The sequence below is a fragment of the Carassius gibelio genome, chromosome A25 (assembly GCF_023724105.1).
Source record: "Carassius gibelio isolate Cgi1373 ecotype wild population from Czech Republic chromosome A25, carGib1.2-hapl.c, whole genome shotgun sequence".
Taxonomy (NCBI): Eukaryota; Metazoa; Chordata; class Actinopteri; order Cypriniformes; family Cyprinidae; genus Carassius; species Carassius gibelio.
In genome coordinates this window covers 2,465,496-2,576,132 of record NC_068395.1, presented here as the reverse complement: position 1 = coordinate 2,576,132, position 110,637 = coordinate 2,465,496, and the positions used below count along the sequence as shown (strand labels likewise).

General features: G+C 37.5%; 4 protein-coding genes and 1 pseudogene across 4 annotated transcripts; 1 reads left to right on the top strand and 4 right to left on the bottom strand.

Annotated features, from left to right (window-relative positions):
* Positions 1–19,858: 19,858 nt before the first annotated feature.
* LOC127946857 (sialic acid synthase-like) lies at positions 19,859–23,282 on the bottom strand. The gene is made up of 7 exons (XM_052543681.1): positions 23,071–23,282; positions 21,978–22,193; positions 21,752–21,851; positions 21,213–21,367; positions 20,530–20,796; positions 20,187–20,435; positions 19,859–20,130 (listed from the first exon to the last, which is right to left on the bottom strand). Exons 1-6 carry the CDS (start codon positions 23,200–23,202, stop codon positions 20,247–20,249), a joined length of 1,059 nt encoding a protein of 352 aa, XP_052399641.1. The 5' UTR covers positions 23,203–23,282; the 3' UTR covers positions 19,859–20,130; positions 20,187–20,246.
* An 8,507-nt stretch (positions 23,283–31,789) lies between these two features.
* LOC127946851 (N-acylneuraminate cytidylyltransferase B-like) lies at positions 31,790–39,719 on the bottom strand. Its single transcript, XM_052543674.1, has 8 exons — positions 39,243–39,719; positions 38,850–38,992; positions 35,256–35,411; positions 34,860–34,993; positions 34,326–34,420; positions 34,080–34,251; positions 33,337–33,502; positions 31,790–32,893 (listed from the first exon to the last, which is right to left on the bottom strand). The coding sequence occupies exons 1-8, from the start codon at positions 39,434–39,436 to the stop codon at positions 32,679–32,681; spliced, it is 1,275 nt and encodes a 424-aa protein (XP_052399634.1). The 5' UTR covers positions 39,437–39,719; the 3' UTR covers positions 31,790–32,678.
* Positions 39,720–44,951: 5,232 nt separating this feature from the next.
* Positions 44,952–47,714, bottom strand: LOC127946856 (sialic acid synthase-like). Its single transcript, XM_052543680.1, has 6 exons — positions 47,504–47,714; positions 47,037–47,252; positions 46,811–46,910; positions 46,273–46,427; positions 45,321–45,587; positions 44,952–45,226 (listed from the first exon to the last, which is right to left on the bottom strand). Exons 1-6 carry the CDS (start codon positions 47,633–47,635, stop codon positions 45,038–45,040), a joined length of 1,059 nt encoding a protein of 352 aa, XP_052399640.1. The 5' UTR covers positions 47,636–47,714; the 3' UTR covers positions 44,952–45,037.
* Positions 47,715–76,737: 29,023 nt separating this feature from the next.
* On the bottom strand, positions 76,738–91,343 carry LOC127946852 (N-acylneuraminate cytidylyltransferase B-like). The gene is made up of 8 exons (XM_052543675.1): positions 90,884–91,343; positions 88,766–88,908; positions 87,951–88,106; positions 87,688–87,821; positions 80,948–81,042; positions 80,702–80,873; positions 79,961–80,126; positions 76,738–77,446 (listed from the first exon to the last, which is right to left on the bottom strand). Exons 1-8 carry the CDS (start codon positions 91,075–91,077, stop codon positions 77,232–77,234), a joined length of 1,275 nt encoding a protein of 424 aa, XP_052399635.1. The 5' UTR covers positions 91,078–91,343; the 3' UTR covers positions 76,738–77,231.
* Positions 91,344–97,236: 5,893 nt separating this feature from the next.
* Positions 97,237–98,229, top strand: LOC127946858 (fish-egg lectin-like; annotated as a pseudogene).
* The last annotated feature ends 12,408 nt before the right edge of the window (positions 98,230–110,637 follow it).

Sequence of the window (110,637 nt, the reverse complement as noted above, 5' to 3'; positions counted from 1 at the left end):
CTCCAGACCTTAATCCAATTGAGAACTTGTGGGGTGATATCAAAAATGCTGTTTCTGAAGCAAAACCAAGAAATGTGAATGAATTGTGGAATGTTGTTAAAGAATCATGGAGTGGAATAACAGCTGAGAGGTGCCACAAGTTGGTTGACTCCATGCCACACAGATGTCAAGCAGTTTTAAAAAACTGTGGTCATACAACTAAATATTAGTTTAGTGATTCACAGGATTGCTAAATCCCAGAAAAAAAAAATGTTTGTACAAAATAGTTTTGAGTTTGTACAGTCCAAAGGTAGACACTGCTATTTTTTTGAACACACCCCTTTCAACTAATTGCCCAATTGCACAGCCTTAAGAGCGTGCATATCATGAATGCTGGGTCTTGTTTGTTTTCTGACAATCTACTGAACCTACTGGTAACTTGTTTGCCACGTAGCAATAAAAAATATACTAAAAACCTTGATTATTCTGGTTAGTCACATTGTACTGCTATTATTTTGAACAATACTGTACATGCATAATTTTTCCTATTTGACCATTCTCTCTCTCTCTCTCTCTCTCTCTCTCTCTCTCTCTCTCACACACACACACACACACACAAACACACATTATATGTGTGTATCTAAATCCTTTTTTTTATTTACCATGCTTTTAATTTCCTATAAGGTATTTGATTGGCTTAGAATGATAAAAATTGTTCCACTCTTTCCAATTACAGTGATTGCTGTCCTATTTAAGTGGTGGTTTGAATGTTGGTTTTAATGTATCAAACATGGAATAAAAACCAAGAAGGGCGAGAAAGCCAAACTGGACAGAGGAACAGTGTTTACTGTTAGCCCAGTTAGTGGATGAACACAAGGCCATTCTTAAAGGAAAATTCGGGTCGGGTGTCACAGCAAGGCACAAGAAGCAGACATCGGAGCGTATAGCACAAACTATTAACGGTTCATTCCCCCTGCTTGTGTGCACCTATAAGCCTGCTATATTCATGATAGCAGTTTTTTGAGCCTGCAAGGTGGGAATGTCCAGTGGAAACGAAATGAACAGTAACACAATAAGATGTCCTGAAAGTGCTGTAATTGTTTGTGTGATCACTCTGCTTACAGAAGGTTGTGACAGACCCAAATCATCACTATTGCATTGTTGCATTTTCCCTGTTGCCAAATATCGTAATGTAGTGACTACTTTAATTTATATATTAAATTATAAATTACTATATAATCTATAACTTCTTATTAACTCATCCATTGTCTGCAACACATTTATTCTGCCTCTTCATCTTTCTGCCATTTTCTCCTCTGCTAAAGAAACTCTTAAGCCTCTTAAAAGTCCTCGTCTGTGCTCCTAACAAATTTGACCTTAAGACCTCTTTTAAGGGTTAAGATGCTTTCTGAATTACTTTTTTTCTTTACTAGGATTTTTTTCTTTAATTTTAAGAGAAAAAGCCCACATTTCTAAGAATTTTCTTAGAATTGTGTCACTAGGAGCTACTTTTTGCATTAAGATTCTTTATGAATACGGGCCCAGGTATATACAGTATTATTTTCAACCAACTTTTTTGACGGCTGCAGAAGCATCTGCCACTGCGCAAACTGATCGCAGTCTCACTCTTCCCATCCTGTAATGAAACGTTTGTCATACACTTGTGGTCTTTATCCTCACTTGAACACTTGGACTAAATATAGGACATGCGTCATACTACAAGTGGTCAAGAGCAAAGAAGCAAGTGTGGGTATTTTTCAAACCTTGTGACACCACGTGACTGAATTAAATTGGAAATCATAACTGTAAGTGACGAATTGGACTGGTTGTTAATTAATTAGCCTTGCTGGACTTTGCAGACCCCATTGGATGTTTAATTTATGTATGTACTTTATTTATGTATAATTTATGTGTATATTTGTATGTGTTGTCTGTAACTGCAAATGTTGTCAACAATAATAATAATAATAAAAAAAAAAAAAAAACAAGTGTTGGTATATTTGAGCAATGCAAATGAATCAATTGCCGAATGTATCACTCCTTTTGATTGGATCGATTTGTCTCAATGACTCGCTCATCAACAGTGACTTGCTGCCATCTACTGGCGGCTTTAATTTCACTTTTCAGGTAATTTCATTTCAAATATGAATATTCAACGTTTTATATAACCGTATTTAAGCTATGCATTTGTTTTTGCAGGTTAAAAAGATACCTCTGAGCTGCATTAGACAGTCTGAATGAATCTAAATTCCATTCCAGATGCAGAATTGCGAGAAATTATTTATTATTTTGTAATAAAAGAGACTAAGTAGCAGATTATGTGGCACTTATGGTGAACCAAATATACAAAATGTAAGAAAGCGTTAAACACACAATACTGGTGCTTAGTCTGTGTGTAGAACAATTTTTTATATTTTATATTTTGAATTCACTTGTACTTTTACTTTCAATACTTAAGAACTCCAGCAAGAAATGCGACAGGAGACAGATGGTTGTTCAATGGTTTATATCTTCAAGATGTCTCTTTATATCATCAAGCATTAGTTCTTAAATTAACAGAGGTGGCAAATTTGGTTTGAGTCTGAAATAAACAAATGAGATATCAGAATCCGCCTGTAAACAATAAACAAACATTTACTAGGCTACAGTATAAATCTTCTGTATACATTGAAATTAAATACTACAGGATAAATGGCGCTAAATATATGCATTTAAATAATGCGCGCATCACTTCTCCACATTCTATATAAACTGAACTACAATATGCACTGATGATAATAATCAAACACGCTGTGGCAACATTATTGCCATATGATAAATAGCGAAAGATAAATTAAGTTAGGTTCATACACGCATTTTATGTCAACCACTCACTGAAAATAGCGTAAGAGAAAATGAAACCGAAAGTAAACTGGAACCGCTCTGACGGACTGACGTCAGTGCGCTGTACACACACAACCACGTCACACGCACGTTGACGAGACTACTCTTACAAACGAATAAGGAATTTAGTACACAAATAAAATTCTAAACGCTTACTTTTACTGCTACCAAAGTCATTTTCTGGTCAGATTTAAAAACAAGTTTTATTATACTTGGTCTGTGTTCAAATTGCATTTACGAAGTTTTGACCAGCAGGGGTAACCACCGTGTAGTGTTTTTGCACGGGGGTTACGGGGTCATGACCCCCTCAAAAATCATATCCAGCTAATATACCCCCACCCCCAATATCATTACATCATTCATATTAAAATAAATATGTAATATTCCGAATGAATACTTTTGTTCGTTTTCTTTACACATTTAATTTGCCTGCAATAAAGATAGTATCATATTTTAAATAATCTACTTGGTATTACCAAACCCATAGACATATAAATACCTAGACGGCTCATTGGCCGCTTTGAGCCGTTGCCGCGATATGTCAACGCGTCCGCCATGTTAGTGAGGGCAAGACTGCCTTAAAACAAATTAAAGTAAACGGGGGAGCTGCGGTTTTTACTGAATAAAAACACAATAACATTCACATTTATCAACTAATTTCAGAGGTTTGTGATCTACGTGCAGTTAAAAAAACTTTGTCTCCAGTTATTTAGTTAGGTTTGGAAATGTATTAATTGAAAGCTCACATTTGTTTCACTTAGGGATGCACGATAATATCTGCACAATATCGAATATTGAATATTTATATGAATATTTCTGCCGATGAGCCAAACCGATATTCTCCAAGTGAAATAATTGACCTGTTTTTCAGATGTGAATGTCTGTCTACATTTGTAAAATAATAAATTTATGGTAGAATCAGTACAGAAGAGATACATGGATTTCTCTTCAGTAAAATTAAAGTTTAAATATATCAGTATATATTTGTATATATATCGATATCGGTATCGGCATCGGCCAAAATTATTTTGAAAATATCGGCATATCGAATATCGGCCAAAATCCAATATCGTGCATCCCTAGTTTCACTTGTTGATTTCGTAGATTTTTTTTCGGTTTACAAATCTGTTAATTTAGTATAACTGTAACATATTCATGTAATGTAATTTGATTGTACATTACATAATATGTAGTTGTTTTATTGCTTTCTCTTTGTTCAATCCCAACATTTTTTTTTCTCTTTCTTGTCTCTCAGGTCAGAACACAGCTCATTCCCTTTGAAATACTGGGATAAAATCTAAATAATACATCTTTAAACACTAATAATTTACTATCGTTAAGAAAATTTAATAAAAAAAAGTAAATACAAATCAAAAAGTCACACACTTGTAGTCTGCTTTTCATTTTGATTGCACTATAACCTACAGACGAACTCCACAACAAATAATAACACATGTAACGGATGAGGATCCAGTGAAAATGAAAATATGCACTGATACATTGCACAGTAGAAATATAGTAAGTGATATGTTATATTAAAAAGTATATGTAGTACAACTTAAAGTAAAGTGAATAATATGAAAAGCGAGTACAACGGTACAATAACATACCGGTATGTGATATAATAGATTTATAATAGCATAAAATTATATGTCTAATAAGAATAATACCATAATAAATAACTGAACAACAATAGGTTAATAGGTCTTCATAGCAAGAAGAATATGTAATATCAATGGTGGAATAATACAGAATAGACAAAAATGAAGAATAAATTAATAGTAAATTAAAGAGTAAAATAAAAAAAACAATATAAAAATATAAAAACAATAAAAAAACAAACACACACACACACACACACACACACATATATATATATATATATATATAATACAAAATCCTCTGAATCAATCTCAGCTCAAGAAACACATTTTATTTAAGTTGTCATTTCTATCTTTCTCTGGGAATAGAGTGGTTTAGTTGTGAAGACAAAACCTGACTAATAAAGATTAATTCCTCACCGCTTCCCTCAAGATTTTCTATTTTATTAAATTAATGAGTCAAATAATGTAAAAAACTTGACGATGCTTGACATTTTGTTCTATAATGCACATTACACACACTCAAAACACACACATTTTGAAACAGTGGTTTATTTTTCCATGCATGTTAACCAGTGTTGGGCATTATTAGTAACACGTTACTGTAATGCAGGTCCATTTGACAGTAACTAATACTGTAACGCATTACTTTTTAAATAAATTAACTCCGTTACCGTTACCATATGGTGCATTGTCCATTACTTTTTTTAATCAATTAATTTTGACTGAAGTGCAGCCTAACCTGTTTGCAACAGCGACGCATTGTAGGATTCATAATCTGCGCGCACATTTTCGCAATCTGTTCCCATGGATTTGTAAACTGTGACCTACTGACGGATTCATGCAGCAAGCTCCTACATGTTAACATACAGTTTTAATGAATATTATTATGTGGAATGGGTCTACAGCAAAGTGTCTTGAGTGATTCTCTCCGATTCTCTCTCTCTCTCTCCCGCGCGCGCTCTCTTTCGCTCTCTCTCTCGAGCGCGCACTCTCCGCGAATCACATTCGTCAAGCGCCGGGGAGCAGCTGGCCCGTACAGTTAATGAATAACGGAGTAACTACGACAGCCTTCATTGCAGATCATGCGATGTGACTATCGTGGATCCGTACATCGGGATATGATGCTTAAACGACACATCGTGCAGCCCTACTTTCATTTATTTATTTCAAAATGTTTTGTGTTATGTTGTCCATTGTTGATAGTTTTAATGCTTAAAGCTGCGGTAGGGAACTTTTGACGCTCTAGCGGTTAATAAACAGAACTGCTTGCGTCTTGCGGAAGAACATTGTAGCTGGAACTTCTTCTCTCTGTTTATGTCTATGAAGAATCACAAAGGTACTGGGTTACTCCGCCGCGGTACCCCCGAAGCAATCTGAAATAGTCCGAATATAAACACTTATTATAGGTGCACCCTAGTGATTCAGGCAAGCTTAAAACACGGTTTGGAAAATGGATTCATGGGGCACTCGCTTATTATATACATTTTTCTACATTTTGAACACAAACAAAGTTACGGACTGCAGCTCTGATTGGTTATTTTTTACCGGGAGCGATGGACAGTGGTGTCAAAAGTATTCACTGTAAACGATTTCTGTTGTTTTCACAGTATTATTACTGTATTATCAGAGAAAGCTTACTGTAGAAACAGTTTACAGTAAGTTGCTGTCAATTTTATAACTTTTGCAGTATTATTGCTGTATTTCCAGCTTTGTCTTACTGTAGAAACTATTTACAGGACAGTTGCTGTCAATTTATGCTATTCTTTGAAAAAAAAAACAATAGAGTGGGAAAATAATTACAGTAATCCTCATATTACTGTTAAATTGATGACAGTAATAATCCAACTGACAAGGAATTTTATTTATTAATTATATATTTATTTATAAGGAATTTTATAATACATCGTTTCATAAGGTAACCCATATATTAAGGCATTTGGCATAAAGTTAAAAAAAGTTTAATGATTTATGTGGGTGTTTTTTAATTGCGTATCTTTATGGTTGCCAGATTTTGACACAAAACCCACCTAATCTCATAGGTTATAGCCAACAATTTTGTGGGTGGGAGGTAGTTGTAGAGATGTAGATGTCAAAAATATAGGCTAGGTAAATAGATAAAATCAATTCCCATTATATATTTTTAATATTATTATTTTGCTATTTTCTATTAAACACACTAATTACAAAAAGAGCGGAATCGTACGCGATATACCTGGCAACCAATCATCTAAACCGTCAGCCTGCACTCATTTTCCGATTCATTTTCTGAGCCTTTGAGGATGAACAAGGCCAACGAGAACCAGTCAGGTGAGATATACAATTTTATTCAATATCTTAAAGATGTGTATTTCAAAAAATTTCACCCCAAGGGGAAGATATTCGTTTTAACGTTACCACTAAATAATCGGTGGTGAGTTTGATAGTAGTCTGTAACACAAACATTCTAACGTTAACCAAATATTAATTATCACAAGGTTTGCTGTTAATGTTAGTTAATAATTTCAAGTTTAGAACAAAGTAATCGAAATGTTCTTGTTTCTGAACAACATATGTATACATTTAAAGTGAATACACAGGCAGTGAAAGTCGGGCCGGATTAATTCCCTCGTCTCGTTATAGTCCTTCTTCAGACCATGACCATGATTTTGCTCACTTGTTTTCATTAACTTCTTCAAGTGCATTAATATCTGAATACAGCCACTGCCAACGCACTGCGGATAATTTATAATAATATATACAAATAATATTTGATATTGTGTGATATTCACGATAATGGCTATTATAATCCCCGTATTCTTGTCACTTTGGGTGCTTCTCATTTCTTATTTGTGACAAATCAGGTTCTCCCTCGAAATCGGGTCTCTGTTAGGACACCAAGAGATCTCAAATTAATTGTAATAGGTACATAAATAAATAATAATAATTTAATAGATTAGCCATTTTTTACAAGTAATAAATGAAATGCACAGGTTGAATAATTAATACTAGCATTCAATTATTTGATTTACTTAAATTATATGTTAAGTTTTTTTGTGCTATTTTTAAGTTGCATTTAAATTGATAGCTTGTCATTTCTGGTCTTTGAAATTTGTTTTCTTTTCAAATTATTTAATTTGATTCTATATATTGGAATTGTTTTGTAACCTTTTTATGTTTTAACTGATCCATGTTTCTCTTTGTCTTACAGGTAAAAATCATTGGTGAAGTCACCAGATGTGGATGGGTAAGTACTGCATAAAGTTAAAATTGTTTGGAAATAAGATTAGAAATGCCTTTATCTTGCTGTCACACCTGGACTCATTTAGTGTGTTTTTGCCCGTGACCCAGTTTGTGTCTTCGGTGTTGAGTTTGATTAGTTCCCAGGTGTGTCTATTATCTTCCTCATGTGTTCCATGTCCCTGTTAATTTAGTTATTCCATCCACCTGTGTTTCCCCATTATCCTCTGTACATAAGCCTTTACCTTTCAGTTCTGTTTTGTCGGGTCTCCTCACTTGTGACTAACTCACTCACTTACGTGTGTCTATCGCTGTGCTCCATGAGTTGTATATATTAAAAGCCTTATTTCGTTTATCCTGGGCTCCGTATTCCTTCAGGCAGCGTAAATCCGTGACAGAAGACCCGACCTAAAAAATGAAAGTATAAAACTGCGTGTTTTTCCCTCCGTTTGCTTTCGTTTTTTCACAGTCTTTTCTTTTTTTAGTTTCTATGGATCCCCTCTATCGTCCCGAATTCCTCATCCTCCTGCTGAAGCAGGAAGGACGTTCTCTCGAGGACCATACCAGACAGTTTCTTCTATTAGCTAATGCCACCAGCTACCCGGACGACGCGCTCTGCACCTTCTACAACACCAGCCTGAACTCCAAATGCAGAGCGTTGTCGTCCGAAGATGGTCCTCGGGAGGATTTCGCCGCATTCGTGGAGTGGACTCTGGCGAGAAATGGCTCTCCTTTCACCGTCTGCCCGATAGAGGATCTCGCCAGTCCCACTCCCGACCCAGAGACCAGCCAGCCACCATCCCGCCACACGGAGCCAGAGCCCACCGCAGCCACAGAGCCCGAGCCATTCACCGACAGGGAGCCGGAACTCGAGAGCGCGACTGACCAGGTGTGTGAGCCGGCAACACCGTGCATCGTGGGAGTCCTCGTGGAGATCGAGGGCGTGGAGGAAAGCCCTGCCCACACTCCTGCGACTGAGGGTGAGCTGTATGCAGTCTCTGAAGGTCATATGGAGCAAGTTCTGGATCTGATGGACTGGTCTATGGAGGTAATCCCTAATTTTCCTGTTTCCCCGCTGGTTCCGTCCAGCCCTGATTCCCCTGTATACCCTCTCAGTCTCCCACTCCTACCTCCTCCAGTCATTTCCTCTGCTCCATTTCCGCTGGTTCCATCCAGCCCTGAGTTTCCTGTTTCTCCGCTGGTTCCGCCCAGCCCTGAGTTTCCTGTTTCTCCGCTGGTTCCGCCCAGCCCTGAATTTTCTGTTTCTCCGCTGGTTCCGCCCAGCCCTGAGTTTCCTGTGTCTCCGCTGGTTCCGCCCAGCCCTGAGTTTCCTGTTTCTCTGCTGGTTCCGCCCAGCCCTGAGTTTCCTGTGTCTCCGCTGGTTCCGCCCAGCCCTGAGTTTCCTGTTTCTCCGCTGGTTCCGCCCAGCCCTGAGTTTTCTGTGTCTCCGCTGGTTCCGCCCAGCACTGAGTTTCCTGTTTCTCCGCTGGTTCTGCCCAGCCCTCAATCTTCTGTGTCTCCGCTGGTTCCGCCCAGCCCTGAATCTTTTGTGTGTCCGCTGGTTCCGCCCAGCTCTGAATCTTCTGTATCTCTTGTGTTCCCTCCCGGCCTCCCTCTCCCACCTCCTCCAGGACCTGCTGGTCCCTCTGCTCCACTTTCGCTGGTTCCGTCCAGTCCTGATCCTCCTGTCCTTCCTCCCATCCTTCTCCTCTCTCCTCCTCCTAGACCAGCCAGTTCCTCGTCATCCCTGCTGGTGCCAGTCAGTCCCGCAGCTCACCCTCAGTCCGCGCCATCGGGGCGCGGTGGTTCGCCGCTGGACTGCCAGTCTCCAGCTCCGCCTTGGCGTGTTAAGGCCCTGTCTCCGCCTCCCAGCCTCCGAGCCCTGGACTCCTCCTCGGTCCTTCGACCCAGCGGTTCCGCCTTGGCTCTTAGCTCCCTCGTCTCCACCGTGGCCTGTCATCCCACCTGCTCCACCGGGCTCCCTCGTCCCTCCGGCTCCACCTTGGTCAGTCGTCGACCATCCGCCGCCTCGGGACTCCACTCCTCCGGTTCCACCTCATCTTTCCATCCCTCCGGCTCTGTCAGGCTCCTCCTTCCCTCCGGTTCCACCTCCATCCTCGGTCGCTCCGGCTCCACAGCGGTCTGCCAGGACCCCGCCTCCGCCTTGGTCGCCTGAGCCTTCTGCTCCACCTAGGCCCTCCGGAACCTCGACGTCCCCCTGGCTCTGCGGCTGTGCTGCTCCATCTTGGGCTCCTCACCCACCGGTGCAGTCTCCGCCTGTCGGCCCCCTGGTGTCGTCGACCCCTCCTTCACCATGGCTCCTCCCGACGTCGACTCCACCTTGGATCTCCGTCCTGGCTGGTCTCTGGTGGACCATCTGGCTCCTCCTGCTCCTGTCTCCTCCCTGGCTCCTTCCTCCGTGGTCCCTGTCTGCTGGCCCCCTCCTGGGAGTCCGTCCTCCACCGGAACCTCCTCCCAAGTTCCCACCCACGCCTCCCTCGGTTGTTTCTATGGTGCAAGGACGCACCTGCCGGGAGGGGGGAGTACTGTCACACCTGGACTCATTTAGTGTGTTTTTGCCCGTGACCCAGTTTGTGTCTTCGGTGTTGAGTTTGATTAGTTCCCAGGTGTGTCTATTATCTTCCTCATGTGTTCCATGTCCCTGTTAATTTAGTTATTCCATCCACCTGTGTTTCCCCATTATCCTCTGTACATAAGCCTTTACCTTTCAGTTCTGTTTTGTCGGGTCTCCTCACTTGTGACTAACTCACTCACTTACGTGTGTCTATCGCTGTGCTCCATGAGTTGTATATATTAAAAGCCTTATTTCGTTTATCCTGGGCTCCGTATTCCTTCAGGCAGCGTAAAACTGTGACACTTGCAAAGTGTGTCAGTACTCTGTAAAGTCTATTCCAGAATTTGTCAGACTTGCTAAGGAACACAGCAATCTTGCAAACTACAGATTATCTTGTGGATTTTTCCAGTGTCCATGTAACTTCAAAACTGCCGTTGGCCTTCGTACACATATGTATCATAACCATGCAGTGATTACACCAAGTGCTGACAAATCACACAGTGGTGTTAATATGACATGCCAGGTTATGGGATGTTCTTTCACTTCCACATCTGGGGATGCTTGGTGAAACGAATATCTCTGTGTAGGTCTATGCAGTGTTGAATATGTTTTTCATTTCTTTCAGCGTGTATGTTGTTCGACATTGCAGTGTGCTGATGAGTTAATAAAGAGGTAAGTCATTTTCAAGTCTGTTTATCACATTGATGTCGGTCAAGCTGTAGTGCAACTGAATTTTTGTGTTTTGTTCTGTATAGGCAGCAAAAACCTGGGATCTGCATTGGCCCTGTCAAGTCTGGAGAGTGTTTTTACCATTTAATGAATTAAATTGTAATAAAAGTTTTTAAATGGACTTCTGAGTGTTGTCATAATTTACGTGACATCTAATAATCAGTAATATAACTGTGTGAAATATTTTTTGCATACAAGCCTCTATATTTCATTATTTTTTAAGCATGTAACAGGTTGTAGTTAGTTATATGTTGTGTATATATGCGTATATGTGAATATAAAAACTATCGTAATCAATTATACTGCATAGTAACTTTACAGTATTTTAAAATACAGTGCAAAAACATGAACTGTAATTAATTTTACAGTATAAATATACTGTAAGTTATTATACAGTATGTTGTGAACTACTGTAGTCAGGTTTACAGTAATATTACCATGGAATAAAATACTGAAGCTTGCTGGCTATTTGTTGCCAGTAAGTTACTGTTGATTTTACGTGAAATTTTTTACAGTGTTGGCATTCATTACTCAAGTAGAAGTATAGATACTAGGGTTTAAAAAGACTTTTGTAGAAGTTGAAGTATCAACTCAAGCTTTTTACTCAAGTAAAAGTGTAAAAGTACTGGTTTAAAAAACTACTTAAAGTATAAAAGTAATGTAAGGAAAAAAAAATGCCATTAAGAACAAAAGCTTGGGCCGTGCCACAAGGGCCTATTGTGCACTACCCCACCTCCTCAAAAAAAAAATTTTCTAAAGGCAATAATGACTATAATGTTATATTAAAATGTTCATGTTGAAAAATTTGGGAGGCACTAGGCTACCTGTTTCAGCCACATATATGCCCATTGAAAATGAACTCATTTTAGTACAATGCAAATACATTAAAGAGCTAGAGATATGATGACTAGTTGCCAATAAGTATTGTTATGGTGCAAAAAGTCAAACTTCAGAGGCATGTCATCAATAACCTTGAATGGAATGTAAATGTACATCCAAGCTTAGCTGCAGGACTCTGTGAGGGCAATGGACAAGAACATTGGTGCAGGCTAAAAACAATTACTCTTGTGTGGTTGACTATTTACAATAAACATTATAGTGCTGTCAAAATGAATGATTAATCTAAGTGATTATTCAAAAACTAAAAATGAAAAATAACTCATAATCCTGATACCTTCTTGATTGATAGCTTCTTGTATTCGGTACATACGTCTGCTATGTCCAGTGTTCGGAGGGTAACGAGTTACAAAGTTGATATAGAGCTTCACAGTCCCACCCACAGCCCGAGAGAGCTCTGGAGCCGGAAGTAAATTTCCCATTTATTTCTCCCATTCACTTTCGGAAAAATCCGTATCTAAAGAGTTTTAGAGCATGTGTGAGGATAACCAGCTACGGCTGAACTCATAAGCATATAACATATCATTTCAAGTGAAAAAATTAAGACAAAATCCAAAAAAAGTCAAAGGTACAAGACTGTGTACATATTTTCATTTTAAGCGCAGGAACTACTCATCCCATAAACCACCGCGCCCCATTGAATTCGACTGAAGCCACAACTGCGAACGAGGCAACGAGCCTTTTGATCGACATCCAAATCTGATGACGGCCGCTCGCGCGAACTTTTTCCTCCAGTGAATTTTATTTTATATAGTGAATGTGCAGTAATAGCAGTTCTTTCAGTATTAATCGTGTAAATAAATAGTGTTTTATATATGTATTGTGTATTGATTTTTATTTTATCATCCTGTATTTTATATTGTGTGCGTGTGTGAAAGTGGTTAACGATAACGTCAGCAATGGTGCAGTGCTTTGTATCTGACTGCAATCACTGCTCAGTTGTCAACACATGTCGTTGCCATTACACAAATGTTCAGTAAATGCACAAAAAGGTATGTCTAGGCTAAATATTGTTTTGACAGTGGCATTATAAAATGCTTGATATGACTCATTTCATATGGAGGCTCCAGTAGCCTAGCTAAAGTGGACGATAATGCTAACTAAAGTTACCAACCTCCCTGCAAAACTCTCAATGGCAGCCAAGGAGATCATGATTGCACTGATAAGTCTACCGTGCAAAAACGCAATACAGGTTTTTATTTGATTTGATTTTTTTATTAATGATCTTCAGTCTTCACGGACCTTCGAGGGGTTTAACCAGACGGTTATACGAGCTCCACCAATCAGATGCATCACTGTGGGATTGTGGGATTGTTCAGGATTGTGGGTAATGAAGTACTTAGCCAAGACATAGCGAATAAAAGGCATTTAGATCAAAACAAGGTTAGTGCCCCCATGATCTTTTTACGTTTATATGAGCATATACTGTTGCTTAGTACAGCCGTAGCTGGTTTTAAGTCTACCATGTATGGTTACGTTTTAATGGCTTATACCCCAAATGTCAATGCAGAAATTGCATTGAATTTTTAGTTCCGGCACCAGCTGTTGGTGGGACTGTGATGCTCTATAGCCTAGATATCACAACATTGTCATTTGCGTCATTAATCGCAAACGATAATTTATTAAAACGTCTCACTACCCAACTACCTACAGTAGCTTAATTTGTGGAGGACGAAGAGAAAGCACCCATTTGGCAAATGAGCCAGTAGTGAGAAATAAATAATAACTTTTAAGTAGGGTCCAGTGCCTTTTCGATACTTTTAAAATGGTACTGGCGCCTCAACGTGCCTGAACCGATACTTAAAAAAAAAAAAAAAGAACTACAAAAAAAACTATGGATAACATTAAAGAACATTACAAATATTTAAAATAAATCCATAGCTTTCACCTTGGATGCTCTCATTTCCCAAGTTGTGCTTCCCTTAATCTAAGGCTAATAAATGTATTTCACAATCTGGGTCATTATTTAATACAAAAGTACACATAATGTTTCTACTGTATCTCTGTCACTCACTCTGATATTTAGTTAAGATGAGTGCTGTCTGTCACTGTCTTAAATCAGTTCTGTGAATGACTGTATGCTCATTCTTTATAAAGTAGCAACAATCTCGTTTTTAAAATACAGTACTGTGCAAAAGTCTTATGGAAAAGAAAGAATAGTGTTTTCACCATAAAAAAAGTGTTTTAAGCCAGTTATTTATATCTTTTGCTGCAATGTGTCAGTAGGACAGTAGTTTGCCATTAATTTTAATAATAATCTAGTGCGATTTTGAATGCACAAGCAGTTTGACGATGGCAAAATGAATGTTTGGAATTGTAAACTGATATTTTATACTGACAGTGACACTCTACAGAAAAATATATAAATAACTGTCCGAACACCATTCTTTTAAGTGAAAATACTAACGTGTCTAAGACTTTTGCACAGTAGTGTATGTACGTATGATTAAATGAAGTATATTTAAATAAGTGTAAGGAAACAGCTGTTTCGTGATTAGCGGTGACAAGCGAAAACTTTACACTAGATGAGAAACCGACTGATCGTGACCTTTTGTAAACTGTATTTATGACAAAGAACTTCACAGATACAGATATTCTAACAATCTATCGGTAAACACACACCTTGTGTCCTCTGTCTCTGTCTGAGCTCGCGCTGCTCCACCGCGGTCCGCGGATTGAAGAGCGCGCTGAAAGACGGGAGGAGACCGGACTGACGCCGGTTTCATTTGAAATTTAAGCGGACGGACTCTGAGGCGATCGGATACTACTGGTTCCAACCTACTTTTAAGAAATATATTTTTTGATAAACGAACCCAAAACTGTCTATGCAGTGTGATGTGACTTGTGTCATGTGCAGGTGTGATGGATCGCGTATGAACCAATAGGGTGTCGGAATGGTATATGTGTATACTTCTCATCCAACCACAATCAAATTCACTCCATCCTGATGGCGCGATTTATCTGGATAGGGTTTTTTTCTTTCTCTCTCTCTGAACGATAACAATCCGGAATGAAATAGCAGTAACGAAGCTATTTTTTTAAATGTAAGGAGTAGAAAGTACAGATTGCGTGAAAATGTAAGGAGTAGAAGTAAAAAGTCGGCTGAAAAATAATTACTCAAGTAAAGTATACCCCAAATTTCTACTTAAGTACAGTAACGAAGTATTTGTACTTCCTTACTTGACACCTCTGGCGATGGATTTCTGCAAATGGCAATAGGAGCACTGCGAGGAGCCAGAGGAGCTTGATTTTTTCACAGATTATCTGTCTCATATTCTACTGTCAGGACATAATGACAGGTTTAACAAATATGTAAAAAATATATTTTTACAAAAGTTACCTACTGCAGCTTTAAGCTGTGAAAGGAAAATTTTTAAGGGCTCAACACAACAGCTTTTATGATGCAGAAGCCACTTTAGTTTTTGATTCTGAATATATTATTCAAGTGTTTTGTTATTTATTTCAGAAATCCTTGTAATATACCATATTCAGTTTGTGCTGGTCTGACATAATCAAAATAGTGTTTAAAAATTGCTTTCTGTTTTACTTTGTGTTTGTATAGACCATAACGCATAAAAGCGCATTAATGGGAACATTAAAGGTCCCCTTCTTCGTGATCCCATGTTTTAAACTTTAGTTAGTGTGTAATGTCATTGTTAGAGTATAAATAATATCTGTAAAATCTAAAGCTCAAAGTTCAATGCAAAGCGAGATATTTTATTTAACAGAATTCGCCTACAAAAAACGACCCGTTTGGACTATATCCCTCTAGTTCATGCAGTAATGACGTCACTAAAAACAGTTTTTTGACTAACTTCCGTCCACATGAATTCACAAAAAGGGGGTCGTGGTCTTGTTGTGCTCTGACGGAGAAGAAGGAAAAGCTGGTTTGTGTTTACCATGTCGTTGAAACGCTGTTATTTTCATCTTGGAGTCCAATCATCTTTGTTTTGGCTTCCCAGGGACGCTGTACTTGGAGATTAATGGTTACAATTTATGTTTAACTCGGTTCCCAAAAATTATAATCCACATGTAAAACTATGTGCAGCACATTTTGCTGAGGACAGCTTCCTCAATCTCTATCAGTTTAATGCCGGATTCGCACAAAGATTATTCTTGAAAGATGAAGCAGTTCCCTCTTTGTCTGGAGAAGGCGTTGTTTATGGACCACAACCGGTAAGTGTATTTTATTATTTAAGTTGGTGCATTTAACAGTTTCTGTAATTTATTACACAAAGGGCAACACTGTTTAGCTTTGTGAACTAGATGGTAGGGCTGTGCAAAAAAAAATGAATGCGATTTTCATGCCCATCTCAACGCTCCTGTGATTAGAAGTACATCTCCAGCACATGCTCCTGCCCACTTGCTTCTCAAAACTACTCCAAAACATAGCCCAATCATGTTTCCAGGAGGGCAGACTGCTCTCAGCTGCTGTCGAATCACAACACAGGAACCGCGGGCCCAATCAGAACTCGTTACGTATTTCTTAAGGAGGGACTTTATAGAACATGGAAGTCATCAGCCCGTTTTTGTGACAGTGAAAACAGCGGTATACAGATAGGTGAATTGTGTGAAAAATACTGTTTTTTTTACACTCGAAACATGAACACATGTTATATGGCACACTGTAAACAATCAAAGCTTCAAAAAAGCGCGAAAAATGGGACCTTTAAAGAAAGTTCTTTAAAAAAGTAACTAAAAAGTTACTTTTAACAGAAATGCATATTTCTTAGTAACTAGAACAACACTGGTATTGTCATAACGTTCACCTTGGTGATTGAAAATGTTTCTTTTTTGAGACCCCAGGAGCCCAAATTCAGACCAAGAACAATAAAACCCACAGAAGAGGAGGGAGTTCAAAGGAGGAATCTTTATATTACCAAACTGCAGGGAGAGGAAGAGTAGATATAAGTCATGATCTGCAAGATTAACCACAATCTGATGTGATCCAACCACCTCAGAGAAAACCAGTGTTGAGCTGCTGCAAGAGCTTTTGAAGCACAGCAGCTGTGGTCAAAGAGTTCTCGTGTATTCGGAGTGGGATCGCGAATCATTTTAGTCAGAGTTCAGAGCAGGATCGCGAATCATTTTAGTCAGAGTTCAGAGCAGGATCGCGAATCATTTTAGTCAGAGTTCAGAGCAGGAGCGCGAATCATTTGAGTCCGTTCGGGAGTTCGAAGTGGGTTCGCGAATCATTTGAGTCAGTTTGGGGATCGCGAATTATTTGTTCGGGAGTTCGGAGCGTGAATCATTTGAGTCAGTTTGGGAGTTTGGAGAGGGATCACGAATCATTTGTATTAGTTCGGGATTTCGGAGCGGGTTCGCCAATCATTTCAGTCAGTTTGGGGATCGCGAATCATTTGAATCAATTCGGGAGTTCGGAGCAGGTTCGTGAATCATTTGAATAAGTTTGGGAGTTAAAAGCGGGTTCGCGAATCATCTATTACAGTTTCTTTCAATTGCTAAACGACAGTGGGCACAACTGAAGTCACATGTGCAAAACTCTAACTACAGTCTGCACAGCTGCAGTTCATATGGACCAAACTCTAGTTCGTTTTACATTGCTTGAACACAGTTTTCAAAACTCTACACACTTATCCCATGACTTTAACCACAACACTGTGGATTTACAGCACTTTGTTCAAATGCTAACACACTGCTGTCAAAACTGTGAACCACACATTCAAAACAGAATAGATTTCGAACGCTGCTGATAGCAATTTCAGGATTAGCCCCTCAATTATTTGTTCGAATTACAGTATGTACTTTTAGTTTCTACCTTTTTTTTTCTCATCACTGTAATTCTGTAAATTACAGACTATTGAAGCAAAGTGCTAATTTTTATTTACCTTAAAGAAATGTTATGTTCTAAAAAAATAAATAAATAATGTGAAAGAATGTCCCTCTTTCGAAGAAAATATTACTTAGTATGAAGTCACTGAAATTGTTCAAACTGTAAAGATGAAAAGCTTGTATTTTCTGTACTGGTGTTTGATGCTAGTGTTTTTTCCTCTCAGTGTGTTCTGAGTGACAGTGTGTGTTATCTCAGTGAGGGTTGTGTGTAGTGTTTGGCTGCACTGAGCCTGTTTTGAGCCATGTGTTACGAGTTGTGTTGCTTGGAATGAGTTTTGCAGATGATGTGAACTGTTTAGCTCAGGTGACTGTTGCTAGTGCAGACTGTAGCTAGTGCAGACTGTAGTTAGAGTTTTGCACATGTAGCTCCAGTTGTGCTCACTGTCGTTTAGCAATCGAAAAAACTGTAATAGTCTGACACTGGTGGTTAATTAAGCTGTCAACATAATGTTAAAAATGACCAAAAAACATCGAGAAAGAACAGCTGAGTCTTACCTGTGAAAGATAACACCCCGAGATCTGTTTTTATTATCGTGTGACGGTTTGTAGGTGTCCAATCTGTCGATGAGTCTGGTACGTTTTCTTCTGTCCTGATGTGAGAGTTATGAGAGTTGCCCGCTCCAATATGGCGGCGACGTTGACGTGCTGTCGAGCGGCCAATGAGGCGTCTAGGTATTTATATGTCTATGACCCAACCCGCTTTCTCTACCAAGTTAGTTCACTATTTCGCGCAGTTGCTGGGATGAATGGTTGGAGAAAGCTGACGAAAAGATGAAAAGGATTCTGAAAGGCAGCCAGACTACGATTTGTCATTGTTGGTGGACACCAGCCAAAAAAGAAAAAGAAAAATCATGACCAAACGGACGAACCTCTATTGCTAAGTTAACTGTTAAATTAGCTCAGCGTTTCTCAAACTGGTGGGGAATAAAGATATGATAAGTGGGGCTGACAAACAGGTTTTGTGCCCATCATTTTAATTCCTTTATTTATTGACCATACACTCAAAACAAAACAAATACAGATTTAAATGTAAGTCTTTTTTAACCTTTGCACAAAGGTTTAAAGGTTTTTCAAGGCGACCATTATTGATCATATCGTTTTATGGTTCCCATGGAGAGGGGTCATTCATTGCTTGTCACACCGCAGCAACAATATAGCTCTGAATGACTGATGATCTGCTTTTATTTCATTTTTTATTTAAAATTTCAGAAATTTGTTAGCTATAGCAGGATATATCTGTTCCGATTGTCAAATATGCGCAAGTGGATGTTTTGTTTGTTCAAACACCTTTATAACGATCGCACTAGTTGAGCTATAGCGCAACGTATTTTAGGTATCTATCGTAAAATACCTAAAAAAAAAATAAAAAATACGTACATTATTAGGAATTACCACCTCCGGCTCAATTTGAGATTGTTATTATTTTTTATACAGTGTTGTGTAATGTATTGAGAGTTGAATTGTGCATAATTTGTTGCATGAAGGTGCAGTGATGCAATTGATTAATCTTTAAGTTCTTTTTTGTTCTCCATAAGATATTGAACACGCACAAAAAATAAATGAAGTGGAAGCTGCCACTTCTGGCTAGTGCTTAAAAATTTAATTTAACTACTGGGTCAGTATGGCATAAATAGTCAAGTGAACAGCTGCATTTACGTTAAGTAGCCTAAATCAGTAAAAGTATCACAATGTGTTTCTAATACAGGAATGCAAAATTAGAATGTTACCTTTTACACAAGAAAATTATTAACTAAATAAATAAATTAATAAATATGCCGCAAGTTTACCCCCCATGGTAGACCCAAAGTTACGCCCTTGAGTGTTTCAAGTGCAAAGTGAATTATTGTACACTGCAGTCGATCAAGTTTCTCCAGTGTCCAAAATACACTTAATGACGCCTATTTCTGTATAATAGGGATATAGTCTGCAGTAGATCTCTCAATTAGAGTATTCATTATGATGTCACACATACAATTATTGTGCGTAAAACAAAAACACAGTAATATATTAGTGGCTTGAATACGTTTTCCATTGCACCTATACCATTAACCCACGTTTACATACACATTAGATAATAATACCATGTTTCATGAATGAGTTCTCTGCATTCACAGAGTCAAAGTTAAGTTGAAATCAACTGAGAGAGATTTTATTTTATAAAGTCTTCATTCTTACTTCACAATTACAATGACCATAAATTCGGAAAGTGAAAGAAAAAAAAAAGAAAAGTGAGAGTGAAGTTTCAAGAAGTAGCAAACACATAACAGACAGTCTATGTAAAATCAATACAAGACAACATCTTTACATATTTCTGATGTCAAATAATAAGAATATAATAAAAATCAGTCCCTGGCTAAAATATTGAATAGTGATTTAAAATCTGCCATATATATATATATATATATATATATATATATATATATATATATATATATATATATATATATATACTGTTATTAATATTTAATATTTTAAGACCCCTTGGGAGAGTACAATGGAGTGTACAATCATCAGCCATCTATCATGGCATCAGTGATGGTGGCATCTTTTTCCAGGTTCACTGTGATTTTCTTGGCGACCAGTTTGAAGATGTTCTCTGGTCTCACACCCTGCGGTTCGGCCACTTTTACTGTCAGCATGTCGAGAGTTAATATCTCGCCCTTCTGCAAGGGTTTCCGGGCCACTACCGACTTACCCAACTGCAAGAAAGGACACACACTGTTATTTAAACACATCTGATCATTTCAAAAGCCTCCTGCTGCTAAATCTGTCACAATGAGGGTTGTGTCTGACCTTGCTGTGACAGGAAGCCTCACAGGGCAGCATCTGTTTGATTGGCGAGCCCATTGCCATCTCAACCGTCCTGATGGCTCTCACCAGCTCCGCCAGCTCAGCCGGCTCCAGTGATGCTGCGTGGTCACTGCCTTTCCAGGTCTTATCCAGGGTCACATGACGCTCCAGGACCTTCGCCCCGAGTGCCACAGCAGCCACAGACACATGGATGCCCGTCTCATGTCCAGAGTATCCAATGGGAATGTCCGGAAACACCTTCTGGAACTCCTGCAATAGGAAATGTGAAATAGAAAGATTCCAAACTACTCATTAATTAGATAGAATTCTTGCTATATAAGGATTCAAGATCAGTGGGTCAGTACTCAAGATCAAGACAAATATTGCTAAATAAATGGCAAAATAAATAAACTATGAACAGTTGTGCTATAGATGTTAGAGAGTGAAATGCAGGGAATGTACTAGTATAGAGGTGGTAACATATAAATATAAGGATATAAGTGGGGAACATTTAACTGTTAATGAGGTAGGTTGCCTGGGGGAAGAAACTGATCTTGTGCCTGGTTCTCCTGGTTATTGATAAAAAATATCCTTTAAATTTAGTCAGTATCTGGTTTTACTAAATTAAACCAAATATTTAAACATTTAAAAAATTCAATTTGCATATAATTTTTTTTCTGTCTTACAGGGATCAGACTGAGGTTGACGTGCTCTATCGGCAGTGGATAAGCGCTGGTGCACTGCAAGAAAGTGAAATTGGGATTGTGCTTCTTAACGGTTTGGTAAACACAGTGCATGGTCTCCATCGACTGCATTCCACTAGATATCACCATGGGACGACCTACAAAAAAACAAGCCAAAAATATTAGTTTGGTTAACATTAAAAAGAAATTCTCTGCAGACTTTATATATGCAGGCATCTGCAGAAACTAACTGCAAGAATGAAAATCCAGAAAGTCCACGTCAGGATTTGTAGGTTTCATTCTCTCAGCTCTCTGGCCAATCAGAACCAAGAGATTTTGCTGGTAGCCTTCTCCAGAATAACTGACTTCAAATGCACATGGGAAGCTACTGTTATTCAGTTCTCTTTACTGCTTGAACTTTTCTTATATTCGCACAGTTTGGATAGCTTCTTGTGACATTTAATTCATCTGAGGAACATCAGCTTCTGAAAATCTCTACTGATTTTTCATTTCAAAAGGCTGTCAGCTTCAGTGAGTTTTACCTTTTTTGGCTGTTTTCTCCAGGTAAGGGATGTTGTTGGTGTCTGCTGAGGCAACTTTGAAAAATGGCACATTGATTTCATGAAGAAATTCAATTGCCATCTGACAGAGATAGGGAGAGGAAAAGTTAAGAGATGCATTTGAGTCTACTTGGTTTTGGAGGGACATTAAATAACCACATGCATATATTCTCTGGCTTTAAATTTGAAATGTTCTGCATTTGTTCACCTCATCCATCCCTGATGCTGTAAAGAAGATGCCGATGTCATTGGCGTACTGCTGCAGTTCTCTGTACTGCTGGTGACTGAACTCCAGATGATGCTTGTGAGCCCCGTATGTCGGCCCCCAGGCGTGAGGGGACGTGTAGGGACGCTCCAGAGCGTGTTTGGTGAATCTGTGTTCGATCTCACTCTTTTGAAACTTGGCACAATCAGCCCCACAGTCCTGCGTGGAGACAAAATGAGAAGTAGAGGTGGATTTGGTGATTATGGTGATCAGACATCCTCATTTTTTCCCAGATGTGTCCTGAACGGGATTTCTAGAATGCCTTGAATGTTCAAATTTTGGCTTTGTTTCCTATCGACATGCTCTGTATAGTTAGGGTCTGTATAGCTTACATGTTTTTACTCTTACTTTGCATTGCTTTGACAGTTCTCTGTAAATCTGTAAATGATATACAATGCCTACACGCTATTGGTCAAAACTACTTTTCAGTCATTGGGAATATAGGGAAGCAAGTCGAAACCGAAGCCTATTATACAGTTTAAAAATCCTGGCACTGAAAAAGAGAACGCACATTCACCTAATTGACTGTAACCTTAAAAATAAAGGTTCTTCACTGGCATTGAGGGTTACACAAAGAACCTTTAACATACGTGGAACCTTTCAATCCAACAAAAAGTACTTTAAAGTGAAACAAGAGGTTCTTTAGATTTTTTTATTAAAACCGTTTTAATAAAATGGTTCTTTTAAGAACTGTTCAATGAACGGTTCTTTGGGGAAGCAAAAATGGCTCTTTTATGGCATCACTGCAAAATCCCACTTTTGGTATCTTTCTCTTTTAGTGTATAAGAAGTGGAGTCTCCCATCTAAAATTGAAAAGTTTTAAATTTGATGTGTGACTTGTGTGACTTTTACAGCTCAAGTCATTGATCTGTTTAGGGAATATAAATATTTAGATAACAGAGCATAAACAAAAAATTAAGAAAAAAAAAATCCTTACTATTTCCTAACTTTAGTTTCCCTTTTTACCCTTCCCTTTATTTTGAAACTTGCGAAGAACTCGCTATCAGACTGCACATCTGATAAAGCATTACTTTACCTTTGCCATTCTGATCATTTTTTTGGCGATTTCTATGTCCCCTTGATGGTTCTGTCCAATCTCAGCGATGATAAAACAAGGGTTGGAGCCTCCAATTTTTCTTCCAGGACAAAGTTCAAACTCAGCAGCCATTTTATACTTAACTGATTTATGATTGAGAGCCTGGAGATGTGATCACTAGTGCGCTGGCATCAAGCAAAAGGGGCCAGAAAGGAGGGCACGCTATAATTTAAAGAGATACAAGTGCTCCTCCCTAACCAACACCAACCCCTGTCCACACATAGAATCACACATGATCACGCTGTTGTTGAACTTTGAGCACACAAGGCTGTAAAATATAAAGTAGCGAATTAGTATGTATCAGTTCCACACCTGCCAATTTATATAGCATTGTACCCACAGATGACTTTAAATGAAATTTAATTTAAAATTTTAAATGTTCACTTTATGAAATAAACATACAGTTTTATTGATATGGTTCTAAATGATTTGTAACTGCACATTATATGGTTGGATTGGAAATTTTGGACATTAAATCAAAATTTACCAGAAGGTATTTATGGAAGCCTTTATTAAAAATATAAAAAAATAATATGAAAATTATTTTTCTAAGTTCTAAATAAGACAATGATTACTGAAGTGATTTTTACTTTTTTTTTTTTTTAAATGTAGGTTTAATTTAATGTTACTTGTCTTTTTTTTTTTTGGAATTTAACCTTTTGAAAAATTGATTCTACACCAGTTGTTTCAGTGTAGGTTTCTCTCTCCTCTCCGCTTCTATTCGTAATCTTTTATTTTCATACAGATAAGCAAAGTGGTATCGACACACTGCCATTTCTGCTTGCGTGACATGAAATCCATGCTCCCTTTTACTTTATTTTTGAGTAAATCCTATGACGGTTGAGAGAGCTCAAAGCGCTGCATGCAAAATAGAAAAAGCAAATAGAAAAAGCACCAGCAAATCCAGAAAACATCTTCATCAGTTGTACAGCAGGCGCTGCAAATGCTTACTACGCAAACAAATAAAGAATATTATTTGCATCACATTTCTTTCTTTGGTTGTGTTGTTAGTATTTGCAGTGTGTTTGTTGTCAAATTGATGAAGTAGTTTTCTTAATGTTGAGCTCTCTCGGACACGATATACCTCATTCAAGCAGTGACCAGTGACAGAAGGTGTGACCAAACCAAATTAGCTAGTTACAAAAATTTGTATTGTAAATATGGGAGTGAGTTGAGCCCATAAATTTAGATGAAGCCACCTGTCGACTTGTAATGTTGACTTTGAAAGACTGATCCACAGTAAAAGGCAAATTGCTTTAACTCTCCTGTTGTGTTGAAATCCAGGTACAAGCCATTCGTTTTCATGTAATTTAATTTGCAAAAAAAAAAAAAAAAAATGCAGAAAACCTTTGTTGTAGCTTTTCAGAGAGTAAAGGAACTCCTATTGTGTAAAAAAAGGGACAGTTTAACTGAGAAACAATTAGATGAAGGAACAGCAGAAGACAAGTCTTTTTTTTCAAGTAAAGTTTGAGTCTCAAACTTCATAAGTGTTGAGTTTTTGCAAATTGCATGAAACCAGTGAAGGATGAAAACCAATGCATGCATGCATTTCACAAAAGTTGTAACCATTTTTGTACAGGCTTTTCTAAAATGCATCCATGTGTCAAAACTTTGCATAGACAGTCATGACCCTAAATGAGAAACAGTCACACAATTTCAAGAAGAAATAATTTAACCATTTTTAAAAAATATTTCTCAAATCTGCACATGCATCAATTTTCTCCCATCAATATTTTCACAACATATTTTCATATTTTATATGCACACAGTTACCTTTACATCAAACATATTTTAATAGAAAACACAGGCTACAAAAAGATGATCCTAAATAGCTAATGTAAAAATAATGACTGGCCTCCCTATACTGGATGATCTGGACCGTAGGGATTATCATAACGCAATGTCATATCTGTGGTAGTCAACATCCAACTTGAAGGACATGTTCTAAATGACAAGATGCATGCTAGTTTGATGTGAGCTAACCACTGCACTGTTCCTATTAGAGAACCTGGAGTCATATATATATATATATATATATAGATTATATATATATATATATATAGATTATATGTAGCTTTAAGGTAGGGTAGCTGATTTCAGAGATGCTAGCAATAGCAAGCTAGCTGTACTTTATCAGTGTCTTAATAGCCACTTAAAGCAAAAGCATTCACACTCTCAAAATGGACCTGGTGTCACTGCTGGTAACACGGTATATTGTAAAAATTATTTTTCAAATCCTTATTGGAGTATGTTTCACAAGAAAATACTATTTCTGTCTTTCTACTTAAAATCCATGTTTATTCAATGTCCTACTTGCTGTTTCTTTGTAACTATTTATTCAATTTACTAGAAATTTTGGAGTGAATTTTTTTTTTATGTATTAAATGTATTGCTAGATTTTGCACTTGCAACCCCAATTAGGCATTTGACCACTGCAGCTGATATTATTATTGATTCTGTGCTATAAGTGTCTGGCCAGCAGAGCTGGGAATAGCACATTAGTGTAATATACATAGATATCTTTTTTTTTTTTACTCAACTTTATTTCTAGAGCACTTTCAAAAACCACAATGGGCACCAAAGTGCTGTACATGGAAGAGAAAAATAAATACAATACTTATACATACAAATTACAACACATTATTAAAAGCCAAAGAAAATAAATGTTTTTAACATCCTCTGAAAAGACCCTTGAGTAGGAGTTGTTTTTAAGGGGTAGCCATGGAAAAAGCTCTATCTCCTTTACATTTCAAATGTGATCGAGGAATCATCAGGGACAGTTAATCCTTAGAGCGAAGAGATCTCAAAGGTTGATGTAGACAAATTAAACCGGAAACATACTCTGGTGCCAAGCCATGGAGAGATTTGAAAACATATAACAACACTTTATATTGAATTCTTTATTGAATCATAACCAATACGTTTTTTTCTTTCTTTTAGGTTTGATGGATTTTCAAAGTAACTTGAAAGTAAACTAATTAGTAATCTGATTACATTTTATATGCAGTAATCAGTTATGTAATCAAATTACAATTTTCAAGTATTAATCAGTAATTTTTAATCTATTACTTTTCACTTAACCAACACTGCTGGCCAGCATCATGAGTTCAGCTTTACATATACAGTAAAGGAAAGTCAAGTCAGTTCACCTTTATTTATACAGTGCTTCATACAAAACCAGCATGGCATGGTTTTATTTCAGACTGCAACACAGATGCAGACGACTTGTCTGTTTCCAGTGGTCTTGTTCTGATGGCTGTCTGGTTGATGAGATCTTCGCAGGGGAACTGTTTCTGGGGCTCATCTAGTTGATGTGGTTTCTGGATGAGGTGAACTAAAGCGTGCAGGGCAACCACCCAATAAAGCATTACAATAATCCAACTTTGAGATCATGAACGCATGAATAAACATCGTAATTAAGATAAGTCTTTGAGATAGGACAATGTAAACTATACATAAAAAGTGTGTGCCAGTTCCAAAATGTATATCTAAATGAGTACTGTAACAACATAAAAGCTCTCTTTTTTATTTTCCAAGCCATAAAATGGATCACAAGGTTGACAGAAATATGCTCTTTGTTTGCCAACCGTGTTCTTGGTTGCACATCAACAGTACGCATGAAAGATGTCTCTCCTGAAGAGATAAAACAGGTGTGTTTGATAAGGAACAATTATATAACTCACTGTGACGGTTATTCGATCAAGTGCTATAGGATTTGTTCTCAATAGTCCACATGTCTAAGATAGGAATAGAAAGTTGAAGGAAGTTGATAAACAACATTTCCATTGAGACCTGTTCTCACACCATAACAATAAGTGTGAAGTTTTAAAACATTTTATCCTTCCTTAACCCTCCAACTGTAAATTCAAATTTGAAAGCTATTTATTTCTTCCTGAAATTGTGTGGCTGTTTCTCATAGGCTTATGAATGTGCATTCAAAGTTCTGACACATGTACACATGTATTTTGGATAGGCTGCACAAAAACTGCATAATAACTAATTTATTCTCTTAAAATAAACATAATATTATCATTATATTTTTCAAATTAATTAACATTTAAAAAAAAAATCAAATTCACCGTTCTCGTACCAACAAATACATACACAATTATGTTGAAATACCTGTCTTGTAAAGTATCCTTGAAAAATTTAAGTTTATGTCTCAAGTGAAAGTAAACAGTGGAGAAAAAAATCAGATGAGTATAATTATAATGGATGCATTGTCTCTTAAAGTGACTGCGCCTAATTTACCATCTGAAGTAATGTTAATCCAAGAAAATGAAAGAAAGAAAATCACTCACTGCTCTTGACTGAATTACTTTGAGGTTTTAACAAGAATGAATCCACAGTCAAACCCACAAATTATTCACACTCTTGACATCATTTTTGATATTATTATTTATTTTTTATTAGTGGGTGCAGGACACTATAGTTCATTTATGTATGTGATTATAGCAAAATAAACTGTGACATATTATACCCCAAAAGAAGACTACCAGTAAACCAAGCTTGGTAATTGGTCAAGAAAGTATAGATAGTTGTGTAAATATTTTTACACTAGCAGTTGTCTGAATTTTAGGTTCCATAGCCTTCCTTTCTTTGAAAGTTATCTGACATTATCAAGATGAATTCTGACACAGTTTAACTCGGAGTTCTTGTAATATTTTATTACCATTTTCTAATCTATAGCAAAGCAAATAAACTGATAATGATAATTATTTTTTACTTTAATTTTTACAGTGCAAACGCAGTGCTATTTTACATTTGATTAATTCAATTCAATTCAATTCAATTCAAGTTTATTTGTATAGCGCTTTTTACAAAACAAATCGTTACAAAGCAACTTTACAGAAAATTATGTTTCTACAATATTTAGTAGTAGCTAGTAGTAGCAAATTGTGCACATTTGACAGGATTTTAGAAAAAATAAAAATAATAATAATAATAGTACAAGACGTAGTCAGCTAGACGATGAACTATCAATATTATTAATTAAGTTATTATATGATTCAGTCACACATTTAGCAATATTTGTTAGTTCTGTTTGTTGATTCAGGGTTAGCATCATCTGAGGTCCTCTGAGGGTCAGCATCATCTCTTCTCAGGTGTTCTGGATCCAGACTGGAGCTTGTGTAAATCCTAGTTACCACGGGATGTAAATCCCGTGGCGAAACATAGAAACAAAATACAGACATCATTAGCATAGCTGCTGATCCAACAAAGTAAAATTAGTTTAACCCAAGCTAATGAATAAAAAAGCACCTTTGATCAGATGCAACTACACTCACAATTTAAAAGATACATTATTTGAATGTTTGGCGAAAGAGATGTGTTTTTAATCTAGATTTAAACAGAGAGAGTGTGTCTGAACCCCGAACATTATCAGGAAGGCTATTCCAGAGTTTGGGAGCCAAATGTGAGAAAGCTCTACCTCCTTTAGAGGACTTCGCTATCCTAGGAACTACCAAAAGTCCAGCGTTTTGTGACCTTAGGGTGAGTGATGGGTTGTAACGTGGTAGAAGGCTAGTTAGGTACGCTGGAGCTAAACCATTTAGGGCCTTATAGGTAAGTAATGATAATTTGTAACTGATACAGAACTTAATAGGTAGCCAGTGCAGAGACTGTAAAATTGGGGTAATATGATCATATTTTCTTGACCTCGTAAGGACTCTAGCTGCTGCATTTTGGACTACCTGTAGCTTGTTTATTGACGAAGCAGGACAACCACCTAGAAGTGCATTACAATAGTCCAGTCTAGAGGTCATGAATGCATGAACTAGCTTTTCTGCATCAGAAACAGATAACATGTTTCGTAGCTTGGCAATGTTTCTAAGATGGAAGAATGCAGTTTTTGTAACATTGGAAATATGATTTTCAAAAGACAAATTGCTGTCTAATATAACACCCAGATTTCTGACTGTAGAGGAAGTAACAGTACATCCGTCTAGTTGCAGATTGTAATCTACAAGATTCTGTGTAGTGTTTTTTGGTCCAATAATTAGTATCTCTGTCTTATCTGAATTTAATTGGAGAAAATTATTTGTCATCCAGTCTTTTACATTTTTAACACACTCTGTTAGCTTAGATAATTGGGAAGTTTAATCTGGTCTCGTTGAGATATATAGCTGAGTATCATCAGCATAACAGTGGAAGCTAATTCCATATTTTCTAATAATATTACCAAGGGTCAACATGTATATTGAAAATAGAAGGGGACCTAGGACGGATCCTTGTGGCACTCCATATTTTACTGATGATAAATGAGATGACTCCCCATTTAAGTAAACAAAATGGTAGCGACCGGACAGGTAGGATCTAAACCATCTTAGAGCCTGCCCTTGAATACCTGTATAGTTTTGTAATCGATCTATGAGTATGTCATGATCTATGGTGTCGAACGCAGCACTAAGATCAAGTAAGACTAGAAATGAGATGCAGCCTTGGTCTGACGCAAGGAGCAGGTCATTTGTAATTTTAACAAGTGCAGTTTCTGTGCTATGGTGGGGCCTAAAACCTGACTGAAATTCTTCATACAGATCATTTTTGTGCAGGAAGGTGCTCAATTGAGCAGACACAACTTTTTCTAAAATTTTAGACATAAATGGAAGATTTGAAATAGGCCTATAATTTGCCAGTACACTAGGATCTAGTTTTGGTTTCTTAATAAGTGGCTTGATAACCGCCAGCTTGAATGGTTTTGGGACGTGTCCTAAAGATAACGACGAGTTTATGATATTGAGAAGCGGTTCTTCGGCTACAGGTAACAGCTCTTTCAGTAATTTAGTGGGTACAGGATCTAATAAACATGTTGTTGGTTTAGATACAGTGATACGTTTATTTAGCTCTTCCTGTCCTATGGTTGTGAAGCACTGCAGTTTATCTTTGGGTGCGATGGATGGAACTGAAGTGTTAGATGCTGTAGAATCTACATTCGCTATTGTATTTCTAATGTTATCTATTTTATCAGTGAAGAAATTCATAAAGTCAATACTATTTAACGTTGGTGGAATATTTGAATCAGGTGGCGTCTGGTAATTTGTTAACTTAAATAAAAACTTTGGATTGTTTTGGTTATTTTCAATGAGTTTGTGTATATGCTCTGCCCTAGCAGTTTTTAGAGCCTGTCTATAGCTGGACATACTGTATTTCCATGCAATCCTAAAAACTTCTAAGTTAGTTTTTCTCCATTTGCATTCAAGACTACGAGTTACTTTCTTGAGAGAGTGAGTATTACTGTTATACCATGGTACAGTACGTTTTTCTCTAACTTTTTTCAATTTAATTGGGGCAACAGCTTCTAATGTATTAGAGAAAATAGTGCCCATGTTGTCAGTAATTTCGTCTAATTCATGTGTATTTTTGGGTACAAATAGCAGTTGAGATAGATCAGGCAGGTTATTTGCGAATTTTTCTTTGGTGAAAAATCCAAAACTAGTGATAGCGAGGCGCTCTGATTGTTTTTGTTGTAGAATACAATAGAGGATATATTCACGCGTTATATAGACGCAAACGATGATGTATAAAATTGATTTTTAAGTTAAAAATAGTCAATGAAAAGAAGATAGTGACGGAGCTCAAACGCATTCAGTTTCTGTACCTGGACCTACAAACTTGAAAAAAACTTAAACACTGTATAAATAGAACAAAAAATCAATTGAATGAACATACAAGTTAAACAATTTCAAATAAGGCCCACTGGTACGACCTGCACTGGGGCCCCGCTGGCCCCAGCAACGGCCCTGAGTAAAAGACATGGAGAACTACTGCTGCACAATGCTGTCCTTATTAATAAGAAATAAGGATGTTCCCTTATCACTCAGTGACTTGTGAGGACAAAGTATAAGATTAAACATTAATACATAATCATCAGTTAGGATAAGGAGTAATGACTACTGAATTTGTGCTAAAATAGAATAGAAAGAATAGAAAGAGCCGTTTTCGTAGAGTTCTCCAGGCCAATCTTGTCGTCGAGGCCTACGTGCCACGTTAAGGTTTTGAGACGTCAGATTCTTATCATCTAATTAAAATGAAGAGATTTTAAAGAATAAAAGTTATTCGAATTTTATCATGATTCATCAATGTTCCATTCTCAGAATCACTCAAAAGTGTATTAACAAACTTTACTGATGCCTTTGTTAAATTGATTTCATAAAATGTCTTGCAAGTCAAAGGGGTTGAATATTTTTGATTAAATTAAATTTATGCATTTAGCAGACGCTTTTATCCAAAGCGACTTACAGTGCATTCAGGCTGTCAATTTTTACCTATCATGTGTTCCCGGGAAAATCGAAACCCCAACCTTGCGCTTGCTTGCTTGCTAACGCAAGGTTCTACCAGTTGAGCTACAGGAGCACTATACATATTGATTGCAACTGTACATACAAAATTATGTTGAAATACCTGTCTTGTAAAGTATCCTTAAATTTTTTTTTGTTTATGTCTCAAGTGAAAGTAAACAGTGGAGAAAAAAATCAGATGAGTATAATTATAATGGATGCATTGTCTCTTAAAGTGACTGCGCCTAATTTACCATCTGAAGTAATGTTAATCCAAGAAAATGAAAGAAAGAAAATCACTCACTGCTCTTGACTGAATTACTTTGAGGTTTTAACAAGAATTAATCCACAGTCAAACCCACAAATTATTCACACTCTTGACATCATTTTTGATATTATTATTTATTTTTTAGTGGGTGCAGGACACTATAGTTCATTTATGTATGTGATTATAGCAAAATAAACTGTGACATATTATACCCCAAAAGAAGACTACCAGTAAACCAAGCTTGGTAATTGGTCAAGAAAGTATAGATAGTTGTGTAAATATTTTTACACTAGCAGTTGTCTGAATTTTAGGTTCCATAGCCTTCCTTTCTTTGAAAGTTATCTGACATTATCAAGATGAATTCTGACACAGTTTAACTCGGAGTTCTTGTAATATTTTATTACCATTTTCTAATCAATAGCAAAGCAAATAAACTGATAATGATAATTATTTTTTACTTTAATTTTTACAGTGCAAACGCAGTGCTATTTTACATTTGATTATTCCGTTTCTGTACCTGGACCTACAAACTTGAAAAGAACTTAAACACTGTATAAATAGAACAAAAAATCAATTGAATGAACATACAAATTAAACAATTTCAAATAAGGCCCACTGGTACGACCTGCACTGGGGCCCCGCTGGCCCCAGCAACGGCCCTGAGTAAAAGACTTGGAGAACTACTGCTGCACAATGCTGACCATGATAAGAAATAAGGATGTTCCCTTATCACTCAGTGACTTGTGAGGACAAAGTATAAGATTAAACATTAATACATAATCATCAGTTAGGATAAGGAGTAATGACTACTGAATTTGAAAGAACATGTAAATATATAAAGATCAAATGAAGAGATAAAGCGACAACAGTAAGTATTTGCTCATAGACACACACACACACAGGTGTTTTATTAACTTAAGATAGATTCACTGTCATGTGATCACAGCGACCCAAACTGACTGTTAGGGTTATTTTGTAAAGAAATAGGAAATAGGAACTGGAATCTAGAAATTGGCCCTGTCAATGTTCTCCTGGTGCACCGGCATCAAGCTCTTTTTCTTCAGCATCAGTATGTACTCGGCAAATTCACGAACTGCTCCGTTTCCGGCGGGTCTCTGACACATATATTTGGCTGCGATGAGATCCGCCACGGGTGCATCAGACGGGACGCCGTTCAGTCCCACCTGAGACAGGATCTCTCTGTCTTCAGACTCTGAACCTGTGAGGGACAATAACACACGCTGCTCACCACAAATTCTGATCATAAAAAACTATTATAGAAAATCTTTCTACTTCACAATTTTATGTTTATTTCAATACTTGTTGTTTCGTTGTAATTAACTATGAACTTTACTAGCAAATTCCCACCATCCTGGTATTTTCAATGCTTCTGAAAAAAAGGACCAACCATTATTTTTCAAGTTGTATTTTTATTATTCATTTTTTTATGTTATTATAATTTTATTTTATTCATTTATTTGGCATTTGAATCAATCCTTAATCCTGGGTGGGGGGGGGGGGGGGTAACTGCTAATGTCATAAGTGGTATTCCAGATGAAAGGTACAAGATGTTTTGGAGTACATGAAAATCTGAAACCTGAAACACAGTAGACAGATCAAGCTTAGACCAGCTTTAGCTGGATTTTTTCATAACATTCTCACCCATGAAGGCCACTTCATCCCACCGCAGCTTCTTCTCTTTCATTAGCCACTGCACCTCAAGCCCATCCAGCTGCTCTCCAAACCTAAGGCCACAGCCGGCGAGCTGGGCGACCTTCTCCAGCAGAGCCCTGGACAGCAGCTCATTCACGCTGGTCATGAGAATCACCTAAACACACACAAGAAAAACAAACATCAGATCAAAACTTTAATATTGCATGCCATTTAAACAGACAATACATTACTCCAGTCAAATTACAAAAATGTAATCCCAGCACTCCGGATGTATGTAAAAAATGTCAAGAAGAGAAGGAAACTTTTGTACATTCCCACATGTGGAACGGAGTCGATTGTTTTATGAACAATAATAAAGGAGATAATAAGTCATATTATTATAAAAGAGACACCTCTTGACCCTGTGTATTTTGCATGTGTCCTCTGAATGCTCTTTTCACAAAATATAAGGTAGTGAATTGAAAATAACTACAGCATTACAAATTTTGTGTGTCTTTGCATCATATATTTGTATTTATTATGTAATGGTAAAATCCTGATTACTGTTCATACTTTGTTTTCAAAATAAAAAATGTGGCATGTTACAGAAAATAAAGGATTTATGAATAAATATAATTGATTGTAAATGGTAACAGGTGTTGCTACTTAATAATAATGAAAAGAAGGAGTTTGACTCATCACAAAAGATAGCAACTATATTATATTAACTGTAGCAGCCCACACAACTGTACCTCTATATTGTCTCTCTGCAGCATCTGTATGCCTGCCACGTCTCGAGCATTGATGGCCACATGGTCCTCGCCTGAAACCGATGTGAATATTTGTCCGTTCGTCAAACAGCCAGACACTTTACACAGAAACAGCCTGACCACCGCTTTCTCCTCTCGGCCAAAGTAGCCAAACCTGCAGGAAAGGGCAGCATTTCTATCTTCATTGATGCTTTCTGTCTGGCCACAGAGTTTGTCTTAACAGCTCACCTCAGAACTCTCTGCTCAGCGACAGGCCAGTCGATGTCCACATCGATATCAACGCTGTACTCAGGCAGCATTTCATAGTAGGCCATCTTCTCCAACTAACACACAGAGAACAGATCAAAATATCTGACGAGGTTTCACACACAAGTCAGTCTTTAAATTGTAGTTCAGGTAATTCCTCCATTGATGGTTCCTTTAACATCAATGTAATCTTTCCATTCCGTAAATGGTAGTGGAAATTATTTTCAAGAGTGTGTTTATGCATATCTTGACATATGATTTTTGTACTTTATTTCACAAAAAATTAAAATCCTCAAGGGCACCTCAGTCGTAGTATTGCCGGCTCAAGACTTGAACCTACAACCTTAGGGTTAGGATATGCTTATATTTACTTTAAATGTGTTAAATATACTTATTATATAGTAATATATATTATATATAATATAAATATACTAAATATTTAAATATACTTTAAATATGTTTCAGAACTCAAAAATCTAGGTACAGGTTTGTCAGCATATTTTCACAATGCCCCACCTGTTTAAGCCCGTTTTCCCAAGCCTTTCTTGTGCTAAAATAGAAAGAGCCGTTTTCATAGAGTTCTCCACGCCAATCTTGTCGTCGAGGCCTGCGTGCCACGTCAAGGTTCGGAGATTTCGGATTCTTATCATCTAATTAAAATGAAGAGACATCAGTGAAAGACATGTGAACCTTCAAACGTAGTTCCTGTTAATGTAATGGCTGTTCCTAAACATTACACAGCAACAGGGTTGAGAGCCATAAAGATTCAAGATATGATATATAAAAGTGACCTACTTTTGATTTTATGATATGCTTTTAAGTTAAAGATTGTGTGTCATAAACATCAAGCGAAATTAACCATCAAGTAACCAAGTTACAAAATAAACACATTTTGAGATGTTTTCGTGGTACCTTTCTTATCCACCTCTTCCCAGCGAAACTGGTGTCTGCGAACCACTGAAAACACATAGTCACAGCCCTGTTCAGTGATCATCTGCAGGGCTTCTCTGATGTGATGAGGATGAAGACATGGAGACGTGGCCTGAATATGACAGATGATGTCCACCTCTAAAACACCACCAGAACATAAAGAGCCAAGACATTAAAATTTAGACCTTTACTTTTATTGTCTCACATGTTACTATTTTAAAATGATGAAGAGAATAAAAAAAAATATTTATTTGTAATTGCTTTATATTCTTGTTATCCCTCTTTAAGTTACACATATTTATACTATTTACTTACAAAAACATCTCAACATACGCTGTAAAAACGTTGTGTCTTGTGTCTTTTGTGAATATATATACTAGTGCTGGGCAACGATTACATTTTTGTAATCGTGGTTATCACATTATTGTCTGTGATTAATCGCTTTGTTATGCACAAAACTAATAATGCATTTAGAAGAAGTGTATTGTGCACTTTTTCCATTTAAAAGTAGGCCTACTGCTATATAAACAAAAGTGCAATAACATTTGGATTGCAAACACTTACAGCAGTGTTCTTTTTACATAGCAGCAGTTGTATCTCATAACCTTAATGTAATGAAAAAAAAAAAATATATATATATATATATAATATATAAATATATATATATATATATATATATATATATATATATATATATATATATATATATATATATATATATATATATATATAGCTATTTGTCACTACCAGGAGATTAACGTTTTTATAAAAAATACATTTTATATTTCGTTATAGAAAAACAAGTTACGCTCAGAGTCCAGAGCCCCAATCATAACATTGTAACAGACACCTTCCTATCAGAGACCTGCACGATGGCGGGACATAAAGCAGCAGAGTGCGGCGCAGGACAACACTTGACGGGGTAGAGACTCGAGTGTGTGCGGGATGCGGGAGAATAATTAGGGTGTCCTCACACTAGGCAATTTTAACCGTGCCGGAGCGCGTTTGATGCCCAAAGCCTGGTTTGTTTGACTAGTGTGAGACTAGTGTTTAGCAGTGCCTGCATGGCTTGGTTGGAAGAGATATACATCAGTGAGTGTGAACGCTTACCGCGCCGGAGCGCAGATCTTCTGATACGTGCTGCATGATTGTGTGAATATTTCTGAGTGGAATAAGCAATAGATCTTTAAAGCAAATATATAAAGCATATATTGTGAGCATGGGCGTAGGTTTGGTCTCAGCTTTGGTGGGGACACCCCCATACCCCCCAGAATATCACAATACAGAAGTGAATACTTAATTTTATTATATTGTATCCTGATCCCGATTTACCATCCTGTATACTGTCCCTAAAGAGCTAGTATAACTGTATAATCACAAAAATGCACTCTCAAAAAATAGAAATAAAAACCTGAGACTGTGTAATGCTGGACAGCCAAAGGTTTTATTAACATAAATTATTAGGTACATTAGTATTTACACTAACAAAAAATACTCTGTCACAAGGAAAAAAATCTAAATAAATAAAAATAATAACCTTTTTCTATTATAAACACTATTTACCCTCCAGTACACTCACTACTAGCATGCATTCAATACATCATGTTTATATTTAAGAGCAATTTAAATATGAAGGGGACATGGTTTTTTAAACTTTTAACATGCGTGATTTCCTTTAATCACGCTTTAATAATTAATAGTTCATGAAGACCTCACCTGAAGCCCTGAAGGTCCAGCTACTTCTTCCTCAACATGCTCTATGACATCTTCACAAGATGTCTGAGTTTCCTATATGAACTAATGAATAAAATACACATGTATAGTATGCATTAAACACATCATGTTTATATTTCAGAGCCATTTTTAAATATGAAGGGGACATGGTTTTGTGTATTAATGTGTTGAAATTTATGTTAATCTATGTGTTAGTTTGTCTGTATGAGACTAGCAGTAAGCTAGGTCAACATGAGAATAAAATACAGATCATATTCTAACATTTTATCATTGTTGAACTATATAACATTGTTTATTATATCAAAAATAAAAAATAGTGCATTAGATTAAACTGGTAAAGGTCATAACACTTGCATATTGTTGTCCTAGATTTACTGCTTCTATTTTTCTCAATTGTAAGTCGCTTTGAATAAAAGTGTCTGCTAAATGAATAAATGTAATTGTAAATCTGTTGTGGTTTGATGCTGTCTTTCCTGTATACAAAATGGGTAATTAATTTCGTAGGCTATCCTATGGCTAGCAAGTTTAACCCTCCTAGTCCTACCAGATAGTGTTATTGGATATTATCAATTAAATAATGATTAATTATATTTTAATAACCATCAGTGTTAACTTTTGCATTTTTAACATTGCCAACACGTTTTTCCAGCACATGTGTCAAGCAATGTCAGTTCTTCATTAAACTGTGGGTGGTTTCCCTTTTATTTCTCTGCATGTAGGGTAGGCTACACTCACAAATACATTTCATAAACAGAATGTAGAAAACGCAAAATGTCTTAAATCCACCGTTTATGTTGACTGCAAGATTCTAAGTTAAGGCTAATTGACATTCAGTTGCTTGCTAATGTAGCATTCTATCATCCTGGGTAGCACATACTATCACCAGTTAATACTATTTTCCTCAGTAGAATCTGCATTTGAAAGCCTGGTCAGTCACTACTGCTAGTTTAATTTTGTGGCTAGCTAGTTATTTTGCCTACTTACACTCTGACTCTGCTTTATGAAAAAGCTTCTTATGTCCCCTTTCTTCTTCTTGGGTGGCATCTACAAAGTACAAAAAGGGGCAGAAAATATTAAAATGTTTTTACTCTGGCCTTTGTATGTGGCAGAGAGACAGCCCTGGTAACGTACCGTCGGCGTCGTCAACATACACACACACACACACACACACACACACACACACACACACAAACACACACCACCCGGCCCGCACGTGTAGCCTTTCAGATACCCCGGCCCGCCAATCAAATTACGGCGTTTCTTGTACTGTCGTCGTCCTGGCGGTTAGAATTGATCCAAATAGCAGTGCAAAGATCCATATAGCTGTTCAAAGGAAAAACTCTTGCTATATATTGGTGGGGACAAATTTGTCATTTTAAAATATTGATAGGGACTACCTAGCGTGACATGTGTTACCGGGTGTAACGACTGTGCTGACCTAGAGAGCTTCTATATCTTCATGTAATATCGGAAACCATCTATTTCCAACTTATAAAGTCATGCATATGAGCTCGCTGCATTCTTTTCTGTTAAAAATAACAGCGGACAGCGGTTTGTGAATGTTGATGCTTAGCTTAAATAATTATACATACATACATATATATATATATATATATATATATATATATATATATATATATATATATATATATATATATATATATATATATATATATATTATTTTGTTTGTTTTAGTAAAACTCCATAAATTCATACACACTTCCGCTGGAAAATTATAGCAGGACAAAAAAACAAAAACAAAAAAAACATCACTTCATGGTTTGTAATGTGAATCTAATTTTAGGTTTGTGAGGTATAAAAACGACTCGAGGTGTGTCTCACCGGGTCTCACTCGGATGAACTCCTGGATGGTCTCCAGTGAGCTGGACGAATCTTTGGACACTTCAGGACTGCGCCGATGAACTTTTGCGCCCCAGACTCTTGCGACGCGCTCGATCTCATCATGATCCGTGGAAACCCACACACTGCCAGACATAACATCACTGATTTGACTTTCTTTCTTTCTTCTTCTTAACCACCTTTTGTTCTATGTATTTTACGTACACAACGACAAAAGAGTAGAAGTCTTTTACAATCTTATTTTAAAATCCTACATCAGATTTTATTTAGAATAAGTAAGTTCTTGTCCTTTCATTAACATTCCACTTAATTTTTCTCATACACAAAAGTCAAACAAGCCTATATTATAGCCATTATATTAAAACAAAAAGTTACCTCTCAAAGACTTCTGAATCCAAGGCAGCTCTCAGAACCCAGGCGATGAGAGGAACACCGGCCAGATTCTTGATGTTCTTCAGAGGGATTCCTTTACTGCCACCGCGAGCCAGAATCAGAGCCGCCCGGTGAGGCTTTCGGGCGGACGGGTCACAGACACCTGAGATCACCTCGTCGATCATGTTACTCTCCATCGCCGCGGAAATAACACAAACACTGCTCTTTATACGGACTGGACACTTCTATATGAGAATAAATTCCTTAATTGATTAGATTAATAATTTTTAGAGATGAAATGCTGAAGTTTAATCAAACAAAGGCTTTATACGGGTCTCTCTGAATCGTAAATAAACGTCACGAGCAAACGCTGCGCTACTTCATGTGTCTCGTATCACTCTGCGATCTCTGAGACATTCATCTAAACTCGAGAAACGCAATGACAACGTGTGCTGAATTACAACAGTCACTGAGAGTGAGCAAACAGCTCTTGATAGATGTCCAAAAGCTACTATCCAGATAACGCGAGAGAAAAAAACTCTCAATAGGAAGAGGAAGAGCACCTGTGTTTTCTGTTTTCTTAGCGAAAACATTACGATAATTAAACAATTCTGGCGTATAGTAGAAATGAAAATTCTTGAACTCTGATACGAAATGTAAAAATCTTTTAAAAAGCTTGAATATGTGTTTTATGTTTTGTATCGAATTTGACGCGTTAGGCTTTTATGGCTCTGTTACTTCTCCCTAATCGCGTGGCGTCTAGGGGTTGTGTAACATATGAAACATTTAATAAATAAAGTATAATTTAAGATGCTTTACTCTGTTAAGGATATGTGATGCGTGAGATTAAGAAGCAAGCAGAAGCAAAAACTGAATTTGAACTTGCTTTTAGGAGGGAAAAAAAAATTTAAATATAACAAAACACCCAATAATGCAATAACAGTGAATCAAATACAGTAATATAAAAATACTATTGTAAACGAAGTTGCTTCAGTCCAGTAAGTGTTCACCTTGAAATATTACTGATGTTATCCTTACAAGAATACTTCTGGAATTACAATAATTTGTATAAGCTCGTAGGCCTATAAAAGAAGTATAAACTATCAATCAGATGAAATAATATTGACAATTTTGATAATTTAGAGGGCTTAAAAATTAATTGTATTTTATTTTATTAATTGTATTGTATTATATATATATTCATACCTATATATATATATATATATATATATATATATATATATATATATATATATATATATATATATAAAAATATATATATATATATATATATATATATATATATATATATATATATATATATATATATATATATATATATATATAGGTATGAATATCAACACCTTCAGTACAAATAACACTAAAAACGCTACTAAAATGCATCCTTTAGGGGCAAATACGGTAAAAATGTATACCTATTGAAAGGACATTGTCCCAGTGACTTTATTAAACAAAAGAAGGAAAGAGTGTTTGATATTAGATATTATAATTTACAGTATATTACACTCACCCACCACAAGAGAGCAGCAGTGTAACATGATTATCTAATTTTACATTAAATAGAATTTTTGGCTGGCATGTTCAAAACATCTACAAATTCCCCTAAAAGATGCATGCACAGATAATAATAGAAATGTTTAATGATGAATCTCATCATAGATTTTTGCTCATTTTTTGTCCATTGTATAAATCTAACAGGTTTTAGGAAAATATTATTTTCCCCTTCAAATTTTAATCTCAAAACCCAGAGAGTTTTAATTCTACAAGTTTAGGGTTTTCATGAAATAAAGGAGGCGGTTCAAAGACAGACCAGAGCTGATGTGTTTGATCTGTTCAATTAAAGGAAGGGTTTGAGATCTGTGCTGTAGCAGACGGAAAAGACAATCTTTTGGGTCAGAGGCCATCTTCAGCGAACATCAGGAATTATCAGTTTTTTTGTTATCCTTCGGACTCTATTAAAACAAGTGTTTGCTGTCCATTCCCTCTCCCTCTCCCTCTCCAAAACCTTCTGTTGAAAAAACCAATCAGCTCTTTATAGCAGCGAGCAATTTATTTAGAGAAAACTTATTTAGATCCATCTGTCCACAGAACATTTGATTTCTGTGCCCCAGACCTATGAAAAGCAATGTATTAGCTAACAAGACAAGAGAATCAGTGGCTTTTAAGAAGTAAGTGAATCTCCTTAGGGCTACAGATTTAGGCCCAATCCCAATTCCACCCCTAGCCCTTCCCCTTCACAGGAAGTATAGGGGTGTCTCGGTTCTCTTTTGGTTGGAGGGGTTGGGGTAGGGGAAGTGCCAGACAGTCCTTTAAATGAAGATCCCAAAACATATTTCCATGTCTGATCAGGGCGATAACCACCATGGACACTGATGGGGGCTAGTCCACCCAAAAATTTGAAATCACTAAACCCTTTTCTCAAATACTGCCAATTTGAAAAAGAGAGAGAAAGAGAGAGAGAGAGAGAGAGAGGTGGAAGTTGTGTGTATGTTCGTTTCTCTTTTTTAGAGTGAGTTTACTGAAAAAACCCAATTTTATCCTCTCGTTGCTGGAAAATATAATGTAGTGATTCGGTATTTAAACTGTATTAAATAAAAGTCGTGGGGCAGCGATGACTTTATTTTCTCCTGGTTGTATCAGCTGCTAGATTTCCGATATGTGGGTGTGTGAGCTTGTTTATGTGGTTAATGAGGACACAAATTTGTATAATGACATTGTTATGACACAGGTATTACAATGAGGAGGTGATTTATGAGGACATTTTCAGTGTCCCCGTAATTCAAAAGGCTTATAAATCATTCAGAATGAGTGTTTTTAGAAAATCCAAAAATGCATACATTTTCCTGTGAGGGTTATGTGTAGGTGTAGGGTTGGGGTAGGGCAATAGAAAATACAGTTTGTACAGAATAAAAACCATTATGCCTATGGAGAGTCCCCATAAACTACTTTTTAATCAGTGTTGGGCAGTAACGTGTTATTAGTAATGCGTTACTGTAACGCAGTTCCTTTTGACAGTAACTAATACTGTAATGCATTACTTTTTAAATAAATTATTACCGTTACCATATGGTGCATTGTCTGTCACTTTTTAAAAAATTAATTAATTTTGACTGAAGTGCAGTCTAACCTGTTTGCAGCAGCGACGCATTGTAGGATTGGTGGATGCTAACCACTGTAAACACGAAGACGCACTGTGGTCGCGTTTCAAGGCAAGAGCAACAGGAGTTTCTCAAAGTGGAAATATGCTCATTATTTCACTGTAGTTGAGCATAAAGACAAAAACCTTTTATGTTTAATTTAATGTAAGCTGTGTCTTTCTGGTTTGAATTTCCAATCCGTGCGCTCGCGAATTCATAATCTGCGCGCACACTTTCGCAATCCGTTCCCATGGATTTGTAAACTGTAGCCTACTCACGGATTCATGCAGCAAGATACGTGTCAACATACAGTTTTAATGAATATTATTATGTGGAATATATGTATATGTATATGTATGTATGTATGTTTCTCGAAATTGATCCTGAATAATTCAGATTGCTTTCATTTATTTATTTCAAAATTTTTTGTGTTATGTTGTCCATTGTTGATAGTTTTCATACTTAAACTGTGAAAGGAAAATGTTTAAGGGCTCAACACAACAGCTTTTATGATGCAGAAGCCACTTTAGTTTTTGATTCTGAATATATTATTCAGGTGTTTTGTTATTTATTTCAGAAATCCTTTTGATATACAATATTCAGTTTGTGCTGGTCTGACTTAATCAAAATAGTGTTTAAAAATTACTTTCTGTTTTACTGTGTTTGTATAGACCATAACGCATAAAAGCGCATTAATGGGAACATTAAAGAAAGTTATTTAAAAAAGTAACTAAAAGTAACTTTTAACAGTAATGCATTACTTTTTGGTGTAAGTAATCAACAAAGTAGTTGAGTTAATTTGTGAATTAAGTAACTAATAACTGTAACTACTTACTATTTCTTAGTAACTAGCACAACACTGGTTTTAATACAGAATTATTAAAGGCTCTAATGCACACTGTATGTGTGCATTGTAGGAGGGTTAGCGTGACTTCACTTAGTACAACATGTTCCTGGATCAACATCCTTATTGATCCTGGAACAACATTCCAATCAACCAATCAGAATTGAGGGATACCTTTTCAGGAAATATCTGTTTTAGACTTATAATCAGGGCTAGGAGCTTCTACACCCTTGTTAATCATTTCACACTGATTTTAAGAATAAATTATGGGTAAGGTTAGGGGACCAAATGATCAGTGAGAGCAGAACGAATGTGTCATGTTACATCAAGAGCATGCTCACAGATGAAGACAGAGAACAAAACAGCGTTGGATGAAATATACCCCCCCCCCAAAAAGTGCAACCCCCCCCCCCCCCACTAACTGTGGGTTTGATTATTGAATACAAGTTATGTTAATGTGGTAGTACATTTTATTTTAATCTATTATAAAACTGTTATTTTTCTAATATTGCTAAATAATGTCTCTTTTTTTTTTAAAAAGTGCATTTATTTTATATATCATGGGTGACGAACGTCAGTCCTGGAGACTTGCATCCCTGCAGAGTTTTGCTTCTGCCCTAATCAAGCACACCTGAACGAGCTAATCAAGGTCTGAAGGGTTATTAAAAAGCTACAGGCAGGTGAGTTTTAATTAGGATTGGAGCTGAACTCTGCAGGGCTGTGGCTCATCTGATCGGAGTTTGGTGCTTACGTGTACATTCTGAATATCTTATCCTGTTTCTAAAGAAATATGTGCTTTGAGTGTAAATATGTCAGTTGTAAATGATGCATGTCTATTTTGAGATTAAAGCATGTGAACGGTGTAGAGATAGTTTGTTAAATAACCTGTTGATCGTATCTTCTTATTTCTTCTTTTGTAATGGAAAGTGTTTGAAGTCACTCAAGTTTACATTCAGTCATTACTGTGAAAGAGCGATAAACGTGTTGATAATGTAATGTGCTGTAACCTATAGCTCAATGGAAACAACTAACAAAGGACTCACACGAAACTAAGTGCAAAGTGAATTCATTTTATTAACCAGTTGGTTCAGTTGACTCGAAAGATTTAAAAATGTCAGTTTCTCCCACATTTCTTTTCTCTGCAGGTGAAAACTGAGACACAGTATGTACTATACTATTTCTATATATGAGTGCACAAGTCTGCAGCGTGATACGAAAATATAGCAAACTGTATTTCTTTGTTAATTTCTTGTTAATTAGAAAATCTCTAAGTGTATGCAGGCACACACATTTATTTTGTGTAAAACAAATTAAGATGTTTTCCATTGCAGCAATACACAATAAACCCACCTTACTTTAAATAATAATATCAAGTTTCATGAAGGAGTTCTCCACATTGACAAAGACAAAGAGTCAAAGTTGAGTTCAAATCAGCTGAGAACCAGATTTTATTTGGCAAAGAGTTTATTCTCCACAATTACAATAATAGTTGACCAGACAGGTTAAAAGAAGCAAACTTAACATGACATTAGTGATGACCCCTGATAGCACACATACAACACAAGATGTTTATCTGACTTATCTGACTATGCAAACTCAAGACAAGACGTCTTCTTTGCAAATTTTATATGTCAAACAATAAGAATAAAATAAGAGAACTCCCTCATTGGAATATTGATTTAGTGTGATTTATTGGAGAGTTTTTATATATATATATATATATTTTATTATATACTGTAACTGATCATTAATAACAGACCCCTTAATTGCCCCTTTAGTTATGGAGTGTACAATCATCAGCCATCTATCATGGCATCAGTGATGGTGGCATCTTTTTCCAGGTTCTCTGTGATTTTCTTGCCAACCAGTTTGAAGATGTTCTCTGGTCTCACACCCTGCGGTTCGGCCACTTTTACTGTCAGCATGTCGAGAGTTAATATCTCGCCCTTCTGCAAGGGTTTCCGGGCCACTACCGACTTACCCAACTGCAAGAAAGGACACAAACTGTTATTTAAACACATCTGATCACTTCAAAAGCCTCCTGCTGCTAAATCTGTCACAATGAGGGTTGTGTCTGACCTTGCTGTGACAGGAAGCCTCACAGGGCAGCATCTGTTTGATTGGCGAGCCCATTGCCATCTCAACCGTCCTGATGGCTCTCACCAGCTCCGCCAGCTCAGCCGGCTCCAGTGATGCTGCGTGGTCACTGCCTTTCCAGGTCTTATCCAGGGTCACATGACGCTCCAGGACCTTCGCCCCGAGTGCCACAGCAGCCACAGACACATGGATGCCCGTCTCATGTCCAGAGTATCCAATGGGAATGTCCGGAAACACCTTCTGGAACTCCTGCAATAGGAAATGTGAAATAGAAAGATTCCAAACTACTCATTCATTTTGTATAATACAGTGGGCCTTTTAGTGATAGTTTTTGATGAAAAATATCCTTTAATCCATTAACTCAATATCATGTTAGTTAATACCACTGACTAAAATTACATCTAACTTTAGTATATAAAAATCAACTAAATATTTTATTATGTTTAGCAAAAAAAATTAAAAAAAAATATTTAAATTATTTACATTTTGTTGTAATTTTTAGTTTGAGTTAAAGTTTTAGTAATTTTGTGCTTTTTAAAATTGTAATCTGTATTAGTTTTATTAAACATCTATATAGTTTTTATTAAATATTAATATTTGTTATTAATTTTTTTACTACTTGAAAAAACTAATCTTTGTTCTTCAAGTTTTCACATTTTAATTTTATTTCAGTTTATTTTATTTATGTTTTTTGTTTTAGTATTTGTTTTAGTTAATGATAATAACCCTGAAGTGAAAACCTTTTGGTAAAAAACCAGATGTCATTAACCAGTGACTAATTTTTTCAAAAGAAATATTCAAGCATTTTATATATTAAATTAGCATTTTAAAATTTAGCTAAAATTAAAAATGCAAGAAAAATGCAAATTTTTCTTGTCATAACATTAGAATATTTTCATCAGTAATTTAAGTAGTTGACATTGGCTTGTCTTACAGGGATCAGACTGAGGTTGACGTGCTCTATCGGCAGTGGATAAGCGCTGGTGCACTGCAAGAAAGTGAAATTGGGATTGTGCTTCTTAACGGTTTGGTAAACACAGTGCATGGTCTCCATCGACTGCATTCCACTAGATATCACCATGGGACGACCTACAAAAAACAAGCCAAAAATATTAGTTTGGTTAACATTAAAAAGAAATTCTCTGCAGACTTTATATATGCAGGCATCTGCAGAAACTAACTGCAAGAATGAAAATCCAGAAAGTCCACGTCAGGATTTGTAGGTTTCATTCTCTCAGCTCTCTGGCCAATCAGAACCAAGAGATTTTGCTGGTAGTCTTCTCCAGAATAACTGACTTCAAATGCACATGGGAAGCTACTGTTATTCAGTTCTCTTTACTGCTTGAACTTTTCTTATATTCGCACAGTTTGGATAGCTTCTTGTGACCTTTAATTCATCTGAGGAACATCAACTTCTGAAAATCTCTACTGATTTTTCATTTCAAAAGGCTGTCAGCTTCAGCGAGTTTTACCTTTTTTGGCCGTTTTCTCCAGGTAAGGGATGTTGTTGGTGTCTGCTGAGGCAACTTTGAAAAACGGCACATTGATTTCATGAAGAAATTCAATTGCCATCTGACAGAGATAGGGAGAGGAAAAGTTAAGAGATGCATTTGAGTCTACTTGGTTTTGGAGGGACATTAAATAACCACATGCATATATTCTCTGGCTTTAAATTTGAAATGTTCTGCATTTGTTCACCTCATCCATCCCTGATGCTGTAAAGAAGATGCCGATGTCATTGGCGTACTGCTGCAGTTCTCTGTACTGCTGGTGACTGAACTCCAGATGATGCTTGTGAGCCCCGTAGGTCGGCCCCCAGGCATGAGGGGACGTGTAGGGACGCTCCAGAGCGTGTTTGGTGAATCTGTGTTCGATCTCACTCTTTTGAAACTTGGCACAATCAGCTCCACAGTCCTGCATGGAGACAAAATGAGAAGTAGAGGTGGATTTTGGTTGACAATATGATTACTCAATGAAAAACTAATTTCACAAGTTTCTTTATATTTTTAAAAAATGATCTTCACAGTAAGAAAAAAAAAATGATTTTTTAAATCACTGTTCACTGCAAGGTTCTTAGGGGAATCAAAAATTGCACTTCTATGCAAAACCCCTCATGGTGCATGAAAATTATTATTATTATTATTTTAAATGCAACAGTACTTTACCTTGGCCATTCGGATCATTTTTTTGGCTATTTCTATGTCTCCTTGATGGTTCTGTCCAATTTCAGCGATGATAAAACAGGGGTTGGAGCCCCCTATCTTCCTTCCAGGACAAAGTTCAAACTCAGCAGACATTTTAGAGATCAATTGCTTGACTGATTTCTGATTGAGAGGCTGGAGATGTGATCACTAGCGTGCTGACATCAAGTAAAGGGGCCGCAATGGAGGGCACACCATGATTTAAAGAGATGCAAGTGCTCCACCCAAACCATCACCAACCCCTACCCACACACTACATAGCACATTCTCCAAGAGCAGGTTGTTGAACCAGATTAACCAGCTGAAGAAATACATAATTACTTTAGTTGTTGTTGAAAATTGAACCTTTAAAGCAGTTCAATGTTTAGCAGTAAACTATGTAGAAAAACCACATGATTTACAGGGCGTTGTGCACACAGATGACTTCATGAAAAAAAAAAAAAAAAGTTGCACAAAGTGCAGCCAAGTACATTTTGTTTATTCGTGTTCTAAAATATTTACAACAATGCAATTGGACATTATATATACATCAGTTCAGAATTTACAAGAAGGAATACATAAATGCTTTAATGGGGAGAATAAACAATAACGACAACAAAAAACAGTAGACATTTTCATGAGAAGTTTCAATTATAAAAATTATTCTTCGAAGCTGTAAATTAATGATTATTGAAGCAGCCTACATTTTACAAGAAAATGCTATTTTAGTCTTTCTACTTTCTCAATTTCTATTTAATGTGTCACTTGTAATTAATTTATGAAATTTACTAGCAATTTCTGAGTGACAATTAGTAACTATTTTCTTCCCAGTGTATAACAGCACAATAAATGCACAGTAAATAATAATAATAAAATATTTTTGCACTTTCATGGGAACTGCATTAATAATAATAATTATTATAATTATAATAAAATAGCATGTTTTTCAAGAAAATAAAATACTATTTGAGTCTTTCTTCTTCACAGTTTTACACTTAATTCAATGTGCTATTTGCCGTTTCTTTGTAATTCATGTAATTTATTTCTGAGTAAAAAGTTTGTGAAATTATTTTCAGTGTACTTCTTGACCCCAGCTTGTGCAGTAAAACTACTATGTATAAAAAGCGTAAAACTTAAATACAATGGGTTTATTTTTTTAACCCAAAAGCTGGCCTTAAACTACTGGGATGTTAAAACTGTCTTGCGAAATTAATCTTTTTCACATCTAAAACACTTGAGTGATAAATGGTGACAGAACAAGTCAGTGTTACGAAGATAAGAAAATATTTATCTAAATTGAAAATAAAGAAACGATTACTAAAGTATGTTTTACCCCAAAATTCATGTTTAATTTAATGTAACTTGTAATTATAAGTGAAATATACTGGCAATTTCTGACTGAAGATGATTAATTTTTAAACAATTATCAACTCAAATGAATAACCCCAAAAATAAGTGAAGTTTACTGGAAATTTCTGAGAGAATATTGTTTCTACACAATTGATTTATTTATGTATTTATTCAGTGTACAACAGCACAAAGACATTAAAAAAAAATTCACAGTTGTGATATCCATGAGAACCGGACCAAAACTATAGTTTTGATTTGAACACTGTAAAAATAGTTTCTTTTATATAAAAATCAAAGATTATTGTAAATTTTTGAAGAAACGCTGTGTCGGACGCAGGCTTGAAAGAGATCATGCTTGTCACGCAAGTTTAAACAGCAATGGTTCTTCACACCTCACAGGAAAGACACGCATAATCAAATAAAAACATTTGATTAAATATACTGATTAAAAGCAAGCAAACTTCCATAGTCATAATCAAAAACATACAAACAAATTTGGATGGTCAATCTTTTCCCTTCTACATAATCAAAAAAACAAAAAAAAACAAAACAATCAATAATAAAAACAGTCCTTTTTGTGAGAAATTAAGTTGATTCTTGAAATAGTCTACATTTTACAAAAAAATAATAATAATAAATTCTAATTAAATTAAATTTTGTAAAATGTAGGCTATTTCAAGAATCATTGTTTTATTTACAGTTTCGAAAAATTATTTTCATAACTGCGGCTTCTCACATCTTAATTTCTCAAAAAATGTTTTTATTATTTATTTATCTTTTATTCAAATTTAAGTCTGTCTACTTTCTACTTCATTTCTATTCATGCTTAATTGAATGTGTCACTTGTGTGAAATTTACCAGCAATATCTGAGTGACAATTGTTTCTACAGTTTTTTTTCCCCAGTGTACAACAGCACAACTAAAAATATTTTGTACTGTAAAATATAGCCTTTCATGGGAACTGCCTGCCTGCAAAAAAAAAAAAAAGAAAGACGAATAAAAAAAAATACTATATGTTGGTGGACGAGGAAAATCAGCCACACAATGTAGAGTGTATTGAGTGCATAGAACAGCAGGAAAGTGCTATATAAATGTAATTAATTAATTTAATTAATTATTATTATTATTATTATTATTATTATTATTATTATTATTATTACTATTATTATTAGAGTCTTTCTACTTTTGAGTGAAAAATTCTGTGAAATTGTTATCAGTGTACATTACTGCTAGTACAGTAAAACTACTATGTATAAAACGCGTCAAACTCACAAAACTGGTTTGGCAGAATCTTAAAGAAACAACAACAACAAAAAAACTGGTTATCTGTCACTTTATATGCCATACATCATTAGTTAGGGGAATGTGCCTCTGCCTGTTGTCTTACAAAAGTTAAGTGATTGGACAAATCAACACTCTTATTGGATGTTAAAAATGCTTCAAAATTCCAAGTAAAGTTTTTTTTTGTAACCATGCAGAGACCTCATCTTGACTTCCATTATTCTGTTTATCTGCTGTTGTATGCAGGAGGCAATGCATGGTCCATAAAGTCACAAAAGACCAAAATAACCAAAACAGAAACAAACACTGAGATCAAAGAACCCCATCCTACACTAAATTCAGCCCTCATCCGGAAATATGATATTTTGTAATTATTATTAAAATCTGGTTGATTTTCAAATATAAAAATAAAAATATAAATATAAATATATATTTATATGTATATATAATATATACACACACACACACACACACACAGATATATATATATATATATATATATATATATATATATATATATATATATATATATATATATATATATATATATATATATATATATATATATATATAATTAAATTGTTTTTGTTTGGTGTAATCAATGGAAAATTATATTATTTACATTTTTTAACAACTTTTTATTCCTGGAATCCTAAAAAATCATAGATTATAAAATAATCACAGTGAAACAGGTTTTAAAATAACTATCAAGCAGCACAGCTGTTTCTAAAATTGATAATAAATCAGTATATTAAAATTATTTTAAAGGATCATGTCACACTGAAGACTGGAATAATGATTGATTCGGTGTGTAAAATTCAGCTTTGCATCACAGAAATTGAATACATTTTAAAGTGTAGTTGTGGCGGGGGGGGGGGGGGGGGGGGGGGGGGTGAGAGAGAGAATCAGGAGACGAGCGGTAAGTGAGTGTTTTGGGCAAAAACTATCAATACCTGTTTCTGGTTTCAGTAATTTGCGCGGAGAGAGCATAAAACGCCAGGAGAGACAGAAGCAGTCGAGAGAGAGACGGACTGCTGACGTGAACCGGACACGGAAACCGGAACGAGTAAACCGAAGTGTTGTGCGAACGTGTCTGTGTTGATGTCAGAGTAAAAGTCACCATTTGGTGTTTGCGAAGTTTAAGTTATTTTTGAGTTAATAAATACGTCAACAGTCCAGCCGACCCCTTTGTCCTCTTCCTTTCCTCCCACGAACTTACTACACTGGTGCGGAAACACGGGAAAGGAAGAAGGAGTGCCGCCGCTATGCAGAGTCCTTCCTCTATGGCATTTGCAGACATTATTTCATCCCTCGCGGCCCTACATCTAGAGCAACACCAGGCCCTGCTGGACTTAAGAATCGACCTCGTGGTGCTTGAGCAATTAATCGCTCGACTTCCGATGAAGACCACCGAGTGGGTCCAGTGCCACCGTCCCACGTCGCTGGACTCGGCCATCCATCTAGCAGAGGACCACATGGTGGCGTGCCCAGGGGTCGGCGAACCACTAACATCTCTCTCTCTCTCTCTCTCTCTCTCTCTCTCTCTCTCTCTCTCCCTCTCTCTCCTCCCTGTCTCTCTCTCAACCTGTCCCTCTCCCTAGGCATCCGTTTCTCCGCTCTCTCTGCACCAATTCTCCAATCCACTCCCTGTCACTTGGGCGGCGGGAAGGTCTGGATTGGCCTGTTGGCGTTGCGGGGACCCGGAGCATTTCGTGGAAAGGTGTCCAGTAATGGAGGTGGGGGCGATGATCCGGGTCCCAGATGTCCCACAGCTCACCCCGGTCAGTCAGGGAACGAATTGGCCCTCGTTTTATTGGGGTTGTTTTGTGCGGATGCCTCTTGGGGAAATAAGGCACGGAAGGAGACCGCGCGGGTACAGGTGGGAGAAACTGAGGCAGGACCGCTGGGTTCTGCTTCAGAGGAACCGAACGAAATCGGGAGACTGATTCTTTCGGAGCGTGATGACTTTCCTCTTGAGCAGTCTCAGGATGAGACATTAAAACATGCATTTCAACAGGTCCGCTCCATCGATGGCCAGCCTCTCCAACCTGCCCTCCCACTCACCTATGCCTATTTTGCCATTTTAAAAGATCGGTTGCATCAAGTGACCCAAGACGCTTGGACAAAAGTGTATACAACCCAATTGTTAATTCCGAAGAGCTGCAGGGAAATGCTTTTCCATGCAGCTCATTCTAATCCTCATCGCCTCATGACCCGTTTCTTTTGGCTGGGCATTCATGACAACGTGTGCAGGTGGTGCACGTCTTGTCCGGAATGTCAGTTGGTGAACCCACCGGCCACCCCAAAAGCGCCTTTGCACCCTCTTCCCTTAATGCAGGTCCCCTTCAAGATAATTGGTACGGACCTCATCGGGCCATTAGAGCGATCGGCACGAGGACATCGCTTTGCATTAGTCATAGTTGATTATGCAACACGAAATCCTGAAGCAGTGGCCCTCCGCAACATTTCCGCTAAAAGTGTTTCAGATGCCCTGTTTCGTCTTATCTCCTAGGTGGGGGTTCCGAAAAAAATCCTCACCGATCAGGGCACGGCATTTATGTCACGTACGCTACGCGAACTGTACGGATTTTTGGATTAAATCGATTCGAACTAGCGTCTATCACCCACAAACCGACGGCCTGGTCGAACCGTTTAATCGCACACTTAAATCCATGATCCGTAAGTTCGTTCATGAAGACGCCAAGAATTGGGATAGGTGGCTAGAGCCCTTGTTATTCACTGTGCGAGAGGTTCCACAAGCCTCCACGGGGTTTTCCCCCTTTGAGCTTCTCTATGGACGCCAGCCCAGAGGAGTGCTGGATTTACTGAGAGAAACTTGGGAGGAGGGACCATCTCAGAGTAAAAACGAAATTCAATATGTGCTGGACTTGAGAACAAATCCCCACACGTTGGGGCGGCTATCAATGGAGAATTTGTTACAAGCCCAGGACCGCCAGAGCCAGCTGTATAACAGGGGCAAATTTGCACCAGGAGAAAAAGTACTTGTATTACTCCCAACGCCGAGCTCTAAGTTAATGGCTAAGTGGCAGGGACCGTTTGAGGTCGCACGACAAGTCGGAGATCTCGATTATGAGGTAATACGGTCCGATAGGAACGGGTCTCATCAGATCTATCACCTCAACCTCCTAAAAAAATGGAATGAGGTGGAATCAGTGATGTTGGCAACGGTGATTGGGGGGGGGGGGATGATCTCGGACCAGAGGCGAAAATCAAACCACAATCGGGTCATACTAACCTTATTCTGCTCCATATCGAGACCGAGCCGGGCGTGATAGTTCGCAGCCGGCCGTATCGCTTACCTGAGCACAAGAAAAAAGTAGTTCAGGCTGAATTAGGCACTATGCTTGACATGGGGGTAATAGAAGAATCCAATAGTAACTGGGTGAGCCCGATAGTTTTAGTTTCCGAAAACGGACAGCTCAGTCTGGTTCTGTGTGGATTACTGCAAGGTGAATGCGGTGTCGAAATTTGATGCGTATCCAATGCTGCGGGTTGACAAGTTGCTTGATCGGCTAGGCACGGCTCGTTTTTATTTGACATGGGACTTAACAAAGGGTTATTGGCAGGTCCCCTTGTCTCCATTATCCAAAGAAAAGACAGCTTTCACAACGCCGTTTGGATTACACCAGTTTATTACCCTTCCATTTGGGTTGTTCAGGGCACCAGCTACCTTTCAGCGCCTCATGAAAAAGATTCTACGGCCCCATGCTGCATATGTGGCTGACTACCTGGATGATATCATTATATTTAGTAATGATTGGCAGCATCATATTCAGAATCTGAGGGCTGTCCTGAGGTCGCTGAGGGGACCGGGGCTCACGGCTAACCCAAAGAAGTGTGCGATTGTGCGTGTGGAAGTAAGGTATCTGGGCTTCCACTTGGGGCATGGACAGGTGCATCCCCAAATTCATAAGACAGCCGCTGTTGCGACCTGCCCACGTCCCAAGACCAAAAAGGAGGTAAGGCAGTTCTTGGGGCTGGCGGGATATTATGGACGGTTTATTCCTAATTATTCGGACTTCACCAGCCCTTTGACTGACCTTACTAAAAAGGAGGTGCCAGATATGGTCCAGTGGACAGAGCCGTGTCAGCAGGCCTTTACCCAGGTCAAGGCTGTTCTGTGTGGCGGGCTGTTGTTACACTCTCCTGATTTTTCTCTCCCTTTTCTGTTGCAGACAGACGCGTCGGACAGGGGGCTGGGGGCAGTCCTGTCCCAGGAGATAGAGGGGGAGGAACGGCCATTTGCCGGAAGCTCTCGAAGAGAGAGGCTAAGTACAGCACCATAGAGAAAGAGTGCCTTGCCATCAGATGAGCCATCCTCACCCTCCGCTATTATCTCCTGGGATGGGAGTTCACCCTCTGTTCGGACCACGCTCTGCTGCAGTGGCTCCATCTGGTGTTCATATGGCGGTGGCTGACTTCCTCTCCAGAAATGGGGTGGGGGGTGGGGGGGCTGCAGGCCGGATGGCTCCCCAGCCTGAGACGGGCGGTGGGGGTATGTGGCAGGGGGGGGCATGGTTTAGCGAAGTCTGCAGCAGGAGAGAGAATCAGGAGACGAGCGATAAGTGAGTGGTTTGGGCAAAAACTATCAACACCTGTTTCTTGTTTCAGTAATTGGTGCGGAGAGAATATAAAATGCCAGGAGAGACAGAAGCAGTCGAGAGAGAGATGGACTGCTGACGTGAACTGGAAACGGAAACCGGAACGAGTAAACTGGAAGTGTTGTGCGAACGTGTCTGTGTTGATGTCAGAGTAAAAGTCAACATTTGGTGTTTGCGAAGTTTAAGTTATTTTTGAGTTAATAAATGTTTTCAAATTTGCTAATTTATTTTTGTATTTTGTATTTTGTATTTGTAATTCAATCTGTTGTATTGATTTTCTGGGCCGGGTTGTGATCTTGAAAAAAAAATTAAATCAATAGTTCAACTAATAACAGGTGATGTTTCAATATCACTCGATTTACGAGAAAAAAAAACAGATTCACCACACGGGGTCACTAAAACTGCACTTTCACTCCAAATGGTGGTTTCAAATATATGATCAAAAATAAAAGTAAATAAGCAAAACTCAAATAATGTGTTAATTCTTCCAAATGTATAAATACTGAAATGTTAGGGCACACTTTTAGGGTGAAACAATGATTGTTAAGACCACACAAACACGGCAGTGGCACCCTAAACAAACACAGACCTACTGTCAGCATTTCCATCATATTAATTAAACAATGCTTCATGGAAATCAAATATAAATGTACAAAGAACATTGTACACGCAGTTCAGATACGTTATGCACTTAGACATCACAATTAACACTTACCAAATTCTGTTTTACAGAGAATCTGGAACACTTGTCAGGTGCAATATCACACAATCTCCGTTCATCCAAATCCCATAAAATACACATGGTACATACACGGGATTGAACCAAACTAACATCAGATTAAATTAATATCATCATATGTACATAAATGATGGATTTACCTTAGGATGACACACTATTGCCTTCTCTCATGCACTGCATAAACGGTCTGTCTCAATATCGCACTCTCTGAGTGCATCATCAATAGCAGTCGCTCTCTTAAAGGGGAGGTGCACTACTTGCGTACCCCCTACTCTAACACCACCCGGTTACATTCTCCCCTGCCAACCTGTCAATGTCCTCGGTGACAGTGTAAGAATTTCTTAGCTCTTTGACTGCTTCTCTAAAGAACACAGTTCCCAAATTGGCTATCATCTGAGAAACAGCACTATGACTAAGGGCTGATCTAGGCTCATGGTGTGGATTTGAATGTTGACCCACATTAGATCTGGTACTCCTTCGAGGTGGGTGCAAACTAGAAACCCCACTTTACTCTTGAGACCCTGCCCCAAATTCTATACTGGCCAGAACTGTCGGATCAACAGGTGATTCCTGAAACTCCCATCTCATTTTCAGCTTCAGTGCATGTGAGACTTTCATCAACATTTGGACCAGTAAATTTTAAGAGCACTACACCTTCCCCCAAACTCTCATAGTCCACATCCCCTGTTGAAACCTCATCCACTTCCCGATTAGGCTCAGAACACCTTTTGGGGACCACTGAATCAGGGATGTGCACACATGGTCTGAGATCCACCCGATTCACTCTCCTGATGGGGCCTCCTTCCAATGGTTCCACAGTAGGCGTTGTCCTTTGAATCTCTATCACCCGATATTGGGTCGGATGCCAGGCATCCTGTATTTTATTCCTTCCAAGGGGTCGATTTCTCAAGTATACAATCTGACCAATCTCAAATGGGGGACAATACACTTTATCATGGGAAAGCTCAATCCGCTCTGCTGCTTTTTTCTCAGCATAGGCCTTGGCACGTTCATGAGCTTCTTTCAGACGTATCGGATGGACTGCTAACCAGTCATGAGTCGTCTCAGCTCATGATTCTCGTCCCACCAATGCATCCACTGGCAACTGAGGGTCCACACCGAACATCAGATAGAAGGGAGAATACCCTGTTGTTGAATGTGGGGTAACGTTGTATGCGTAGACCAGTTCTGCCAGATGTTCAAGCCACCGTCTTTTGGTCTCAGGAGGGAGTGTTCAAAGCAGCTCAAAAAGAGTGCGATTGAAACGCTCGCACTGGGCATTTCCTGTAGGATGATGGGGGGTGGTACGGCTCTTCTTAACCCCATATAGCTTGCACAATTCTGCAATCACCTCACTTTCAAAATTGCGCCCCTGGTCGGAATGTAGTTGTTCTGGAACCCCAAATTTCATGAACCACTCCCTCAAGAGAACATTAGCTGTGGTGTCAGCCTTCTGGTCCCGCGTCGCAAAAGCTTGTGTGAACTTGGTGAACACATCAGTGACAACTAAGACGTACTCCCTTCCATCAGTAGCTGGTTCCAGCAAAGTGAAATCCACTGCCACCACTTCTAGAGGCAGGCTGGCAAGGAATTACCTCATGGGTGGATGCACTTTAGGCATTTTCTTAAGAATGCATCGCTGGCAATTCTTAATCCACTGCTAAAGATCTCCATGCATTCCAACCCAGTAACATCTTCGCTTCATCAGCTGCAGGGTTCTTTCAATCCCCTGGTGCCCCATCCCAGCATGTACACTTTCCAGCACCTGAGTTCTTAAACAGGCTGGGACTAACTGGAAGCACTCCCCATGGCGCATATCCTCCACTACCCGATACAACAATCCCTCCTTTTCCCTTAATCTGGTCCACTGCTTCATCAAGGATTGCACGGATTTGGACAGGATCTTCCCCTCCAACCTGGCAGGTTTAAGTTTCTGATCCCAAAAGATCCTGAACTCCTTCAACACTGGATCCTGACTCTGAAATGTGGCCAATTGCTCTTTAGAATAGCCGGGCCAAATTGGAGTACTCCCCTGTGCTTCCCTGGAAGCCAGCCCACCTGCTTCAACAGCACGCATCTGCCGGACTCCGCACCTCTCTATCCCTGCTTGGACCAATTCTGCATCAAAAGCAGTCCCACTTCGGACCAGGCTACAAATAGTCACACAGTTGTCATATTCAGCATCTTCCAGGTCTACCGCGGGCTCCCCTGCCAAGGGCTGCCTAGACAAGGCATCTGACGCATGATTACACCAACCCGGTCGGTATTGGACATCAAAATCAAATGCCGCTAGTTGCGCCACCCACCTTTGTTCGAGGTCTCCTAGCTTGGCGGTGTTTAGGTAACATAATGGGTTATTATCGGTGATGACTGTAAATTTGGAACCCAACAAATAGCTCTGAAATTTTTAAGTTACTGCCCACTTGAGACTCAGCAGCTCTAATTTCAGGCTGCTGTAATGATTGTCATTCCTTTCAGCATTTCGCAACCTTCGGCTCGCGTAAGAGATCACCCTTTTCTTTCCATCTTGCTGCTGCAGAAGGACAGCTCCTAAGCCCTGATTACTCGCGTCAGTCTCAAGTATTAATGGGGCAGTGAAATCAGCAAATCTGAGCACAGGCGCACTAGTTAGTTTCTCCTTCAAAACATCAAAGGATGCCTGACACTCAGGACTCCACCCACTGATCACCTTTTGGTTAACTTTTGCTGGGGGTCTCTCGTTCAGATATTGATTGACTAAATCATGCAGTGGCCCTGCGATTTTTGAGAAGCCAGGGACAAATCTTCTATAATATCTATAATACCCACTGAACCCGAGGAACGACCTAAGAGCTTTCAAAGTTGTGGGTACTGGCCACTGCTTCACAGCAGAGATCTTGTTAGGGTCGGTTGCTATACCCTCGGCGGATTCCTGGTGCCCCAAAAATGTCATGGTAGGCTGTAGGAAATGATATTTTCCGATTTTTACTTTTAGTCCAGTCTCCTCTAGCCTTGTTAACACAGTCCGCAACCTCTCCAAATGCTCAGGAAATGTTCTGGAAAACACCAAAATGTCATCCAAATACACAAGCATAATCTCGAAGATTAGATCATTCATTGTTGTTTGCATTAATCTTTGAAAAGTTGCAGGCCTGTTACACTCCCCCATCGGCATTCTTAGATGTTCATACAGCCCAAAGGGCATGGTGAAGGCCGTCTTGTGCCGTTCCTTTTCTGCTACAGCCACCTGTTGATATCCACTGGCCAGGTCGATACTCGAAAAAGAACTGGGCGCCTAATAGCACATCAAAACTCTCATCCACTCGTGGCAGTGGAAAGGCATCATGCTTAGTTTTCAGATTTAGCTTGAGGTTGTCAACTCACAACCTATTACTACCATCAGCCTTTCTCACTAGCACCACTGGGGATGCATAGGCGCTTGAACTCTCTTGGATAACACCCTTTCTCACCAGTTTCGCTATATGCTCCTTGGCCTCTCTGTATTGGTTCGGTGGAATTCTACGATACGGAAGGTTAACAGGCAAATCGTCCACCAAATTAATTTCATGTTTGTGAACCCGAGATCCTCATCCCCCATGGCGAACACATGAGCATATTCAGTGAGTAATGCTTTCAACTCGGCTTGCTGTTCTACCGTACCTCCAATGTCCAGCTGAGACACTACTTCAGAGCACAGCTCTTGATTTGATGGTGACTTGGCCCCCAGAGAAATCTCTTCGGCATTAGCAGAAATGCGATGGAATGTTACCTTGTGTCCTGGATCATTATCCACCAGCTCTACTTGTGACAGGACACCGATGCGAGTCCTGGGGTGCAACCACACATCTTCATTAGACATGTTAAGAACTTGAACTGGACCTTCATTATGGTGGGAACTTACTACTGTCGGCATAACCAGCAAACCCCCTGGCAGCGGTAGGTGTGTTGGCTCTAGCAGTCACTGGCTTTCACCTTTAGCACTCACCAGCCATCCTTTTGCGATTACCATAGTTATGGAGGCTGCTGGCACATGAATGACACTCCTCCCGGCTACATGGGCCACCCAACTTTTACGGACATCACAGGTCTGTGTATGCTGGAGTATGTTCTTCCAATCAGTCTCTAGCCCCTTTTGCAATGGAGCCTCGAACTCAGACTGCACTGCATCTGCCTGCACCGGCTTATGATGTTCATTCCTACAATACAAGAAACAGCCTTTGAGGAGGGTAAAGGGTCCTTCACCACTAAGAAACCACATTTTGGGATCATTCTGCCCAAAGTCTCTACTTCCAGCTCAAGATATCCCAAGTACGGGATATCCAGTCCGTTGGCGGCAGTGAGCTTGAGCCATCCAGCAGTTGAAAACATGTCTTCATCATCACCTCCCAAATGCTGTCGGAAGAAACTTTCTGATATTGTACTAACTTGGCTGCCTGTGTCCAAGAGACATGATACTTCTACACCAAGAACCTTAATATCTACTTGAGGGCATGTTCCCACTGCCCGCATTAGCAGTTCTTCTTGACTTGAGTCTATAGGCTGCCCCTGGATTGCTTGACTCACAGCAACCGGGGCGTCACGTTTCCCGAGTCGTTGGGAAGGGCTGCTTGTTTTCTAGAGCCACGTTTTTGGGGGCAGCTCCTTGCGATATGCCCTGCTTACTGACATTTTAGACATATGGGCTGTCCATCCTCCGTGAACCGTAACTGGACTCTTGTGTTATTTGTCCTCAGACTACCAGCCCCTTGTTGTTGTGTCAGTAAGCCTTTAACAGCCTGTGTTAACTCAAGGGTCTGCCTCCCCTGTTCAGCGACTACATCCATTACCTGTGATAAAGTGACTGAGTTGTGAGAGGTAATCTTCATCTCTCACCTACACCATAGAAGACTCAGGTTTCTCCCTTACATACCGTCGAAGTTCTCGTCTGAGTGAAGGGTCTCACATGCCCTCTACAAACTGGTCTCTTAACATTATCTTTTCATTTCCCAAAGCCTCTGGTGCACACTTAGTAATTCGACCGAAAGCTTGGGCTAGTGCATTAGAGAAATCACGGACATCCTCCACCTCTTTTTGCTTACGACTATAAAAGTCCTGTAGAAGCTGAGCACTGCTGCGTATATCAGTGAAAGACTCTCTAAGATAAGTAAGTACATCAGTGGCTACATCAGTGTCTACATCTTGTCGCAGACGAACCTCTTCTAATGCAGAGCCTCTCAACAAAAACATAATTCATTCATTAATTTGTTGCCAGTTAACAAAATAAGTAAATTGACACAGAATGAACGTTTTCAGATTTGCTAATTTATTTTTGTATTTTAATTCAATTTGTTGTTTTGATTTTCTTGTCGGGTTGTGATGAATGTTGAATGTTGACCCACATTAGATCTAGTACTCCTTCGAGGTGGGTGCAAACTAGAAACCCCACTTTACTCTTGAGACCCTTCCCCAAATTCTATACTGGCCGGAACTGTCGGATCAACAGGTGATTCCTCTGAAACTCCCATCTCATTTTCAGCTTCAGTGCATGTGAGACTTTCATCAACATTTGGACCAGTACATTTTAAGAGCACTACAACTTCCCCCAAACTCTCATAGTCATAACACCACCCGGTTACATAAATACGTCAGTAGTCCAGCCGACCCCTTTGTCCTCTTCCTTTCCTCCCACGAACTTGCTACAGTAGTAAAATATAAATCCATTATATTAAACTATTATATTGCTGTATTTTTGTTCATATAAATATAACCTTGATGAACCTAAGAGACTTCTTATAAAAACATTAATAATGGTTACTTTTGACCGGTAAATTTAAATGAAAGGTTGTAAAAAGAAAAAAGGTAATATATGCTTTAAGTGCTTTTAATTGGGGGTGGGGGGCCTCCAACATGAATTTCACCCCGGGCCACCAGTTGTGTAGCAATGGCCCTGTAGGCGAGGGCAGGTGCGTGTTTCAATTCATGTTTTATTTGCTGGAACTGCTGCACTGCAGTGTCAGAGAAAAAAACTTGTTCAGTGACTCTGACATGACTCTTCAGGGTTGCCTGTAATTCAGAGGTTTTCTGGGCATAATTTGCCCACTCAAAGCCAAAAGTGACAGAAGTTAAATGCCACCAATATTCATCTAAGCTCATGTATTTGTTGTGGGTGATTAATGCAGTTGTACTACTTTGTAAAGGGTACTGGCCTTGAGCGGATATCACTCGAACCAGAAAAACAACTGATTTTCCATGTTGAACTTTGTTTCGGGCATACACTGTGCGATTTTCATCCGATTTTGAGCTGAATTCTGACTCGTGCGACTCTTTTTCAGGTCGGGAAGATATTCAGCATTTTCGTGCGTTGTTTGTCGTGCAGCGTTCGTGCAGTGTACAAGGGGAAACTAGAGGCGATTAACCTCTCCCAACTGGCAATCCGTGTGCCACTAACACTTAACCGTCACTGGCAAAATTAAAATGTGAAAGACCCCACTCCTGGTACCAAGTTTTGTTGCCAGTTAACAAAATAAGTAAATTGACACAGAATGAACGTTTTCAGATTTGCTAATTTATTTTTGTATTTTAATTCAATTTGTTGTTTTGATTTTCTTGTCGGGTTGTGATGAATGTTGAATGTTGACCCACATTAGATCTAGTACTCCTTCGAGGTGGGTGCAAACTAGAAACCCCACTTTACTCTTGAGACCCTTCCCCAAATTCTATACTGGCCGGAACTGTCGGATCAACAGGTGATTGCTCTGAAACTCCCATCTCATTTTCAGCTTCAGTGCATGTGAGACTTTCATCAACATTTGGACCAGTACATTTTAAGAGCACTACAACTTCCCCCAAACTCTCATAGTCATAACACCACCCGGTTACATAAATACGTCAGTAGTCCAGCCGACCCCTTTGTCCTCTTCCTTTCCTCCCACGAACTTGCTACAGTAGTAAAATATAAATCCATTATATTAAACTATTATATTGCTGTATTTTTGTTCATATAAATATAACCTTGATGAACCTAAGAGACTTCTTATAAAAACATTAATAATGGTTACTTTTGACCGGTAAATTTAAATGAAAGGTTGTAAAAAGAAAAAAGGTAATATATGCTTCAAGTGCTTTTAATTGGGGGTGGGGGGCCTCCAACATGAATTTCACCCCGGGCCACCAGTTGTGTAGCAATGGCCCTGTAGGCGAGGGCAGGTGCGTGTTTCAATTCATGTTTTATTTGCTGGAACTGCTGCACTGCAGTGTCAGAGAAAAAAACTTGTTCAGTGACTCTGACATGACTCTTCAGGGTTGCCTGTAATTCAGAGGTTTTCTGGGCATAATTTGCCCACTCAAAGCCAAAAGTGACAGAAGTTAAATGCCACCAATATTCATCTGAGCTCATGTATTTGTTGTGGGTGATTAATGCAGTTGTACTACTTTGTAAAGGGTACTGGCCTTGAGCGGATATCACTCGAACCAGAAAAACAACTGATTTTCCATGTTGAACTTTGTTTCGGGCATACACTGTGCGATTTTCATCCGATTTTGAGCTGAATTCTGACTCGTGCGACTCTTTTTCAGGTCGGGAAGATATTCAGCATTTTCGTGCGTTGTTTGTCGTGCAGCGTTCGTGCAGTGTACAAGGGGAAACTAGAGGCGATTAACCTCTCCCAACTGGCAATCGGTTGGTCAGATGGATTGCTGACATGTCAGAAATTTTGGTTGCCTCTTGTGAGGAACCATGGCGACACGGTGTGTAGTGTGGACTGAAGTGATGGAGGGAAAACTTGTGGAGTCATGGCAAAGGAAAAAAAAAGAGGGAAGAAAACGCCTGCTTACCTCCAGTTCACGTTGCAAAATGGATAAACCATATTGGCCACGTCTTCTGAGCCACCTGCGCGTCTAGATATGTCTACGCCTGTTTTATTTTTTTGGACGTTTCAGCACACAGAATTGCGCATATCACCAAAGCAGTGCGTTTATCCCGTCAAAGCATGTTTATTCAGAAACTGCCACAAACATCCGGGTTCTGAGGGATCCTTCATGTTGATTCGGTTGATAACTCACGTATAGTGTGAGCAGTCAAATCGCAACTCGACAATCGGACAGTGAGCGCATAAAAATCGTGAGCTTTGGGTTTACTTCGCATGCGATCTACTCTGTATCCTTGCTCATCGCTTCTCATGAAGCCTCCTCCCTCCTCGCCTCCTCGTGGTGCAATTAGAGAATTGAGATGTCCTTCAAGATGGCTGTGCTCGATCGGTTTCCGGGTCATAGGATGGAGGACGGAGGAGCGAGGAGATGAGGAGGGATACTGAGAAGCAGGGGATACGGGGGATCTGTATCTAACGCTCATCTAGTTGTCCTGGTCTCGGCTGTGTTTCAGGGCAGTAGAGGTCCTCTCTAGGTGCTGATCCACCATCTGGGCTGAATACGTACCAACTGGTCTGGATTTCTCTCCCTGAATTTGAGTTGGCATGGCTGTCCCTGTATCGGTCTTGTGTTTTTTAATTTTTTTTATTTTGATCAGTGTAGAGTATCACTTGTCGTTTCTCCGATCAGAAATGCAAACATAGTTTTGTTTACACAGTGCGATATGCAATGCAATGCATAAAAAGACAGTATAAGTCATTATAATCTATAATTATGTCCCCACTGGATGCAGAAAATGCCTCATTTAAATTGGGTTCAGGCATGACAGTAAGGGGCGTATCATTTCCATCACTAGCATGAGTCATTCAGCCAAACACATGCCAAACACCTCTATGCCTTGCCTTTCAGAGACAGAAAGTCGAACCGCCAGTTGCACAGTGACCAGTTTGTTTATTCAATTCAATTCAGTTCAAGTTTATTTGTATAGCGCTTCTTACAATACAAATCATTACAAAGCATCTTTACAGAAAATTATGTTTCTAATATATTTAGAAGTAGCTAATAAGTGGTGGTCAGTTTGTGCACGTATTACAGGATTTTTTGAAAAATTAATATAAGACGTAGAGAGCCAGATTATGAAGCAGTCACACTTGTAGCAATATTTGTTAGTTCTGTTTGTTGATTCAGGGTTAGCATCATCTGGGGTCCTCTGAGGGTCAGCATCATCTCTTCTCAGGTGTTCTGGATCCAGAATGGAGCTTGTGTAAATCCTAGTTACCACAGGATGTAAATCCCGTGGCAAAACATAGAAGCAAAATAGAGACATCATTAGCATAGCAGCTGATCCAACAAAGTAAAATTAGTTTAACCCAAGCTAATGAATAAGAATGCACATTTGATCAGACACAACTACACTCACAATTTAAGAGATACATTATTCGAATGCTTGGCAAAAGAGATGCGTTTTTAATCTAGATTTAAACAGAAAGAGTGTGTCTGAACCCCGAACATTATCAGGAAGGCTATTCCAGAGTTTGGGAGCCAAATGTGAGAAAGCTCTACATCCTTTAGTGGACTTTGCTATCCTAGGAACTACCAAAAGTCCAGCGTTTTGTGACCTTAGGGAGCGTGATGGATTGTAACGTGGTAGAAGGCTAGTTAGGTACGCAGTAGCTAAACCATTTAGGGCCTTATAGGTAAGTAATGATAATTTGTAACTGATACAGAACTTAATAGGTAGCCACTGCAGAGACTGTAAAATTGGGGTAATATGATCATGTTTTCTTGACCTCGTAAGGACTCTAGCTGCTGCATTTTGGACTACCTGTAGCTTGTTTATTGACGAAGCAGGACAACCACCTAGAAGTGCATTACAATAGTCCAGTCTAGAGGTCATGAATGCATGAACTAGCTTTTCTGCATCAGAAACAGATAACATGTTTCATAGCATGGCAATGTTTCTAAGATGGAAGAATGCAGTTTTTGTAACATGGGAAATGTGATTTTCAAAAGACAAATTGCTGTCTAATATAACACCCAGATTTCTGACTGTAGAGGAAGTAACAGTACATCCGTCTAGTTGCAGATTGTAATCTACAAGATTCTGTGTACTGTTTTTTGGTCCAATAATTAATATCTTATCCGAGTTTAATTGGAGAAAGTTATTTGTCATCCAATCTTTTACATTTTTACCACAATCTGTTAGCTTAGATAATTTAGAAGTTTCATGGTCTTGTTGAGATATATAGCTGAGTATCATCAGCATAACAGTGGAAGCTAATTCTGTATTTTCTAATAATATTACCAAGGGGCAACATGTATATTGAAAATAGAAGGGGACCTAGGACGGATCCTTGTGGCACTCCATATTTTACTGGTGATAAATGAGATGACTCCCCATTTAAATAAACAAAATGGTAGCGATCGGACAGGTAGGACCTAAACCATCTTAGAGCCTGCCCTTGAATACCTGTATAGTTTTGTAATCTATCTATGAGTACGTCATGATCTATGGTGTCGAACGCAGCACTAAGATCAAGTAAGACTAGAAATGAGATGCAGCCTTGATCTGACGCAAGAAGCAGGTCATTTGCAATTTTAACAAGTGCAGTTTCTGTGCTATGGTAGGGCCTAAAACCTGAAATTCTTCATACAGATCATTTTTGTGCAGGAAGGTGCTCAATTGAGCAGACACAACTTTTTCTAAAATTTTAGACGTAAATGGAAGATTTGAAATAGGCCTATAATTTGCCAGTACACTAAGATCTAGTTTTGGTTTCTTAATAAGAGGCTTGATAATGGTTTATTTAGTTCTTCATGTCCTATGGTTGTAAAGCACTACAGTTTATCTTTGGGTGCGATGGATGAAACTGAAGTGTAAGACGCTGTAGAATCTACATTTGCTGTTGTATTTCTTAATGTTATCTATTTTATCAGTGAATAAATCCATAAAGTCGTTACTATTAAGCGTTGGTGGAATATTTGAATCAGGTGGTGCCTGGAAATTTGTTAATTTAGCTGTGCTAAATAAAAACCTTAGATTGTTTTGGTTATTTTCTCTGGTACAGTAGTTTGTTTATATACTCTGCCCTAGCGGATTTTAGAGCCTGTCTATAGCTGGACATACTGTTTTTCCATGCAATTCTAAAAACTTCCAAGTAAGTTTTTCTCCATTTGCATTCAAGACTACGAGTTACTTTCTTGAGAGAGTGAGTATTACTGTTATACCATGGCACAGTACGTTTTCTCTAACCTTTTTCAATTTGATAGGGGCAACAGCTTCTAATGTATTAGAGAAAATAGTGCCCATGTTGTCAGTCATTTCATCTAGTTCATGTGTATTTTTGGGTACAAATAGCAGTTGAGATAGATCAGGCAGGTTATTTGCAAATCTGTGGTCTGTAATATCATCACTTTGAGGTACAATATCTATAGCAGTAAGATCGATTCCATGACATATAATTTAATCTAGTGTGTATGATTAAAACGATGAGTGGGCCCGGTGACATTTAGCTTGACTCCAAAAGTTTTTTTTACAGTTTATTAGGTCAGTAAACGCAAGTCCTAATACATCATTTGTATAATCAATGTGAATATTAAAATCTCCCATGATTATTGTCTTATCAACTGTAACCACAAGGAAGAAATCTGCAAATTCTTTTAAGAATTCTGTATATGGCCCTGGTGGTCTATACACAGTAGCCAGAGCAAGAGATACATTCGATTTCTGTTGCATATCTGACAGTGTAACATTAAGCAGAAGTATTTCAAATGAGTTAAACCTGTATCCTGTTTTCTGGGTAACATTGAATATATCACTATATATTGTATATGAGCTGTATAGGGACGATTGTGTTAAATGCTGAACTGAAGTCTAAGAACAGCATTATAACAAATGAGTCTTTTGTGTCAGTGCTGAGTAGAGGCTAGTTGCGATGGCGTCATTGGTCGAGCGGTTGGTCCAATATGCAAACTGGAAGGGGTCCGGGAATGGGGGCGGGCAGACTTGAATTGCATGACTAGCCGTTCAAAGCACTTAATGAGAATAGGGATAAGTGCAATTGGACGGCAATCACTGAAGCAGGAAGCAGATGGCTTCTTCGGGACTGGAATGATGGTGGTAGCTTTGAAGCATGAGGAAGCAACAGACTGACTAAGCGAGATGTTGAAAATGATTGTGAAGACGTAAGTGAGTTTCAATGCACAGTCTCTCATTACACGCCCAGGAATGTTGTCAAGACCCAGGAATTTGCATACGTTGATCCTGCTGGTGTATGCAAACGATGTAGTATATGATGACCTGGCAACGGGGTATTCCAGAAACCATCTGACATACCAGGTATGTATAAGGGTAAGTGAATAGATAAACTCAGCTTTCAATTTAAAAAAAAATAAAGTAACTCACAGCATCTTATTCACTGAACATAACCTGCTCTGAAGTTATGTTTCAGGGTTATTTTAACTCAGCACTAGGGTTGTAATGATATTCCGGTATGACAATATACCGTGATATAAACATTTATGATTATCATACCATGTACATTTGCTTATCTATGGTATTGAGAGAAATGAAGATGCGGAAATTTCAGCAGTGGATAAATGGATTTGCAGAACTAAAAATTGCTTGCAGTACTCTGCTACTAAACCAAAAAAAATGGCAATCCATATACAACTATGATCAGCTGTTCCTTTATCTTGGCTGAGCTTTCAACGTTGTTACAGAAAAGGTGAGAAAGCTACATGACCTGCGGTGCGCTTGCGGCATTCTGAAAAGTTTAGATGTCTTTAACACTTTAGACGGACAATTTCACTTAAGCCAAGAAGCAAATATATTTATCAAGAATAAGGAGGTTGGGTTCCTTCAACTGTAGTCCATTCTTGTAAAAATGGCTTATATAGATAAGATAATTGTAAAAAAAAAAAAAAATGCAAAATTGTATTTTGCCAGATTTTATAGTGTAAACATATTCAAAGTGCGAATAAGAACAACTTCGAGTGGGATGTCAGGTGTGCAAAAAAAAAAAAAAAACACACTTTTTAAACACTTTTAAACTACTGATCTTGGCATGGCGACCAAAAATGTAAAAACATAAAACTACTCACTCATTTTAGTTGCATTCTCCAGGCCTTTCTTTCGGCAAATTCACCCACGATGAACGTGGTGTTTAATTCACGGCTTTAATTCAATCGCCAGTCCCAATAGTCTGTTTTGCAACATGGTGCTCCGCAAAAAAAAACAAAAAATGAGTTTCAGTTTTGAAAATGAGCGCTCCGCTGAAACAACAGTAACAGGGATGGTAAGAAAGAGAAATAAAATGGTGCACATGTCACTGAAGCTAGATGTGATAGAATTGTTTTCAACCATCAAAAATTGGCCAGATCTTGAACTGTTTTCTTCCCAGAGATTTGTCTTTTAAAGGCGGCATGGAATACGATCAAATGTTGTGGAAGGGCTGGAGACAAGTCTTGGATGTATCTCTCCACTAACCTCTGTGCCCCTTCTTATATCGCACTCTTCTCCTCAGTTGCAAGTATACATGGCTGGATCACTCTAAACAAATCGGCAACTGTTCGCAAAACTGGAAATCGCAGACTCAGCTGGGAAATTATAATGTCTAGGCAAGCGTTAAAAACATTTACCTTGAAGTAACTTTCAGCATCAGCCAAACGTTCATCATGACAGAATTCAGCAAAATGGCGCTTTGCTCTTCTAATTATTTCCTTTTCAAAGATTTGTTTCACTCCCCCACTTTTCAGCCATGAATTGTGCGGTTGCTTTTGCCTCTTCTAAATTTTCCCTGAACCTTGTCAACTCCACGATGGCAGAGTCGAGTAATTCTGTAGCTTTAAGAAGATCAGCATCCTTTGCCTGTAGCATTTGTGAAATGACATTGATCTGTTCCAAGACTTCACTTTAAATTTTTCCATCAGCTTTATCAAAGCCATAGACTCGTTGCGCTCATCTGTCTTTTTACTGGTAAGCGTAATTTTGGCCAGGGCCTTCAACACGTCAATATATCTGTATCTGAGTCCAGACACGGCATCAGCAGTTTTTTCAGTGTGACATCAGCACCCGGAGTGGATTTTTCAGTAATTTCAACCAATACATTCCACCTCTTTATGCTGTGTGCAAAAACACATATCATTTTTCCATGGCGTTGTAAACTTTGTCAGCTCGATTATTGATTTAACGGAATCACTGAGGACCAGATTTAAATTATGGGCAGCACAGTGTACATTAGTGGCATTTGGTTGTCTCTCCTTTATGCTTGCCTGAACTCCCGTGTATGTTCGCAGCCCCATCAAATCCTTGGCCATGGCATTTTTTCATATCAAGACCCTTTTTCTCAACCAAACATAAAATTAAATTGGCTAATGTACCAGCGGATGAGTCAGGCATTTGCTGGAATCCCAGAAAAGACTCATTGATTTTCACAGCCATTGCAGCACCCTGGCTATCTCTCTCTAGGGTTACATAATGAAAGATTTGACTCATCTGATCCACTTTAGATACACCTTGAGTCATATCCATGATCACAGAGAAAAACGGCGCAGTTTAAATCTCACTGATCTTCTTTCTGGACAGACTCAGAGACCACACCAATCAGTTCATTTTGGATTTCTGGGCTGAGATACTTAACGGAACCAGCAGGGCGACTGAGCAGCTCCTTCAAATATGGATCATACTTGGCCAGTAGGTCGATGATGGAGAGAAAATTACCTTTATTTACACTTTAAGTGTTTCGAAGTGTTCACGAAATGAAAGGATGTTTGATGCCAGAATTAAAGTGACATTAACGATGCGGTCTAGAACCTGCCTCCAAAAATTAACTTGTTGACGGATTTGCTGTTCTGACGCCTCGTCGATATTTCCATGCAGACGCCACTGATCATAAACACTGCAAGCTGCTACATGGCACTCTGCGCCTTCAAGCTGGACAATTTTTTTTTGACAAGGTCTGCCATGTCATGTCTTTACTCTATCTGTTGGATAACCAAGTGACATATTTCCCAACAAATATCCAACTTTTGGCTTGTCTGCGACTGCTTCTTCGCTCCCCGTCTCTCTGCACCTCATCAAGCTGTCAGCTGCATTGTTGTTCTCATCCAAAGACGTGCAACTGCTATTAGCTGACAAAAACTTCCCTCTCACCTTCAACGTCGTCCTTCGCACTAACGTTAGGCTGGCAAAAAAAAAAAAACTGTTTATTTTGGGTTGTTTGTGTGTAGTGACTAACTTTTCCACCTTCTCTTTTCTCTTTAAGGCCCCACTTTCTATATTTATATTTGTCCATCCTTAATGTTCACATAGATAGCAGCTATAGTAAGCTCTCACACTGTTTTTTTTTTCAATTTTTTTCAATCAACATGCTACTTCTTTTCTCGCCGATATGGTAGGAATGTGGAGGTTGTTAACTGTGACAAGATAATTGACAGACCAGTTTTATGTGACAGGGTGCGTGTAACTGTGTGACAGGGTGTTTTGTTAAAGACACAACTGTATGATGTGATAGTATGTCCCAAAGTTTGACTACTCTTCTACTACACACTCAAAAGTGTGTATTTTTTCTTCACCAAAAAAAAGTACATACTTTAAGGGCATAAGGGTAGGCAGATCGGGATTCAACAAATGAAATATATATATAAATATATATATATATATATAATTTAAATATTATTTCAGTATGTTTTACAAGAAAATACTTGTGACGAGTGGGGCTGTTTAGTCAACCTTCTAAACACTTTCTGTTTCAAAGTCAAGGTTGTCGACTATTAATTTATCATTGAATTTATTTAATTATTGTTTAATTATTGGATAATTATTTAAAGATTAATTAACTATTGATGTACAAATAAATCGTGCAGCCATAAAATCAGCATGTGTAATTGAACAACAGACCTTAATTAGGTTACATGCCATACTAAATTTGACATGGATGAAAACAAGGCTGTGTGGGAAAGACTTTCATAATGGTATGCACTGTATAAAGGTCCAAGATCATGTACATTTCACATTTCATTTCAAGGCATTTTGTAAGCTGAACAATCAGTATTTTGTTGAACTATAGTAGATTCCATTGAACGCTCTGTTTTCAGTCCATCACAGCCTCGTTTTCATTCCTGTCAAAAATTAAATATGGCGCTGCCCTGATTAAGGTCTATTGAGGATTAAAATTGAAATTTTAATCATATGAAAGCTTGAAATTCAACTACTTTTCAACTACTCACATTGCCTTTGAGAGTATAAACATTTATTTAGCTAATGTACACCAAATGTGTGTGTGAGCTAGAACTGTGTGTAAAAGTAAAAGGAAACAGCAGTAGATCCAGTTTCACACCTGAAAATGTAAATATTATAAATAAGCATAAATCATTAAATAGGGCCTACAAATAGAAACGCAGTACCTCAAAAGTTTATGTAAAGTATTACCAAATGTAAGTAATGATTAAATATTGATCTTAGAAAACTCATCTTTGTAGATATACTTGATTAAGTTATATCCTTATATTTTCGATTTCTGACAAGTTTAGCATTTTTTGAATCTGTGAAAATGTATAAAGCAGTAAGTTCTCAAAATCCCAGCAATAAATAATTATGCAGATTAATTATGGTTTTATCTTTTATTGTTGCTGGTGGATCTATGCATACCTCTATTATTAGTCCCTTTTAATTATTTGTCATATGATGATTGAAAGCCTATCTTTCAGTAGTATGTTATTTTTGTTTATCGTCTGTATCACCTGGAAGATGGATCTGCGCTGATTGAAGATAATTGGTAGAAAAGAATGGGTTGAGAATGAACACTAAACTAAATGTCATGCAAGTTCAAACATCTGCAGTTCTCTGTGAACCGAAACCACTTTGTTCACCCGTATGACAGGACTTTGTTTGTTAAATACAAAGAAATTAAATGAAGTGGAGAGGACAGTGAACTCTGAAACTGCCTGAAGCGAAGAGCGTGATATCTTCACATCTAAATTCCACAAATTATTAGAACAAACTATAAATAAAACACAACCTTTGAAGTAAAATGTACTTCAGTACTTGCTGAAAGAAATGTTAGTGTAAAAAAATATATTTTAAAACTGTACTTTACACGTGTCTCAATAACCACTTAAAGCAGCAACATTCACAAGCACAAAATGGACATGGCGGCACTGATGATGGCTTGGTAAGAACAAAGAAATCTTTCAGCTTAAAACTTAATTTATTAATTCAATGCATTCCAAGCCATTTCTTTATAATTATTTGTGAAATATGCTTATCAGTTTCTGAGTGAAAATTGATTGACTTTGATTTTGTTTGAATTGAAAAATCATTGAAATTGATTTTCATTCTGTTCTGGCTTGTCCAAAACCATGAGTTCATCTTTAGGAAACAATGTAAAATATCCCGGATATTCAAATTTGGACTAACAACATCAAATTCACACTTTAAACCAATGTTTGCACACTGTGCTCTTGGAGGCATTCCAACACACAGCCTTGGATGTTTTTCGTGAGAGGATACATTTAGGTGTGTTTTATTAAAATTTGCATATTGTTGTGCCTAAGGAACAGGGTCAGAAAACTCTTAATTCCAATTGCACTCACTGCGACAGTTAGATCAATATAATTCCTTCTCAATAGTCCACGTCTAAGACAAAACTCAAACACTTGATCTTTTGTTGAATCACTTGACTTTACATGATCTTTTTCCAGTACATATCAGCTGAGAGAGAGAGAGAGAAAGGAACAATGTCATGTTTGGAAACCAAGAAGTCACTTTGCCCCAAAATATTACTTGACTCTTTCTAAAAATTTACATTTAATTCACTGTGTTACTTTCCATTGTTTTGTAATTCAGTGTGGGGTTAACATTCAACTTCTGATAAACCAGATTTATTTCATTTATGTAACGCAGTAAAACACTGTTTAAAAAAAAAAAAAAAAAAAAACTCTTAAAAAACAAAACAAAAACAGGGTTATTTTTTCCTAGAAGCAAAATCTTTTCACGTTTAAAACACTTTAGAAATGGATGACCAAACAATCCGGTATCATGAGACTATTCAAATATTTTTCAAAGTTGTACAGTAAATAAAGCAACGATTCAAAAATTAATGTTATTTGTAATTATTTCTGAGTGAAAAGTGAAAAATGATTCACCCCCTTAGTTCAGTGATATTACTGTTTAGGGAAAATTGTATATTTAGAGTGATATGACTTGCATGATATACAGATACTTATTTTTTGTTCAATTTAATTTCTGAGTGAAAATATTTTCTACAGCAATTGTTTTCAGTGTAGGTGTGTAAAGGTCATGTTTTTTCACTGCAGGCTGTTTCAAAGATCATCAAGTTCATTTTAGTATTATAAAACAGAAATTCTTGTCATATTGACAAACAAAGCGGTATCCACACACACACACATACACAAACAAAAACCTGTTTGGACATGCATGACATGTATGACTTTCACGTTTAATGTTAACCACACACGCAGTGACTGGAACTGAACAAGCCAGTTTTGTGTACATTAGTAAAACAAGTATAACAGAAGTTTGAACTTCACTAGAATGATTTGCCCATCCTTGTCTCCCAACAATAAATACTGTTCATTTGTAGTGGACAGACATAACCTCTGCTATAATTAAAAAAAAAAAAAAAAAAATTGCTATTGAAAAAGCCTGACAATATCTGTCAAACTAATTTTTTAGACCATGTGACACTGAAACGATCGTTAGCTTTATGAATTATCCAATAAACATTCTGAGCCACAAGGAGCATGAACGCTCTAACACTTGTTCTCTCTTTCACATCAACCCTTCCAAAATAGCACTTTCTTCTAAAACTTATTTACTTTCAACTTCTAAGTTAATAAAAATAAAACAAAAAGTACAGTGTACAAATCAAAAGTTTTGGTCCTGTTCTTAAGAAAGATCTTTTTTTTTTTTCATAGAGTTTTCTCATCTCACAACTGTGAATTTATGTATTGTTATTGTGCCAGTGTACACTGAAACATGTGGTGCAGAAACTAATTTCTAGTAAATTTCATAAATAACATTAAATTAAACATTAATTTTGAAACAAAAAGTACTTCAGTAATTGGTAAATTTCTTTTTTTTTTTTTACAGTGTAAATGATCTGTATGAAGAATTTCACCATAGCACAGAAACTGCACTTAAAATTACAAATGACCTGCTACTTGCGTCAGATCAAGGCTGCATCTCATTGTTCGTTTTACTTGATCTTAGTGCTGCATTCGACACCATAGATCATGACATACTCATAGATCGATTACAAAACTATACAGGTATTCAAGGGAAGGCTCTAAGATGGTTTAGATCCTACCTGTCCGATCGTTACCATTTTGTTTACTTAAATGGGGAGTCATCTCATTTATCATCAGTAAAATATGGAGTGCCACAAGGATCCGTCCTAGGTCCCCTTCTATTTTCAATATACATGTTGCCCCTTGGTAATATTATTAGAAAATATGCCATTAGTTTCCACTGTTATGCTGATGATACTCAGCTATATATCTCAGACCAGACCAGATGAAACTTCCCAATTATCTAAGCTAACAGAGTGTGTTAAAAATGTTAAAGATTGGATGACCAATAATTTTCTCCTATTAAATTCGGATAAGACAGAGATATTAATTATTGGACCAAAAAACAGTACACAGAAACTTGTAGATTACAATCTGCAACTAGACGGATGTACTGTTACTTCCTCTACAGTCAGAAATCTGGGTGTTATTTTAGACAGCAACTTGTCTTTTGAAAATCAAATATGTTATCTGTTTCTGATGCAGAAAAGCTAGTTCATGCATTCATGACCTCTAGACTGGACTTTTGTAATGCACTTCTAGGTGGTTGTCCTGCTTCGTCAATAAACAAGCTACAGGTAGTCCAAAATGCAGCAGCTAGAGTCCTTACAAGGTCAAGAAGATATGATCATATTACCCCAATTTTACAGTCACTGTACTGGCTACCTATTAAGTTCCGTATCAGATACAAATTATCATTACTTACCTATAAGGCCCTAAATGGTTTAGCTACTGCGTACCTAACTAGCCTTCTACCACGTTACAATCCATCACGCTCCCTAAGGTCACAAAACGCTGGACTTTTGGTAGTTCCTAGGATAGCAACGTCCACTAAAGGAGGTAGAGCTTTTTCACATTTGGCTCCCAAACTGGAATAGCCTTCCTGATAATGTTCGGGGTTCAGACACACTCTCTCCGTTTAAATCTAGATTAAAAACACATCTCTTTTGCCAAGCATTAGAATAATGTATCTCTTAAATTGTGACTGCAGTTGTGTCTGATCAAATGTGCATTCTTATTCATTAGCTTTGGTTAAACTAATTCATTTTACTATGTTGGATCAGCAGCTATGCTAATGATGTCTCTTTTTGTTTCTATGTTTGGTAACTAGGATTTACACAAGCTCCAGTCTGGATCCAGAACACCTGAGAAGAGATGATGCTGACCCTCAGAGGACCTCGGATGATGCTAACTCTGAATCAACAAACTGAACTAACAAATATTGCTACAAGTGTGACTGTATCATATAATATCTGCTGTTAATAATGTTCACCGTCTGGCTGACTACGTCTTGTATTAATTTTTCCAAAAATCCTGTCATATGTACACAAACTGACAGTCGCCACTTATAAGCTACTACTAAATATTGTATAAACTTAATTTTCTGTAAAGCTGCTTTGTAACTTGAAGGGAATTGAATTAATAAAAAAATCCCAGAACCCCAAAAATCTCATAAAACTGTACTTTACACGTGTCTTAATAGCCACTTAAAGCAGTGACATTCACAAGCACAAAATGGAATTGGGGTCACTGCTGGTGCCATTGTATACTGTTGAAAAAAAAAAGAAAAAGAAAAAAAATGCATGAGAATTTAAAGACTCAATGCTTTACTCAAAATGAATGACTCCATTTTTCAAACTTCATCTATTTGTATCTGTGAGCAAATAATCAGCTAATTCGGAACTAAAATTTGTGGGTCAAATATCCCCTAAAAAAAATAAGATAAAATAAAGGAGTTCATAATTTCCCATATTTAATGTTTAAAGAGGTTTTCTGATTTTATATGAATCTAACATTTTTTCCATAGTGTTGAATTTTTAGAAATTGCATGGAAACCAACAGGAGGATTAAAGCTTCATTTCACAGAAAATAACTAATGTATGCCTGTAGAATAAACACGATATTATGATTATAGTCATAACCCCACCATAATAGTGTTTTAAATAATAATAATTCCCTCTAACCAAATTCCTACTAGTAAAAATGCAATTACAGGAAATGCAATTAAATTGAAACAGTTCTTGCATGCTATTCTTCATCACATTGTAACAATAGATTTTTGAGAAATTTCAAATAAATAATAAAATAAAAATAACAGTTACATTATAAGAAGATCAGAAGAACAGTTTAAACAATATAATTTATATGTAATATCATTATTATGTAACATTATCAGGTAAATCACTTTAATGTAATTTAATGCATTATTGCTGAAGCTATATATATATATTAGGCAAGTACATAAATAATCATAATCACACCTTGCACATTCAATTTGTCTTTCTTCATTTCAAAAATGAATTCTTCAATTAAAATGAGGATGATTCCTTACTTCAGTTACTAACATCCTTACATCATTTACTAAATTGTGAGGAGACAGTATAAGATTAAATATAAATACATAATGATTGGTGATAAGTAAATGAATATTGCATTTGAAAGAACATGTAAATATATAAAGATCAAGCAGGGTTTCTCAACCCTCTCCTATAGTACCACCAAGTTAGATTCAATGTCATGTGATTATAGCGACCCAAACTGACTGTTAGGGTTATTTTGTAAAGAAATAGGAAATAGGAACTGGAATCTAGAAATTGGCCCTGTCAATGTTCTCCTGGTGCACCGGCATCAAGCTCTTTTTCTTCAGCATCAGTATGTACTCGGCAAATTCACGAACTGCTCCGTTTCCGGCGGGTCTCTGACACATATATTTGGCTGCGATGAGATCCGCCACGGGTGCGTCAGACGGGACGCCGTTCAGTCCCACCTGAGACAGGATCTCTCTGTCTTCAGACTCTGAACCTGTGAGGGACAATAACACATGCTGCTCACCACAAATTCTGATCATTTTACAGGCTCCAGTGGTTCCTGGTTTCTTTACCAAACAAACCTGCTACCTCACAGCGTTATTAATAATAATAAAAAAGAGCTCCAATTTGTTTTAGTGATTACTTTATTTCTAAGTGAATTTGGCACTCAGCAATAGAATAAATTGTTCATAAAACATTATAAATCTCAGGAGTAAGACTGATATGATTCAGATAAAAACTTAATTTTTAAACTTAAAAAAACAAATAACATATTGCTTGTTATATTTAGATATGTTTGCTTGAAGTAGATAAGTACATTTTTCCCCAATGAAAATCTTTCACACATGGAAAATAAATTAATACACAAACCCTTTGGTTGTTTATTTTATTAAAAAATAAAATATTGATTTTTTTTTTTTTTTTTTGTGGTGCCTCCCCTGACTCTGAAGTTTTAGCTTGGAACTAATTTTACGCAACATTTAGATTCATTTTGACTTTGGATTAATGATTTTCAAATAAATCATTGGAAATGTCAAATAAGTAGTGCAACAGATGAAAGAATACCTTGAATATTTGAAAACTCATAAAACTTGGGAGACATTTGTTTAACTGAACTGTCTCTTGAAAATTCAGAAGAGAATTAACTAATTTGAATCATTTTTTCTTTTTTTTACATATCTGCTGATGTGTATATTTGCTGTACATATCTTTATATAGGCCTATGCAAGTTGTTATAACAGCAAAATGTCACTAATTATACAGTATTGTTCAAAATAATAGCAGTACAATGTGACTAACCAGAATAATCAAGGTTTTTCGTATATTTTTTTATTGCTACGTGGCAAACAAGTTACCAGTAGGTTCAGTAGATTCTCAGAAAACAAATGAGACCCAGCATTCATGATATGCACGCTCTTAAGGCTGTGCAATTGGGCAATTAGTTGAATTAGTTGAAAGGGGTGTGTTCAAAAAAATAGCAGTGTGGCATTCAATCACTGAGGTCATCAATTTTGTGAAGAAACAGGTGTGAATCAAGTGGCCCCTATTTAAGGATGAAGCCAACACTTGTTGAACATGCATTTGAAAGCTGAGGAAAATGGGTCGTTTAAGACATTGTTCAGAAGAACAGCGTACTTTGATTAAAAAGTTGATTAGAGAGGGGAAAACCTATAAAGAGGTGCAAAAACTGATAGGCTGTTCAGCTAAGATGATCTCCAATGCCTTAAAATGGAGAGCAAAACCAGAGAGACGTGGAAGAAAACGGAAGACATCCATCAAAATGGATAGAAGAATAACCAGAATGGCAAAGGCTCAGCCAATGATCACCTCCAGGATGATCAAAGACAGTCTGGAGTTACCTGTAAGTACTGTGACAGTTAGAAGACGTCTGTGTGAAGCTAATCTATTTTCAAGAATCCCCCGCAAAGTCCCTCTGTTAAAAAAAAGGCATGTGCAGAAGAAGTTACAATTTGCCAAAGAACACATCAACTGGCCTAAAGAGAAATGGAGGAACATTTTGTGGAACGGTTGAGAGTAAAATTGTTCTTTTTGGGTCCAAGGGCCACAGGCAGTTTGTGAGACGACCCTCAAACTCTGAATTCAAGCCACAGTACACAGTGAAGACAGTGAAGCATGGAGGTGCAAGCATCATGATATGGGCATGTTTCTCCTACTATGGTGTTGGGCCTATTTATCGCATACCAGGGATCATGGATCAGTTTGCATATGTTAAAATACTTGAAGAGGTCATGTTGCCCTATGCTGAAGAGGACATGCCCTTGAAATGGTTGTTTCAACAAGACAATGATGCAAAACACACTAGTAAACGGGCAAAGTCTTGGTTCCAAACCAACAAAATTAATGTTATGGAGTGGCCAGCCCAATCTCCAGACCTTAATCCAATTGAGAACTTGTGGGGTGATATCAAAAATGCTGTTTCTGAAGCAAAACCAAGAAATGTGAATGAATTGTGGAATGTTGTTAAAGAATCATGGAGTGGAATAACAGCTGAGAGGTGCCACAAGTTGGTTGACTCCATGCCACACAGATGTCAAGCAGTTTTAAAAAACTGTGGTCATACAACTAAATATTAGTTTAGTGATTCACAGGATTGCTAAATCCCAGAAAAAAAAAAATGTTTGTACAAAATAGTTTTGAGTTTGTACAGTCAAAGGTAGACACTGCTATTTTTTTGAACACACCCCTTTCAACTAATTGCCCAATTGCACAGCCTTAAGAGCGTGCATATCATGAATGCTGGGTCTTGTTTGTTTTCTGAGAATCTAAGGAACCTACTGGTAACTTGTTTGCCACGTAGCAATAAAAAATATACTAAAAACCTTGATTATTCTGGTTAGTCACATTGTACTGCTATTATTTTGAACAATACTGTATATGGTTGGGAGAAAAGCTCATTTGAAACCTGAAACGAATTAGCAGTAGACATACCAAGCTTAAATTAGGTTGAGGATTTTTTTTAATAATCATATTGACATGACATACTCACCCATGAAGGCCACTTCATCCCAACACACTTTCTTCTCCATCATCAGCATCTCCATCTCAAACCCATTCTGATGCTCTACAAATTGAAGTCCACAGCCAATCAACTGGGCAACCTTCTCCAGGAGACCCCTGGACAGCGGCTCATTGATGTTGGATATGAGGATCACCTAAACACACAGAAGAACAAAAGTTAAGAATAATCTAACTAAAATCTGAAAGGAATAGTTTACTCAGAACTTGACATGTCACCCTCAGGCCAACCGAGATGTAGATGAGTTTATTTCTTAATGTAAAAAGATTTGGAGAAATTCAGCATTACATCACTTGCTCACCAGTGGATGGGTGCCGTCAGAATGAGAGTCCAAGTTTCTTACAAACACGCAGCTTTTCACTTTACAAGATATTAACTAATGGACAGGACTGGTGTGAATTACTTGTGGATTATTGTGATGTTTTTATCAGCTGTTTGGACTGTTGAACACATTTTCAGCTACTTTTTGTTTTTCTGGTTCTTAGTGAAATGTAACTGAAAATACTTATAGGCATCAGAATGAGAGTCCAAACAGCTGATAAAAACATCTCAATAATCCACAAGTAATCCACACCACTCCAGTCCATCAATAACGTCTAGTGAAATGAAAAGCTGCATGTTTGTAAGAAACTTGGACTCTCGTTCTGATGGCTCCCATTCACTGCTAGTTATACCATATCAAATTATGTTTACCAGCCCACACAACTGTACCTCTATATTGTCTCTCTGCAGCATCTGTATGCCTGCCACGTCTCGAGCATTGATGGCCACATGGTCCTCGCCTGAAACCGATGTGAATATTTGTCCGTTCGTCAAACAGCCAGACACTTTACACAGAAACAGCCTGACCGCCGCTTTCTCCTCTCGGCCAAAGTAGCCAAACCTGCAGGAAAGGGCAGCATTTCTATCTTCATTGATGCTTTCTGTCTGGACACAGAGTTTGTCTTAACAGCTCACCTCAGAACTCTCTGCTCAGCGACAGGCCAGTCGATGTCCACATCGATATCAACGCTGTACTCAGGCAGCATTTCATAGTAGGCCATCTTCTTCAACTAACACACAGAGAACATATCAAAATATCTGATGATGTTTCACACACAGGTCATTCTTACAAAAACAAATTTTAATTTAGTTCAGGTAATTTATCTCCAATAAAAGCTGATGGCACATTGTTAAAAATATAGTTCTTTATTGGCATTGATGGTTCCAGGAAGAAACTTTAACATCAGTGGAATCTTTCCATTCCATAAAAAGTTCCTCATAGTGTAAAAAATTCTCTAGACTTGTCATAGCGAGACTGGGACTTATTTATTAGTTGTGCTTTAATTTCAAAGGACAGAAAAAATTAAAATTAAAATTAAAATTAACAAACAAAAACAATCCAGGAACAGGGCAGTCTGGACGAATTCCACTTGGAAATCCACTGATGCAATGCCCAGATAAACTGACAGGGAGGTGGGGGCGCTGTTGAGGCGGGGAACTGGGGGCGCGCTGGGGTGCGGCAAAGAAGAGGAGCGACAGCGATCGGTGATCACGAGCACGGAAGGCTGAAGAGTAGCCCTGCCTGAAAGCAGGAGGAAGAGGGAAAAAACTAAACTAAAGGATGAAAACAAAACGGGCAAGATCTCTGTGCAGGCTAAACAAAAGGTGTGGTCAAAGCTGAGACATGAACAAGAACAACACGACGATCTGACAACAGACAGCACACATGAGGAGACTAAATAGAGAAGGAGTGATTGTCATGATGCAGAGCAGGTGATGGTGACCAATAACAAGATATTATTGAAACAAGAGGGCGGAGACGAAGGAACCACCACACTGCCGGTTGAAGTCCTCGATCAGCGACCGATCCAGAATATCCCGAGCTGGGACCCAACTCCTCTCATCCGGACCATATCCCTCCCAGTCCACCAGATACTGAAATCCCCGACCTCGACGTCTGACATCCAGCAACCTCCTGACAGTGAAGGCTGGGGAACCATTCACTAGACGGGGAGGGGAAGGGGGAGGGTTAGTAGCAGATGGGTAAAGGCGAGAATGAAAAACAGGCTTGACCCGAGAAACATGAAAGACTGGGTGTACCCGACCAAGTATGGGAGGTAACTTGAGCTTTACCACCACCGGACTCAATACCTTGGTGATCTGATATGGACCCATGAAGCTGGGGGCTAACTTGCGAGAAGCCACCTGGAGAGCAGTGGCGGTTTCTCCATTAGGGCGATTGGGCGACGCACCACCAAAGGAAAGTGAGGGATTTTTTTTTTCTTTTACATTCAACCAGTGTTACGCTAGCTTTCACTATTCTAGACTGTTTTTGCTGCCTCTAAATAGTCAAATCAGCGTCGAGTCGCGTTCTGTGTAGTACCGCCCCTGTAGTACCGCCCCTTTTTGGGGCGATTTCTGTCAAACTGTGAATCGCCCAGAGTGCTCTCATAGACTTCCATTCAAAGATCTTTTTTTTCGAACTGCAGCCACTGCAATGCAATCTCAATGAGTTCCGGGAGGGCTAGCCCTAACGTGCTTTCGTCATCGTGCGTAACCTTAACTTGTGCAACTACTGGTGGAAACAGTGACATCCAATAATATTTTAAAAATATTTTTAATTTTAACAACAAGGAAACAACTGTTTCGGCTCTTGAAGAGCCGACTGCCTGCACCAGAGGACTCTTCTCAAGAGGCCAGCCTTTCTCGCGGTGTTGGTCCCGCTTTCGCATTCACCTTACACTTGTGACTTTTGAGCTTGTTTGGTAGATTCCCAATTTAGAAATGGGGTCCCCCAATCACAATATTCCCAATCGCGTCTCACTAGGTAACTGTAATAATGAACCAGGTAAATTAAAGATTGATTTTGATGATCTACTGGTTGAACGCCTCCAGAGAGACTGGAGCAAGAAGGTCAAACGAGAAAAGAAGAAAGACAAATGTCGAGAAAAACAGAAGATGAGATCAACTGGCAGAAAAATGTTTCTAAGATAAGAAGAATAATTCAACTGATGCGAAAACAAGAAGACATGAACAAGAAGATAATAAAAATGATGAGAGAAATGATTAACTTGATTAAGTTGTTTAATGTTAATTTGGAGTTGCAGTCTCTGGCAAATAATATCGAGGCCTTGAGATTGCAAACCTCTGTTGCAAGACCAGAAAAACCTTAAAAGGTAACAATGAGATATACAATTTGTTAGACATCAAGAGGCGGTAATACGAAATGTATGATGTTAACATTTGCTCAACAGTTGAAACTGTCACGTACGCCAGTTGAGACTGTCATGTATGCTTGCTTTTTGCTGATATAATAATGAGTGTGCAAGGAAATGCATCTTGCAATATGAATTGCAGGATGGACTTTCTTACCAAAAATTGTATTTTAATGTGTTTTATCTGATGATCAACACAACGAGGAGGATGCTGTGCAGTTTGGCAATAGCTACTTAGCCTATGCCTTATGATTTTGCAGTAGCTTAGAGAAAGATTAATTTGCTTTAATGGAAAGAAAATAAAGCAGCAATTACTTAATGTATGTGTGCTGAAGAGGGGTTGTCAAAAAAGGAAATGTCATACTTCTTGTATCCATAGCAACCTGACTGTGAGTGTGTGCGTGTATGCGGATGTGTTTTTCACCAAAAGAAAGATATATTTTTTCACATCCCCTGCTGCATCTCGGGGTGAAGACTTACGTTTTTCCTTTTTGTTATTATTTTGCTTATGAGTTTTTGTTTAAAATAAAGCGAAACCATGTACAATGGTGATGCGTTTAAAACTTTTAAACAAGTCTCTGAGTAATTTATTATGAGTAAAGTTATTATTTTAGTTGGTTCCTGATCCTGTATTACGAAGCTCTGCAGCGGCGAAGACTCAACTGAGCTGATCTGGTTCTGGTGGGAAGAAATGCAGAACTCTCTATTGCCACAGAGAAGACATCAAAGGTATGAACAATGGTTTAAATCACCTTTGCTGGTTGGAAACAAAGATGTTTTGAGAGAGCATCTGTATATTTCTTTAGTCAGATAAAATTTACACAACAAGCTCTCCGTATAATATTGCGCTGATCCCCTGGCTCACCTGTTCTCTAGCTAACACCAGACTGTGTCAGCTTCAGGCGAGTATTCAGGCAGAATTATTCCTTATCTGTTATTCTTTTTTTAAGCCATTATCCGAGCCATTCCGAATAAGGTATTCGGCTTCAGGCACAACCCTAATTATTACATTACATATTTTATTTTTACATGTAACATAGATAAGGTCATAGAAAGTAACAGCTCCACGCAATATTGTAATTCTAAAATTCACGTCGTACTTGCAGACACTTTGTATGCATTATGGTTAGTGCATGCTGGAGTAGTCGATTGTTTCCAACAGCGCTCGACTAGTCTATGCAAGAACTAGTATAATATGACAAACAAATTCGCTGTATTTATGTGCGCATGCCCAGTAGAGCCAAATGTTACCATCTAGCCTTGCTACGCGCATTTGTCATATCCCGAGCTTTGCATGTGTGTGTGCACTGTGCCAAGGCATCAGTCATTTTAATTTTTGACCACAGATATAATGTCAGCAAAAGCAGTTTTAAGTAAATAAAATGAAAATAAAGTACATAAAAATAATTTGACTTTACAGCTCCAAACTCTGATCCCAGGGTCGGACTGGGGGTAAAACTAGTACTCATTACCAGGGCCCCAAAGGAAGAGAGGGCCCTTGAAAAGTATGAATCCGAAATATATTTTATTTTACCTGGATATTTTCATGGGTGGGGGACATGGGGGCCCATCAGGACTGCCTTTGCATAGGGCCCGGGATCTTGTGTAATGCCCCTGTTACAGTAGCTTCAACCCTAATTATACACACTTGAACCAGCCAATCAAGCTCTTACTAGACACACTAGAATATTCCAGATAGGTGTGATGAGGCCAGTTGGAGCTAAACTTTTCAGGACATTAGCCTACCAGGATGTAGTTTGGAGACCCCTGTCCTACAGGGTTGTTACTTTGCACATGCTTTTTGATCATTACAAATAATAATGTAAAATTATTTTCTTAGAATAGGAGATATGCTGTCTCTCGCATCACATACATTATCAGTAATTAAGTATGTGGTCTTGAAGAGGACCCTTTTTTCTCTCATTTGGACTCGGTCTTGTCTTGGACTCGAAACTTTTGGACTTGATTTGGACTCGAAACTCTTTGGACTCGGTCTTGACTCGGTCTTGACTAGTCCTGGACTTGGACTTGACTTGAACTCGACAAAGCTGGACTTGACTACAGCTCTACCGACAACACATCGGTGGTCTCTTATATTAACCACCAGGGAGGTCTGCTTTCGCTCCCCTTGTACAAGCTGCCGCACCACATCCTTGTGTGGTCCCAGGTCTCACTCAGAGCAGTGTATATTCCTGGGAAATTAAATATGGAACAGACGTCTGTTGCTAGAAGCCACGTTCTGGCCGGGCCGAGTATGGTTCGCAGGTCTGGTCTCGCTCCTCGACGGCTCTCCATGGGAGATACCGATCAAGACAGACCTACTCTCACAGGTGCAGGGCACAATAATTCACCCTCGCCCGGAGTTGTGGAAGCTGTGGGTGTGGCCCCTGAGGGTGCAGCCGGCACTTGCTGTTACTAGAAGCTGACGCCAGCCGCGCAGCGCAGAGCGTGCTTTTATAGCTTCCTGGTCGTTTACGTAACCCCGCCCGTGACGTCATGCTCTTCCATTGGACTGATTACACATGGTATTCAGAGTTGCTCATGCTAGACGTGTTCCCCGTAGTGCTTCGACACAGTTACATGCGTAACCTAGAGACGTTTTTTCAATCTATAGCTGCGCCGAACAGAGCAAAACATCAGAGAGTGTGGGCACGCATCCAATACCAATACGTCTTCGCAGCGTTCACCTTCAGCCCTCTTCCAACAAAAATAATCCAACTAACATCCATGAAAACAAACTTTAGAAAAGATCATGATTTATTTTAATTTATTTTTTAAAATGTAAAACATATTATTGTGTATTTCGGCATTATATTATGCAGCATGCACAGAAATGATTAAAGACAAACATCATTGTCTGAAAGCACTAAATGGCACATACAGAAACATCATGTGAAGTTATTTTGTTTTGTATTATTAAATATAATTTTGTATTAAGTAATAATGAATCATTAGTGTATCATGATACATATATTAGAGTAAGAGTAGAGTAAAGGGATTTGTGATTTTCTTTAGTAGCGCCGTAACTGATTTATAGAAGTTGCAAATTGATAATTAATGTTGCTATTGTTAATAAATAGAAATAAAAATAGAGTAAGAGTAGAGTAAAGGGATTTTTGATTTTCTTTAAGTAACTGATTCATAGAAGTGGCAAATTGATAATTAATGTTGTTATTTTTAATAAATAGAAATAAAAATAGAACAGATTAAACATATTGCCAATAGACAATTACATTAATGCATTTTTTGTTTTTATTCTTAATGAATATTAGCTGGTTAGTTAAATGATTTGAAATGAATTTTTCAGGTGATGACTTGATGTATAACTAACCGTATTGTTAAAAGGGCTATATTTCATTGTAGATGGATATACAACATTTTTTCTTGTCGTGCGGCAAATGAGCAGCAGTCAGGTGAGAACAGAACGTAGACAGCCTCTCACAGACAATACCACTGTGTTCCCAAGATTCATTGCAGCCACTGAACCCTTATGTTGTTTTAATTGTCTGCCAATTTCCATGTAAATTTCATAAGAAAAAGCAGTGGTATCATCAAAGGATAAACATGAATGTCCTAATAATGGATCAGGAAGTCTTTTAAAAATAAATAAATAAATAAATAAAAAAAAAAAAATCTACATTCCCAACTCAAAATCTTTTAGTGACTGGTCACATTTTCATTTTTACAGTGTTGTATATGGCTCAGTCAGTACTCCTACTCCCATATATTGAATACAGGGAATACAATATTTTGATTGCAATAAGGTTAGTAGTATACAACCCTGCCCTTATAGTCAAAAAATATTTTTTTAATCATACCCTTATCGGGGGCTGAGCCCCCCTAAAATGAAAATCTTAGAAAGGCCCCTGCATTAGACAATCACAGGAAGGTGTGTTTGATTAGGTTTAGAGATAAACTCTGCAGGAAAGTTTATGTCGGGAGCCAGATTTGAGGATCACTGATCTACACCATCACTGCAAAAGCTGAAAACCTTTAATGTGTATTTATTCATGTCTTGACATTTGATTTTTGTTCATTATAATAATTTATTACACATATTATGAAATGATCATAACATCAATGATTTTTAAATATTTTTTCTAAGATAGTGTTAAAATCAACTCAAAATAATTCAATTTTATTTTTATTTTATTTTTTAATAAGGTTCAAACTAAAAATAAAAAAATATATATATTTTTGTGGCACCTCTGAAATTTTACATTTGTAGTGCTTAACAACTTTTTAGTATTTTCAATGTTTTTAACTTCAAAAAAAAAATCAAGGGACATGCATTCTTTTCAGAAAATTTATATTATTTATTATATATTTTGATTTTATTTATTTATTATTAGCTAGATCAATTTGTGTGTTGGTTTGCTTAACCCCCTAAAAAGCTATATATATATTTAGTCTGAGTCAGAATATTCTATAGTTTTTCACCTTTATTTCACATGAGAACTCAAGGTACAGGTTTGTCATCATATTTTCACAATGCCCCACCTGTTTAAGCCCGTTTTCCCAAGCCTTTCTTGTACTAAAATAGAAAGAGCCGTTTTCGTAGAGTTCTCCAGGCCAATCTTGTCGTCGAGGCCTGCGTGCCACGTCAAGGTTCGGAGATGTCAGATTCTTACCATCTAATTACAGTGATCAAGAAGAATTGTGTGTCAAAAATGTCAAATGGAATTACTGGCCAAGTAACAAAATAAACATTTCATACAAAGCAAAAAATTTGCAACTGTTTCCTTATGAGATATTTTTGATACCTTTCTTATCCGTCTTTTCCCAGCGAAACTGGTGTCTGCGAACCACCGAAAACACATAGTCACAGCCCTGTTCAGTGATCATCTGCAGGGCTTCTCTGATGTGATGAGGGTGAAGACATGGAGACGTGGCCTGAATATGACAGACGATGTCCACCTCTAAAACACCGCCAGAACATAAAGAGCCAAGACATTAAAATGTAGAATTTTCTGGGCCCTTAAATCTCTCAAATGTTGCCATTTTTTTATGTTTGTAATTGCTTTATATTATTGTTCTCCCTCTTTAAGTTACACAGATTCATACTATTTATTTCATACATTTCAACATTATATTAACATTATTATTATTATTTTTAATTTTGTATGTAAAACAAAGATTATTTGAGTATTTCTTACAAATCAAAACAAAAATGTCTTGGTCTACTTAAAAATTCATATTTTATTCAATGTGTTACTAGCCATTACTTTGTTAATTTAATTAATTTGTTAAATTTACTAGCAACATTTTTCCTTTTCCTAAAATCTTTAAAATTATATATTATACCATTCCAGTTCTTATAAAGTACATGAATTGCAAATGTAAAATTTGACTGTACATTGTAAGCTAACATGTTTTTATCATGGAATCATGTTCATATTCATTTTGTATTAGTAAAATAGTATTATTATTCATTCCGCAATTTTTATTGTAAAATAATATTATGTATTTTCATAATGATGTTATGATAAGATTTAAGTATTATCTGCTAAGAAAACATTGTAAGGTTACCTCATCTATATGTCAGCAATTTTGAGAGACATAAAAACGACTGTCTCACCGGGTCTCACTCGGATGAACTCCTGGATGGTCTCCAGTGAACTGGACGAATCTTTGGACACTTCAGGACTGCGCCGATGAACTTTTGCGCCCCAGACTCTTGCGACGCGCTCGATCTCATCATGATCCGTGGAAACCCACACACTGCCAGACATAACATCACAAATTTTACTTTCTTTCTTTCTTGTTGAAAACATTTTACTATATAGCGTATTTTACTTACAAAACGACAAAATAAACTAAAATACTTTTAAAATCTTATTTTAAAAGAATAAATCAGTTTTCATTTCATTACAAGACATTTGAACAGAGTAGCCTACAGACAGTGAATGTTCATTTTCTTACACATTACTGCAACCTGCAAAATTTGACTGGTTGACTTAGGTAAGAAAACTTATTTTGTTATCACTGGGCTAGTAAGAAGAACGCATGTAGTGGCAGGGACGGACTGGAAATAAAAAACGGCCCTGGACTTTTACTAAACCCGGCCCAAAGCAATCGGCGCCCGGAAACTAGACTGTCTGTGCCATCTTTGTGTACTGTTGATTTAAACACTCAACTTAAACACTCTCTGTACTGTCAGGTATTTTGTCTTCTTCTGAGGGCTGATTGACACAAAAAAAAAAAAAAAAAAATAGTATGTGACTATCTGACTTGGGGCACTTAAAAGTAATTTAAAGTTGAGCTTGAGTGAGTGTCTTTCTCTGCTCTTGGTCTAAGCTCAACCTGGATAAACAAATTATGAAATGGATAAAAAAAAAAAAAACTGGATTTATTCCAAGATAACATGGAATAGATTATATAATATGCTGTTATAACAGCATATTATACAATCTATTCCATGTTGTCTTAAAATGAATTTATTAATTAAAAATCTTAATTAATTTATGCAGTAATTAATCTTACTGCACAAATAAATACCACATCTAAATGAAAATACACTATTACAAATGTAACTTATGTATTCAAAATCTTCAAAGTTTGTTTTTTAAGTAAAACCACAAAATATTTCTTAATATTAGCTACTGCATGTGGCATTTTAAAGCTAAAATGTTGAAGTTTAGCTGTTTTAACTACTGTAATCATTAAATTAGCACTTTTTTATTATTTGGCTGGTCCTTCGACTTAATAAAAATTTATTTGACATGACCCGAGAGAAATTAACCAAGAGAAAACATTACCGTCTAGCGGCGAGAGGGCTGTAAATGCCACTTACAATCCAGTGTGATTTGTATGTTTTTTTCCTCGTGATGGCGTATTTTTGGACTTATGCGACTTATACTAAGGTTCGACTTATAGTCTGAATGAGGTGACAGCATGAGACCCCACTTTAAATGGAGGAAAACAATTACAACAATGAATGTGGGCAATCACGGAAAATTAATTTTAAATATGAAAACCAAATAAAGTAAATATCAGCAGGTCTGAGGCTCCCATCGGCAGGAACAAAATGGAGTCTGGTTTTACAAGAGCACACACACAAACACACACCAAAGTGCACTCAGATCACACTACCACACACTTGAAGTGATACACACTGCATGAAGAACCACCACCATAGGGAAGATTTAGGAAGGACAGCATGAGATCACCACCACCACAAGAGGGAATATCAGTTCACCAGTGGGACCCAAAGGTCCTGCAGACAAACAAAAATCAATAATAATTGCATTGATTAAATTCAAATCAATGTGCAGATTAATGTAGATGATGATTACTCAATTATGATATGTAGAATCTAATTAATTTTTATTAGTACTATGTACACTTTAGGAAGTTTAGCTTTTTCAAAACAACTCAATATTTTTGTTTTAGGTTATACTTAATTATGTGCTGTTTTCTATTAAAATCTACTCATATTAAATGAATAACCATTAAGGGTCTCATTTTACTCAATACCAAACCTTGTGAAATTTAATTAATAATATTGCTTGTAATCTGTTGACTCATTTTTATCGAGTAGATATGTTTTTTTTTCTTACAGTGTGTCCTTTCATGAGCATTTCACTTATTTTCAATGTTTTTTATACATAAAAGTCAAAGTAGCGAACAACAAACTCATATTCAAGCCATCATTAAAGAAAATAAAAATAAGAAAATAAGAATAAAATATAGTTGCCTGTCAACGACTTCTGAATCCAAGGCAGCTCTCAGAACCCAGGCGATGAGAGGAACACCGGCCAGATTCTTGATGTTCTTCAGAGGGATTCCTTTACTGCCACCGCGGGCCAGAATCAGAGCCGCCCGGTGAGGCTTTCGGGCGGACGGGTCACAGACACCTGAGATCACCTCGTCGATCATGTTACTCTCCATCGCCGCGGAAATAACACAAACACTGCTCTTTATACGGACTGGACACTCGTATATGAGAATAAATTCTTTAATTGATAAGATTATTAATTTGAGAGATGAAATGCTGAAGTTTAATCAAACAAAGGCTTTATACGGGTCTCTCTGAATCGTAAATAAACGTCACGAGCAAACGCTGCGCTACTTTTATGTGTCTCGTATCACTCTGCGATCTCTGAGACATTCATCTAAACTCGAGAAACGCAATGACAACGTGTGCTGAATTACAACAGTCACTCAGAGTGAGCAAACAGCTCTTGATAGATGTCCAAAAGCTACTATCCAGATAACGCGAGAGGAGGAGGAGGAACACCTGTAAGTGACACAACGAGCGAAAAGAAGACAAGCTTCTTGTGATCTATCTTTCTAGGCGGAATCTTTATAATAATGTAATAAAGCCTGGCGTATGAAATTACAGAAATGTAACTTTTTTGTTTTTTTAATGCAAAAATGTAAAACACTTTTAAAATGTTTGAACGTGTTTTTAGATCGTATTGCGTCAGGCTTTTCTCGCTTATTTAGTAAGAAGATTCCATCATATAGCATAACAAACCACTTACATAAAATGCATGCAAATATCAGTTTTCACTCTATAGATTATTTCCCAATAACATGCCTAGATGATGCGACGGCATTGCGCCAGAACGCCCACCACACACCAGCTTACTGATGGATGGAGAAGAGACGGATATGAGGGATATTAGGAGACCATGATGGTCAGAGGCCAATGAGTGAATTTAGCCAGAATGTCAAGGTCACACTTCTACTCTTTTCCGAGAGAAAACATCGAAGGAAAACACGTAATGCAATGCAATACAACGATGATTTAAATGAACAAATCAATGTTCCTCAAAAGCTGACTTATTATATTTAATACTTACATTTTAACATAATTTTTTTCTAAAAATGAAGTACGGATAATCAAGTAAACTAAGTTGCTTCAGTCCAGTTAGTGTTTATCTTGAAATATGTATTACTGAAGTTATTAGACAATATTCTATCTATCTATCTATCTATCTATCTATCTATCTATCTATCTATCTATCTATCTATCTATCTATCTATCTATCTATCTATCTATCTTCTCAGGAATTTGTTTTTACAAAAGCTTTCACTCGTGCAGTATTCTTCCAATATATATCATTTATGTATGAATAAGAACACTTTTAGTACAAATATGCACCTTTAATGCTACTAGGTAATGAAGCCTTGGTAAATAAGATACAGCTGTGTTCCTTTATTAAAGCTTTTGTGACTGTATCTCTATTTTAAACAAAAGAAGGAAAGAGATTTTGTTAGACACCACCATTTATGTGCCATTTACACCACAGGAGAGCAGCAGTGTAACATGATCATTTTCTTTTACATGAAGCCGCCTGCAGTTTTTTGCAGGGTAACAGTAAGAAGACTTCATGTTATACATTGAATTTTTGTCTGGCATGCTGAAAACATCTACACATTTCCCTAACATATGCGTGCACAGATAGGCTAATAATACAAATGTTTAAAAATGAATCATCATAGATTTTTGCGCAGTTTCTTTCATCATATAAATCTATTAACAAGTTTTAGGAAAATATAATTTTCCCCCCTCAAATCATAATCTCATAACCTGGAAGGTTTTAAAGCTACAAGTTTTAGCTTTTCACTAAATAAAGGAGGTGGTTCAAAGACAAAATAGGAAAAGACAATCTGTTGGATTGGTAGAGTATCAGAGGCCTCGGGCTGTTAAGAAACTAATCAGCTCTTCAGATAGCAACGAGCAATTTATTTAGAGAAAACTGACGACATTCATTACTGGACCCACAACTAAGGACAGGGAACACTTTAAATACACATGACAAGACAGGATGACCAGAAACACAAAACATAGAATCACAGGGTTTCAGCATTCGTGGACCCATGTGGAGCAGGCAGACTATGAAAGCCATGGTGGAGCAGACAGCTCAGGAGGTCATGGCATAGCAGGGAGCTCGAGGAGCCATGGATGAGCAGGCAGACTAGGAGACTTTGACGGAGAAGATGGTTCAGGGAGCCATGGCGGAGCAGGGAGCTCGGGGGGCTATGGTGGAGCAGACAGATCAGGAGGCCATGGCAGAGCAGGTAACTCGGGGCCTGGGCTTGGCACTCGGCCTGGCCTCCACAGACAGACCCCTAAACTTGGGGACAGGCATCCTCTCTGGGCTAAACTCTGGAGTAGGCACCCTTTCTGGGCTTACTTAGGAACAGGAACCCCTTCATGGGCTAAACTCAGGAACTGGAGCCCTCTTCGGGTTGGATTCGGGTGCTCGAACCCAGACTGGAGCAAACTCTGCGGCTGGAGCTGACATGAGAGCAAGCTCTGGGGGGTGCTCTGAGGGTCAAAAGCAGTCCTTTTCATCTCATCCTCCTCTTTTTGTTACGGGTAAATGGTGTGGTTGGCGGGTTTGACACTGGGGCTGCTGGAGGGCTTGACTCTGGAACATTTGGCGGGCTTGAGAATGCCGGGGCCAGCAAGTCGGTTCCGGACCGGATGCTTTCTAATCCTAATCTGGTAATTGGCCCCTTACCAGAACAGAGAGTTGATGGTGGCATTATCCAATGCCGTCACCGCAGTGAGCCATGGAGAGGGGTTGACGCTTATTGTTTTGGTCCAGTATTCTGCACACTGCACTACTGTGTTGGAGCGCAGAGCAAGTAATGAGGAGATGAGGAGAATACTTACAACTGACAGATATTTTAATAAACATCCAAGGAAACCAGGAACACACACATAGTTAGAAAGATGACATTCAATATCAGAACTAAGAACAGGGAGCACTCTAAATACATATGACAAGACAAGAGGATGACGAGAAACACCTATGAAGCAATAAGCAGTTGCACATAAGGGAAACCAAGGTCATGGAATGCACAGTGGGGAACGAATTCGAACCAAATTTAGCTAAACAAATATCACTGTGGTGAATTTTCGCTCTCTGTGGTGGCAAGCGTTTTGGTGGTGGGCGAGAAGCTGTGAGAAATTTGTACTGTGGAACACCAGTTGCTAAGGCACTCGGGTAGAGTCAACATCCATCTGTGTAGATGTGTATTATATCACACATGATTAATTTGCTGAAATAGAAGGAAACCGAGATTCTGAAGCATGGACTGTCACATTAGCATATGTGTGTCAAAATACTGTATAAAGAATTAAATAAACTCATCCTGTCAGTGCTTTTATAAAGAACACCAGATCCATTTAATAATAGGTAAGAATAAAATAAATCCATAAACAAAAATACAGTCCTAACACTAGACAAAATTATATATATATATCAGCTTTTCAGTCTCTAGATAACAATCATAGTCCTCCATGAATGCTTAATATGTTGGTAGTTTGCATCTATGTCACACCATGACCTTTGACCCTTGTCGTGTAATTTCATCAGGATAATAGCTCACACATTCATTGCGTCTGTGCTTATTCTGAATGTAGTGTCAACCCCCCAAAAAATACATGTTTTCCCCCTATAGACAAATTAAAAACTGTCAAATATGTTTTGTTTAAAAACATTTTTGTCGTCAAATATGGGCCACTATCACCAAAATCATCCTCACCAGCATCCCAATTCATTTACTAAATTATGTTTGTTTGTGTGTGTGTGTGTGTGTGTGCGTGTGTGTGTGTGTGTGTGTGTGTGTGTGTGTGTGTGTGTGTGTGTGTGTGTGTGTGTGTGTGTGTGTATATATATATATATATATATATATATATATATATATATATATATATATATATATATATATATATATATATTAAAAGGCATCATTTTTAATATTTAAAAAGGTTTAATAAAATGTCGGGTTTTATGTAAATTGACCAATTACATTTTCTCTCCTCCTCTCCACTTTCTGGAGAGGTGAAACTAAAAATATACATGCATAGGAAAGCCAGTGAGATTGATCTGGAGTCCTGAGCCCTGTGTTTAATTGGACTGGGTTTCCAGCTTGCTTTGGGGCTGCACAGGCAAATGAATCCTGCTGATGAGTCCCAGTAAACAATAACACAAACTGACATTTGCCAGCGAGGATCCCATTGCCAAGATTTTCAGTGGCAGAAATAGACACAGGTAGCCTGTTCTTTTAAATTAATGTCAAAGTAATCATGTTGAAGATGCTCTAGTCCTCTCGTCAGAAGAGATGCAGAGCAAATGAAGTAAACTTTAAGAGCTCTCAGGAGAAGCTGCTTGTGAATGAACATAGCTAGCTAATAACACAAATTAAAGGAATAGTTCACTCCAAGATGAAAATTTGCAGAAAATGTATACTCTCAGGCCATTTAAGATGTAGATGAGTTTGTTTCTTTTATCAGAAAGCTTGGCTTCATTTTCTTTGGTTTTATATTTTTTAATAGCAAAAGTTAAAAAGTTATTTACTGTAAACTCGTAAGCCTTTTTTCAATGTAATATATAAATGCTTTGTTTCTCATGAGATAATTAAGTTATTAATTTTCTTCAAAGAGAAGCTTAACTGCAAAAAAAATAAAAAAAAATAAAAATAAGTTGCTAACGCATGTACACTTATGTTCAAAAGTCTGGAGTCACTGTTTTATATATGAAAATTATGAAACAATATGAAAAAATGTGCTATTCTGAATGGTTATATTGCTCATTTTATCCTACTTTAAATAAATTGGTGACAGTGGCCTTAAAAGTACTTGATCCTTCAGAAATCACTCTAATATGCGTTTCTTATTATAATCAATGTTGAAAGTAGTGCATGGTGCTGCTTCATATTTTTGTTTAATAGAACAGCATTTATTTAAAATTAAAATGTTGTAACATTATAAATGTCTTGACTGTCACTTTTGTTCATTTCAATGTATTCTTGGTGATTTTTTTTTATAACAATAAAAAACAACTGACCCCAAAACAATATTGAATGTTATTCAATATGAATAGTTTATGAGAATGTGAAATGTTTATTGAGAAAATAAATGCCTGAATCATACCTGAATGTTAAGAGTAGAAAATTTGTTACCACATAACATCTTATTGCTTGATTTACCAAAGCACACACTGTACTCCATCAACAAGAGGCGCTGCTAGTTTTTGCAAATTGCAAATTTCATTTAGTTATCAGCTAAGATAAAGTTGTTGTCATAAGTGAAGCTGCGTGACGGTCTGAGACTGGAGTAATCTGGCAGCATGAGCGCCGACCTGCTGGAGCACCTCTTAAGATAACGAGCTGTGGGAATTCACATGCTTCTGATCCTCCAGAGCAGCTGCTTGATCGAAGACATCACACAGCTCACTCCAGCCAATCACAGAGAGGCACACCTGCCCCCAGCCAATCACAGCCCTCCACAGAACAGGTACTACCATAAAGAGATGCTCCTGTGACACTCTGGTCCTAATTAGAGCTAGAACCAATTTTACTGATTTTTTTTTCTTTTTCTTTTATCATTACCATATAAATATAACGTTTGGCACAGCCTGAACTGTGATTTCAAATTCGTCCTGCCTCATGACCCAGCCCAGGGGTTCAGATAACAAAATACTCACTAAAGTCAAGTCGTATCTTCAGACTCATTTATAAATAGAGAGAGGAATCTGAGATTAGACACTAGCCACCAACCATTAAAACTCCTGATAGCTGCTGCGCTTGACCTCGTCATCACAATGACTTAACTACCGTGTGTGTGTGTGTGTGTGTGTGTATGTATTGTATGGATGCATTGCTGCAGCTTCATACAATAAAGCAGATTTTACTCACTCTCATTAACACTCTGACAGTAGTCCTGTTTGATGAGCCTTAATTACTCACATTAATTATCTCATCAGCTCTCATTAAAGTGGAGAATTAACAAACTATAAGAAGTGAAATTAAAAATTAGAGAACATGGTCAAACACCTCAGCAAACATTAGTCCCCAATTAAATTTGTGAGGTTCCCAAAACTTCCAAATAAACATCTGCTAACAAGAAATTATATTTTGTAATAGTCAAACTAAAACAGTTGCGTTAAATCATGAGCATAAGCATGAGTAACTTACTAACTTAGTTCCCAGTGAACAAACAAAATGCAAATAATGATGTCTTAATAAATAATCATAAAAAACACTTTCATTACTAAAAAAAAAAAAAAAAAAAAACTGAAATGGATTCTGAATGCAAGTTTCTAGTGCATCTTATCAGAGGAGAATCTCTAGTGACTGCTGAATCCTGAACTAACAAGATAAGATTAAAAGCAACAAACTGTGTTGTGGAGCAATGAAGGCTTATCAGAGCGTCCTGCTTTTCTGCTGCCAGTTCTTTCACACTCGGCTTTAAACTGTAACGTGGTGGATGGTAACCTGAAGCAGATAGACGCTGGGTCTGGCTCCGTGGTTGGCGTGAACAATAATAATGAGATATTCGTCCTGATTGATAACGTCTTCACAAAGATCAGCTGGTCTCTAAAGCACTTCAGTGTTGGTCCTGCTGGTCAGCTGGGGGTTAATACAGCAAACAACATCTTTAGGTTTCAGAGTGGCGGTTTTGTTAAGCTTGAAGGGCTTCTCAAACAGGTGGATGCTGGAGGTGATCAGATCATTGCAGGTGTCAATATGTATGATGACATTTTCTGTTCAAATATGGATGCTAACAACAAATGGCTATCCAGTAACATTCCTTGGGTTAATATTGGTGGAAAGCTCAAGTACTACAGCTGTGGTCCATACAGCTGCTGGGGAGTGAACCGCAAAGACCAAATCTTCATAATGAAGGATGTGTCGTCTACTGTCTGTTCAGGGTCCGGCAGCTTTGTGAATATTCCTGGACTTCCGTCCATGATTGAAGTAGCAACTGATGGCAGTGTCTATGGTTTAAACTCTCAAGGGAGCTTATTCCAACGAACTGGTGTCACTCGCTGCACACCTGATGGCACAGACTGGATCCCAGTGGTTGCCTGTCCCAATGGTCACAAGCATGTGAGCTTTGACCTGGGGGTGCTGTGGGTCGTGTGTGTTGATGGCTCCATCCGTAAATGCAGTTAAGGCACTATAGTGGGCCAAGGTGGGCGGTCTCAAGATTCTGGCAGAGCGCATGCCTAAACCTACTTTATAATGTCACTGCAGCAACAGGAGGTCAATCATTAACTGAAGCCTCAGTGATTTGTAATAAAGTAATTGGCAATTAAATTTTTGCTGTTTGTTGTTGACGGCTGTACTGCGTTTGAGCTCCGTCACTATATTCTTTTCATTGACTATTTTTAACTTAAAAATCAATTTTATACATCATCGTTTCCGTTTATATAACGCGTGAATATATCCTCTATTGTATTCTACAACAAAAACAATCAGAGCGCCTCGCTTTCACTAGTTTTATTTTGATCTCCCGGGTCCGCTATTAGTTTTTAGCCAGTTAGCATCAGCAAGCGTGGTTGCTGCTAACTGCGCTTACATTGCTAATACTCTATTCACACACATTACCACTGCTACTTGCTTTAATGGCGGAGGAATGTCTCCACTCTGTGCAGCTCGAGCTCGAGGCCGTGGGGAAGCAGATTCGCGACCTGGAACAGAGGCAGGCCCAGCTGAGAGAGCGGAGAGCCGCGCTGGAATCATCCCGGGCTGACGCTCACAAGTCCGGGGTAAGTATACAGCGTGCTGTTAACAGTCCCACCACGTCTACTCCGTGTGTTTCTCTGCACAGGCCCGGTGCACCCAGGACGCGATCTTCCCAGATGTCCTTCACTGCGACGCCGGGACCCCACGGACCCTGGGTGCATCCACAGCGGAGGACGCGAGCTGGGTACCGGGCGACGACTTCTCCCCCTCCTGCCTTCGAGATCTCCATCCAGAACCGCTTCGCTCCCCTCCGCGAGACAGGACGCGACGCTGTGATCATCGGAGACTCCATCGTCCGACACGTAAGTGCTACGTTTGCCGAAGGTAAAGTGCATACTCATTGTTTGCCTGGTGCTCGTGTTCTCGATGTTTCTGCGCAGATACCCGCGATCCTGAAGGACGACGAGAGCCCCAGAGCGGTCGTGCTTCACGCCGGGGTTAACGACACCACGCTGCGGCAGACGGAGACGCTGAAGAGGGACTTCAGGAGCCTGATCAAGACGGTTAGCAGCACAACGCCCGCGGCGAGGATCGTTGTGTCAGGACCACTGCCCACGTATCGACGAGGACACGAAAGGTTCAGTAGACTTTTTGCTTTAAACAAATGGTTGTTGTCATGGTGTAAAGAACAGAAACTGCTATTTGTTAATAACTGGAATCTTTTCTGGGAGCGTCCTAGACTGTTTCGCGCTGATGGATTACACCCCAGCAGAATTGGAGCGGAGCTTCTCTCTGACAACATCTCCAGGACACTTCGCTTCATGTGACTAGTAAGACAATTCTCAGATAACTATTATGATGAGTTTCCACCCGCTTAAATGCTAAAAGTACTTGCGCTGTAAAATCTATTAAGACAGTGTCTGTTCCCCGAATAGTGAGGTCAAAATATAAATATAAATATAATGTAGGATCTATAAAAAATCTTATCGTAATTAAACCAGAAAAATGTAAAGTAAATGAACAAAAACAATTTTTAAAGTTTGGGCTCATAAATATTAGATCACTCGCACCAAAAGCAGTTATTGTAAATGAAATGATCACAGATAATAGTTTTGATGTACTCTGCTTGACTGAAACCTGGCTAAAACCAAATAATTATTTTGGTCTAAATGAGTCTACTCCACCAAACTACTGTTATAAGCATGAGCCCCGTCAGACTGGTCGTGGCGGGGGTGTTGCAACAATATATAGTGATATTCTCAATGTTACCCAGAAAACCGGATACAGGTTTAACTCTTTTGAAATACTTCTGCTAAATGTTACTCTGTCAGACATGCAAAAGAAATCTAATGTATCTCTTGCTCTGGCTACTGTGTATAGACCACCAGGGCCGTATACAGAATTCCTAAAAAGAATTTGCAGATTTCCTATCAGACCTTCTAGTTACAGTTGATAAGGCGCTAATCATGGGAGATTTTAATATTCACGTTGATAATACAAATGATACATTAGGACTTGCGTTTACTGACCTAATAAACTCCTTTGGAGTCAAGCAAAATGTCACCGGGCCCACTCATCGTTTTAATCATACACTAGATTTAATTATATCGCATGGAATCGATCTTACTGCTATAGATATTGTACCTCAAAGTGATGATATTACAGACCATTTCCTTGTATCGTGCATGCTGCGTATAACTGATATTAACTATATGTCGCAGCGATACCGTCTGGGCAGAACTATTGTTCCAGCCACCAAAGAAAGATTCGCAAATAACCTGCCTGATCTATCTCAACTGCTATTTCTACCCAAAAATACACATGAATTAGACGAAATTACTGACAACATGGGCACTATTTTCTCTAATACATTAGAAGCTGTTGCCCCAATCAAATTGTAAAAAGTTAGAGAAAAACGTACTGTACCATGGTATAACAGTAATACTCACTCTCTCAAGAAATTAACTCGTAGTCTTGAACGTAAATGGAGAAAAACTAACTTAGAAGTTTTTAGGATTGCATGGAAAAACAGTATGTCCAGCTATAGACAGGCTCTAAAAACTGCTAGGGCAGAGCATATACACAAACTCATTGAAAATAACCAAAACAATCCAAGGTTTTTATTTAGCACAGTGGCTAAGTTAACAAATTACCAGATGCCACCTGATTCAAATATTCCACTAACGTTAAATAGTAATGACTTTATGAATTTCTTCACTGATAAAATAGATAACATTAAGAAATACAATAGTGAATGTAGATTCTACAGCGTCTAACACTTCAGTTTCATCCATCGCACCCAAAGATAAACTGCAGTGCTTTACAACCATAGGACAGGAAGATCTAAATAAACTTATCACTGCATCTAAACCAACAACATGTTTATTAGATCCTGTACCCACTAAATTACTGAAAGAGCTGTTACCTGTAGCCGAAGAACCACTTCTCAATATCATTAACTCATCTTTATCTTTAGGACATGTCCCAAAACCATTCAAGCTGGCGGTTATCAAGCCTCTTATTAAGAAACCAAAACTAGATCCTAGTGTACTGGCAAATTATAGGCCTATTTCAAATCTTCCATTTATGTCTAAAATTTTAGAAAAAGTTGTGTCTGCTCAATTGAGCACCTTCCTGCATAAAAATGATCTGTATGAAGAATTTCAGTCAGGTTTTAGGCCCCACCATAGCACAGAAACTGCACTTGTTAAAATTACAAATGACCTGCTCCTTGCGTCAGACCAAGGCTGCATCTCATTTCTAGTCTTACTTGATCTTAGTGCTGCATTCAACACCATAGATCATGACATACTCATAGATCGATTACAAACCTATACAGGAGGTATTCAAGGGCAGGCTCTAAGATGGTTTAGATCCTACCTGTCCGATCGTTACCATTTTGTTTACTTAAATGGGGAGTCATCTCATTTATCATCAGTAAAATATGGAGTGCCACAAGGATCCGTCCTAGGTCCCCTTCTATTTTTAATATATATGTTGCCCCTTGGTAATATTATTAGAAAATACGGAATTAGCTTCCACTGTTATGCTGATGATACTCAGCTATATATCTCAACAAGACCAGATGAAACTTCCCAATTATCTAAGCTAACAGAGTGTGTTAAAAATGTAAAAGATTGGATGACAAATAATTTTCTCCAATTAAATTCGGATAAGACAGAGATACTAATTATTGGACCAAAAAACACTACACAGAATCTTGTAGATTACAATCTGCAACTAGACGGATGTACTGTTACTTCCTCTACAGTCAGAAATCTGGGTGTTATATTAGACAGCAATTTGTCTTTTGAAAATAATATTTCCCATGTTAAAAAAAACTGCATTCTTCCATCTTAGAAACATTGCCAAGCTACGAAACATGTTATCTGTTTCTGATGCAGAAAAGCTAGTTCATGCATTCATGACCTCTAGACTGGACTATTGTAATGCACTTCTAGGTGGTTGTCCTGCTTCGTCAATAAACAAGCTACAGGTAGTCCAAAATGCAGCAGCTAGAGTCCTTACGAGGTCAAGAAAATATGATCATATTACCCCAATTTTACAGTCTCTGCACTGGCTACCTATTAAGTTCTGTATCAGTTACAAATTATCATTACTTACCTATAAGGCCCTGAATGGTTTAGCTCCTGTGTACCTAACTAGCCTTCTACCACGTTACAACCCATCACGCACCCTAAGGTCACAAAACGCTGGACTTTTGGTCGTTCCTAGGATAGCGAAGTCCTCTAAAGGAGGTAGAGCTTTCTCACATTTGGCTCTCAAACTCTGGAATAGCCTTCCTGATAATGTTCGGGTTCAGACACACTCTCTCTGTTTAAATCTAGATTAAAAACACATCTCTTTCGCCAAGAATTCGAATAATGTATCTTTTTAATTGTGAGTGTAGTTGCATCTGATCAAAGGTGCATTTTTATTCATTAGCTTGGGTTAAACTAATTTTACTTTGTTGGATCAGCAGCTATGCTAATGATGTCTGTATTTTGTTTCTATGTTTCGCCACGGGATTTACATCCCGTGCTAACTAGGATTTACACAAGCTCCAGTCTGGATCCAGAACACCTGAGAAGAGATGAGTCTGACCCTCAGAGGACCTCAGATGATGCTAACCCTGAATCAACAAACAGAACTAACAAATATTGCTAAATGTGTGACTGAATCATATAATAACTTAATTGATAATATTGATAGTTCATTGTCTAGCTGACTACGTCTTGTATTATTCTTATTATTATTATTATTTTATTCATTTATTTATTTATTTATTTATTTTTTCCTAAAATCCTGTCAAATGTGCACAAACTACTAGCTACTACTAAATATTGTAGAAACATAATTTTCTGTAAAGTTGCTTTGTAACGATTTGTTTTTTAAAAAAGCGCTATACAAATAAACTTGAATTGAATTGAAATAACGTTTTAATTTTTTTTTTCATCTAGCTACCAAGGCAACATTTCACATTTTCTAATTTGTAGTGGTAAAATAACCAAAACTGCAAACTAAAACAAAAATGATATAGACATAAAAAACATAATAATAACAATAATAACAAAGAGATAAAATAAAATAAAAAGGTAAAATTTAATGAAGACTACACAGACATAAACAACAAAATTACTACATTTTAAAATTAAAACAGAAAATATAAAGACATTATTCATAATATTAACATAAACTAATAGTGTATTGAAACTAAAATTGTTCACAGAAATAGTTCAAACTAATTAAGTATTTTTTTTTCCTGTATTTTATTTTATTTTTTTCCAAAATAAATGGCTTCAGTAGGCTGTAGAGTTAGAGTACCTAACTGCTTTTGCAAAAGGGTACTCAAACCTTAGTCAAACATTAAACTAAATTAAAATTAAAAACTGCTTCATGAGTAACTCACAGCTTAACAGGCCAGTTTCAAAGTAGTTTCTCCAACACAAATATTGTTCGAGAACCAGAATTTGAGCAGGAGAATCAGACATGATTTCAAATGAACAATATCAAAGAGCACTTCTTATTTTCTTTCAGGAGAGATCTGAAGTTAACCGGATAAAGGCCATTGTGCTGTGGAGCTCAACAGGCATGCTCATGCAGCTCGTCTCTGGAAAGATCAAGTCTAATGCTTTCAGAAGGGCACGGATGTGGATCCACTGCTGAGAAACATTGACTCCAAACATTACAATTCACCCGATTTTATGCTAAAAACAACAACATTCGCAAGACATTTCACCTGTAATACATCAGTATTTAGCATCAGAATGCTAAAATACACAAAGCGTTAATCACAGACACATAATTTACTCTTGTTTTGGTTGCTTTGCTCTAAACAGCTTCCTGACTTTGTTAGGAAATGAAAAATTTTGTACAACACAACATTACATTACAATCAAAATAACTTGAAAGCACATCATAATTATAGCTTCCAAACTATAGTGCATTGATTGTGTCTGCAGAAAGGGGAAATCATTTCAAAGGAAGTTATTACATTTTAATCAAAGATAATGAAACATTTTTATCTCTCTTTTAGAAAAATACACACTGATGAATCATGCACAAATAAGACCAGGACATTTCCAGTTTCAGCTCGTTTTTAGATACCTCCTGTATTTCAATAAATATTCAAATTATTAGTACCACCACATTTTTGGACCAGAAGAAGTCAAAAAGCCATGTCTACACTGCAATCGAAATCCGTATCTTATACTCAATCTTGTTTCACATAACAAAAATAGTTCAGAAAAATATATAAAAATGAATGTATCCGAATGCATGCTTAAAACAAGGAAATATAATACATTTTTACACACAGACACACACACACACACACACATACCTGTATATCAGAAGATAAGAAAACAATTACATCACAAAGTTTTAATAAATACCCCCAAATGAGTTTAAATAATGGCCACTTTCATTCACTTAAAAAAGAAAAGAAAAAGATTTTGGTTTATTAATGGGATCTCTGATGGCATGTTGCCCTGGGGAACCTTTTAGAAAGGCCACCAGGAGAATCAATATCCCTCCTGCAGATTCTGTAGAGCTCAATGTATGTTTGACAGACCTAGAAGAAATACTACCTGTGACCTAAAGGTGGAGAAGAGGACTGCTCGCACGACACAGACTTGAGCATAAGGTTTTCATGTCTTTGGTGATGAACGGAGGTCAGCGGGTGCTGGAGCATGACTCTGGAGAAAGCATGGTCACAGGAAATGGTAAATGTAGTGAGGTGGAAAGCACACACACACACACACACACACATCGCTCTCCCACACAAAGCTGTCTGACTAACCTAACCTGATGTGTTCTTCTCTTCGGGGTGTCCTGTCAGTCTGGTCCACGTTCACTCGTTCACTGGATGAGTTTCAGGAGAAAGTGCATCATCATCAAACTCCTGTGAGCACACATGAATTGAACCAATCTCAGTTAGAAAAACATCTGCTCCAAATGTAGTGAGCTACCTATTTAGACAGCACTTTAAAGTGTCAAACGAGCACACAAATGCTTCTCCGAAAATCAGCAATGTTATCTTGCCTTATAAGACATCTGATGTGTCCTTTACAGCAAAGACAATCCCAGAATTCATTCCAACAAGATTACTGAAAAGAATTAATCCAATATGTACCTAATATGCAATATGATAAAAATAAACACACATACTCAATATTAAAATATTTCCTATAATTAACTGTAATCCTATAATCACACACAAATAAATAAATGAATGAATTCTATATATGTATTTTATTAGTTTTTAAATTTAATTTCAAACGTAAGTAGTTTTTAAAAACTTGCAATAAAACTTTTTGCAAACAACATATATAAGCAACTTTAAAAAAAAAAAACACACATTTACACTGGTATTTTGAAAGGTATTCAGACTGTTTGAAATGAAAAAAATTAATAATAATAAGAAATACTTAGAATAAAATAAATAACATTGTAGTAATAATAATAGAAATTACATATAATGTTTAACATATAAAATCCCTCTTACAAATATTATTACTAATATATATATATATATATATATATATATATATATATATATATATATATATATATATATATATATATATATATATATATATATATATATAATAGTGATTCTGGTTTCATATAAATTATTTTATTTTATTCTGACATGTTGGTGTTATATCTTTCACTTGGATGTTATAATTTGCATTTTATAGTACAGTTAAAATTTATTTTATTATTTGTAGTTTAATTTCATCGGTTACCATCAATCTTTAAAATTCTTACAAAATTTTGAACTTTAAAATAAAAAAATCTAGTGAACTGTTACACGTTACAAATTTCGCCACGTTGCAAATAAAGTCTAACTGGCAACAATTACTGAACACACACAAAAAATAAAAGCACAAATATTCAATGTATAGCAGATCCCATATTTTACCCAAATTTATTTTTGTGAGGGAATTTAATAGTGGAACAGACATTCAAAAATTACATAAATAAATAATTTAATAAATAGAGACAGATGGAGTGAAGTTTAATAAATATGCACTTGAAGTCTACGAGAAACATCTTGGTTCTAATCTAGAATCTGCCCTTGGATCGCTTGAAATCCTAAAATCCGTCTCATTAATGAACATGTGGGTGGAAATCCTCAGATCTGCTCCTTACTCTGCTGCAATTACTGCAGAGTGGAAGAATCCAGAGATAAAACCCCTTAAAGCACGAAACCACACGCTGCATTCTCTTTGACAGCTTTCATTGTGATATATGCCCAGTAGACCCTGCTTTAACCAAATGATCAATAGCATCAGCTCAACCTCCTAAACGCATAACAAGCCAATCAGATTCTGAAATCCATCACCACGCTGATAGAACCCCTGCTGTGAAACAAGCCGCTCTCTTTAGTGATGACTGATGACCATCAGAACAGGAAGTAACCCATAAGACAATCAAATGTAATTAAGTCTGGCCATCCGATCGATGCGGTCGATTTAGTTCTCCTAGAGGGAAATGATCCTCTGTAGCCAAGCCTACCTCTAGAAGAATCTGACCCTTACAGAAAATAGAAAACACCTCCTCTAAAGAAGATGCGAAATAATGAGAGCAAAGGAATAGAAAAATATAAAATGATGTTCCATTTTGCTTTTGCATATTAGAAAGTACAGTGTAAATTATCAGGATTTTAATTAAACAGGATTCTGAAGCATGTTTTAAGCTTGTGACATGTCGTTGTGAAGAAAGCATTCAAATTATCCCAGTGAGCTAATTAAGAGAAATGGGGAACGTTTCCTAACCCTTGGGTGCTCATAGGGATCCTGACACTCAAATCAGGACTGTGTGTTAGTTTGTGTGTGTGTGTGTGTGTGATAGAGAGAGAGAGAGAGAGAAAAAGTAGCATTAAATTAGACTTAGAGATGGTAATATATTCATATATCCAGTCCTTTGCTACTTTTCCCACCCACACTGAAGTAAAACATTATTTTATCAGTGCTGGAGCCAAGTAAACAAACACACATACACACACACACACACACACATTATTCAAATGTCTGGTACTCTAGTGGAAAGAAGTATCTTCTGCTTACCAAGACTGCATTTATTTGATTGAAAATAAAGTGAATGCCGTAACATTATGAATACTTTTTTTTATTTGAATACTTTTTTAAATGTTATTTATTCCTGTGGTCAAAGCTGAATGTTCAGCATCATTACTCCAGTGTCACGTGATCCTTCAGAAATCATAACATGCTGATTTGCTGTGCAAGAAACATTTATTACACTTATTATTATATTATTATAATGTACAAAATAGTTCTGGAGCTTCATATTTATGTTGAAACTGCGATACATGAATATTGATGAATGTTTTGTACATTATTCTACATGATAAATGTTTTCACTCTCACATTTGATCAATTTAATACATCCTTCCTGAATGAAAGTAGTCATCAAAATAATAATAATAAATAAAACAAATATTTACCCCAAAAAGTGTGTGCGTGTGTGCGTCTGTGTGCGTGTGAAATAAACAAATAGATAAATATATGTTGAAGAAATAAAAATAGATGAATAAAGATTAGTTCATATTAAATTTGTAAAACTATATTACATATTTAAACAAATACATACACACTTGCAGTCTTGTGGTATAATTCTTGCATGTACTGTACCAGCACTGATCTCCTTGGCCATGCTGGATTAGTGAAATTAACTAACTGAATTATTTCTCAGGTGGGTCTGCTCAGGATTGTTAAAACCTCTTTCATATGGATCCAAATTTCCCGTTAAATGGCAAGCACAATCATGCAAAAACAGTGTATGTGTCCCGTCAAGTGCAGATCCAGCGCTCATGTGTGCCAAGGTTAGCTTACTCCTTTAACCGGCAGAAGTGGAGGCTGACCCTGGCAGCTATGAGTCTTTTCATAACACACAAGTCACTGCATGAATAGATGTGTGAGAGATCATTCAGATCTTGCGCAAAGGTCACTTTCTGCCTGCAAAATAGCTTTCAATTTCCAAGCAAATGTCAGCGTCTAAAAAGTTTGGCTTTTCTTTCAAACTGTGACATAATAGCTCATGTCCTTTTCATTCACTTTTCAAAAGGATACTCAAATGGCTCTATTTATTGCCTGAATGAGGGGTTACCAGGATCATCTTACAACTACAGCTATTTTGGATCATGATTCGACTGTATTGTAATCTTACAAACTTCTGCCGGTGACTTTCCTGTTTTCTAAATGTTCATTGCAATTGCATAATATTAGTGCTGAAGACAGAGGTTCCCTTGATGGGCCTTGCAGTAATTCTGCTTGTATAAAAGCCAAAGCGTGAAATGTGCTTTCTTTGCTATCATTTCTAATTCCTCTGCCACATGATTAGGTGTTAAAATGGGCATAATTCCTCCCATAATGAGCGCCATTCTATTGAAAACATTGAGTGAATGTCAAAGATGGCACATAATCTCCTATTAGCTGTCAGAGTTCTGGATGCCGTCTTTGACGAGACGATGAGTGGCTGCTCACTCATTTAAAATACATTACCCATGCAATATTTAAGGAATGTGCTTGTTTTCCCATTAACAATGGTGCAATTTTAACCTCAGGCAATCAGATTTGTTTTAATCTGATGAAGAAAAGTGAAGAGGATTATGCAAAAGATAATCTTTGTTTGACTGGTAGCACATACTTGTTACAGTGTATATTAATATTTGTTAACATCACTAAATCGAAATGCAACTGTTCATTTTTAGTTCATGTTAGCTCATCTTCATTAAATAATATGGACGGATATAGCTTTTGATTTTATTTGAAAATGTTGAAATTAAGAAAGATTAATAAATTGCTTTAGAACTCATTTTTAATTGTTAGTTTATGTTAACTAACGTAGTTAACTTATGTTAACAGATGGAACCTTAAAATGTAACCACAAGAACTGATCAACCACAGTTTCCACCAAAATAACATGCTGTACATGAAGTAATAAAAAATAAATCATTTAGTTAAATAAATAAATAACAGCATATAAAATAAGCAACTGCACATAAAAACAAACAGGTGCATATAAATGGAATGCGTGAACTAATAAATAAATAAAATTAAATGCATAAATAACTTAACAAATTAATAAATATCATATAGAAAAAAAAATGCATACATAGACGCATAAAAATTAACAGATATATAGATATACACAGTAAAAAAAAATGCATCAATAAATGTACAATTCATAAATAAATTAATTATGCATTAATAAATATTTAGATATTTATATAATATAATATAAAGAAAGAAAACAACAGTATAGGTAAAAAAAAAATACAACGATTACATTAGCGATTAGCAGTTTATGCAACTACAATGCTTTCACATATATCTTATGAATATTCAACACATAACAAAGCTCTAATTGATACTATAATAAAGCAATTACTGAATACAAGAACCAAATGTTGAAAATGTTCTCACCCCTTATTAAAATTAAAACATCTGGATGGATTTATTTCTTACAAACACGCAGCTTTTTACTTCTCAATATGTTAACAGATGCACTGGAGTGGTGTGGATTACTTGTGGATTCTTTTTATCAGCTGTTTGGACTCTCATTCTGACGGCACCCATTCACTGCAGAGGATCCGCTGATGAAAAAGTGATGTAATGCTACATTTCTCCAAATCTATATTGAGCAAGAAAAACTCATCTAAATCTTGAATGGCTTGAGGGGTGAGTATTTTCAGCAAATGTTGAACTATTATTTTTAACAGCTTTCAGATGACTGTGGTGTTCATTTCTTTTTTTGATGACAACAAAAAAAAAGTAACTTACTATTTTAGCACTATAATAACTGCAGTAACTGTGGTATTTTGGCAAACTATATAAACCATGATAGCTTTTTTAAAGGATCGTGACCAGCTAAGATCTGCACAAGAATCTGTTCTGTCTGTTGGATATATTTCTGACGTCGATTGAGGTAACAGACAGAATGGCTAACAACATGAGCTGGTGGGCTCTAAAACCCCATTTACTGACTCTGCAGAGCTCTATCTACTTCACGAAGTGTTATGAATGACCTAAGGAGGTCGAGTCCTGGGCTGTGACCACACAGCTCTATTGTGAAATGAAAATGTGCACCTGGGAAAGCCATTATTTATAATTATCTTAACCTTTAAAATACACTTTGACTCTTCAGTTACATTTTTAAATCACATTTATTCTGCAGAAAGCATCCTTATCTTCTATTTTTACTTTCCACAAGCAGGCTTGAAACATCATTATGCATTTTTTATGAGGAGTCACATTCCTTACTGGTTGCCCTTTAAATCTATTCCTCTGAGACCAGGTTCTGGATGAGCCCACAGTTGAGAAGAATGTTAAACAGGTCGCTCTTTGTCCATCTACACAACAGCCTGAAGGAGGATGCAGAACACCAATAAGCCCATTAACAGACTGAGTTTGAGAAAGTGACCGACCAGGCAGACTGGTTGATAGTTATGTTATGTCACAACTTTGTGGCTTCTTGAATATTAATTAGGCT

Excerpts from the sequence above, each read along its gene's own strand:
- LOC127946857 (XM_052543681.1), bottom strand. The coding sequence starts at position 23,202 with ATGGCTGCTGAGTTTGAACTTTGTCCTGGAAGAAAAATTGGAGGCTCC. Across the intron at positions 21,368-21,751 it reads GGAGAAAACAGCCAAAAAAG|GTCGTCCCATGGTGATATCT; the intron begins GTAAAACTCACT and ends GTTTTTTTGTAG. Across the intron at positions 20,436-20,529 it reads AGGCTTCCTGTCACAGCAAG|TTGGGTAAGTCGGTAGTGGC; the intron begins GTCAGACACAAC and ends CCTTTCTTGCAG.
- LOC127946851 (XM_052543674.1), bottom strand. The coding sequence starts at position 39,436 with ATGGAGAGTAACATGATCGACGAGGTGATCTCAGGTGTCTGTGACCCG. Across the intron at positions 33,503-34,079 it reads TGCAGAGAGACAATATAGAG|GTGATTCTCATGACCAGCGT; the intron begins GTACAGTTGTGT and ends GTGTGTGTTTAG. Across the intron at positions 32,894-33,336 it reads GGATGAAGTGGCCTTCATGG|GTTCAGAGTCTGAAGACAGA; the intron begins GTGAGAATGTTA and ends TGTCCCTCACAG.
- LOC127946856 (XM_052543680.1), bottom strand. The coding sequence starts at position 47,635 with ATGTCTGCTGAGTTTGAACTTTGTCCTGGAAGGAAGATAGGGGGCTCC. Across the intron at positions 46,428-46,810 it reads GGAGAAAACGGCCAAAAAAG|GTCGTCCCATGGTGATATCT; the intron begins GTAAAACTCGCT and ends TGTTTTTTGTAG. Across the intron at positions 45,227-45,320 it reads AGGCTTCCTGTCACAGCAAG|TTGGGTAAGTCGGTAGTGGC; the intron begins GTCAGACACAAC and ends CCTTTCTTGCAG.
- LOC127946852 (XM_052543675.1), bottom strand. The coding sequence starts at position 91,077 with ATGGAGAGTAACATGATCGACGAGGTGATCTCAGGTGTCTGTGACCCG. Across the intron at positions 81,043-87,687 it reads GGGAAAACGGGCTTAAACAG|TTGAAGAAGATGGCCTACTA; the intron begins GTGGGGCATTGT and ends TCTGTGTGTTAG. Across the intron at positions 77,447-79,960 it reads GGATGAAGTGGCCTTCATGG|GTTCAGAGTCTGAAGACAGA; the intron begins GTGAGTATGTCA and ends TGTCCCTCACAG.